This window comes from Bos indicus, chromosome 18 (genome assembly GCF_029378745.1).
Source record: "Bos indicus isolate NIAB-ARS_2022 breed Sahiwal x Tharparkar chromosome 18, NIAB-ARS_B.indTharparkar_mat_pri_1.0, whole genome shotgun sequence".
NCBI lineage: Eukaryota > Metazoa > Chordata > Mammalia > Artiodactyla > Bovidae > Bos > Bos indicus.
In genome coordinates, this window is record NC_091777.1 from 2,857,264 (window position 1) to 2,979,159 (window position 121,896).

The window sequence follows — 121,896 nt, forward strand, 5'->3', positions numbered from 1 at the left end:
CGTGTATACCCACCCGTCACCCCACACACTCATTCTCATGCAGTGCCTTAGTCTACCCTAGTTCCATCAGATCCATATTCAAACTCTTTTTCTCCTTTGGAAATCTTGTGGGTAAGTCTTGAATGGGGCAATGTGTAGCCCTGAGGGCCAAATCCTGGCACAAAAGCCAGGGCAGGGGCCTGCTAAGGAGGATATTGGCCACATGGTGAACTTGTGGGAATGAGGCCCAGCAAAGCCCCTCTTGTCTGTGACCACACCCTTCTTTGTAGTTTCCCAGGCCAACGACACATCTAGGAACACACCGAGTGGCTTCCCAGTGTCAGCCCACAAGATAGACTTGAGGTCTAAATGGGGTAAAAGAGAAGCCCTGCAAACTGTTCATCTGTAAATAACCCATCCCGCCAGCACCACGAGCATTCACCCTGGATCTGTACTGCAGAGCTCTCTCCAGGTGCTGACATGCCACCAGCCGCTGTGTCTTGCCTCTCTCCACGTTCCCCAAAAGGGGGGATGATCTTACCATAATAATACTGAATGCCGCGTAAGAAAATCATTCCCTTGTCAATTTTTCCTCCAGTCCTTCTGGTTATGTCAAAGAGAACACTTCTGTTTGATGCTGCTGCTGCTGCTAAGTCGCTTCAGTCGTGTCCGACTCTTAGCGACCTAGACACAGACGGCAGCCCACCAGGCTCCCCCGTCCCTGGGATTCTCCAGCAAGAACACTGGAGCGGGTTGCCATTTCCTTCTCCAGTGCAGGAAAGTGAAAAGTGAAAGGGAAGTCGCTCAGTCGTGTCCGACTCTTCGCGACCCCATGGACTGCAGCCCACCAGGCTCCCCGTCCCTGGGATTCTCCAGCAAGAACACTGGAGCGGGTTGCCATTTCCTTCTCCAATGCAGGAAAGTGAAAAGGGAAAGTGAAGTCGCTCAGTCGTGTCTGACTCTTCATGACCCCATGGACTGCAGCCTACCAGGCTCCTCCGTCCATGGGAGTTTCCAGGCAAGAGTACTGGAGTGGGGTGCCATTGCCTTCTCCTTGTTTGATGCTATTAAATACTAACAGCTTGCTGAAGCTTAGAGTCTTTGGATCAACCAAAGCCTGGCTAGTATTTATTAACAATCATGTCATTCATTTGCTTTTGTTGTGTTTGTCTTTATAGTTACCTTAAATTTTTGGCAAGGTATATTGCCTTTTCCATTTGTGACAGTGGTATAAAGCTTTCTTTTTATATGTATTTATTTCAGTAAAAAAAAAAAAGTGAGTCCTTTAATGGCTATATATCACAGCAAGAGGAAGCAAAAAGAAAAATAAAGGAACAGAGTGAACCGGTGAATACATCTCACAGAACAGCCTTTGCCTTCTCTCCAGCTATGGAGCCAAGGAAGCAACTTCTGCTTCCAACATTGCAAAGAATTTTCATATATTCTTTGCTCAGATTCACCAATTATTATTTGTTTCATTATTTTCTTTCTCTCTTTTTATATGTATGCACAATTGTATTATATATGGAATACAAAAATGCACATATCTGTATCTATGTCCATGTATACACACATACTTTTGCAAAACCATATGAAAGTATATTAGACACATTATATTCCTTTATCCCTAAACACTTCAGTGTTTCTTTCCTAAAAGCAAGGACATCTTATATAGTACCACTATCAGGATCAAGAAATTTAACACTAATATAACTCTACTGTTTGGATATTCAATTCCATAGCCAGCCATTCAAATCCATATTCAAATTTCACCTATTTCTAATAAAGTCGTATAAAGCAAATTTTTTTTCCTGGCCCAGGATCCAAGCCAGCTCATCACATTGCATTTAAGTTTCCATGTCATCTCTCCTTCCATCTGCAGCTATCTTTCATGACCTTGACATTTTTGAAGAATTCATACCATTTATTTTGAGACTATCCCTGGATTTGGGTTTTGATTTCCAACATTGTTGACCCTCTCGTGGAGAATGACATCAACTGCAAATCCCACAAATGGACCTAAACTTATAAGTTCAGAAAAGAAGTAGATGGGAATTCGCTGGTGGTCCAGTGGTTAGGACTCCAAGCTTCCATTGTAGGGGGCATGGGTTCAATCCCTGGTTGGGGAACTAAGATCTCACAAGCCCCTCAGCACAGACAGAATAAAAAAGTGGAGGAAAGGAGGAAGTCCTGTGGGGATGCAGAAGAGGGAGAATACGATGAGAAGCGCCCCCCAAGCATGGGAAAGCGAGCCCTGCAGCTCTGTGCTGGGAGACTTGCACTTTACTGCTAAGCTCTTCTGGCTTTGGGCTGCTGCTTTGGGCCTGTGAGAAATGGTTGCACAAGGCAAAGATTTTGACAGGAGGAAACATTCTGGCTGGGGGTCAGGCCCTAGGTCCATTCCCAGGGGTTCCCCTCAACCAGGTCTGTAGAAAAGGGGGAAGCTGGTCCTCTTCCAGCAGCACCACAGGCTGAGCAGTCACACATCTGCAGGTGGAGTACCTGGGCTCAGACCTCCAGGAGTCTGACCATCGCCACTGGTCCCGGGGAGTGGCACTGCCTAGGTCAGGGGACCCGTGGGAAGATGCTGTCTCATTCCTTTTCTATTTCTCGGGGTCACCTTGGTGAATGGAAGGTAACTTTGAAGATCCATTAATATTTGGGGCTCCCGTAGGGCACTTGATCACTGCGCCTCTGTGTCCAGGGTCCTTTGCCGCAGGTGGACACAGTGGTGCTGGTTCGCTGGCTCTGTACCCCGCCCTGCAGAATGCACCTACTCTGAGGAATGCCAGGGTGGCCACATCCTCACCCGCCCAGCTTGCCCACCTGGGCTCCCCAACCCCTCCCCTGCCAGCCCCAGAGCTTTCACCTGAGCTCTGAAGCAGCTCTGGGCTTCCCCCGAGGGCCTGGAGCTGACGGTACAGGGGATCGTCATCAACTCGTTTAGGGGAGGCAGAGCCATGAGGGACAATGGCCATTGTCTGGCACTCTCCTGGAGGACGGCTGGACAAGGGCTAAGTATTAAAAACTGGCAACTCTTCCTTGATCTGGATGCCTTCCCCAGCTCAAGCTGACTCTGCATCCTCTTGCCCTCTCTGCCGGCTGGAGCCACATCAGCAGCAGCACCCCCATCGCACCACCCCGAGAAGACCAAATGGTCCTACTCCCCTGCTTACCTAGGTGTGAGCTCCCAGCTCCCCCAGCTCCTGCGTTGCTCCTAAAGGGAACTGTGGGGCACTGAGAACTTTTCCACCTCCCCATCCGCTCCTTCACAAACCAAGGAAGTCCGTGTTTGGGGCTGAAAGTGCATTTCCCTGAGAAACCTCTTCTACTCTATATACACAGGCACACAGGTGAGAACCATTTGTCCTGATGGTGTAGTCTAGCAACTTCCAGATGAAATTTTCCCTCCATCTGATAAGTCCTCTTTATCTCAGAGATGGTGACGGTGCAGAATAGGGACAGCTGGGCGAACAATGGCAGGTGCTCCAAAGAGCAGCCTGATTCTTGTACGGCTGTGCGAGACACCACAGGCAGGACTGTGCAGCCTAGGGGTTCTCCCAAAGTGTGACTGTGGCAGAATTGTCGGAGTCTAGCCCAGATCCCCAAGCTGGGGTGTGCACTTGTCCTCCAGCCTTAGGGTGTTGGCTATTGAATGCTCACCCCTACATCCTCCTCCTGGCCTTGGGCAGCCACTATTGCTTTATCTGGAGATGCCTGGAAGGGTTGGCCCCAGCCCCAGAGGCCGTCCGCGGCCAATGACTGCTCAGCTCTGTGGGAGTGTAACAGCCTGGCTCCCTTGTGTCTGGGTGCGTGTGGGAGGACACCTCTGTGACACATTTCACAGTCTAGAGCTCCCCTGGGCCCAGGCTGAGGCGATGCTCCATCAGAGCCTGTGTCTCTCCTTGGCTCACCCCCTGCCCTAGCCGCCATCCCTCATCACCTTATGAATTTCTTCTGAGACCTTTCTCTGCGTAAATCTCCTGCACAACAATCACCCTTTCAAATCCTGCTTCTGGAAAGCTCATCCAATAATACTGTCCTGCCCCATACCAGTCTTAGAGACAGATATGTAAGAAATAAGTTCCACAGTCAAATAAGTGGAAGTAACCCTGCAAATTCTGTTCCCTTTCTAAAGGACTAAAATGCATATTAAAGGTTCAGCGAGATCTTGCAATAAAGAAACCTGCTTAATTCTGTTAGTACTTACTTTCGCACATCCAAGCCAGTCAGATTAAGACTAAGTAGATTGGGAGTGAGAAGGGGATATTAGGAAGAATCATTTGATCAAGAATATTCTAAGACTAAGTCTATTCTGAGGCTGGCTTTGGGGTTTGGGTTCAGTTCAGTTGGAGATTAGAGGGAGGATTTGTTCTGTGTAACCGTGGGGAAGCTCCCAGAGCAGTAGTCACCCAAGCCCAAGCTTAGACACAAATGATAAGACTAGGGCCAGCTCGAATCCCAGGGCCTGGGTGTAGAAGCGTCATCCCTCTTGCCCGGCTGGCTTGACTGCTGACTCCGAGCCGTGACTCCTGTCCCTTGCTCTATACAAGGACCGCTTGGGATGACCACCTCCCCTCCTTTCACTGCCAACTGGGAAGAGTACTGTTTGACGAAGGAGAACGTCTGGCTTTTTATCTTAACTGAAGATGTTCCAAAGCCAAATTGTGTCTAGGAGATTGGTTTGCCAGAGTTCATCTTTTCTCTTCTCCAAGAGGGTGTGAGGGAAATTATTCTCTATCAACAACAACGTGTTGGCAGGTCCACAGTGATGGGGAAAACATGAGATCAACGTGAGCACGGCAGAACTGGAAGATCAGACGATCACGAAAGGCACGGGGGAGGCCAGATGGAACCGGTCTCCTCTCCACTGACTGTCCCTGTTCCTGCCTCAGGCAATGCCAGGATGTGCTGCAGCCAGTGCGTGATCCTGAGCCGTCACAGTCCCCTTTCAAGGCCCTTCGTGTCCTTTCCACTCTGGATGCTTCCATCTGATTGGAGGAAGTGTACCGCCTGGAGAATGTAGGGTCCAGCTGGGTGAGTGGTGAACCCAAGTGCCAAAGGCCCTCCTTCCAAGGGGCTCAAGGCTTCCCAAAGCGTCTAAGTGAGGTAGCTGGCTTTTCCGCCCAACCTCTAAGGCTACCATGAAAACGTCTAACCACTGAACCTCCAAATTGCTAACAAAAAGCCAACGCACATTGAAAAGAGGAATCTGAAATGCCTGATTATCTGAATATATAATTCCACTTAAGATGACAAAGTCAAAGATGAAACCTGCTTGAACAAGCCAGTTTAAATTTAACCAATAGTTGAAATGTCTCCAGATATTAAAAAGCCACAGAAACCAGTGGCTTGGATATAGGTCTGGAAAGAAATAAAGTAGGGATTTCCATGGTTGTTCAGTGTCTAAGACTCCACTTTCCAATGCAGGGGACTTGGGTTTGATCCCTGGTTGGGGAACTAAGATCTCATATGCCTACTGAGCCCACACATTCTGGAGCCTGTGTGCCACAACTAGAGAGCCCATGCACTGCAACAAAGACCCAGCGTAGCCAAAATTAAAAAAAAAAAAAAAAAAGAAAGAAAGAAAATAGAAATAAACTTGATCGGAATACCAGCCTGTGGTGACTGGTGTACTAGCATAGCGAGCTTGAGTAGAACCAGAGCCTGAGTTTTGTAGATACTGAGTGATTAACTGCCTACAGTAGTCCTTGCAAAAGCCTAAGACCAAGAAGGTGGGAGTATGGGAGGAAGCCTGTGGTGTGTTTGTGGAAGGCTGTGTGCTTCTGAGTGGACTCGCGGTACAGACACAAGGCTGTGCGCACTTGAGGGGACTAAGGTGTGACCAGAGTGCCACAGCGAAGACCTGATGCAACCAAATAAATAAAGCCATGTGAGTGCGAAGGCACATCCAGTGTGGCCCCCGAGTCTGTGCAGGTGTCTGAGGAAAGCGGTGATGTGGACAAGGAAGGCTCCAAGAGGACTTGTGTGGTGCATACGAGGGTGTGTGTGCTCAAGACAACAGGTGGCATGGAAGCAGAAAGCCGTTTGTTCCGAGGACTTCCCTGGCGGTCTAATCTTTGACTCTGCACTTCCACTGCAGGGGGCATGGGAGTTCAATCTTTGGCTGGGAAACCAAGATCCCACATGCCTGGAGGTACAAAGAAAGCTGTTTGTTCCCAAGACGATATGTGGTGTAGACAGAGATGTGCCAACATGCGTCCCTGTGTGATGTGGGCATAAAAGTCCCTGAGGAGACTTTCTGTGTGGACAGGAAGCCACGTGTACCTTGGGGACTTGTGATGTGGACACAGAGGCTGTGTGTGTCTGAGGAAACTTGTAGTGAGACAAAAAAAAAGGCTGTGTGTATGAGAGTACTAGCAATGCAGACACAGTAGAACACAGAAGGTGGTGTGCACCCAGCTGGAATTGCAGCATGCGTACAGGAGACTCTGAGTGCCTGAGGAGACCTCTGGTGTGGTCACAGAAAGCTGTTTGCATCCAGCAGACTTTAGGTTTGGGCAAAGAAGCCTGGCATACTGCATTCCATAGGGTTGCAAAGAGTCAGACACAACTGAGCAACTGAAATGAACTGAAAGTAGGCTGTGTGTAACCCAGAAGACATGTAATGGAGACACAGAAGACTTGTGTACCTCAGAATTGCATGAACACAGCAAGCTGTCTGTACCCAAAACAATTTCTGTGTTGGACAAGAAGGCTGTGTGTATAGGAGGCAAGGAGGTAGAGTTTCTAAGCATCTGAGGTGACTTGTGGGGTCAACAAAGAAGGTTCTGGATACCTGAGACTGTGATATCCAGGCTGTGTAACACAGTAAGCTGTGTTACCCCCAGGGGACTCACACGCCAGGCAAGGCTGTGTGTGCCCAAAGGGGACAAGCAGTGAGGAGGCCAGAGCCGTGAGGGGCTTGTGGTGCTGACGCAGCAGGCTGTGTATGCCCAGGGGTCTAATGGTATGGATTCAGGTCTAACAAAGGTAATACAGATAATAACAAACGTTGGTGAGAAGGTGAAGACCCATCATCTGCTGGCAGGAAAGTAAACCAGTATAGCCACTTTGGAAAACAGTCTGACAGTTCTTCACAATGTTAAACATGAAGTCACCAGATGACTCACATACTCAGGGAAAATGAAAATATATGTCCACAGAAAAACATCCACCTAAAGGAGATCAGTCCTGAATACTCACTGGAAGGACTGATGCTGAAGCTGAAGCTCCAATACTTTGGCCACCTGATGAGGAGAACTGACTCACTGGAAAAGCCCTGATGCTGGGAAAGACTGAAGGCAGGAGCAGAAGGGTCAACAGAGCATGAGATGGTTGGATGGCATCACCGACTCAGTGCACATGACTTTGAGCAAGCTCCAGGAGTTGGTGATGGACAGGGAAGCCTGGCGTGCTGCAGTCCATGGGGTTGTAAAGAGTCAGACATGCCTGAGTGACTAAACTGAACTGAAATATTCACAGAAGCATCATTCATAATAACCCAAAAGTAGAAACAACCCAATGTCCATCAGCTGATGAATGGATGAATGAAATGTGGTGCATCCATATTTGAAACATTATTCAGCCATAAAAAGAAATGGGATTCAGATATGTCCTACAAGAGATAAACCTTGAAAATGTCATGTTAAGTGAAAGAAGCCAATCACAAAAGACCACATGGAGCCTATTATACAGAGTGAAGTAAGTCAGAAAGGGAAACACCAATACAGTATATTAACGCATATATATGGAATTTAGAAAGACAGTAACGACAACCCTATATGCAAGACAGTAAAAGAGACACAGATGTAAAGAACAGACTTTTGGACTCTGTGGGAGAAACTGAGGGTGGGGTGACTTGAGATAATAGCATTGAAGCATGTATATTACCATATGTAAAACAGATGATCAGTGCAAGTTTGATGCATGAAGCAGGGCACTCAAAGCCAGTGCTGTGGGACAACCCAGAGGGATGGGGTGGGGAGGGAGGTGGGAAGGGGGTTCAGGATTGGGGGAACACAGTTATACCCCTGGCTGATTCATGTCCATGTATGGCAAAACCCACAACAGTGAAGTAATTAGCCTCCAAGTAAAATTAATTTAGGAAAAAAAAAACCCACGACTACATGAAATATATATGAAATGCTCACAATGGGTTAATCTATAAAGACAGAAGGGCTTCACTGATACTTCAGCTGGTAAACAATCCACCTGCAGTGTGGGAGACCTGGGTTTGATCCCTGGGTTGGGAAGATCCCCTGGAGAAGAGAAATGCTACCCATCCCAGTATTCTAGCCTGGAGAATTCCATAAACTATACAGTCCATGGGGTCGCAAAGACTTGGACATGACTGAGCGACTTTCACTTACCTACTTAACTTATAAAGACAGAGAGTAAACTGGTGGTTACCAGAAGCGGGGGAAACTGGGGGGTATCTGGAGTCTATTTGTTTCCGAGGGCTGCCATGATAATTACCGCAAACCTGAAGGCTTAAAACAACAGAAATGTACTTTCTTCCAGTTCAGGAGGCCAGAAGTCCAAAACCAAGTGTCGGCAAGTTCAGTCCCCTGTGGGGACTCTGAAGGAAAATCCTTCCACGCTGCTCTCCTGGCTTCTGGCCGCTGCTGGTGGCACAGGCGCTCCCGGCTGGCGGGGCTCTGTGCCTCAGCCCCACCCCCAGCTTCACACTGCGGCCTCTCTGTGTCTCTGCATGGTCCTTTCCTCTCTCTCTCTTTTTTTTTTTTTTTGTTTGTTTGTTTTTTAATTTAATTTTATTTTTAAACTTTACAATATTGTATTGGTTTTGCCAAATATTGAAATGAATCCGCCACAGGTATACACGTGTTCCCCATCCTGAACCCTCCTCCCTCCTCCCTCCCCATACCATCCCTCTGGGTCGTCCCACTGCACCAGCCCCAAGCATCCAGTGTCGTGCATCGAACCTGGACCGACAACTTGTTTCATATATGATATTATACATGTTTCAATGCCATTCTCCCAAATCATCCCACCCTCTCCCTCTCCCACAGAGTCCAAAAGACTGTTCTATACATCAGTGTCTCTTTTGCTGTCTCGTATACAGGGTTATTGTTACCATCTTTCTAAATTCCATATATATGCATTAGTATACTGTATTGGTGTTTTTCTTTCTGGCTTACTTCACTCTGTATAATAGGCTCCAGTTTCATCCACCTCATTAGAACTGATTCAAATGTATTCTTTTTAATGGCTGAGTAATACTCCATTGTGTATATGTACCATAGCTTTCTTATCCATTCATCTGCTGATGGGCATCTAGGTTGCTAACCCTAACCCAATGTTCATAGCAGCACTGTTTATAATAGCCTTTCCTCTCTCTTATAAAGACTCATCATTGGCTTTAAAAACCCTAATCCAGAATGATCGTATCTCGCAATCCTTACTTTAACGACATCCACAAAGACCCTCATTCCAAATAAAGTCACTTTTAGAGATGCTAAATGGACATATCTTTATGGGCCACAATTCAACCCACACCTCGGGTGCTGGCAATGGGGTACAGGGTTCCTTTGGGACATAATAAAAACTAAATGTATGGATGTGACAGTTGGACTATAAAGAAAGCTGAGTGCTAAAAAATTGATGCTTTTGAACTGTGGTGTTGGAGAGGACTCTTGAGAGTCCCTTGGACTGCAAGGAGATCAAACCAGTTAGTCCTAAAGGAGATCAGTCCCGAATATTCACTGGAAGGACTGATACTCAAACTGAAGCTCCAATACTTTGGCCCCAATTTGAAGAACTGACTCACTGGAAAAGACCCTGATGCTGGGAAAGACTGAAGGCACGAGGAGAAGGGGACGACAGAGGATGAGATAGTTGGATGGCATCACTGACTCGATGGACAGGGAAAACTGGCATGCTGCAATCCATGAGGTCACAAAGAGACACAACTGAACGACTGAACTAAAAATCTAAATTCTAAAATTGATTGTGGTGATGGCTGCACGACTTTATGAATATACTGTAAGCCACTGTATACTTTAAATGGGTGAACTGTATGGTGTGTGACTTCTATCTCAGTAAAGTTATTATTTTGAAAAAAGAGTCGCAGGAAACTCCCAAGTGGTTGGGAGTCTGCGCTTTCACTGCCAAGGGCCTGAGTTCAACCCCTGGTCAGGGAACTAAGGGCCCACAGTCCTTGCAGAGCAACCAAAAAGAGAGTCAGAGTGTGATAACACACCTGCTATTACTCAACTATAAGAAATCTGTTTCTTCATAGATCCATGAATGATTCAAACAAATAAAGCATTGCCTCACCCCACACCTGTCTAGCACAGTAAGGCTCCTGAAAAACAGAGCTGAATATCCTACTCAAAAAGGGTTTTTGAAAGAGAAAATTGGTTGGTTAGCAATGTCATTTCAAAGTCCCCTGGAACTCAAAGATTATCACAGTAGCAGCTGAGTATGATTTCCCAAACCAAACTGAGTATTAAATCAGTGTAAATTTGTACTGTATTTTTAGAAAACATTGTTTAGATGTCCTTGAAAGGAGAACAACTTTTCCAGAATGTTTATCTACGACTCACTACATGACATAAATACTACGTACATCAGGCCAGATACTGAGATTAAGGTTCAGATATCAGAATATCCCTTACCTTGATTCAACCCTTTTCTGGAAAGCCAGGACTCGTGTGGCTGTCGGGTTTTCATAGAGCAGAGGTATATGATACTGTCTTCCATGCTTTCAGAATGGAGACGAAAGTTCTGAAGAGAGGAAAGCTCACAGTGAGTCTGTACCCTGGAAGCCTTTGCTGATGTCTGAAGAAACTGAGTACCACCTCAGATGCCACTCCTCCTTGAAAGCCTCCCTGACGCCTTGGGCACAGCTCTCCTCCCAGTGTACTCCAGTGATACCTGATACATTCCTCTCTGCATGGCCTGGTTCAGGATAATCACCAATGAATTGCTTAAGTATAAACCTAATAAAGTATGTTTTACAGAAAATTATGTGGAGGCCACCAAAGAAAACTTAAATTGTATAGTAGTCATACTGAAAAGATAAGGAGAAACAGGTGAAATTAATTTCAACAATATATTTTATTTAACCTAATATGCTTATGAACTGTGGTGTTGGAGAAGACTCTTGAGAGTCCCTTGGACAGCAAGGAGATCAAAGAGTCCATCCTAAAGGAAATCAGTCCTGAATATTCATTGGAAGGACTGTTCCTGAAGCTCCAATACTTTGGCCACCTGATGCAAAGAGCTGACTCATTAGAAAAGACCCTGATGCTGGGAAAGATTGAGGGCAGGAGGAGAAGGGGACGACAGAGGATGAGATGGTTGGATGGCATTACTGATACAATGGACATGAGTATGAGCAGGCTCTGGGAGATGGTGAAGGACAGGGAAGCCTGGTGTGCTACAGTCCATGGGGTCGCAGAGTCGGACACAACTGAGTGACTGAATAACAGCAACAACAGTATATCCCAAATATTATCAAGACAATATGCCATCACCATAGAAAACTTTAATGAGGTTTTCTGTTTGTTTTTTTTTTTTGGCTAGGCCATTCGGTATGCAGGATTTTAATTCCCTGACCAGGGAGGGGTTGAACCTGCACCTCCCGCAGTGAAACTGCAGAGTCTTGAACCACCTGACTGCCAGGGAGTTCCCCACAACAGCTATTTAACACAAACAAAGGCTGTAAGAAAGGTGTGTTTGAGGAAGAGTTCACCAGACGCAGAAGTTTGGGAAAGAGAACTGTGCAGTGTGAGAAGATAAAATCAGAGATGTGGGTGGGATCCTCATAATCATGCAAGTCCAATCAATCAGGGCAGGGAGTTTGGAGTCTGTCCAAAGGGCAAAAGCACAGTGGATTCTGTGACTCTGCCTCTCCCTCTGGCTTTCTTTGTCTCTCTGAAATAGAGAAAGTGAGTAGCACGTAGAGTCCTGAGGGGGCCTCTTGTCTCTTGGGGACCCCTGACTGGCACAGTATAAACAGAGTATAGAAGACAATCCAGCTAGGTTTGGGTTATCGAATAATTAATCAAGGAAAGAACAACTTCTTTGAACGCATAAGTTCAGTTCAGTTCAGTTCAGTCTCTCAGTCATGTCCGACTCTTTTTGACCCCATGAACCATAGCACACCAGGCTTCCCTGTCCATCACCAAATCCCAGAGTCCACCCAAACCCATGCCCATTGAGTTGGTGATGCCATCCAACCGTCTCATCCTCTGTCTTCCCCTTCTCCTCCTGCCTTCAATCTTTCCCAGCATCAGGGTCTTTTCAAATGACTCAGCTCTTCACATCATGTGACCAAAGTATTGGAGTTTCATAAGAGTAATATACAATTAACTGTTTTGATGTGCTGCTATAAAGGTGAACGTTTATACAAAATTTCAACAATTTTCCTGCACTCCAGCTTACACAGCTCATTTATCCAATTGCATTTCATGTGAAGTCTAAAGTCTACTTGGATGCCTTCTGGAGTATTATGGTGCTGATTAATGAGACTTAATTTTATAAAATACCTCTTGATGACAGCCTGAACTAAATCCTTTCAAGTGCTTTCCTAGTGTCTCTTGGCCTCTCATGAAAGGTGAAGAAGCCACACTAATCCTTGCTCTCAGTCGAAGTTGCAGGAAACAGGGACAGGATAATTTCCTGCAAGCGTGTCACCATGTGAGCTGAGTAACTGGTGACCTGGAGGGGCTCAGGGTTACTGTGCTTGAAAAGCAGTTGTTGAAGAGACTTATAGTGGAATTCATAGGAAGCTTCAGAGGAGGCTGCAGACCTGCACCACAGATTTAAGCAGAGGAATTTTCTTTTCTGATTATACTTTTAAGAATTTTTAAAATATTTTTTCAATTAAAATTTTTTTAGTTTTCTTTAAAAAATTCAGAATGACAATTAAAATTTAATTTTCAAGAATGACAGTTATCCCATGCCTTGTCTTTGTCAGAGATTCCACTTTACAGCAAGTACATCTGGCAAATTACAAGAAGAATTTAAGTGGAAAACTATTCCGTCCCACCTCCCTTTCTGTAATTCTTATCCTCATTCTTATCCTACTTCCCACTTTTAGTCCATCCTTCTTAAGATATGTTGACAGCTTATGGGATTTAATTTATTCACTCAACAAACAGTTAGTAAAGCACTACCCTTATCTTTGGCTATACAAAGCTGTCTGTGTTAGTCGTGATTCTTGGGTATAAGCAGCAGAAACCAACTCAACACACAGGAAAAGAATATTCTGGAAGAAACAGATGGGAGGGAGGAAACCTAGGTATGGGAAATGGACAGGAAATAAGGCAGTGGTGGAGGGCCAGCAAGCAGGAAGACACAACCATTTTCAGCAGAACCACTGCTCAGGTTCCACCACCACAGAAGACCACTATGGCTGTGAACAAGGCCTAACCATCTCACCTTCTTTGTGCTGTTAGTTCAAGACTCTGTGTTGCAGGTGGGAGAAGTGATTGGCCAAGCCAGGTCCCGTGTCCACGCTCTAATATCTGGAGAAAAAGAAAGGGTGTTTCTTTTACGCTTTCACAGGGGAGGTAAACTCTACAAAGGCAGCACGAGGGGGAGCTCAAAAATAGGAAGGAATGTGGCAGCCAAAAGCAGCTACACACTTCAGTACATAAGGCACTGACTTTGTCCTTAAGAAGCCCTCAGTCTTGAAGGAAAGACACACAATAAACAGATGAAACCCAACACAGAATAATAAACAGAGACATGATCAAGAAAAAGTGCAGTGCCAAGGCTCGGAGCACAGACTGCGGACAGGTGGCTACCTCTTGGTTCTGCTGGGTGTAAGCTGCATGACCTTGAAAAGGTGTTTAACCTCCTGTTGCCTCGTCACTTGCAAAGAAAAGTTAATATTAGTAATCTCTTCAGAGGACTGCTATGAAATAAAGCATGCAAAGCAATCAGCATAGCGCCTGGTACACAGTAACACTTCAGTACATGTTAGCAATGATTATTACTATAAAGGGCAACTGGGACTCTATTAGAATTGGCAAAAAGTCCATCATTCACTCATATAAAATGCCGAACTATGGGCTCTATCTGTTCCAGAAAATGGATTCATTTTACTTTTGTCTTTGGGAGCAGATAGCCTAAAACAGGGACATAAATTGTCATCATATCTTTTCATCTTTTCCCCAGTTCCTCATTTAATATATAGAAAAATGTGTTGGGTAGGGTGGAGACAACTCATAATGTTTGCATCAGATTCTTGAAAGGTTTAACACTAGGGGCCTCCACACTACAAGGAAGGTATGCAAAAAGAGCTTTTAAGAACGATTATGCTGAGAGAGGAACTGGAATTGCATACATACACCTGAATATGGAACCAGAGGAACCAGAGATCAAATTGCCAACATCTGTTAGATCATCGAAAAAGCAAGAGAATACCAGAAAAACGCCTACTTCTGCTTTATTGATTATGCCAAAGCCTTTGACTGTGTCAGTCAGTCAGTCAGTTCAGTCACTCAGTCATGTCCGACTCTTTGCGACCCCATGTGTGGATCACAACAAACTGTGGAAAATTCTTCAAGAGGGAGGAATACCAGAACACCTTACCTACCTCCTGAGAAATATGTATGCAGGTCAAGAAGCAACAGTTAGAATCAGACATGGAACAACAGACTGGTTCCAAATTGGGCAAGGAGTACGTCAAGGCTGTTTATTGTCATCCTGCCTATTTAACTTATATGCAGAGTACATCATGAGAAACGCTGGGCTGGAAGAAGCACAAGCTGGAATCAAGATTGCCAGGAGAAATATCAATAACCTCAGATATGCAGATGACACCACCCTTATGGCAGAAAGTGAAGAGGAACTGAAGAGTCTCTTGATGAAAGTGAAAGAGGAGAGTGAAAAAGCTGGCTTAAAATTCAACATTCAGAAAACTAAGATCATGGCATCTGATCCCATCATTTCACGGCAAATAGATGGGGAAACAATGGAAACAGTGACAGACTTTATTTTCTTGGGCTCCAAAATCACTGTAGACAGTAACTGCAGCCATGAAATTAAAAAACATTTGCTCCTTGGAAGAAAAGCTATGACCAACTTAGACAGCATATTAAAAAGCAGAGACATTACTTTGACAACAAAGGTCCATCCAGTCAAAGCTATGGTTTTTCCAGTAGTCATGTATGGATGTGAGAGTCGGACTATAAAGAAAGCTGAGCATCGAAGAATTGATGCTTTTGAACTGTGGTGTTGGAGAAGACTCTTGAGAGTCCCTTGGACTGCAAGGAGATCTAACCAGTCCATCCTAAAGGAAATCAGTCCTGAATATTCATTGGAAGGAATGATGCTGAAGCTGAAACTACAATTTTGGGGGCACTTGATGCAAAGAACTGACTCACTGGAAAGACTCAGATGCTGGGAAAGATTGAAAGCAGGAGAAGGGGATGACAGAGGATATGATTAGATGGCGTCACCGACTTGGTGGACATGAATTTGAGCAAGCTCCGGGAGTTGGTGATGGACATGGAAGCCTGGCATGCTGCAGTCCATGGTGTCGCAAAGAGTTGGACACGACTAAGTGACTGAACTGAACTGATCCGACCTGAATATGGATGTCCAAAGAGGCTGGCTGAAGTTTCAAAAATATTACCACCTTTCCCTGGCCCTCCACCCATTGTCCTGCCATTAACTAATATTCTGGGATTGTTTAAGCAATGAGTGTTTCTCCTGATGGTTCTGCAGGCTTGTCATTTGATCTCTGCCAAGTCAGAGAAGTTTTGCACCTCTTGGTTTCATTCTCCAAAGCAGTGCTGTCCACTAGAACTTTCTGTGAGGATGGAAATGTTCTCTATCTAACATGTGGCCTCTAATTAGTGAGCATTTGAACGATGGCTACTATGACTGAGATACCAAATTTTTAATTTTGATTATTTTTAAAGATATAGACAATGTGGCTAATAGCTACCACATGGTTAATTCCATGTGTTCAACTTGACTGGGTTAAGAGATACCCGAAGAACTGGTAAAGTATGATTTCTGGGTGTGTCTTTATAAGAGGGTTTCTGGATGAGATCAGCATTTGAATCAGCACATTGAGTATAAAAGATCATCCGTACCAACATGCTGCTGCTGCTGCTACCAAGTCGCTTCAGTCATGTCCGACTCTGTGCGACCCCATAGACGGCAGGCTCCTCTGTCCCTGGGATTCTCCAGGCAAGAATACTGGTGTGAGTTGCCATTTCCTTCACCAACATGAGTGATTAGCAAATAGAACAAAACAAGCAGAGCAAGGGTGAGTGACAGCACTGCCTTGAGGGTTTTAGAGCAAGACTCTGACATCCTCCACTTTTAACTACCCTCCTTTAGAGAAAGAGCTCTCGGCTGCTACTGGGACTTAATGCAGACCGAACACTTGACTGTGGGTCACCAAGTTACCACATAACCTGAGTAGTCCATCATAAAATGGAGGTTATTAATATCTGGCCCACCATGCCATGATGATGGGTGTGCATAGCAACACTCCATCATCATATGTAAGTGATACATAAATGATCTGTCCTAAACAGGCCCTGAAGGCACAAGTAGGTTACATGACAAAGTGGCCCAAATGCCTGTGGTCCCCATCGCTGCGACATTGTCTTGTCTCTCCCAGCCTGTGCTTCATGGTTTCACGGGGAGTTCCATATGATCAATTGGCAGAGAGAGTATAGACTCAGACTTGGCTTACAGATGGTTCTGTAGATATGTCTACCACCTATACGTGGACAGTTGCAACACTAGAGCCCCTCTGGGGGACGTCCCTGAAAGATGGTGGTGAAGGGGAATCCTCCCAGTGGTCAGAACTTCCTGCAGTGTACCTGGCTGGACGTTGAGCTTGGAAGGACAAATGGCCATATTGCAATTCTATACCAATTCATGGACTATAGCCAGTGGTTGGGCTGGATGGTCAAGGACCTAGAAGGAACATGATTGGAAAACTGGGGACAAAGAAATTTGGGGAAAGAGGTATATAGATAGGCCTCTCTGAATGGGCAAAAAGTGTGAAAATATTTGTGTCTCACATGAATTCTCACCAAAGAATGAACTCAGCCAAGGGGAATTTTAATAATCAAGTGAATGGGTTGACCTTTACTGTGGATACCAGTCCGTCTCTTTCCCCTGCTACTCTTGTCATCACTCACAGACTCATAAGCAAAGTGGCCAGGGTGGTCGGGATGGAGGCTCACGCATGGGCTTGGAAATATGGACTTGCATTCACTGAGAGTGACCTGGCTATGGCCAATAACTGTCCAGTCTGCCAGAAGCAGAGACTATACTGAGCCCTTGAGATGGAACCATTCTCTGGGGTGCTCAGTCATCTGCTTGGTGGCAGGTTGACTACACTGGACTGTTTCCCTCATGGGAGAGGCAGCATTGTGTATTTATCACAATACAGGGAGACCTCAGAGATACTTTGGGTTTGGTTCCAAACCTCTGCAGCAAGGTGAATATCACAAAAAAGTGAGTCACATGAATTTTTTGGTTTTCCAATACAAATAAAAGTATGTCCACACTATATTGTAGTCTTTTAAGTGTGTAACAGCATTATGTTTTTTTTTTAAATATACCTGAAATGCCTTAATTTTAAAATTAAATGCCTTAATTTAAAAATACTTTATCGCTAAAAAATGCTATGCATCATCTGACAACACAGGGTTGCTACAATCTTCAATTTGTAAGAAACCAGTATCTGCAAATCACAACCGAGTGAAGTGCAATAAAACGAGGTGTGCTTGTAGATCCTCTAGATACGGATTTGCCTTTCCTGAACCCACTGCTTCTGTCCCTGGACTTACAGGATGTTTTCTCCATCACCACAGTATTCTACACACACTTCTGATCAAGAACCTCACTTTACAATAAAAGAAGTACAGCACTGGGCCCATGCTCATGGAATTTATTAGTCTTATCATGTCTCCACCATCTCGACGCAACTGATTTGACAGAATGGTGGCATGGCCTTTTGAAGAGTTGGTTACAACGCATACCAGGTAGCAATACATTGCAGGACTGGGGCAAGGTTCTCCCTACCCGCCTGGGACTGTGCCAGACCTGAGATGTGGAGGCAGAAAAAAGCAGACCTTTTCCTGGGGGGGGGTGCTTATGGTCTAGGGAGGGAGGCAACTGCAAAATGGGTGGGGCTACAGTGCGAGGGAAGGAAGCACAGGGAGAGAGGGGTGGGAGGCACCGATCCTGGGGACCCCGGAACACACATCCATCAGGGTCTTTCCTCTCTTGACTTCAGAAAGCCTGTTTTCCCCCCAGAAACCCTTTATTTAAGAACTAAGAAAACTGTCTCCAGGGCTCAGCTTCATTCTTTCATTCTTAGTGTCACCACACATAAGCTAATATATTCTTTTAGAATAAAAACAGAAAAGTGAAAGTGTTAGTCGCTCAGCTATGTCCAACTCTTAGCGACCCTGTGGACTATAGCCCGCTAGGCTTCTCTGTCCATGGAATTCTTTAGGCGAGGAAACTGGAGTGGACTGCTATTTCCATCTCTAGGGGACCTTCACAACTCAGGGATCGAACCTGGGTCTCCCGCATTGCAGGCAAATTCTTTACTGTCTGAGCCACCAGGGAAGCTCCAAAAAAATCTTTGTTAGGTTACTCTGGAAAAATACATTTGGCCACCTCTGCCCATTTCATCCATGCTTCCCATTGAAGGTGGCTAAAAAAAATACAAACTTCCAAAAGTTTATACCTTTTTAAGGTGGTGAGAGGAGCAACCCCATGTCCAAGGAGTGGTGGCTGTGGGGGCACAGGAGGGCCGAGAGGAGTTACTCCATGTTCAAGGTCAGGAGGGGCGGCTGTGAGGAGATACCCCTCATCCAAGGTAAGAAGCAGCGGCTGCGCTTTGCTGGAGCAGCCCTGAAGAGATGCCCGATGCCCAAGGTAAGAGAAACCCAAGTAAGACGGTAGGTCTTGCGAGAGGCATCAGAGGGCAGACACACAAACCATAATCACAGAAAACTAGTCAATCTAATCACACAGACCACAGACTTGTCTAACTCAATGAAACTAAGCCATGCCATGTGGGGGCACCCAAGATGGGCGGGTCATGGTAGAGAGGTCTGACAGAATGTGGTCCACTGGAGAAGGGAATGGCAAACCACTTCAGTATTCTTGCCTTGGGAACCCCATGAACAGTATGAAAAGGCAAAACGATAGGATACTGAAAGAGGAACTCCCCATGTTGGTAGGTGCTCAATATGCTACTGGAGATCAGTGGAGAAATAACTCCAGAAAGAATGAAGGGATGGAGCCAAAGCAAAAACAATACCCAGTTGTGGATGTGACTGGTGATGGAAGCAAGGTCTGATGCTGTAAAGAGCAATATTGCATAGGAACCTGGAATGTCAGGTCCATGAATCAAGGCAAATTGGAAGTGGTCCAACGGGATGGCAAGAGTGAACGTCGACATTCTGGGAATCAGCGAACTAAGATGGACTGGAATGGGTGAATTTAACTCACATGACCATTATATTTACTACTGTGGGCAGGAATCCCTTAGAAGAAATGGAGTAGCCATCATGGTCAACAAAAGAGTTCGAAATGCAGTTCTTGGATGCAATCTCAAAAATGACAGAATGATCTGTTTGTTTCCAAGACAAACCATTCAATATCACAGTAATCCAAGTCTATGCCCCAACCAGTAATGCTGAAGAAGCTGAAGTTGAACGGTTCTATGAAGACCTACAAGACCTTTTAGAACTAACACCCAAAAAAGATGTCCTTTTCATTATCAGACCAGTCGCTCAGTCGTGTCCAACTCTTTGTGACACCATGAATCGCAGCACACCAGGCCTCCCTGTCCATCACCAACTCCCGGAGTTCACCCAGACTCACATCCATCAAGTCGGTGATGCCATCCAGCCATCTCATCCTCTGTCGTCCCCTTCTCCTCTTGCCCCCAATCCCTCCCAGCATCAGAGTCTTTTCCAATGAGTCAACTCTTCGCATGAGGTGGCCAAAGTACTGGAGTTTCAGCTTTAGCATCATTCCTTCCAAAGAAATCCCAGGGCTGATCTCCTTTAGGATGGACTGGTTGGATCTCCTTGCAGTCCAAGGGACTCTCAAGAGTCTTCTACAACACCACAGTTCAAAAGCATCAATTCTTTGGCACTCAGCTTTCTTCACAGTCCAACTCTCACATCCATACATGACCACAGGAAAAACCATAGCCTTGACTAGATGGACCTTTGTTGGCAAAGTAATGTCTCTGCTTTTGAATATGCTATCTAGGTTGGTCCTAACTTTCCTTCCAAGGAGTAAGCGTCTTTTAATTTCATGGCTGCAGTCGCCATGTGCACTGATTTTGGAGCCCAGAAAAATAAAGTCTGACACTGTTTCCACTGTTTCCCCATCTATTTCCCATGAAGTGATGGGACCAGATGCCATGATCTTAGTTTTCTGAATGTTGAGCTGTAAGCCAACTTTTTCACTCTCTTCTTTCATTTTCATCAAGAGGCTTTTGAGTTCCTCTTCACTTTCTGCCATAAGGGTGGTGTCATCTGCATATCTGAGGTTATTGATATTTCTCCTGGCAATCTTGATTCCAGCTTGTGCTTCATCGAGCTCAGCTTTTCTCATGATGTACTCTGCATATAAGTTAAATAAGTAGGGTGACAATATACGGCCTTGACGTACTCCTTTTCCTATTTGGAACCAGCCTGTTGTTCCATGTCCAGTTCTAACTGTTGCTTCCTGACCTACATACAGGTTTCTCAAGAGGCAGGTCAGGTGGTCTGGTATTCCCATCTCTTTCAGAATTTTCCACAGTTTATTGTGATCCACACAGTCAAAGGCTTTGGCATAGTCAATAAAGCAGAAATAGATGTTTTTCTGGAACTCTCTTGCTCTTTCCATGATCCAGCGGATGTTGCCAATTCGATCTCTGGTTCCTCTGCCTTTTTGAAAACCACCTTGAACATCTGGAAGTTCATGGTTCACGTATTGCTGAAGCCTGGCTTGGACACTGGTTGCTTATGGCCTCTCTGCCCTATGAACTAGCCAAGGTATGGCTGGTTTCATACTCTGGGATATTTCCAACTATACTCTCAAGATTACACAACACTCCTAATGACAAAGTCATTAGGAAAAAAAAAAAAGAACAGAGTCCATGAGGAAGAGGAAGCTTTTACAATCATAAAGATTTAAAAAACCCTTTTAAAGTCACCCCTATGAAAATAATAAATGCCCAAGCTAAAATGCCTTAATGTAGATTCACTCTCCCATTCTGCCCTTTATTTACCTGTTTATTTTTGGCTGTGTGGCTTGTGAGATCTCAGGTCCCTCACTGGGGATCAAACTGAGGCCCTGGCAGTCCTACCCCTGGATGGCCAGGGAATTCCCTTTCATTCTGCTTTCAAATAACTATATTGAATTTTTAAAGCTAGTTAATACAGAATTAGGTAAGTATATAAAATTATTTTACACTTAGGATTCTCCAGAACAGACTACTACTACTATTGTTTCAAATGCAATAGAAACTGCAAATGTTTCTATAAAACAAGGACAAATCAACAACAGAAATGAGGTAGGTGAGTTGAGAGACAGTAGTAATCTCCATCTTTAGACTGGACATTTGTTGCTTAATAGTGAGGGGAATAATACAGGTTATTTTAAACAATATCTTTACCTGAATGCCTCAAAGCCACCCAATACCCAAGGTCAGTGGATGTCAGCATTTTATATAATTTTATATAAAAGAGATTTTCTGCGTTCAAGATATGCAGATGTCACAATCAACTTGTTGTACCGCCACTCTTTGTAAATGAGCTCATGTGTTTTCAGTGATCTTTTACCCATGAAGAAGGGAAGAATAAAAGGTGAGATAGGGGGCTAGACAGAGTCTGAGACAATTAAGATGAACAACCAACAGCATCCAGGTCACAGAGTGCCTACGGCTGACCTAGTAATGGTGGAAAAGTAGTCCTGAATTACAGTCCTGTCCTCTCAGCTGAAAACTTGAAACAAGTTTCACAAGAAACACGATGTTTCACAAGCAACATCTGCTTAATTCCTCAGTGGTGGCGACATTCCTGGTGGTCCAGCGACTAACACTCCTGCTCCCAACGCCGGGGACCCAGGTTTGACCCCAGTCGGGAAACTCGATCCCTATGTAACTATAACATATAAACTAGATCATATGCTGCAAGTAAGAGTTCACGTGCTACAACTCAAGAACACACTTGCTGCAATGCAGATCAAAGATCCCCAGTGCTGCAACTAAGACTTGGCACAGCCAAATAAATAAATTAATTAGTTAAAAGAAATTCCCAGCTGTTATTTCTTTACCTGAAAAATATCAATAAGAATGAGATACTTGACCTCGGGACACTTTTCACATTTCATCTGGAGTTCTAAGGTTGCCTGTTAACAAACAAACCATGAAATCGGTGCTGATGAGTGGATATAGAAGCAAAAAAGTGCAGAATCCAATGAGTTCTTAACAGGCAGCAGGCAAGTTGGCTACAGCTCACATGGGGAGGATGGGAAGTATTGCCAAATTCCATCTACCTACATCAGAAAGTAAAGATTCGTGAGGGTGAAATTTGATAGATGACCAAGACTGTATGATGCTCTGGACTAACAAATTTATAATTAGCTGCAATTTGAAGATGTGGACTTGAGAGCCAGACACAGGCCTGGGCTTGGCCATTTGGGATTTGGTGGATCCAAGTTCCCACTCTTGCAAGTTCTGGCTGCCTTTCCTGGCCGGTTGCCCTGAACCACTCTAAGCTGTGGCAGGAAGCTGGCAATGCTTACTCAGATCCCCTTAAGTGGGAAGTGAGTCTGCAAGTCTAGAAAGCCATAAGTAATAAACATATAGATGGTGAGAAAGAGTTTTCATACAAAGTGTATCAAATCTAGTGTGAAAAGCTATATAACTGTTGTGCTTCTTTTTAGAAGCTTTATTCAGCTTTCAGTGCTTTCAACCATTTCAGATAAACTGATACAGTAGGCAATTTAAAATCTAATTTTAATTGTGATCCTTAGGAAGATTTAACTAATTTAAGTGTGCTGTCAACATTCAAATGCTGAAGAGTTCTGATTTTCTAAAGGTATATGTTTGATTTTTAACATCTAGAAATGCTTTAAAAATGTTACCTTACTGAATATTTTGATTTACTGGATTTGTAAGAGTTATCTAAATCTTTAGCAAGATTTTATTGTTAGATTTATAAGGGTCTCTCGTAGATGCTTGCAAAATTCTGCCTTAAGGAAAAAGCTTAACTTTCCTACATAAACTGTACGGAAGAGTAAGTTCTTTACAGAATAATGCCAGCTTATAAATGCAGAAGAAATGATAGCCCTGGAATAAATATTCTGCAAGCCCTAATAAATTATTCTGGGCAATGATCATTAGTTTCCAAAAATCATCAGGTAAAAAGCTGAGGGGCTGTCTTAACAAGGGATGCATCCAACTGCCTATGGTGAGAAATAGTTTTAATATAAATGGTAACATAAATATGAACCCCTGTGTCATTTCTCACACCACAAAAAAAACAACAACCAGATCTTATGTGTCTCCTGATAGAAGTACCCAACACTAAATTGAATGTATTCTTGCCAAAAACCCAAGATTGTCAAACTTAGCAAATAAAAACACAAGATGATAAAATATTGCACAAGTGAGCACTTTTACACTAAAAAGTATTGTTTAGTTAAGGGTAAAGCGTCTGCCTGAAATGCAGGAGACCCGGGATCGATCCCTGGGTCAGGAAGATCCCTTGGAGAAGGAAATGGCAACCCCCTCCAGTATTCTCGCCTGGAGAATCCCATGGACAGAAGAGCCTGGTAGGCTACAGTTCACAGGGGTGCAAAGAGTTGGACACGACTGAGCGACTTCACTTTCCTGTATTTTATCCGGAAACCCTACTCTAAATCTAACTACCAGCTCACAAGAAATAGAATGAATACAATCAGCAAAATCTAGAATGTAGAAAACTCTCTAGGACATATGTCCTTCTACAGATAATTTGCAAAGAGACAATACTTCATTTGATGATTGGAAGAAAAAACAATTTGTTCTCTGACAGAAAAATTGCAAGCATGAAAAAGGGAGGAAACCTATAGATCCTATCATATTAAAAGAGACTTAAGAGACATGGCAATAAGTGTTTGGATCCTGATCTGAATAAATATCTGTAACAAAATTTAGGAAATCTGTAAAGTAACTGAATATTTAGGAATCAGTGTTAAAAGTTTTAAGTACCATGCTGGCTTACACAAGAGAATTTTTATCTTTTAAAGATAACATACTGAAGTGTTATTGATGAAACAATATGATATCTGAGATTGATATCAAAACAATCCTGTGGCAAGGTGGGAGGGGTAGGTTGTCAAGAATAGAGATAAAAATGGGATAGGTGGGTGTTGACAATTGTGAAAGCTGGTGAGGAGTATGTGAGAGTTCATTATACTATCCCACCTTTATAAATATTTGAAAAATTTTAAAACGTTTTAGAAGGGAGGTATTTAAGAAAAACTGAGGCATGAACATACAACAAATAGAAGATTAATTATGATCCAATAAAATATAAATTTGCATGCCTTCACAATAACATGTTGTCAGCGTGGGTTCTTTTTTTTTTAATAAATGCGTCACTCTGGTGGGGGACGCTGGTAATGGAGGAGACTATACACGTGTGGCAAAGGAGGTATATGAGAATTTTCTGTACGTCCCACTCAACTATGCTGTGAACTGGAGACTACTAATAGTCTCTTTTTAAAAAAGTGAGGCTCCCTTTGATTATCATTGCCAGTCTTGGTCTCCCTGCTGTTTCAAGGTAACCATAGTTATTGGCTTAATGTGTGTCCTTCCAGAAAGTTCTCTATACATTTATAGATATATACACATAACAGAGAAAACGCATAGCATCATAATGTGTTTTTGTTTGTCTTGTGTTCCTTTCTTGCTGTCATCTGATTATTATATGACCCTTGATTAAAGGTTAAGGGATCATTAAGATACTGACGGAAAACATTTTGCTCTGTGGCCCTTTTATATACCATTAGTTAAAAAAAAAAAAACTCTTGAGAATAAGAAAAGCTACCAAGTTGCTAAGGATTTGATTAAGTAGATAAGTGGCATTAGGAACTTCCTTGCAAGTCCAGTGGTTCAGAGTCCATGCTTCCAATGCAGGGGACATAGGTTCAACCTCTTGTCAGGGAACTAAGATTCCACATGCTGCACAGCGGATCCAAAACAAGGATGCGGGGGGCGGGGGGGCCGGGGAGGGCGGGGCGGGGGGCGGGCATCAGTCTGACAAAATTGATTGTAATTGTGAGTGACACAGAGGAAAACAGTTCCTTACAGCCAAAGGTTGGTCTGACTCGATCGAGGTCTCGTTGTTCTCTTGGTGAGCACAGACAATGTTGCATTAACACTGGACAGGGCCACTCTGCGACCACGTAGAGGAAGACGAAAACAAGATCACCCAGGAATCGTGTCTGAACACAGATAAAACCTGAACACCATTCAAGCCCCCAAATACCAATCATCACCCTCTCCCAGCCAGTATGAGTGATGGCTGCTTCTTTACCAAGTATAGCCTCACTCTGGCCTCTCCTCCCTCTCGCTAAGTTTTATTAATGTATCAAATCATAGAATTACCCTTGCTTTTGACAGGAACAAAACATCCAACCTAGAGCTAACCTCCACTTCCATGAACTCACATCAAACTCACCTAACACAAGCGCAAATTCTGTAAGAGGGTCCTTGGAGCAGCCTCTCACCAAGACACCCCAGGACCCAGGGTGAGAAGTCTCCCTCTCTGCAACAGAAAATAATCCCAACGTGTTCACCTACAAGTGTGGTTTTGACGATCTTCAGCTGAACGGTATAGATAGGGGTTTTCTTTAAAACTTTAAAACCAGATGTAAGACAAATAAGCTGCTGTTGTTTAGCACTAAGTCATGTCTGACTCTTTGGGACCCCAAGTGACCCCATAGCCCGCCAGGCTCCTCTGTCCATGGGGTTTCCCAGGCAGGAATACTGAAGTAGGTCGCCATGCTCTTCTCTATAGGGTCTTCCCAACCCAAGGACTGAACCTGTGTCCCCTGCACTGGCAGGTGGATTCTTTACCACTGAGCCACCAGGGAAGCCCCAAGACAAATAAATGCCAGGATAGTAATGTACAACATGAAAAAGAGTAGGACCCAACTGAGCAACTGAACTGAACTGAAGGTTATATATGTAAGTCAAGAGAGTAAATCCTGAGTTCTCATTACAAGAAAAGATATTTTTTCCTATTATTTGATTTTGTATCTAAATGAGATGATACTCAACTTACTGTGATGATAATTTCATGATGTATGTAAGTCAAATCATAAGGCTGGTCACCTTAAACATATGAAGTGCTGTATGTCAATTATATCTCAATATAAAACTAGGAGAAGAAAAAACGACTTTTAAAAACAATGGATCCTGGGACTTCCCTGGTGGTCCAGTGGCTAAGAATCCACACTTCCAATGCAGTCCCTGGTCAGGGAGCCGAATCCTACATGCCTCAACTAAAGAACCTGTATGCTGCAACTAAGGTCTGAAAGAAAGAGTTAGTTGCTCCACTGTGTACGACTCTGCGACCCCATGGACTGTAACCCACCAGGCTCCTCTGTTCATGGGATTCTCCAGGCAAGAATCCTGGAGTAGGTTGCCATTTCCTACTCCAGGGAATCTTCCCAACCCACAGTTTGAACCCAAGTCTCCTGCATGGCAGGCAGATTCTTTACCATCTGAACCACCAAGGCAGACCAACGAAGGCGGTGCAGCCAAATAAATAGATAGAAATAAATATTTTTTTAAAAAGAATCACAACTTAAAGACATTCCGTTATTTAAAAAAAATAAAAACAACGGATCCTGCCCCCAAATACATACTCGTAGGTCAACTCTCATTAATGACTGCTTCCCACGGTGAGTGGATTTAGTGGTTGCTCCTCCAATCTCCATTTCCCCTTGCTTTTGGTAACCACTACTGATCGCTCTTTTAGGTCAATGCCCCCACTCAGCTTAGGTGGTGCAGCAGGAAAGAATCTGCCTGCCAATGCAGGAGGCTCAAGAGATGTGGGTTTGATCCCTGGGTTGGGAAGATCGCGTGGAGGAGGAAATGGCAACCCACTCCAGTATTCTTGCCTAGAGAATCCATGGACAGAGGAGCCTAATGGCCTACAGTTCATGGGGTCACAAAGAGTCAGGCACAAGTGAGCGAGCACGCACGCCCACCCAGCTTACCTGCTCAAGCCCTATCCCCATCTTCTCTTGGGGCCAAGGAGCCTGCGGGGCCGCTGCCAAGCACCTCCCCAAGGCTCGAGACCCGAGTCCTCGCTACACCCCACAGCCCAAAGACAGAGGGACTGGGGTGGGAAATGGAATTGTAGTCCACGATTTTAAATGTGTGTATGCGCTTTTTTTGGTTTGTTTTACAAAATTAGAACACTGCCATAAATATAAGCTCTTGATCATGTCTTTTATACTTAATATATTATCATTATTGGCTCCAAATTGCTGCAAACTTCTTGAATTCAAATTTCAGCTAGCCTGTTTGAGATCAAATCTCTCTTTCCTCGTACTCTTTATGATTGTCTTTCAAGACTATTTGGGAAGAAGAGTCAAGTTTTCTTCTTTTTAAGAATTGTAACATACATGATGCCAAAACTCTCTAGGAAGGACTTTCAAAATCTGACTTTAGTTGTCACTGCCTATTAATAAAGTTATTAACCTTCAAGTTAATTACTTCAGGCCAATTACTGAGAACAAACTTGATATTGCATCTGAAACATGAAACACACCCATAGAATTTACCTAGTAATAAATCTGCTCAATAGAACGCTTGCAATGTACACACATATTCTTTGGGTGTGTACCTTTCTGAGCCATGTAAACATTTTCCCCCCGATGTAGCGATTTTGTTTAAAACAAAATTGAGGAACTAGAGTCGTTTGCTCCCAGCTGTCTCCAACACACAAAATTCTTCTCAGTCAAGCATGGAGCTGCCAACAAAAACTTCTCTTTTTATATTTAAAAAAGTTGCTTGTTTTGTTTTTGACACAGAAGCTTTATAATATTTAACTTGCTTTTTGCTACGTTAAAAAGTCAAAGTAACATAAAAAAATCAAATAGTCCAAAAAACTAAAAATAAAAAGTAAAATATTTTTCATTCCAAGCCACTCCTGGCCTATTCTCCAGAGAACATTCCTTCTAATAGTGTATCCTTCCAGATAGGAAGAAAGGACAGTTAGTGAGTTTGGGACAGACATATACACACTGCTATATTTAAAATGGATAGCTAATAAGGACCTACTGTATAGCACATGGAACTCTGCCCAATTATGTGGCAGCATGCATTGGGGGAGAATGCTGCTGCTGCTGCTGCTGCTGCTGCTGCTAAGTCACTTCAGTCCTGTCCAATTCTTCCTGACCCTATGGACGGTAGCCCACCAGGACCCTCTGTTCATGGGATTCTCCAGGCAAGAATACTGGAGAGGGTTCCCGTGCCCTCCTCCAGGGGATCTTCCCAGCCCAGGGATTTAACCCGCATCTCTTATGTCGCCTGCATTGCCAGGTGGGTTCTTTACCACTAATGCCACCTAGGAATGGATAAATGTATAAGTATGACAGAGTCCCTTTGCTGTTCACCTGAAACCACAACATTACTAATCCACTATACTCCAATACAAAATAAAAAGTTTAAAAAGAGAGAGAAAGGAGAAATATGGATCTCATAATCTCATAATACAGGTCTCAGTTCAGTTCAGTCGCTCAGTCCTGTCCGACTCTTTTCGACTCCATGAACCACAGCACGCCACGCCTACCTGTCCATCACCAACTCCCGGAGTTCACCCAAACTTATGTCCATTGAGTCGGTGATGCCATCCAGCCATCTCATCCTCTGTCTTCCCCTTCTCCTCCTGCCCTCAATCTTTCCCAGCATCGGGGTCTTTTCAAACGAGTCAGCTCTTCACATCAGGTGGCCAAAGTATTGGAGTATCAGCTTCAGCATCAGTCCTTCCAATGAACATCCAGGACTGATCTCCTTTAGGGTGGACTGGTTGGATCTCCTTGCAGTCCAAGGGACTCTCAAGAGTCTTCTACAACACCACAGTTCAAAAGCATCAATTCTTTGGCACTCAGCTGTCTTTGTAGTCCAACTCTCACATCCATACATGACCACTGTAAAAACCATAGCCTTGACTAGATGGACCTTGGTTGACAAAGTGATGTCTCTGCTTTTTAATATGCTGTCTAGGTTGGTCATAACTTTCCTTCCAAGGAGTAAGCGTCTTTTAATTTCATGGCTGCAGTCACCATCTGCAGTGATTTTGGAGCCCAGAAAAATAAAGTCTGTCACTGTTTCCACTGTTTCCCCATCTATATCCCATGAAGTGATGGGACCAGATGCCATGATCTTAGTTTTCTGAATGTTGAGCTTTAGGCCAACTTTTCCACTTTTCACTTTCACTTTCATCAAGAGGCTCTTTAGTTCTTTTTCAGTTTCTGCCATAAGGGTGGTGTCATCTGCATATCTGAGGTTATTGATATTTCTCCTGGCAATCTTGATTCCAGCTTGTGCTTCATCGAGCTCAGCTTTTCTCATGATGTACTCTGCATATAAGTTAAATAAATAGGGTGACAATATACAGCCTTGACGTACTCCTTTTCCTATTTGGAACCAGCCTGTTGTTCCATGTCCAGTTCTAACTGTTGCTTCCTGATCTACATACAGGATTCTCAAGAGGCAGGTCAGGTGGTCTGGTATCCCCATCTCTTGAAGAATTTTCCACAGTTTCTCGTGATCCACACAGTCAAAGGCTTTGGCATAGTCAATAAAGCAGAAATAGATGTTTTTCTGGAACTCTCTTGTTTTTTCGATGATCCAGTGGATGTTGGCAATTTGATCTCTGGTTCCTCTGCCTTTTCTAAAACCAGCTTGAACATCTGGAAGTTCACGGTTCATGTATTGCTGAAGCCTGGCTTGGAGAATTTTGAGCATTACTTTACTAGCGTGTGAGATGAGTGCAATTGTGTGGTAGTTTGAGCATTCTTTGGCATTGCCTTTCTTTGGGATTGGAATGAACACTGACCATTTCCAGTCCTGTGGCCACTGTTGAGTTTTCCAAATTTGCTGGCCTATTGAGTGCAGCACTTTTACAGCATCATCTTCCAGGATTTGAAATAGCTCAACTGGAATTTCATCACCTCCACTAGCTTTGTTTGTAGTGATGCTTCCTAAGGCCCACTTGACTTCACACTCCAGGATGTCTGGCTCTAGGTGAGTGATCACACCATCATGATTATCTGGGTTGTGAAGCTCTTTTTTATACAGTTCTTCTGTGTATTCTTTCAGTATCCTATCATTTTGCCTTTTCATACTGTTCATGGGGTTCTCAAGACAAGAATACTGAAGTAGTTTGCCATTCCCTTCTCCAGTGGACCACATTCTGTCAGATCTTTCCACCATGACCCGCCCATCTTGGGTTGCCCCAAGGGCATGGCTTAGTTTCATTGAGTTAGACAATGCTGTGGTCCTAGTGTGATTAGATTGACTAGTTTTCTGTGTGCATGGTTTCAGTGCGGTTTTTCCTGTGGTCATGTATGGATGTGAGAGTTGGACTGTGAAGAAGGCTGAGCGCCGAAGAATTGATGCTTTTGAACTGTGGTGTTGGAGAAGACTCTTGAGAGTCCCTTGGACTGCAAGGAGATCTAACCAGTCCATTCTGAAGGAGATCAACCCTGGGATTTCTTTGGAAGGAATGATGCTAAAGCTGAAACTCCAGTACTTTGCCCACCTCATTCGAAGAGTTGACTCATTGGAAAAGACTCTGATGCTGGGAGGGATTGGGGGCAAGAGGAGAAGGGGACGACAGAGGATGAGATGGCTGGATGGCATCACTAACTCAATGGACGTGAGTCTGGGTGAACTCCGGGAGTTGGTGATGGACAGGGAGGCCTGGTGTGCTGCAATTCATGGGGTCTCAAAGAGTTGGACATGACTGAGCGACTGATCTGATCTGTGTATTCTTGCCACCTCTTCTTAATATCTTCTGCTTCTGTTAGGTCCATACCATTTCTGTCCTTTATTGAGCCCATCTTTGCATGAAATGTTACCTTAGTAGATCTAATATTCTTGAAGAGATCTCTAGTCTTTCCCATTCTATTGTTTTCCTCTATTTCTTTGCATTGATCACTGAGGAAGGCTTTCTTATCTCTCCTTGCTATTCTTTGGAACTCTGCATTCAAATGGGTATATCTTTCCACAGGAGCGGAGGCTGCAGGAGTGGCCGAGAGGAGCTACTGCACATCCAAGGTCAGGAGCATACCCCACATCCAAGGTAAGAAAAACCCAAGTAAGATGGTAGGTGCTGAGAGAGGGCATCAGACAGCAGACAGATTGAAACCACAATCACAGACAACTAGCCAATCTGATCACACAGACCACAGCCTTGTCTAACTCAGTGAAACTAAGCCATGCCGTGTGGGGCCACTGGTCCACTGGAGAAGGGAATGGCAAACCACTTCAGTATTCTTGCCTTAAGAACCCCATGAACAGTATGAAAAGGCAAAAAGATAGGACACAGGAAGATGAACTCCCCTGGTCAGTAGGTGCCCAATATGCTACTGGAGATCAGTGGAGAAATAACTCCAGAAAGAACCAAGGGATGGAGCCAAAGCAAAAACACCCAGTTGTGGATGTGACTGGTGATAGAAGCAAGGTCCGATGCTGTAAAGAGCAATATTGCATAGGAACCTGGAATGTTAGGTCCATGAATCAAGGCAAATTGGAAGTGGTCAAACAGGGGATGGCAAGAGTGAATGTCAACATTCTAGGAATCAGGAACTAAAATGGACTGGAATGGGTGAATTTAACTCAGATAACCATTATATCTACTACTATGGGCAGGAATCCCTTAGAAGAAATGGAGTAGCCATCATGGTCAACAAAAGAGTCTGAAATGCAGTACTTGGATGCAATCTCAAAAACGACAGAATGATCTCTATTCATTTCCAAGGCAAACCGTTCAATATCACGGTAATCCAAGTCTATGTCCTGACCAGTAACACTGAAGAAGTTGAAGTTGAATGGTTCTATGCAGACCTACAAGACCTTCTATAACTGACACCCAAAAAAGATGTCCTTTTCATTATAGAGGACTGGAATGCAAAAGTAAGAAGTCAAGAAACACCTGGAGTAACAGGCAAATTTGGCCTTGGAGTACAGAATGAAGCAGGGCAAAGGCTAATAGAGTTTTGCCAAGAGAACACACTGGTCATAGCAAACACCCTCTTCCAAAAACACAAGAGAAGACTCTACACATGGACATCACCAGATGGTCAACACCGAAATCAGATCGATTACATTTTTTGCAGCCAAAGATGGAGAAGCTCTATACAGTCAGCAAAAACAAGACTGGGAGCTGACTGTGGCTCAGATCATGAACTCCTTATTGCCAAATTTAGACTTAAACTGAAGAAAGTGGGGAAAATCACTAGACCATTCAGGTATGACCTAAATCAAATCCCTTATGATTATACAGTGGGAGTGAGAAATAGATTTAAGGGACTAGTTCTAATAGACAGAGTGCCTGATGAACTATGGACAGAGGTTCGTGACATTGTACAGGAGACAGGGATCAAGACCATCCCCAAGAAAAAGAGATGCAAAAAAGCAAAACAGCTGTCTGAGGAGGCCTTACAAATAACTGTGAAAAGAAGAAAAGCGAAAGGCAAAGGAGAAAAGGAAAGATATACCCATTTTTCCAGTCGTGGCATAACACCATATGAACACATCACAATTTAATCAGTCCCCCATTGATGAGTATTTAGGTTGTCTAATTCCTTTCCACTATAATAAATAATGTGAAAATAAACATTCTCATACAAGCATTTTCGTGCATTTGTGTAACTGTATCTGTGGAATAAATTCCTAAAAATGAAATTGAGTCTAAGGGTTGGGGAGTGAACAGTTTGAAAGCTACTGACAAATTGTTTTCTAATAAGGTTGCACCAATTACCCATTGGTTGCACCCATTCGTGTTATATAATGCTGCATGTTCTCTCACATAGCCAACATTGGGGTTTTTTTTTCCAACTTTTTTGTCTTTGCCAGTCTGATAGGTGGAAAAATATTTTCTGTGTGTTTGTGTGTATGCCCATCCACCATGAGTGCATGGTTCTGCCATTTCTGAACACAGTGACTCAAGTAAATAAAATCAAGGTAGTAATAGGGATGGATGCTATTTCAAAAATTTATCCTTATTTCTAAGAGTGATTAATTGGCTTTGCAGCCTATACTGGAAAGATTAATTATTAATATATACCGAGACTATATAGTAAACAGTGCTTGGGAGTTCCTTTCTGACTACTCTTTTATTTTTCAACGTATTTATTTTTTACTTTTTGGCCATGCCACGTAGCTTGCAGGATATTAGTTCCCCAACCAGGGATTGAACCCGCCCCCTCAGCAAGGAGTCCTAACTACTGGACCACTAGAGAATTATCTTCTGATGACTCTTTGATCTTAAAATGTCAAACTAAGAATTGAGGGAATTATCAAGATTACTTAAGAAATTAATTCAATTATTTAGAAATGTCAGCACATGTCATTTGAAATAACGATGACTGAATAATGAATAATGATGAATAATGATCATCTTAATAATGTTGAATAATGTTATAATAATGTTGAATAATAATGTTATATAATAATAATAATAATACATAATGTTGAATAATAATAATAAAATATAATAATGTTGAATAATGATGACAATGTGTATTGTATGTGCATGTATAATAGGCAGTCTTAAGAAGAGGCTTGTAGAAAAGGGAGTACAGTACATCTTCAAACTGTGTCTTAGTCTTATGAATAGTTTTGGAGGAAAGTTATTACTCCCGCTAAGAGAAATTTAAAATTCCTTACTGAAATCATTTAAATAACTTTTATTTTAGATCATAATTTTTTTCCCTTTTTTGTGGCTACAAAGCACGTGGGCTCTTACTTCCCTGACTAGGGATTGAACCCATAGCTCCCGCATTGGAAATGTGGAGTCTTAACCAGCGGATGGCCAGGGAAGTCCCTAAATAACCTCTCTATTTTAGAAGAGACTTAGAGAAAAATTGCAAAGTTACTACAGACGGTTCCCATACACCCCGCAGTTTCCTTATTTGTTAACGCCACACAGTAATACAGTATGTTTGTCACATATGTATTGATTGACACTTATTAACTAAAGTTCATACTTCACTCAGATCGCCCTAGTTTCCCCCAAATGTCCTTTTTCTGCTTCAGGCTCATACCCAGACTCCCAAGTTACAGTTACATTCTGTCATCATATCTCCCTGGGCTTCTCTGGGCTGTGACAGTTTTTCGTTTCCTTGTGTTTGATGAGCTTGACGATTTTGAGGAGTCCTGGCCAGGTATTTCATAGGATGTTCCTCAGCTGGGATCTGTCTGATGTTTTTCTCATAATGAGACTAGGGTTATGGATTAGGGAAAGGATGGCCATACAGGTAAAATTCCTTATATTATCATATCACACTGTCAACATGACTCATCACTGTCGCTGTTGACCTTAATCATCTGACTGAGTGAAATACATTTATTAACTTTCTGTGTTGGCATAAACAAGGCTACAGAATATAACGAATTGAGTCCTGAGGGTTTCAAAGTAAAGTGTGGTGGGGAGGCTGATTATTAGGGAGCCAGGGGTTCCCTGGTGGCTCAGATAGTAATGAATCCGCCTGCAGCGTGAGAGACCTGGGTTCGATCCCTGGGTTGGGGAGATCCCCTGGAGGAGGGAATGGCTACGCACTCCAGTATTCTCGCCTGTAGAATCCCCATGGAAAGAGAAGCCTGGTGGGCTACAGTCCACAGGGTTCCCGACAGTCAGACACAACTGACTGACGAGGCACACACAGCACAGGAGTCCCCTAACTCCTCAGGAGACCCTGCCAGGGGAGCAGAAAGAACTCTATGCCAGAATGTAATGAACCCTGGAGCAATACTGGAAATTTAGAAACACATTGTTCAAAATAATCCCACTGGGGTAAGTACTGCTACTCATACTTTACGAGGAAGAAACTGAGGCACAGTGCCAAGGATACAGGCAAGCTGAGATGCAATCCATGCAGTCTGGCCACAGGGCCCAGGCGCTTACCACTGTATCATCTCCCCAAATCCATCTTGACTTGGATTTCCCAGATTACTAGTGAGACACTAAGGCATCTTTCCTTTGGTATATTGGCTACTGGACTCCAGGACCTCACTGGGGACAGGTGATACAAAGAAGCCATGAGGAACAGATTCCAGGTTAAGACCTCAGAGTCAGAGCTGGTAGAGTTCTGGAAGGACGGCATCCCACGCCCAGAGTGAGGGGCCTGCTGGAGCCAGCAGCTGGGATCATCTCAAGGTGTAATTTAAGCGTGACCCTAGGCAAGGATCACCAGATTCAGCAAACAAAAATATCAGATCCCCACTTAAATTTGAACCTCAGATGAACAATTTTTATGTTCCAAATGAAGTTCAAATTCACCTGGGCATCTGTATTTTAACACTCCCCCTGGCTGCACGGCCCCCAAGCCCAATTTCCAGCCCTCTTAGATTCACTGATCACTTCAGTTGTGGTAGAGTCAGCTGTGACTGAATCAAAACCCCTTACACTGTGGCTCTACTGACATGGGAAGATAAATGGAAGCTCTAGAAGGCTGAGGGGTTCAAGAAAAAATAATTGAGAGAGAAGACAATTCTTTGTGAACAGTCCAATGTGCTTCATATGCAAAATGTCTTTCTAGAGAATTTCACTGAAATTGTCCTCATAAAGCAAATCATAACACTCATTTGCTTCACGTATTTCTGTTACGAGCCTCTTCTGTTAAGGAGAGGTGGGATGAGTTGAGACAGTAGCATTGAAACATATGTGAAATTAGATAGCCAGTGGAAATTTGCTGTATGACACAGGGAGCTCAAATAAGGTGCTCTGTGACAATCTAGAGGGGTTGGATGAGGTGGGAAGGAGGTTCAAGAGGGAGGGGACATGGGTATACTTATGGCTGATGCATGTTGAAGTGTGGCAGAAACCAACATAATGTTTTAAAGCAATTATTCTCCAATTAAAAATAAATAATGTTTTTTAAAAGCTGCAGTGGGAACACAGGTCTTGAGATTCACAGCCGCCATTCCCGCCACTCCAAACTTCTACCCCAGGAAACCCTCATTACAATAAGCATGGTGCACACTACATGTAACAGTAGGAATCGTGAAACAGAAGAAATCACGTCTCATGAACAAGTGTGCTTCTACAGAAGGTAGCGGTGTCTGAAACCAAACAGATACTTCTGAAGTGGGTGGATGGAAAAACAGAATCAGTCCTTCAAAACATTTGTTATTTAAGTATTAATGTATTGAGAATGTGTAATAAATGTCTGCCAACCCAAAGTTCATCTTTGAAAGGACATAATGAGGCAGGTAGAGAGACAGCCATGATGTGTGAGAAACAGTCATAGTCGAGGAGGTGATGGGAAGGATTTCAAGGACTTCCAATGGCATAGGTCTGTTCAGTCCCTGGGTTGATGAATCTAGATGAATGGAGCAGATCTTTCTTTCACAACTGGAGAAAGAGGTATAGTCTGGTTTAACCTTTATCCACAAACTCATAGAAAGTCTTAGGAAGCTATCAGTTTCACCAAATATGGGTCTCTGCTGCCACCTAGTGTTAATTTCTTAGTTTTAAAAAGCTAAAAACAGGAAGCTCCATACTCAAAAAATTTCACCTGGAGCTCCTTTGATCATTTCTATTTCAGGATTTCCAACTCTATCAAAGCCTTTTGTGGGTAAAAAAAAGAGAGAGTATATCCTCTATTTGTACTGCAAAAATATTTAAACTGTGTTGCATCTAATGTGTCCAAACTGTTTACAGAAGGAAAACCATTTGATAATGATACAGATTGGCCCAAGCCTCTTAAAGCCAGCAATCTTTTGCTGGGGACTGTTTTGTGGATTCCGATGTTAGATACCTTTTCTCCCTTTCTTTCATTTCTGAACTCTATTAGGAAAAGAAGAAAAAAAACAAAAACAAAAAAAAAGAGACAGTTTTGGGGTGCTCCCATCAACGATTCTCTCTAAATTAAAATAGTGGCAGAAGACAGTGATATCTGGCCCTGGGCTTTTAAACTAGGGCTAGTCTCAGTTTGGACACAGAAGTATTTAGCAGGGAGGGTGAGTTGGTGGCAGCCCAACTTTCAATCTTCTGAAGGCACAGACAGCGTGTGTGCACTTTCCTGCGTGGGAATCCACAGCCAAGAGACCAAAGAGCTGAGCTCATTGAGCAAAGAGACATCATTTCTGTCTAATTGTCTTCTCGTCCTTATACTGTATCTGGGTAGCCAAATAAAGGTAGGACCAAGAGAGTGTTATGCAGGACCTCCCTGGTGGTCCAGTGGCTAAGGCTTCCTGCTCCCAATGTAAGGGACTGGGATTTGATCTCTGGTCAGGGAACTAGATCTCACATGTTGCAACTAAGCCCCAGTACAGCCAAACAAATAAATAAGTCTTTAAAAAAAATAATTTAAAAGAGAGATATTGTTAAAAGAGTTACATTAAGGTAGTGTTAGTCGCTCAGTCGTGTCTGACTCTCTGCGACCCCATGGACTATAGCCTGTCAGGTTCCTGGATCAGCAAGAATACTGGAATGGGTTGCCATTTCCTTCTCCCAGGATGTTACTGTAAGAACACACCAGGCACACCAGCACACTAGGCTTCCCTGTCCATCACCAACTCCCGGAGCTCACTCAAACTCACATCCAATGAGTTGGTGACGCCATCCGACCATCTTATCCTCTATCGTCCCCTTCTCCTCCCGCCTTCAATCCTTTAGGATGGGCTGGCTGGATCTCCTTGCAGTCCAAGGGACTCTCAAGAGTCTTCTCCAACACCACAGTTCAAAAGCGTCAATTCTTCCGTGCTCAGCTTTCTTTATAGTCCAACTCTCACATCCATACATGACCACTGGAAAAACCATAGCCTTAACGAGACGGACCCTTGTTGGCAAAGCAATGTCTCTGCTTTTTAATATGCTGTCTAGGTTGGTCATAACTTTCCATCCAAGGAGTAAGCATCTTTAGTTGTATTTCAAAGCGATGGTCGACTTCACATTCATCGTCTATTCTTGAAAGTTTTAAGTGCTTTTCAATCACAAGTCTTACTGGAAAATACTGATAACCACCATAAGGGAAAGAGTCAAAGGACCAAAACTGGAATGAGAAACTATATTCTGATATTAGTTTGAGCAGAGGGGGAACAGGAAAAGATTGTTCTCTGCAAATGACATGATTCCACTGAGGAACATGATAGAACTTTTATCTTAATACAAATTAGCCAAATTACTACAAATCCCATGGTGCCATTACAGCAGCATTGATACAAACAAGTGAACAGAAGACAGTGAACAAGTTCGGATTTTCTTGGCCTCCTCCTTTATCAGCCTCCATGTACCTACTGCACCTTATTCAGCCCACTCTGCAGAGTGGCTGACATCTTACCTCGACTCTGAGCCCAGGGTTAAACCTCTGCTTTCATTGCACAGGATCCAGGCTTTTCTTACGTCATGGTCTTTCACATCCAGTAACAGAGGGATGACCTTCACATAAGCCTCACCTAAAAGTGTTCTGAAAATGTTTTGAAAAACCCTCAGTAAGAAATGAATTTATACTGTGATCCTTTATATACATGTGCAAGTGTGTATGTATATACTTGTAAGCAAGTTACACAAAACAATGTTTATCCTAACTGGTATATTCTGATGTCTCTTCTACTTTAATTTTTTTTAAACTGTGGTTTTTATCCACTACATTGATTTCACAGTCTATTAATGAGTCCTGAGCTGTAGTTACAGTGATGTACAAGACTGTCATATTTTGAGACATGGAGTTGTATTTCTTAAGCTAATCAATCTGGAATTGCAAAATTCTAAAAAATAAATATAAATTTCAGTAGCAATATCGAAAAGCATTTCTCTTTCCTGAAGTGAAAGTCACTCAGTTGTGTCTGACTCTTTGCAACCCCATGGGCTATAAGGTTAATGGAATTCTCCAGGCCAGAAGGAGTGGGTAGCCTTTCCCTTCGCTAGGGGATCTTCCCAACCCAGGAATCAAACCCAGGTCTCCCAAACTTCAGGCGGATTCTTTACCAGCTGAGCCTCAAGGGAAGCCCAAGAATACTGGAGTGGATAGCCTATCCCTTCTCCAGCGGATCTTCCCCACCCAGGAATTGAACCGGGGTCTCCTTCATTGCAGGCAGTTTCTTTACCAACTTAGCTATCAGCACTGAGAACGTTCTGAAGAACTGGTGGATGCAGATAAACATGTGTGGAAGCCTGTGAAGCAGCCCAAAAGAAGAATGAAAGCATTTATGGAAACTCGGCCAACCTGCATAATGGCAACAGGAGCCTCTCACAGCAATGCTGCCATGTAATCTGAGTTTCCTTTTGCTAGAAGAAATGATTAAAAAAACCCAAACTCTTCAAGTTGGGAAGAACCTTAAAGGTCAAGTTCTATTTTCCCCTACTGGATGACAAAAGCAAGTCAGCATTCCTTTGAAAATCTGAGCACTGACTTTGATCCTATCCCAAAGAGTTAATTTCAATTAGAAGTAGAATTAAAAAAGATTCACTAAAATATCACCTCTTTTTTCCCCCAGATGATTACTAGAATTTTATTAGCCAAGGGAAAGCAGCTGGAAGAGAAATAGCAAACAAAAAAATACATCTTAAGGATCCTTAAGTACATATTTATAATTTAAGTATCATATCTTAAAAGGCCATAGTCCATCAGTTCATTAAATGCACCAACTTATGTCACAGGTCCATTTGTCAACTGAAGTAATGTCCACTGTCCTTTGGCTCAACAGACTGTCCTTTACATCTGACCTTGATCTCCGTGATTGGCATCAGAAAGGATGCTGTCGATGGTTTGAGGTCAACATCTGAAAGGTAAACACAGCTCTGGAGGCAGGTGTTTCCAGCTGCCGGAGTCCTCTTCCACCGACATCCATGCCAGCAACAAACAGCCAAGAGTTCAGAAGGCAAAGGCTCAGGAACAGCCCACACCGTGTCAGTCTTTGAGGGGAGTGCACCCCAGTCCAGGTGGAGGTGGGCTCTGGAGCCTTGCTCCTGGCAGAGAGCCTATCACCCAGCACTGATGGGCCCCCTAGGACTTCCCACAGCGCCAGGGGCTGTGAGCTCAGAAAGTGCTTTCCAGTAGGCAGTGACACCCACAGCCGGTGGGACACACCTCCTGGGTCCGAAACCACTCCATCATGTGGCTGGTGTGCCCCCCGTGTCCACAGGCCAGGCAGAAGTTGGACGACCCTCGCACAGCCACGTGGCAGATGGCACACTGGAACGTGAAGCCTTTGCAGATGGCACACTGCGTGCCCCGGACCTCACTCCGGCAGTGGCTGCAGTACACGCCAAACTCTGGAGAAGGGTGGAGGTGGCCAAAAAAGAGACACGGTGAGTTTAGCTCTGCAAACGAGAACTGGGCATTGTGAGCAGTAAAGATGTATTCATTAGGGAGGGCTCTGTAGGATCTTATTAAACCACTGCTGTTCAATTTTTTTAAATGGCAGAACCCCCGATGGCCCCTCTTATTTCCCTTCCCTAAGGAAATAGAAGCCTATCACTGGGGGCTCCTTTCATCTCAACACCCACAGATATTCGTATCTCCCTCTTCTTTCACCCCTTACAGTAGAGGAAGGGTCCTGGGTTCTTCCTTCTATCAGAACCAGCTCCTCTGCTTCAAAGCAACAGGCAGTCATAAAAAGGCACCAATAGAGACATTCCATGCACAGTAATTGAGGGAAATATTTCATGGTAGTTCCTAGTTAAGGTAAATCCTGAGATAAACCAGCTTGAAAATCTTGATGAAAAATAGCTATGTTTTCTTAAGCGTGACTTAAAAAATTTTTTTATTGAAGTATAGTTGTTTTACATGTTGTTAGTTTCAGGTGTACAGCAAAGTGATTCAGTTACACATATATTCATACTTTTTCAGACTCTTTTCTCATATGGGTTATCAGAATATTGAGTAGAGTTCCCTGTGCCATACAGTAGGTCACACTTGTTATCTACCTAATATATACTAGTGTATGTATGTTCATCTCAAGCTCCTGATTTATCCCTCCTCCCCATGCTTCCCCTTCGATAACCATAAGTTTGTTTCAATAACTCTGTTTGTTTCTGCTTGGTAAATAAGTTCATTTGCATCACTTTTTAAAAATTATGTTCCACATATGAGTGATATTATATGATATTTGTCTTTCTCTTGTCTGACTTACTTCATTTAAAATGATAATCTCTAGGTCCATCCATGATGATACAAAAGCATGATTTCATTCTTTTTATGGCTGAGTAATATTCCAGTGTGTATACACACACACACACGCACACACACACATCTTCTTTATCCATTCATCTGTCGACGGACACTTAGGTTGCTTCCATGTCCTGGTTACTGTAAACAGCACTGCTATGAACACTGGTGTGTCTGTATCTTTTCAAATTAGGATTTTCTCTAGATACATGCCCAGGAATGGGACTGTTGAATCATACACTAGTTCTATTTTTAGTTTTTTAAGAAACCCCCATATTGTTCTCCACAGCAGCTGCTTCAATTTACTTTCTCACCAGCAGTGTAAGAGGGTTCCCTTTTCTCTACACCCTCTCCAACATTTATTATTTTCATGATGGCCATTCTGACTGATGTGAGGTGATACCTCATTGTGGTTTTGATTTGCATTTCTCTAATAATCAGCAATGTTGAGCATCTTTTCATGTGCTTTCTGGCAATCTGTATGTCTCCTTTGGAGAAATATCTATTTAGATCCTCTGTCCATTTTTTGATTGGGTTATTAGTTTTTTTTAATATTGAGCTACAGGAACTCTTTGTAGATTTTGGAGGTTAATCCTTTGTTGGTTGCTTTGTTTGCAAATATTTTCTCCCATTCTATGGGCTACTTTTTCATTTTATTTACAGTTTCTTGTGCTGTACAAAAGCTTTTAAGTTTAATTAGGTCCTATTTGCTTATTTTTGTTTTCATTACTCTAGGATGTGGATCCAAAAAGATATTGCTACAATCTATGTCAAGAGTTTATGCCTATGTTTTCCTCTAAAGACTTTTATAGCATCCAGTCTCACATTTAGGTTAAAATCCACTTGAGTTTATTTTTGTGTATACTGTTACAGAATGTTTTAACTTCATTCTTTTACAGGTAGCTGTCCAGTTTACCCAGCACTACTTATTGAAGAGGCTGTCTTTTCTCCACTATATATTCTTGCCTTCTTTGCCATAGATTAATTGGCCATGGGTACATGGGTTTATTGCTGAGCTTTCTAATCTATTACATTGATCTGTATTTCTATTTCTGTGCCAGAATAAAATACCTAGGAATAAACCTACCCAAGGAGACAAAAGACCTGTTCTCTGAAAACTATAAGACACTCATGAAAGAAATCAAAGATCACACAGATGGAAAGATATAGCATATTCTTGGATTGGAAGAATCAATATTGTCAAAATGACAATATTACCCAAGGCAATCTACACTTTCAATGCAATCCCTATCAAATTACCAATGACATTTTTCACAGAACTAGAACAAAAAATTGTTTAATTTATATGCAAACACAAAAGACCCTGAATAGCCAAAGCAATCCTGAGAAAGAAAAAACGGAACTGAAGGGATCAGACACCCTCATTTGTAATCAAAGGAGTATGGATTAAAGACTTCCTGAACAACTTCAACCCCAAACCAGACTTTAAAGTCCTTTGTCCAGCCCAAGGAACCCAGCACAACCTTTTGAACAGATGTCAAAGGGTCTAGCTGACTGATGGGCTGACAAATCAGTTACATATCTCTGTGATTCATTATTTACCTGGAACTAATTTACTAGACAAATTGCAGGAGGCCATCGCTAATCTTTCCCTGATATACCTGCATGCCTGTAGATGCTCTGAAAAATATTATAGATTACCCAAATAGCATTTTGTGTCTGTACTTCTTCATGTACATGCACCAAGATAATCCATATTAAAATAGTCCTTTTATTCAATATTTAAGTCTATGTATTATTTTGGTTTGTTTTTATTTAACTGAAACTATATTCACACAACTTAAAGAATCAAATTATTCTATACACTGTATTATCAAAACCAGCACTCCCTTCCACTCCCACACCCATCACTCCCTAGAGGAAATTCTTCCAACCCATTTAACTATTTCTTCTGTTTTTATCTCCCTATCTACACATGTTTATAAAGTTATTTCTTTTAAAAAAAATTATTTATTTTCAATTGAAGGATAATTGCTTTACAGTATTGTATTGGTACAGGTATACATATGTCCCCTCCCTAGTTATTCCTTAATTGTCATATTTAAGCACTGTCTATTGACCTTCCCCAGTGGAAGTTCTTTCACTCCCCAATTTCCCCAACCAGACTCATGGACCACTTGTTCCTCTTCTTCCCCACGCAGCTCTATTATCATTTGGTTGGATTAATGTTGCTTTTACATTATTTCTCTAGGTAAGTATTCATCAAGCCAAACCACATACCATGATGACTTCCTTTCTTTCTTGCGCATTGTTTTTCCTAGAGTTAGTCTTGTTTTTTCATTTGCTTATTATGTACTTATTGACAATTTACCTCCAAACACCTGAGTCTTTTAGAAACACACTGAATACTGAAACACGCTAGGTATTTTTTCTCAGGGACAACACTCTGAAGCTCCAGCCTGGACTGCTGTGTCTCCAGGTCTGTCACGCACATCTCCCTTCATCATCGTCCTGACACCCTGGTTTCCTGGCTTTGCATCTATTCCTCCTCCTTAGATAGGCTGAAGGTTTACTCTAACTCTTAAAGGATGACCTGGGTGCAGAACTCTAGGTTAGATGCTAAGGGAGTCTAAGAGGATCGTTTCTTCGAGCCCAGGGAAGGCACTGCTGCACTGCTGCTGTCCAGCCCCAGGATCTTCAGCAGCTTCACTGCTCCCAAGAAGTGTGATGCTATTCGTATTCCTATCCTTTGCAGGCGACTCATCTTCTGTCTCTGGAAACTTCTAGGATCTTCTCTAGATCCCCGAGTCTTTCTTCATTCATATACTAGCTATGTAGCAGGTCCTTTATCAGGAAATTTGTCCACCTTTTCTAGACAGTGAACTTCCAGTTTTCTGCTGGGGGAGGGGAAGGGTGAAAACTGCTTTGCAAAATAGGAGTGGGGATCTGGGGACCCTATAAAGGCCATCATACAAGGCTCCTACTTCTGACCTCACCTTCCTGCCACTTGCAGCAGTTCTGGGTACTTGTAATTCCTGAACCATCTGGGGGTTCTGCCATGTGTTGGGCTTCCCTGGTGGCTCAGACGGTAAAGAATCTGCCAGCGATGCAGGAGACCTGAGTTGGATCCTTAGGTCAGGAAGATCCCCTAGAGAAGGAAATGGCAACCTATTCCAGTATTCTTGCCTGGAGAATTCCATGGACAGAGGAGCCTGACGAGCTGCAGTCCATGGGATTAGTTACATGGGGTTATCCATGTGTGTTACTGTTTTTCTGCCTGCCAGTTCAGTGTTCAGCTCCCTCTCTGTAAAATCAGCTACCACTAACTATCTGTAACCCAGGTCCCAAATTTTATTGCCAATATTTCTTTTCCTTGCATAGCTGTGTCTTTTCATAAAAGCTCTATGTAGACACTTCAGCAGGGTCTGGGGGAGAAAGGAAATCAGAATGTGTTCACTCTATTCTTGATGTCTCTCTTTTGTATCATCCTTTAGAAAATATCTCTTAACTTCTTTCATATCATAGTCTTGCTTTTCCTCAAAACACACTAGTATCTCATTCAAAGTCTGTTTCTGGTTCTTTCTCCAAGACTCAAGCTCCAACTACTGGTTTCTCTCAAGGCCCAGAATCAGAGGGCTCTCTTATTTGAGAGCCCATTCCACCCCACAGTTCCCAGGTAAATGCACTCAATGCTCACAGCATGAATACCATCAATATGCTAAATATTCCCACATTCCTAGTTTCAGCCCTAAACTCTCCTTTAAGTTCCAGACTCATATCCAACTGTCTACATGACTTCTACAGTTTGAACTTCAACATTTCCTACTATTCCAAACTGCGTTTTCAATTTTCTTCCAATCTTTTCTAATCTTAGAATATGGCATCGCCATTTCCAGTTCAAGCTGGAAACTTAGAATCATTTAAGCTTTGTCTCGTCCTCAAGCCCACATCCAACTTGTTAGTAAGACATACTGATATTGAGTCTACCCCTGAAATGCATTTTTCCTTCATCCATCTCTTTCCACTTCCACTGATGACACCTGAGACCAGGCCGTCCTTCTCTCTCTGACCACCTTAACAGTCTTCAAATGCCCTGTCCGCCTCTACTTCTGTCCTCCTCCAATCCTTTCTTCCTATAATAGCCAAAGAAATCCTCTTGCAGTGGAAACCGGAGCATACCACTTCTTCCAGCTGTCTGCTGCCGGGTGGAGCTATGCTCCCTCCCTGTCAGTTTGGCCTCATTCTCCTTTTTTTCGGCCGCACCACACAGCTTGCAAGATTTTAGTTCCCTGATTGAACCCAAACCCACAACAGTGAAAGCAGAGTCCTGACCACTGGACTGTTAGGAGAGTCATGTCACTTACTCCTTAATGTCCTTTGAAACTCATCACTGGACTTAGAATACAGTCCAAGTTCTTACCGTGACTTTCAAGCCCGACTCTCCTGTGGTCTAGTTTTACAGCACTCTTCTCACTCACTGTGTTCTAGCGCACTGGTCTTCCTTCGCCTGTTCAAAACAATAGCTATTTCCCCTGTGGGGCTGCTCCTGGGTGGGATGCCCTTCGTGAGACTGTCCTGCTGCACAGGTGGCTCCGTCCTGTCCTGCTGACCTCGGCTCCTCAGACAGCCTTCCCAATGCAGCTCAAAATGTCTGCTAAAATTCTCCCTCCCTGCTCCCCTGACCCAACATCCTTTTTGCTTGCTCATAAGTACTGATCACAGCTTGTAATTATTTTTCTCCCCCACTGGCCTAGGAGTTGCCACAAAGGAGGAGTGTGCCAGCACTGCAACTAAGAGGAGTCTCATAAACATTAGCTGAATAACTGAATAAATGTCCCTGCTGCCAGTCAATATCTGAGGATTGTACAAACAACTTCTTCCTTTACAATGAAAATGTAATTGTCTCATGAAATGCCAGGGTTTTCAATAACTTAAAATAGACTCAAAGTACTTCAGAAATTTCCACTTATAAATGAGACACTGGAACTTCCAAGGATTATGTATGGACACGTTAAATGACAGAACCTTTCAGAGAGTGATGAGAACAGAAAGAAGTCATATTTACCAATGCCTTTGTGAGGATCAGGAGGACAGGAAACAAACTTCAGCACTTCAGCTCGTTTCTCCCTCAGACCCCAACGGTAGAGGATTTCTCCATAGCATTTCTTAAAGTCATCAAATTGCTGGGTATTAGCGGGGTCCAGAAGCCTGGATCAAATTCAAAACATATCTCGTCAGTTCCTTTAAGAGAAACAAGTTTGATGCCAAATGGCACTTAATATACCTCTCTTAGGGTTTCCCTGGCAGCTCAGATGGTAAAGAATCCGCCTGCAGTGCGGGAGACCTGGGTTCGATCCCAGGGTTGGGATTATTCCCTGGAGAAAGGCACGGCAACCCACTCCAGTATTCTTGCCTGCCTGGAAAATCCCCATGGACAGAGGAGTCTGGTGGGCTACTTCCATGGGGTTGCAGAGAGTCGGACATGACTGAATGACTAAGCACAGCATATACTTTTGTTAAAAGCAAGAGTCCCAGTGTGGGAAGAATCTAAGCATCACAGAACTACAGCTCCTGGCTGGGAAGGTCATTACCTTTTATTTTTATCATGCTGATCACGCTCTCGCTCACGAGGATCACTGTAGGTCAGACTCCCAAAGCGGATTTCTTCTGGTGAGGACTCTCCCCAGGGTGAAGATATGTGTTCTGTTTCTCTTCCCACTGAAGAAAATCAAATGGGAAGGGAAGATGGAAATCAGAGGAGGCATGGGAAATAACCTGAAATCTCTCATGATGAACATGTGTCCCATTTACTTCCTGGAAGGAAAATAAGCTAAGCTGAAGATTCTGAGAAGTCCTAGAACTAAACAGAACACTTTCCTATCCTTACCTTTCTGTCTGCTGCTGCTGCTGCTGCTGCTGCTGCTGCCGCCGCCAAGTCACTTTAGTCGTGTCCGACTCTGTGTGACCCTTTCTGTCTAGGTATTTACTATTAACGTAACTTGATAATTAGGTACACACACAATGATAAGAAAATTATAAGAGTGATATAGATTATTAGGCAGGCATTACTTATTTTAGAAAAACTCTTTAAATAGCATGAGAAAATGCTCATGATAAAATAAAAAATAGAACATAAAACCACAAATATAGAAAGATCTGCCCCCCCTCCCCCGCCCCCAACACACACACACACACACACACACACACACACACACACACACACACACACAGACTGGACGGAAATGTCCTGGAATGTTAACAGATCTTATTTATTTCTAGGTGGGGAAATCAACCATTAGTATTTTCTCCACCAACATTTGTTTTCTTCAACAGGCAAATAGTACTTCTGTTATCAACAAAATTAAAATCATTTTTAAAAAGAAATTTTAAAACTCCAGAAAACACATATACACCTACTGGTTACATAGACCTTTACGGCCAGGTGGGACTGGGCTCAGCTTCACTTCCCTATCCTGAAGGAGGTTCGAGGTGGAGGGTGTGGGGGGTGGTAACAGGAAGTGGTAGGCGATGGGGAAGGGGCTTGTGCAGCACAAAGGATAAGGGCTGGGGCTGGCGATGGACAATGGGAAGGCCCACTGCCAGTTCCTCAAGGTCACAGGATGGGAAGTAACCAAGCAAGGCAGAGAGACTGCAGAAACCAGCGTGCTCAGACACAAAAGCCCATGTCTCAGCCCTTGCTGACTGGTATCTCCACCGTACTCAGTTTAAAGGTCAATGAGGGGACTTCCCTGGCAGTCCAGGGGTTAGACTTGGCACTTTCACTGCTGGGGCCTGGGTTCAGTCCCTGGTTGGGAGACTGAGACCCTGTAAGGTGCACAGTACAGCCAAAAATTAAAAAGTAAATAAACACATACAAGGCAATGAGAAACAAGGGAAAATATGAAGAATATTCATCAGCTAAAGATCACATATTAAATCACACACCACACTGAAAGTATAAAACCCCAGCATGGGCTAAGGCAGCTCCGTACTGACCTATGTTCCAGCCACCAGTGTTGAACCCCGGGTCGGACAAGCTTGAGCAGGAGCCTGAGGATGTAAAGCTGGGCTGCAATGAAAGCGGGAGCAGCGTGAGGGCGCCGCTTCCCACGACGGCTGACCTTTGCAAAAAGCCAGATTCAGGCCAGGAAACCCCCAGCTTACATATCGACTGTGGGACACCACAAGGTTAGCTGAGCGGCTGGGAAAAGGCCCGAAAGGGTTTGGTATCCCCTGCGGTCGAGACTGGGCTTCGAACACGCTGCAGAGCATGGCCAACGTCTGCACGTCCCGGAGCCGGCAGTAATGAGCCAGTCTGGAGAGAAAGGGGCATGGGAGAAGTCGTGAGAAGGCACGGGGGAATGATGACTGTCGCGACTGCGGCAGGTCGTTCCCATTGGGGAAGGAAGGGAGAGCTGATTTAAAAACTAACTTTATTGAAGTGTAGTTGACTTACAACATTGTGTTAATTTCTACTATACTGCAAAGTGCTTCAGTTATACATATATACACATTCTTTTTCATATGCATTTCCATTATAGTTTATATAGAATGGATAAACAACAAGGTCCTTACTGGATAGCACAGTGAACTATATTCAGTATCCTATGATAAACCATAAAAGAAGAGAGAATTCTTGATTTTGCCTCAAAAGCCCCCATCAGGAACAAGAGCTTTCTACAGACCCAGCAGCTTGATCGACTTGTTTTGGAATAACACATATCAGAGTATCACACACGACCTAGAACCCATCTGAAAGCTCCTGGTAGGCATCCAGGCCTGGGCTCAGACTTGATTAAGTTTCTCCAAGAATTAGGGAGACTCAACTCACATCTGAGTGAGGCCTCCCCAACTCCAGGGAGGCATCATACTGCTTTCTAGGGGTTTCCTAGTCCTCCATTCATATAACCTAAGGCTACATGAAAGTGCTCAGAGAAATGGAGAGCAGGTCAGACTCCAGAGGTGGCATTATGAGTCTGAGCTATTAAATAAGAACAACAGGGAACAGTTTTATTACCTCTTAGGTCCTCACTTCCCCTTTGCTCCTTTCAGGACAACTGCCCCAGAAGGTGAGGTACAGATCCCAGGAACTTGGCCTTTGCAATGGAATAGTATCGATACTTTCCTAACAAGCAAAGTCTAATAGTTTTAAGGTATTTTCACACTTTCTCATGAGCCTCCTAGGAAGTGGGTAGAACAAACATCATTATCCTGTGTTACCACGAGGCACTTGAAGAGTGAGCAAGCATCCCAGATCTCTCCTCAAATAGGTAAAGTGAACCTCCACCTGAAGGAAGGAGAGCTTCTCCATCTCTCTTCAGGACCTGGGCCTCCCTGTCGTGGAGGCTCCAGTGATTTTTCCTGGCTGTAAATCATTTTGCACGTTGTAGTTCCTGTTAGTCATACTTTAGTGCAATAAATCAAACTCAGTATTTTCATAAACCATCTAGTAGGGTGAACACATCGTGGCCTTTGGAAAACACAAATCCAACATACAGTTCTCTAACCTGCTCTCAGGGGCGAGGTTCTACAGCACCTCAACAAACTTTTTACCTCAGGAGCTCTGTGTTCAGACAGATACGATTTCTGGGACAAAGCATAACTCTCTCAAGGATATCTGAGTCTAAAATCGTCATTATAAATGACAAATATTATATAGTTCCTCCTGTTCTAAGGAATCAGTTCCACACAGAAGTTACTGCAACTTTAAAAGGAAAGGTCTCACTTCCTCTTCTCATGCCTCAAGGCTTTGTACTTTAGACAATAACACTGAAAGCGTTTACAGACCTAAAAGTGACACCATTCATTTTCCTCACTTTTAGCTCTCAAAACCTACAGGGACTCCAGCAGTTGTCGCCCAAATGGATGTCGAGCCCAGGGCGTTTCCAAATCCGGGTCAGACTTCGGACCAAGGCAAAGATCCGTAGCTACTGTGGCCAGCGACCAAACCTGGACAGATCAAAGAGAAACAGCCACACTCAGACTGGGGAGCAGAGGACCAGGAACCAGGAAAGAACCACCCCTCCTCCACCACCTCCATACACAGCCTAATCTGACTCTGTGCGACCCCATAGACGGCAGCCCGCCAGGCTCCCCCGTCCCTGGGATTCTCTAGGCAAGAACACTGGAGTGGGTTGCCATTTCCTTCTCCAATGCATGAAAGTGAAAAATGAAAGTGAAGTCGCTCAGTTGTGTCCGACTCTTAGCGACCCCATGGACTGCAGCCTACCAGGGTTCTCCATCCATGGGATTTTCCAGGCAGGAGTACTGGAGTGGGGTGCCACTGCCTTCTCCGCCTTGCTATTCTGGGGGCGGCCAAAGTTGGGAGCTTATTGAAATGCAGAGTTTGAGGCTATGCTCCAGACTTATTGAATCAGAATTTGCATTTCTGCAAGATTCTCAGGGGACTTGTACCCCATCTGAAAAAACCTAGCCCTAAAAACTTTTATGAAGCAGACTTCAGAGAAAGACACTATACAGTAACTTCCATCGGTTGCCTATTTAACCAATGACTTGTGTGTCTTTTTCTGCTGCTTCATTAGTGAATTGGCAGGGGAAAAAAAAAATGCATTCAATATCATACTGAAGATCTGTCCTTTCTCCAAATAATGAAAAACTTTTCATTATGAAAATTTTAGTATACTCTCTGAAGCTACAGAAAAATAGGCCAAGACCCAGCTTTCTTTTTGTTGACATCAAATGTGAGGAGTATCTCCAAATTTGAAATCTCACGGGGCTTGGACTCATCAAGCAGAAACTAAAATCCATAAGGTGTCTATTAAATATAAGATTTAGCACACCCAAAATACAAATACATCACACCATCAACAGAGCCCCCATCCCCTCCATACCTATAAAAATGGAATATATTTTTGGAAAATTTTTCTTACTATTATATGCCCACTAACTGGAAAACACTATTAGACTCTGATAGAAACTCGAAAGGAAAAAGACACAGACTTTCAATCAGGAGTTTAAAACAGAAGAAAAAAATAAGCAAATAAAAACACTGAAAAACAGGAACAGAAACACATCAGATATGTAAAAAAAAAAAAAAAATCAACTAAATGGTGTGGCTCCAATAACACCCATGAGTATTGGTTCAAATGAAAAACATTCATTTCTATGATCAATGGCCCAGCTGGATGGCTGCTGGAAGAAGTTCAGAGGTTTCTGGGATAAGAAAGGACTTTTACTATTCTGGCTGACAACTTGGGCCCGTCATTTCCTCATTTATAATACATGTTTCCTAAGTGCCTTCAATGGAAATAGTTGATACTTAGGTTTATTTCTGCAAATCTTTCTTGCAAAGCAGGTGACATATCATCTTCAGCACGTGAATAAAAAATTAAAAAAAACTCTCCAAGCATTAGCATTGATGTCGTTCCCAGCCCATTAAGCAAGACCATACCACAGAGATGACTGGAATTGCAAGAACAGCAGCAATCATTTGCCACATATTGGATACTTACACTTACGAGACACAGGCATGGAAACTGTACATATATTACCTTACTGAGTTCTCATAAGGACCTCAGAAGCAGAAGTATTGTTCCTATTTTAGAGTTGAGGAAATGAAGTTCAAAATGATTAGGCAGCTGCCTAGGATCTCACAACATGAAAGGGACAGAGCCCAGATGTAAATCCAGGTGTGTCTGAGCCCCAGGAAAGGGTCTTTCCACTTCACTTCACTTGGACTAGCCTGACCTTCCAAATCAACTCTGCCATAAAAGTACTGAAAATTTCAAAGAAAAAGAGAAAAAAACAAAACACTGTAGGAAGTAATTTTTCCTCAGAGAATGTCTTTCTAGAATGTAAACCAATCTTCTTATCAAACCTATGAGGTAATTATTCTTCCAGGTCTCATTTTACAAATACACACAGTGGCTTAGAGAATCTGAAATACTTTGCCCAGGGTTACACCACGAGGGAGCAGAGTGGAGCAGAGTTGGGCTGACACTTCCTGTTAGAAATTCCTCACTAGTTCCAGTACTTTGTTTTGCCTTCTCAATGTTTGCAGAATTTTAGGTGGCTCGGTTCTTAAAGAAAAACATTAAATTCATGACTGTAAGTTTTACTTAAAAGGGTCTGAAGCTGAGACTTGATAGTGTTTAGTAGGAGACAAAAGGAAATCTTAGAGATTTTTCAATCAGATAAAAATCAAGGGAAAGGGTCTTCCATGGCAGTTTGGTGGTTAAGACTTTGCCTTTCAAAGCAGGGGGTGCTGATTCCATCCTGGTTGTGGAGCTAAGACCCCACATGCCTTGGGACCAAAAAGCAAAACATAAGACAGAAACAATATTGTAACAAATTCAATGAAGACTTTAAAAATGGTCCACATCAAATAAAAAGAAAAAAATACTGAAAGGAAAAAAAAAACTTAAAAAAAAAGAAAAAATCAAGGGAAGGCCTTAGTCCTGGGTCATTTGGAAGGTTACAAGGAAAAAACTAAGCAGACAGGACAACAGCTAGTAGTTTCCACGCTCAATCTAATCTGCACACTAAAGAATAAAGAGTGGAATAGAATGCAAACTAGTGGTTGGAAAAGGCTGGATGAAGGAGTGAGCCTTTATAGGGTAATGGAAATGTTCCAAAATTGCTCGTGGTAATGACTGCAAAATGCTGTGAATATACTGAGGCCATGGAATGGTACATCTTAAATGAGCGAATTGCATGGTCTCTGGACTACAATCTCAATAGAACTATTTAAAAAAAATAATGACACTGAGAATTCCCTTATGGTCCAGTGGTTAGGACGCTGTACTTTCTGTGCCGAGGGCCTGGGTTCGATCCCTGGCGGGAAACTAAGATCACAAGTTGTACAATGTGGCCAAAAAAGAAAGGAAAACCACCACCAACAAAAAGCCCAGCAACATAGGTGCAACATGCTTAATGCACTCATGTGTTCCTGCAGAAACGAAGGCAATTTAAATTTTGTAATATAACATCATATTTTGGGACTGAACATATCTCCATCTTAAGGATTGCCTTTGTAAACCTTGTATGAAATGATGCACTTTTAAAAGTAAAAACGAAAAAGAACTGAGGGTGCAAATGGCAAAGATTAAGATATCCAAATTTATTAACCATCACCATGCACTAGAAAAGAGTTGTTACAAAAATACTTAGTAAATGCTTTAGGACTTTCTCAACTAAGCACTAATAAGAGAAATATCCAAGGAATTTAGGAAGTTGCAATAGCCCTAGAGTTTGGCAAAGAAAATGGGAAAAAATTTACAAAATAGGAGGCACACTTTAAAATGTCACTAAACCACAACCATAAAGTGAATACAAATTGCTCCAAAAGAAAAATCCAGAATTCCAACAAAAGGGATGGAAAATACCTGGACAAGATCCTTCCTTCCAACAAGTAAGGCAGAAGCGGCATTCTTCTGACACGTTTCTTGAATATCATTCACATTCAGTCTGAAATTTAAAAGGAATTAAAAAGCTGCTTTCTAACTGACTTCTAAATCAACTACTTCCGACTTAACAAATAAACTAAAAACTGCCTCTTTAGGTTGTCACTCAAATGTTTTATTTGTATTGGCCTTAAGCTCCTTTTCTACATAATATGCAGTAAAACCTTACCTTACCCAACATCACAGCTGATGTTACACTGTGAGTTCAGGCCCGGGGAAGGTGAAATTGCTCACCTCTTTGAAGTCAGGAAAAGAGGCCAGACTCAAAGACCAATTTGCCAGCCAGCTTTCCTGGGGAGTTCCCTAGGCTTAAGGGTTGAATAAAACTTGATTTAAATGTGTATAATACCAACTGTAGTTTCTAACACAAGGGATAATGTGCTCTGTACATACAACAAAAGAAATATTTTTTGTTATGCATTCAAGTTCTGCAAGAAGGGGAACCACAGGCCAGCAGCCTCTGTGTGCCTGTCACTCACCTCCCACCTCCCTTCAACCAAAGTGGCTCTGCTATTAAATGTTTTACATACTGAGAGCAGGAGGCAGAATTCTAAGACTGTACCCAAGATTGCTGTATGTGCTTGTATAAAGCAGATCTCTCATCTCTTTAAATAGGGGTGAGACCAGTAAATACTGATGTGATATTACTCCCATAATTGTCAAAAGGGAGATTCTCCTGGATGGGCCTGACCTAAACAGACGAGACCTTAGAAAGAAGCTGAAGCATCAGTGAGAAACTCTTGCTGGTCTCTGAGAAGATGAAATTCCCTGAGTTCTTTGGCTGCAAGGAACTGAATTCTGCTAACAACCTCCACGGGTTTGGAAGAGGACCCTGAGCACTGGCTAAAACTGCCACCCAGCAACTTCGTGACTTTAGTCTGGGGAGATCAGAGCAAGGACCGAGGTAAGCCAAGCCCAGACTCCTGACCCAGGGGAACTGTGAGATAATAAATGAGCGTTATTTAAATACTAGGTCTGTGGTAATTTCACTATCCAGCAGAAGAAAGCTAATGCACTGGACTTCTCCTAAAACTGCTCTTGAAGAAAAGATTCCAATACCTCAAAAAATAAATAGGGAGCTCCCTGGCAGCCTAATGGTTAGGATTCTGGGCTTTCATGGCGGTGGCCTGGGTTCAATCCCCCGTCAGAGAACCGAGATCCCACAAGCCACAGAGCAGCCAAAAAATAAAATGAACAACTCTGATCTCATGTCTAAGTGAGAAGCACTGCATAGTTGAAATTCTGAACTTACATGTATAGTTCTCCCAATGACTTGTGAACTGGAAGAAGGCAAGCTATATCCTGAATGATCACTTTCCCAGCAGCCTTGATTGGTCGATTGCCAGAGTCCGATCCTTCACGCTTACTTTTCCATCTCCTTGATTTCTGGGGGAGATGACAAGATATAACTAATGGGGACTTTAATGAATGGAAACCTACACTTGCAGAGCACATCATTGTTGGGTCATTGGTAATTTGCAGAGACTTTGCATTGCATCATGCCCACAATTAAATGAATCAGCATCTGTAGGAAATAAAAAGGATGACAAAGGGCATTGAGCTCATGGTCCAAAACCCTAACAGTAAAATAAGCACCTACTGCAATGCTATATACATTCTGCAGGTGCTCAAAAATAAATACCTTGAAGCCAAAATTTAAAAAAGAAAGAAAGAACAGCAGGTAAATACGTTAGTATAAGACCACAAAAATGTGGGAGAAGAGCAACTTTTAAGGTTGGGTTCAGTCCTAGGTTCAAAATTCTTGCTTTAAATTAATCAAAGTTTTTTTTTTTTTTTCCTTTTCAGATAGCTTTAATCAAGCTTGTTGAAATTTAATTCAGACACAGTAGTGTAGGATCTGCAAACCTTCGTCTATGGGAGGTAGACACAGAAACTTAGTGTTTCAAGGAGAACTGCCCTGTTTTTCCTAGCAGATCTGAGTTATTTCTAAAAGCGATCATTTAGAATGTCAAAAATACCTGAGCAGAGGGACCTGGGTAATGAACATGGAAGATCAGGAGCAATTATCCTATTTCCCCAGAGCCTTCCCTCCAAAGGCCTGCAGAGAAGTCTGTATGTGGGAAATGAGAGATGTCTTAGAGAATGAGAATTATGAGAGTGTAGCCCCATCTGGTATCTTCAAAATGACGACCAGCCAAGGGAGCAATATTCTATTTTATTTCCAGAAGTTAGAAAGGAGGTCAACTAAGTGATCCAACTCAGGAGGGAAGTGACATATTTATTAACGAAGGAGGCAAAAGGAGCTCAGGAAAGGGCCTGGTTGTATTACCAGGGCAAGGTTTACTGGTCTTATTGCCAATGCCCCGGCTCAGGGTGACCCCTAGCATGTTTCTTTTTTGCAGTAAATGCAGGCTCTGGTCACTCTCTCTTCGCTCACTTGGTAACTTTGGCCTCAGGATAAGCTCTGTGTTCCAATCTCACAAGGTTAATCAACAGACAATGAAAAGGTGAGAGTGCAAAGTGTCACCTGGAAAGGTGCAATTTAAAAATCTCTAATTTTTCTAAATGTCCATAAACTCTCGGGCATGTAGGTTAGATAATTACTTAGATGACTCACAGATAAATTCCTTTTCTACCAGTGATTTCGATACAACCACTCTCCCATAAATCAGTCATGGTCTATATTCAGCATTTCTAACCACTGATGTCCCATCTAACCCCTAAAGTTGTCCAATGCATGTAATTTTCTATAGGATCAGTAAGTGGCATGGAACCTACTAAATCTAGGAAACCTAGAGTCAGTGCATGACAGGTAAAAGCAGACCTTTAGCTGAAGTATTTGAATTCTTCATAGTACTTTGTAAACATATATGCTATCAGTTTGGATACACATCTATAAACATATATGCTATCAACCTCAACCCATTTGGTTTTAGAAGCAGTTCAGTTATTAATACTATGTATCCATACACAAGTCACTATTCTGCAATACAAGAAGCTACAACTATTATTAGCAGGGAGCCCTTCAATTCTTTGTTGGCCCAGCTTATTTTCTAAAGAATCCTGATGTGGGTGCAAATAAGGGGTAATTGTGCTAATGACCAAAGAGCTCGTCAGGATGGGCTGGAGCCAGGGAGCATTCACTGACATAAGCCCATGCAGTCACGAGTGCCCTGAGCACTAGGATTGGTTTTCGGGAGGGATACTCGATGTCCAACCCAGCAGTGACAGGACAGAACAACACGGTTAACTAGAACGGGCAGGGCCTAAGGCCACAAACTCACTTCACTGTGACTTTTATCCAGGTTTCTGGGAGTTTAAAAATCCCAAGAAATGACACACCTGCAAAATCCCACATAATCAGTCATCTCCAGTGAGATTTAGGGTACTGGATTTTTTTTTTTTTTTTTAAGGCAGAAAAAACAACCAAAAACATTTACACTCAACAGTTTCCGTCTGGAGCCAACTAGGATTCATCTAATTGAGTCTTCTGGGTTGGTCAAAAGGCTTCTAACACTGCTTTCCAGGCACTGACTCTAGCTCCTTATTACAAAGAGCAAAGAAGAAGCCCGTCAACAACTGAGAATTTCATGCCAGCTCCGTTTAACTGAACAGTGGAAGTCAATGAAGGATTCATGAGGGATGGGGTCTGCAGCGTTCAGACCACACTGAAACATCCACAATTTCTTGACTTTTTAAGCAAACCTAATGAAAGCATAATAATAATTAAGGTCCATGTGCCCAGAGTGATTCATTTACAAATAGACTAGTTCATGTAAGAATGTTTTCTTAGCAAAGAATTAATTTCAGAATGTCAAAAATATTTGAGCAGAGGGACCTGAGTGATGGACGTGGAAGAAGACCACAAGCAACTGTCCTGTTTCCCAGAGGCTTCCCTAAAACGGACACACGGGACCCGGTACCTGGGAAATAAGAGAGTCCTGGACTTGACCAATGAGGACATGAGCTTACTCAAGACTGTACACTCCTAGAGTTGAGATTTGACCACAGGTGTCAGGCTGCTAAGCCCATACTTGTTAACCATTTTTAAAAGTATGATTTTAAAAGGTGGGGGAATTAAGTCCTAAGCTACCTGTTAACACATAAACAGTTCTGGTCCATATAAAAATAGATCTATTTCTGTATATAAGGAGATCAATAACTGATTCTAGTGAGGCCTGTTCAACACACCGTCTTCTAATTATGCACATGTAAAGACACTTCTCTGTCAAGCACTGGATTGAGCTCTGCGGAGTCAGAGCAGTGTGCTGGAGACGGTCAGAGGCAAACTGCTCCTGAGGCTATCAGGCTTCACTTATCGGGCTCAGACAAAGTTGCTGTGTTCCGGGCTGGGCTCACAAGCCTGTACCTCAAACTGTTTAATTTCCTTTTGGGATTTGTTAGGATTGGACACATTCAGAGAGAAGAAAACTCAGGGTCCAAAGAGATGCTTCAGGGCTCTTCTCCCATTTGCAGTCTTGGATAAAATAGGTAGAAACAGGTCCATGTGAGTCATCAATTAGTCCTTGATGAAAATGCAAAGACAGTGGTCTGGGCAACTTTTTGCAACTACCCATAACTGAATTACAGAAATCACAGTCTGTATTTCCTGGGGCTTTCTTATCAATTTCTTGAGAGGTTTCCAGGTGCTTCTCTGTTTGATCTATACTAATGTACAGGGAATGCTTTACATAAGATGCCTTTGAGCCTATAATAGAAGGAGAGTCCCTAACACAGGATCACCGTAATGACAGTCGCCACCAAGAATCAAACTGCAGAGACAGTAAAGGGACAGCTCTTTTTGTTCATTTAATCCAGCAAGAATAACCAGAAAACATTATTGAAAAATCTTTAAAGGGGAGGTGTCACAAATTTTTTTTGTTTTAATTTTAGGTGGGGTTGATGGTTTTAAAATATGAGCTATCTCCCATTAAGGCTACGAGGCCACTCAGTAATCCTGTCTTGGGCCAGTTATTCTAGGGATTCAAATCCAACAAGGCTGCCTAAAGGAAGGTGCAGTAGATCTCAAATCAGGTGTCAGGGCCTAGGTCCCTGTTGCTCCCTAACAAGCACAGACAGTGTTTCAGGGTGTTCCCTCCAGTGCTTTGGCAAGAAAAATGGTTCATATCTTATCCACACCTCCCCATGACTTATTTGCCCTAGTATCTTGCTGGTGATTTTAGGATAATCTATCTGGTCTGAGTCACTATCCGGTGATGACAACCATGATACACTGGGATGAGGTGTGGCTGACCTTTCCAGGTGAGATAAGGGTACTGGGCCCCAAAGCCCCCTAAACCTCCTGCATTGCTCCAGTCCCACTCTGATGAGCTTAAATGTGGATACTTTTCTGTGCAGTAAAATCGGTACCTCTGGGAGGCAAAGGACTCTGCACTTCTCTTAGGTCATCTCAATGCCCCATCAATAGAAAACACCCCTTCCCCACAGATTTCATGAGCAGGGATCAAGGGAGGAGAGACAAAGCAAGACAGACAAGTTATCACACAATGAGACCGGGATGCTCCTCTGAACAGACCAAGAAGGTGTTCATGGAATTAGAGGAAAGAGGACAGCGAGGACTGGGGTGGGGAAGAGAGGGGCGAGGAGGGAGGCACTGGTGCAGAGAGCACTGAATGACAACCAATAGCCAGCTTGCGACTGAACCACCAGTGTTACTGCTACAATCGGAGGCAACATTGATGCCAATAAATGGGTTAAATGTAAAACAGCCCAAGAATAAGCCACCAACTGCTTCGCAGCAACCCCATCAACAATGCATAATAATCAGCAGAGTGGGAAGTGAGTCAAAATGAGTTCCTATTTAAATAGCAGCGGGAGCAGGGACTCCTGGAAAATCAGTGGAAACACAGCAGTTGGGTTGGTAGGACAGGCTCTCTGAGGAAAGGTGGCCAGAGAGGCGGCTCCACCTCCAAGGTATTGGGCAGCAGCGGCACTTGCTAATCAGGGTTCCTGATTTCAACTGGCTTTTATATGAAAAGGCTACGGGATGATCCCCCTGTAAGGAAATTTACACAAAAGCCTCAAGACTGCTGCCTTGCACAGCCTGAGGTCACTATGGCAGGACTGAAACACGAAGCGGGTGGGAGAGGAAGACAGAAGAGGAGAGAGTCAGCAAGAGAAAAGGAAAAGAAGATGTCCATTGCAGAAGTTCTACTGGCAATGCAAAATATTGATGGCAAGGGAAAAAATTTGTTCCAGGAAATTCCCGAAGGATTAAAATCTCACTTCAGTGTCACGCCAAGGAAGCAGGTGGGCACTTCCCTCTTTGAACTCGATAAGCAAGACGATAAAAACAGAGACAGAATGGCAGAAGCCTCTTACATCTTCCTCTGCTGCCCCGCCATGCCAAACGTGGGCTTTTGCAAGCTCTATGAAATTATACAAATACTCCAAGTGAAATCAGGTGAACTAAAGGCTTATCATCAGGGTTCTTCCCAAGAAATCTAGCATTTAGCTTCATTTTCAAAGAAGTCTATTCACAATCCTTAGTGATATCAGTATTCAACTATTTGAAACTGATAGAACCAGGAGCAGTCCCTGGGGCCTGACTCCTAAGAGTGAGAAATTGATTATGCTGGTCCTAAAGACCAGCCAGCCTGTCATTTCAGGTTCCTCAAAGCCAGGCAGGTGGCATTTTATTCTTGGGCCTTTGGGCAGAGACAAGATTAGTTAAGAAGAGCATTTGACAGCGCACAGTACCGGGAAGTCGTTAATTGCTTGTATGGACCAACGTCGCCGGGCAGAGCGAGGAGACATCTGTGCGTGAAAACGTTACACCCAGGAGGAGGGAAGAAAAACACCGAGAAAATTAAAAGGGAAAAAATATAGAATAAAATGAAAGCTTCCCACACATCTGATGGATTCAAACTACCATAATATACTGCAAACTCTGGCTGGGAACAACTGAAAAACCTGAACCTCAGCACAGCAGTACTTGAAGCCCTCAACCACCCCCCAACCAATCACACTCCACACACAGCTTCAACATCATTGTCCTTTAGTCCAAAACATGTTTCAAGATATTAGGAGGCTGATGTCCATACAGCTCTGACAGAGGAACTACAATGGAGACCTGTGGTTCTCCTATAAGAATTAAGATCATAAGAAACAGGTAGAGAGCTCTGCTTCCCCTTCAAGAACACATGTATGTGCGAGAAGATTCTCAATCCTAAACAGGAAGAAGTTCCTCAACAGACTCAACACTGAACTGTTTTTGGTGTGGCTGGGGTCCGCTGGGGAGACTGGAGTTTCAATCTTGGGACTCCAGGACCATCCTCAGAGGGGTGCCACGAGGAAGCAAGAGCCTGTGGGAAAGGAAGGCTCTTGCTAACAACTCAAGCATCAGTGTGAAACTGGGAGCACACAACACTGTTTCAGGAAATCAGAAACTATTCTATTAACCAGGACCTCCTCAGTTGTTTACATTAAAGCTATTTTAGTGACATCAACTGAAGCAAATGTAGGAGGCTGCAAATTTTTTTTAATGTTTACAGGGCAATGCCTAATGTTTATCTTAGGTTCTGGGCCTTCTGATTTACTCTAAGAATAAACAGTAATTCATCAGCCATTAATAGATGGTCCAGTTGTCAAATGAAAGTTAGTATCTCTCTGTGCTTTCTAACTTCTTATGAAATTTAATGTGTCCTTTTTTTTAAACTTCTCTTACATTTAAAAAAATTGTAAGAGTGAACATTGGAATTCCATCTGGAGAACCTTTGGGTGATAAAACAAGATGACCTAAGTAGGGAAGGTTAAAAACACACAAAAACAAGTGAAACGAATACCAGTCCCCAACAGCTTGAAGAGATTTTTTTTTTCTTCAATCTCCAAAATACTCTATAATTCCTTCAATGCTATACTTTAATGGAGTTATATTCCTTTCCTTTATTCTTATTCATTTAAAGCTCTCAGGTGTAGAGATCTAAATAAGAATAAAAGTATGTATGAGATAAAATTTGGGCTAAAAATGAAGACAAGCACAGAAACATTTAGTAAACTGGGATCATTTCCAGGACTAAAGTAATAAAAGTGATATGATTTGACATTTGAAACTAGACACCAAGAATCAGAAAACACTCCTTGAGGGATACAACCATTATCGTTCTCTGTGAGGACAATAAGATGGTCTATGCATGACACTGCGGCATATTTCATACCTTTAATTCCTCCCCTATGCCCCATGTGAATGGGATGGATGTGAACAAGCTTCAAAGGAGAATTTATGAATTTATTTCAGATTCATCACAAAATAACTGCCTGACCACTTATTACCAACTGATTTTAACTTACTAACTGGAACCACATGAAACCTTTTCTTAAGGTCAAAAAAGCTTAAATATCAGCAGTTTCCTAATAATTACTATACGTCACCCACTAAAATGTGCCTTCCTCCCCCAGGGCTTCTAGAGTTCCTAGAATAGTCTATTTCTTGGCCTGTATAATTGTTAATTCACTGAAATATATACCAATGATTTGCAAACTTTTCTGTACATGTTATACATCAATACAATAGTTTCATATGAAATTATAATAAAACGATTTCTCCCTATTTTATTTGGCCACTGTCTGAAGTATAATTCAGAGACCATTTACTATGTCATCCTGCTGCTGCTGCTGCTGCTGCTGCTGCTGCTGCTGCTGCTAAGTCGCTTCAGTTGTGTGCGACCCCATAGACAGCAGCCACCAGGCTCCCCCGTCCCTGGGATTCTCCAGGCAAGAACACTGGAGTGGGCTGCCATTTCCTTCTCCAATGCATGAAAGTGAAAAGTCAAAGTGAAGTCACTCAGTCGTGTCCGACTCCCAGCGACCCCATGGACTGCAGCCCATCAGGCTCCTCCTTCCATGGGATTTTCCAGGCAAGAATACTGGAGTGGGGTGCCATTGCCTTCTCCACTATGTCATCCTGCTGCTGCTAAGTCGCTTCAGTCATGTCCGACTCTGTGCAACCCCATAGATGGCAGCCGTCCCTGGGATTCTCCAGGCAAGAACACTGGAGTGGGTTGCCATTTCCTTCTCCAATGCAGGAAAGTGAAAGTGAAGTCGCTTAGTCGTGTCCGACTCTTAGCGACCCCATAGACTGCAGCCCACCAGGCTCCTCTGCCCATGGGATTTTCCAGGCAGTCATCCTAGAGGACTACAGTGGCCCATTTTCTGGGGAGAAGTAACACACTGGGAATCAACCCAATCTGAAATGTCACAATCCAGATCCTGTCTGATAAGAGGTAATTAGTTATCTACAGGCCTTTATTCCCTCTTCATAATTACGGCTTTTGTCGTAAAAGAGGTCAGACCATCAAAAACATATAGTAGGCTTTACAAATGCTTCTGCATTAGGAGAGGCCCCTTCTTGGAACTGGAGCTACCTTGATGAAACACACTATCTCAGGTCAAAAGTGCTGGTCCACCTGTGCTGCCCCCTTTGAACCCAAGCATCAGTGGTGCACGCTGTGATCTGAAAGGGAATTCAGAACTGCCTTTTTGACTAAAAGATCTCCTCAGCCTGGCTCTGACGCTAAAGAAAATCCCCAAACTTATCCAATCGTGAGTTTGTTTGGCTATTACATCAATGATAAAATGCCTTAGTTCCAATCCATTTATTAAAGCATCTCACCAGTTACCTGCTAGCTTGCAGAAAAAGAAAAAAGATTTCTTTGAACGTAAAGCACGCGGGAAGATAAAAGTGTTCTAAGAAGGTCCGTGAACAGTTGTGGGGGTTGGGTTGTGGGGGGAGAGTGGAAAACTCCATCAGTGATGCAAAGAAGGGGACTATGGAGTTGGCCAGAAAGGCAACAAAAAATCATTTTCCCTATTGGACTGAAGGTTTTGCCCAATTCTAGTAATGTCTCAAGGCATCAGTTCCTGCCACTCATTTGTTACATACAACCCTAAGACCCGACCAAATCAGAGACAGCCAACTATCTTGCAAACCAAGAAGGTGAGACACTACACTGCAATTGAAGTGAAGACACCTCTAACACTTGCTGGAAATTGGGGTTTTATTTTAAATCAAAAAACAAAATTTTAATTATAGTCAATCTATCATTTCTCAATTAGCAGGAGAGAACAACAAAGTATTACTAAGGACTGAGTTTGTGAGTAATTCAGTGGTAACCAATTAATACATCATGTCAGCTAAAAGCTGGTTTAAGCCAGACTCAACCTGACAACACAAAAAGTCCTCAGAATCATTCCCACGCTCTGCTGACATTCTCTACACTCTCGTCACCAAAGGTTTCTGACAGCTTAATAGCTACTTTAGGGACAATGAGTTCCTTAAGAAGTCAGGAACAGAAAGAGACAGTTTCAGGTGATTTTTGTATAAAGTGGTCCATTCAAATGGGTACTTCAGTGCAGACTTACTAAAAGTATAAAATCTCTTGGAGGTCAACTTTAAAACTTCCCACAACTATGAAGTTACAAATATATTAGGATACCAAGCCTACTGAAGCATCCTGAAATTTGCTAACAAACATCAGAATACCCAGAAAGACCTGAAGCTACGAGATTCTGAAAGGATGGGAATCAACTTCATGAACGGGCATCACAAAGACAAGGTTAAAGGGAGGGAAGAGTATGGATTATACAACCAGTCACCCACTCTCCCACACCCACACAATTTACAGTAGCTAAAACCAACTCAAAGGAAGAAAGCAATGGTCTTTCTCTACCACACCAAGTATGAAAGGGAAAGACCACAGGGGGATCACTAATTTATTAATAGGTGCTGTGTGTGGTAGGTAGGGAGGCCAAGAACAAGAGTCTAGGAAGGAATAAGTATCAAAGGCCATGGCTCAGCCACTTACCCGCTCCTTGTAGTAGAAGGAGCTGATGGAGACCTGCTCCTTCTCACTGCGCGTGGGGCTCCCACTGTACAAACGGAGGTTCCCAGGGGCCTCTGTGCGGATCTTCATGGGTGCAATCAAGCCAGTGTGATAGGCAGACAAGGCCGAGAGAGATCTGTGGTTGAAAAGGCAAGGTTATCCATACTGGCTTCTTCAATATTTTCATGGTTCTAAGTGATGCCATTCTTAGCACTTGATGAAATCAGGAGGAAAAGACGGATATAACAGGGTGGGGATGATGGAAACTCCAAAAAGGAGCCAAATAGCAATTTTAGAACTGAAAACTGCTTTATCTGCAGAAGCAGAGAATGTTTCTATGACTATATACACAGAAAAGTCAAAGAAATGAGTAAACTACTTAAACTAGTAAGTGTATTTAAATACAAGGTCAATCTACAATAATCTATAGTATTTCTTTATATCACATTTGGAAAATAAACATTTTTAAAACTGCATTTACAATAGCATCAAAATACATTAAATGCCTAGGGACACACTTAAAGATGTGCATTGAAAATACAAATATTGCTGAGAGAAATTAAAGAAGACTGAAAACAATAGAGAAATACATTGTGTTAACAGACCACAAGATTTCATGTTGTTAAACTGTTGATTTTCTCCACATTAATCTACAGAATTAATGCAATTTCAAGCAAAACATGAGCAGACTTTTTTTGTAGAAACCAGTAAGCTGATTCCTATTTTTATAGAAATTATACAATCCTATACAAGAATAATAAAGTTAGGGGACTTAACTACCAGATTTGAAGACTTACTATACAAACCTACATTGACACTGTAGTGTTGGCATAAAAGGAGAAAACAACAAATCAAAGAGAAAATACAGTCCAGAAATAGATTCAAAACATATGGTCAATTGATTCTCAACAAAGGTATCAATGCAAATTTGACAAGAGCAAAATGTCTTCCATAAGTGGTGCTACATATATGTGTAAAACAACTATCTATCTCTACTGAAGGCAAAAAAAAAACCCAAAACCTGTGACTCCCCCTCAACCTCACATCATACATAAAAATTAATTCGAGATTAATTACAGACCTTATATAAGGAATTTAAATCTATAAATTTTTAAGAGGGAATACACAATATTTCTATGACCTTGGGGTAGGCAGACATTTTTTTTTAGACAAGACACAGAAGCACCAACCCTAACACTTAAAAAGTGATAAACAATTGCAGTAAAATTAAACGCTGCTAATAAATGAAAATCATTAAAGAGGGAGAAAGACAAGTCACAGACTAGGAGAAAATCAATATATACATCCAGCAAAGGATTTGCAATCAGAATGGATAAAGAACTACCACAAACAGATAATAAGAAACATAATCTAAAAAACTAGACAAAATACTAGAACAGGCACATCACAAAAGAAGATAACCAAGTGGTCAATTAGCACACGAAAGTTGTTCACCATCATTATGTTGGCTTCCCGGGTGGTTCGGCGGTAAAGAATCCGCCCGCCAATGCAGGAGGTATGGGTTTGATTTCTGGGTTGGGAAGATCCCCTGGAGAAGGATATGGCAACCCACTCTAGTATTCTTGCCTAGAAAATCCATGGACAGAGGAGCCGGGTGGGCTACAGTCCATGGAGTCTTAAAGCATCAGACACAACTTGGCAACTAAACATTAACAAACATCAACAATGAACCATTATGTTATTGAAATGCAAGTCCACGTGCCCAATGCACAGCAAGATCAAGCAATATCAAAATGTCAGAGTTTGAAACAGAGAAAGATTTGCTGAGGGTCCTGCAAGGAGATGGATGGCTCATCCCTTAAAAGCCCCAAATTCCCCGAGAATTCTTAGTAAAACCCTTTTACAGGAAAAGTGAGGGAGAGGAGGGGTCAGTTGCTGCAAACTTCTTGGTGTTAGATCCTGTGTTCTTGAGGTCAGGTAACAACATTCCTGTAAATCTCTACTGCTGCTGCTGCTGCTGCTGCTGCTGCTGCTAAGTCGCTTCAGTCGTGTCCAACTCTGTGAGACCCCATAGACGGCAGCCCACCAGGCTCCCCCGTCCCTGGGATTCTCCAGGCAAGAACACTGGAGTGGGTTGCCATTTCCTTCTCCAATGCATGAAAGTGAAAAGTCAAAGTGAAGTCGCTCAGTCGTGTCCAACTCTTAGTGACCCCATTGTCTGCAGCCTACCAGGCTCTTCCGTCCATGGGATTTTCCAGGCAAGAGTTCTGGAGTCGGGTGCCATTGCTCTGTTCTGACAAGAAAGATCACAGTCTCTCAGCAAAACTTTTACTCTCTGAGGCCCAGGTCCTGCCTAAGAGGAGGTATGTTCAGTTGGTGGCTCCCTCAGGGCCAGGTCCCCAGCTGTCATTGCGGAGGGAGTCAGATGCCCAGGACCCAACGGGCCCTCAGGCTCCTCAGGCCACCCAAATGGTCGGGGCCAGGTTACACGGACTGTGGCTGACATTAGGTCCCAGAGGCAGGAATGGCGGAGAGGTTCACTGCCACCTCAAGGCCTGGGCCGGAGGCCAGTGGGTGAGCTGAAGGGCTCCAGGGAGAAGACTGGGATCTGCCTCTTACGTCACTCAGCCTGACGACCACCACTCCACTGACTGTTGGCTGAATGAACCAACTGACACTCCCTCACTGACAGTTGGTCGCTTGGGGGAGGGGCCCATTGCGCACCAACCAATGGCTGAGCAGGACCACCAACAGTCACTCATTGACAGTTGGTCGCTTGGGGGAGGGGCCCACTGCAACCCCAACCAATGGCTGAGCAGGACCACCAACGGTCACTCACTGACACTTGGTCACTTGGGGGAGGGGCCCAATACGGCACCAACCAACGACTGAGCAGGACCACTAAAGGGCCCACAGGAACCTTCACAAGGTAACCAAGGAGAGGGGTTACAGCTTGCACCAAGGCAGCATATTAAGAGCTGCCCCTCTATTACAATTAGTCATTATCATGGAAGCACAAGTTAAAGGTACAATGAAATACTACTACACACCACCACAATGGCTAAAGTTGAAAAGGCTAAAAACACCAAGTTTTCGAGAAGATATGAATAGCCAGAATTCTGAAACACTGCTTGAAGAGTATAAAATGGCACAACCACTAGGAACAGACTTTTTGGCAATTAAACAGGCAAGTATCCTATGACCTAGAGATCTCTTGGATAGAGAAATTATTACACATGTACATTAAAAGACTTGTATGTGTAGGTCTACATACAATAAAAATAAAAACTGGAAATAATCCAAATGTCCATCAACAGGAGTATGAATAAACAAATTATATTACTGTCATACAATGGAACTACTGATACACACAATAATGTAGAAATCAATTTTAAAAACATTAAGTTGAGCAAAAGAAGCCAGACATAAAATATTACATGCTGCATGATTCTATATAGATGAAGTTCAAGCACAGGCAAAACTAAACTTCAGTGATGGAAGCAGAAGAGTCGTTTCCTCTAGGTAAAGGGACTAGGGAACTTTTGGGGAGAGGTGAGGGCAATGCTATATATTGATCTGACTGCTGGTCATTAAGGCACAGACTTCACATTTGTGTACCCTAAATTATACCTCAGCAAAAAACTGTTAGGAAAAAACGTTCTAACTGGAACATTTTCCTGCTGACCCAAAGTTCAGATACAGATATTTGTAGTTTCCCTTTAAGAGCAGGTGATTGTTTCCTAGTCCAACCTTTGGAATAACGAACCTGGTGTCATGAAGGGGCTTCTCTGGCATTTAACTCTCAGTTCTTGTGGGGCCAATTTCTCATCTGCCTGAGTTACTGCAGAGACAGGCAAATTCCCAGGATAGCAGTAGCATCTGCTCATGAACTTTCTTGTTAGCTTAGCTAATAATTATTAAGTTTGCTAATTATATCATACACAATATAACCAGGTGTTTGTAGCAAGAGTGTTTCCAAATTGTTCTGGCCATCAGACTGCAGAATCAAAAGACTTAGGCATAATATTTAAGTTAAAAAACCACTAGTATGGGGGTGGTTGTAAATGCATGGGGTCAGGGGTATGTGTTCTCTACATTCAACTTTGCTATGAACCTAAAACTGCTCTAAAAGATAAAGTGTATTAATTAAGAAAAAAATTTACAATATGATACAGTCATTCAACTCTGAAGTATATATCTAAGAAAAATGAAAAAATACATATCCACACAAAAATCTCTACAGAATGTTCATAGTAGCATTATCTGTAATGGTCAAACAGTGGAAATAATGCCAATGTCTGCTGACTGGTCTGAGTGAATAAATAAAATATGGTATATACACATGTGATGGAATATTATTTGGCAATAAAAAGAAATAACTGATACAGGCTACAACATGTATGATCCTTAAAAATACACTAAGTGAAAAGAGTCAGTAACAAAGGAACACATATATAATGCCATATATATGAGCCGTCCAGAATTAGGCAAATTTATAGAGAGAAAAGGAGAAGGCAATGGCACCCCACTCCAGTACTCTTGCCTGGAAAATCCCATGGATGGTCACAACTGAGCAACTTCACTTTGACTTTTCACTTTCATGCATTGGAGAAGGAAATGGCAACCCACTCCAGTGTTCGTGCCTGGAGAATCCCAGGGACGGTGGGGCCTGGTGGGCTGCCGTCTATGAGGTCGCACAGAGTCGGACACGACTGACGCGAATTAGCAGCAGCATAGAGAGAAAGTAGATAAGTGTTTGCCCAGGGCTAGAGGAATGGGGGACTTGGGAACTAGGGTGACCCCCTAAGGAATTCAAAGTTTCTTTCTGGTATAATGACAAGGTTATAGACTGATTTTAGGGATGGCTGGCTGCACATCCACTACACATGTGTGGTAATGTTAGGAATAATCAATTAGTTTTGAAAGAAAAATGTGAAAGTGTTAGTTGCTCAGTCATGCACAATTCTTTGTGACCCAATGGACTATATCCACCAGGCTCCTCTGTCCACAGAATTCTCCAAGCAAGAATACTGGAGTGAGTAACCATTCATTCCCTTCTTCAGGAGATCTTCCCAACCCAGGGATTGACCCGGGTCTCCTGCATTGCAGGCAGATTCTTTACCATCTGAGCCACCAGACGGTACACTTTACCCTATTAGTGTTATGGGACTATAAATAATTTCTTTTGCTATTTTTGTAGTTTTATTTAACGTTCAGATAATACTTTATCTGATAATACGGGGACAGCACATTAAAACAACATTTGCCTTGTTTTGACAAACACACTTTTATCAGCTTTTATCAACCAATTCCTCCCAGTAGTAACTTAATAGTAGAAATCTCAGCTTAGGTGCATTTTAATGAACCTTAATCTTTTGGGAATAAATTTTATAATGAGCACTTGCTTATAACTAACACAAACTGTCCAAAAGCAAATTCCCACATGTCTGCTCACTTCTGGCCCATGAATGTAGCTTATGCCTGCATCTCCCACTCACCTCGGAGTAGGCTCGGTAGGAGAGACTGCTCGGTGCATCGTCATGGGCCTTGTGAAATACACCAGATACCCTGTCAAAGGAGACATCACAGACGGTCACTGAGCTGCTCATGGGAAATCCTAAGACAGTACTGGTTAATCTTTTTTCTACTTCAACATACTTGAAGGATACGACATAGTATTTTAAGTTGCACGGGCTCATGACTGCAGCCGTACTTAAGACAAAGATCAGGAACTCCAGGATCGGGACTTTCCTAGTGGTCCAGTGGTTAGAATCTGCCTTCCAATGCAGGGGATGTGGGTGGTTGGGGAACTAAGATCCCACATGCCTTGGGGCAACTAAGCCCAGGCACCACAACCAGCGCACCAGTGTGCTGAAATGAAAACCCAGTGCAGTGCCCCCCACCCCAAAAGAATCTCTAGGATCCAGGAGAGACAAGGATGTATGTGGTTTGGCAAAGTCTTCACAGGTGCTTTATATTTCCTACATACATTCTCAGTATTCTGAGACAAGACTCAAATTCACACTCATCAGAGTGAAAAAAGTTAAGAGCATAATTCTGCTAAACATTCTTAGAACATGTCTGCAAATGCCAATCCAGCTCAGATAACACTATGACGGAAATCTTTTGAGTTCTCAGGAAATTAAGAAAAATTTTCTGATGGAAATTCTTATATAGACATTCTTTCTCTCAAAATCTAGAATCAGAGAAACAAAACAGACCTACCTGCCCCACAGAACCTGGCCCCTGACGTCCTGGGAAAGGGAATATTGGCATCCTGGTAGGACCCATAGGCGGTGGTCACCCGGGCGAATGTTGGTAGGGGCGGCGTAACGGAGTTCGGGAGCGCGAAGGGGTTGCTGGAAGCACTGTCTTCTTGGTTCTGAAATTTTAAAGTCAAAGAGACTAAAACCCATAATCGGTCTTCAAGATGAATTACAAAATAGGATGCATTATTACAAGATCAGGGAGCCCAGGACTTTAGGAAGGAGAAAGGAAACAAAAGCCCCAGGCAGAGGTAGGTAACAAGGATCCCACCACAAAAGACTCCAGGCAGGAGACGAGCTGGCGCAGGCAGGGCTCCAAACAGCTCTGGTTGCGTTTCACTTTTTGCAGGGAAGTGTCTTTCAGGATCTAGAAAAGAAACAAAACACAGTCAAGAAGAGCAACATTCTTCCTCCTGATTTGCTTTTATTGTGAGAAGCACTGGAAGCAGCGACGATGCTCGGTGACCAGAGTGTGGCTGTGTCTGAGGCTGCCAACACAACACACTGCCTTCCACCTGTCCAAGAGGCTCAGAGAGAAGACTCCTTTGTGAGTGCTCTTCCAGAAGCCCTTTCCTTTGCCAGGGCACGCACACGTGCTGGCTTTGAGATGGCACATTTCTTGTATTAGAATGACCATTCTTCCTTAATAGTGAATTCTATTCCTTGGCTCTCCCCCAGTCCCACCCTCCTCCATGAGAAATCTCAGTACCACTTAGAAGTAACATCCTCCAGTCTGAACTGAAAATGGTTCAAAGTGATACATACATGACAGAGGGAATAGATTCCATCTTTTTTGTTTTATTTTGGCTGCGCTTACAGCTTGTGGGATTTAGTTCTCCAAGCAGGGACTGAACCCAAGCCCTTGGCAGTGATAGCATGGAGTCCTAACCATTCCATTGCCAGCGAATTCCCAGATGTCACTTCAGTGAAAATTAGAAAGTACCTTTTTTTTGATCCTTTAAAAATATAAAATCTGACATTTTAAAGTACGTGCTATAGGTATCGGAGAATACAATGGCAACCCACTCCAGTGTTCTTGCCTGGAGAATCCCAGGGATGGGGAAGCCTGGTGGGCTGCTGTCTATGGGGTTGCACAGAGTCGGACATGACTGAAGCGACTTAGCAGCAGCAGCAGCTATAGGTATAAATTGACACACACATACTGAAGATAGGCATGTAAATTTGGACCTGGGCTGTCTAACACGATGTCATTACCCACATGGGGCTACTAAGCACACGAAGTGTGCTTGGCCAGTCTGGATCAAGATGTGTCGTAAACACAAAACTTACACCAAAAGTTGCAGACTTAGTATAAGAAAGGAAGAAAAAAAAGAAAGCTATTTCAATAATTCTTATATTGCTTACATGTTGATATGATGACACTTTGGATATATTAAATAAAAATATTATTGAAATTAATTTACCTATTACTTTTTTTTAGGATGGCTACTAGAAAATTGAAAATTACATGCAGTCTACATTTCATTTCTATTGGATACCACTGGACTAGACCTTTAAAACACTTCCTTATCCTATCATTTTATACCAATAGAAAAATCTCTTTTTTATATGTTCAAATGAGTAACAAACTGTTCAGATTACAAGGACAAGATGTCAAATATCACAAAACCTGAGTAATTAGCATTTCAGAGACTCTTGCTGCTGCTGCTGCTGCTAAGTCACTTCAGTCATGTCCGACTCTGTGCGACCCCATAGACGGCAGCCCACCAGGCTCCCCCGTCCCTGGGAGTCTCCAGGCAAGAATACTAGAGTGGGTTGCCATTTCCTTCTCCAGTGCATGGAAGTGAAAAGTGAAAGTGAAGTCGCTCAGTCGTGTCTGACTCTCAGAGACCCCATGGACTGCAGCCTACCAGGTTCCTCCATCCATGGGATTTTCCAGGCAGAAGCACTGGAGTGGGGTGCCATTGCCTTCTCCGTTCAGAGACTCTTACGAAGCTTAAAAAGTTTTCTGGTTACCTATCATACCCCAAGAAGATGGAACAATCAAGTGAGTATAATACAAACCAGGCAAAAAAGGAACAGCAATCAGGTCAAGCTGGTGTCATTAGGACATTTTCACTGATTTCACATATGATGCTGCTCAGATCGAAGAAGGTATATCATCCTAGCTTGAGGGGCATTTTTATGAGGATTCCACCTGATCAGCTCTGTGTTAACTGACACAGAAGTAATCAAGTTTCCGAATCTATCCGGGTCAAGATGAAACGCCAGGCTGTTAGTGGAATCACATGGACTGAAACTGTCCACCCTGGCCAGGCACCATAGTAACCATTTGCATGAGCTGTTTTATGACAGGAGGTCCTGGTAAGGAACACAGAACTAATAAGCCACCGGCAACCAGAAGAGTGCAGGAAAGGTCAAAAGGAGACACCACGTGTCCGACCACCTCCCAGAATCTTTTTTCGCTGCATCCATCTTGGCTAAACAAGGCGTGCACCACCAGGAAGGACTCTGAGTCAGAACGATTGGCTAAAGACAACCCAGAAACGAATCCCATCACCATAAAACCAAGACTACAAGTCATGTGGCAGAGGAGTTCTCCTGGGTTCCCTTACCCTTCTGCTCTCTGCCCGGGCGCGCCTTCCCAATAAAATCTTTTGCTTTGTCAGCACGTGTCTCCTCGGACAATTCATTTCCAAGTGTTAGACAAGAGACCAGTTTCGGGCCCTGGAAGGGGTCCCCCTACTGCAACAAGGCTATTCCCCTTCATTCAGGCACCACAGTCATATCATACACCCCACTTAACTTGTCCCAACTTGTCCAGCAAGCCAGCCTCACTCTAAATGACATCTCCTCTTATGGAACAGATTTTTTTAATGACCTGAAATACTTTTTTTCTGATTAGAAATTATCTTGTAGCTTCAGAATATATTTTGCCTATAGTTTCCAAATAAACAAAGTCGTATTGTATTAAGCTGGGATCTCATAGCTTTAATGAGATCTGTGAGCAGATTATATGCAATTACAAAACTGCCTATTATTTACATGCACTATTTCTAAAGTTACATGCAACATCTGTGCTAGTTTTTCTGCAAAAGGGTCTATGATTTTCATTAGACTTTCAAAGGGGAGGTAGGTCCATGACCCAAAGAGATTAAGAAACAACACTGGGGATTTTCTACACAAAAAGAATACAACTGTTAACACTGACATGAGGAAAGACAGATGACGTCCAAATCTTAACAAAGGTGTTTTCATTCAACTTTACTACTCGACTCAGACCCAGGGGGCATCAAGGAGAACTCGCACACACAGAGGCCCACCTTGAGCAGCTTCGCTTTCATGGTGGACGTGATGGTGGTGGGGTTGATGAACTGGAAGGAGGGGGCCGCGTGGTTTGGGTACTGCGCGGGGAACTTCACCAGCATCTTGACGCGGTGACTGCTGCAGTGCACGGACACTGTGCAGCTCCTGTCTGCTGCGTCCATCTGCGGGCGACAAATCAAGAGCTGCTTTAGAAGGGAACTGCAAAGGGTCTTCAGAGGCAAACGGGTTTAAGTAAAGTAACGGAATGCTCTAGGTTGCTGGTAACAGAGTCAAGGGTGAGAGTCTCCCAAGACAAATAATAGCGAAGATGTGGACAACTCATTTTCAAAATGGATTTTTAATTTTAGCACTGATTTAATAAGCTCAAAGTGTTTTGACTTAGAAAAGCTTTATCTCGAAGCTGTGAGATAGGCTGAAACTTGTTATATTTATTTTGAGATGGGAAAACAAAGCATGTTAAAAACCTGACTCAAGTTAAAAGCACTCCTGGGAAAATCCATAGAGACTGAAAAAAGATGAGTGTCTATCAGGCAGGTGCTGGGGAGAACGGAAACAGGAAGATGCTGCTAAGGGATGTAGGATTTCTTTGACGATGATGAAAGACGCTCTGAAAGCAGTGGTGATGATTTGTAAATCATGGGTTTGTAAATGTACTAAGAACCACTAAATTACACACTTTAAAAGGGGGGATTGTGTGGTATGTGATTTTATTCTGTTTTATTTTATATTCTTTTATGGCTGTGCGTCGAAGCATGTGGGATCTTCGTTCCCCAACCGGGGATCGAACCTGTGCCCATCACGGCAGAAGCACGGAGTCTTAACCACTGGACCACCAGGGAAGTACCTTCCAGTGATTTTAAAAAAGCAGTCGTGGGAAAGTGATCTTGGACTAGATCACTGGGCAGTCCAACTGTTCTCAGCTGGGACAGAGGGAACAGAAACTGAGCTGACAGAGATAACCAATCCAGCAGAGAGGCCATTATCTCTTTCAATTTCTTGTAGCGCCAACTAGAGACGGCAGCTGGGGGACAGTGAAAAGAGCCACACGTGCGGGGAACCTGGAGACTGGGATTCAAACACCTGCTCACCTCGCACAGGTTACTTCATTTCTTAGTGTCCCTGTTTCCTCGTTCGTAAAGCGGGGATAAGACCACTTACTTCAGAGCTGTTTTAAAGGCCAAAGGAGACAACTAAGCGCGCAGACCCAGGCCTACTATTAATGGAGTCTGGGCAAAAGCAAAGCCAATCAAGTTTAAACCTCCTTCACAGAGACTCAGTTCTCTGAAGCCAAGTGTTTCAATACCTGCCCTAAAGGAAAAATGTAAATAAACCTCTCCAAGTTAAATGAACAAAGAGGCTGGGGCACCTCCTTACTATGAATCTAAACCACCAAGGAAATAACCACCTGATAAGGCAAGCACAAAGAACCTGGGAGAATAAGGTTGGCTTCCAAACTCAGCCCTGCCATTAACTTCACCAGCAGCCTCCGCCAAAACACCAAACCTTCCCAGATCTGAGCACCTTCACATAGGGTCAGATGAAGTGTCGGAGCATCTAAGGAGATTTTAAGACATACGAGCATCCGTTTATCCCTTAGTTCATCTTATGATAGCGCAATAGCGTGAAGGGGAAAAAAACTTGTAAACATTTCTTTCTTTAGAATAGATGGGAATGGCTTCCCTGGTGGAGCAAGCGGTAAAGAATCCACCTGCCAATGCAGCAAACGCAAGAGACAGGGGTTCGATCCCTGGGTTGGGAAGATCCCCTGGACTAGGAAATGGCAACCCACTCCAGTATTCTTGCCTGGAAAATTCCATGGACAGAGAAGTCTGGTGAGCTACAGTCTATGGGGTTGCTAAGAGTCGGACACAACTGAACAACTAACAGTCGTTAGTTAACAGTTAATTATTTCTTTACAAAACCGAAACAAGAAAGCAAGGACAGAGACTGCCCTGTTAAAGCAGAAAAGCAATTTGCTAGCCCAAATCATGGCTGAAATAGTCCCCTCGGCCACCAACCACAAGCGAGAGACAGAAAACCTGAGCACCTCCACATTCACATTGCGGATCTGCACGTTGATCAGAGAGAACTCCTGCTGCAGAGTCTGAGGCAGGCCCAGCTGCTCTGATTTCTTCTCCTCCAGGAGACTGCTTGGGGGGTCTTCCTTTAAGACTAGCAGGAGAGACAGGGTCACTTGTTGGAAAACATTTCCGAAATGGATTCAGAGAGCAGTTCTGGGGTATCTACCACAACTCAGAGATGCAGAGAGGGGCACCATACCTAGAACATCAGTGTGACCAATTACCTTCTTCCTCCCCATGGCTGGAGTTGTGCTGGTGATCTGTGTCCTGGGTGTGAAGGATCTTCTCTGGTTCCGGGAGAAGGGCAATGCTTTCAATGAACTCATCAACACTATCTAAGATGTCATTTGCACAAAGCTGCAACAGAGGGGAGAGGATCTGGGTCTAGAGAAGTCAGTGGAAAGGATCGTCATGTTTGGCTAAGTTCTGACTCCAAAAATGGAAATCACAAAGGAGAGAAATGTCAGCCCCAAACCAATACAATCAAAATGGGTTTTGCCCATACCCTACTCTCCCTGCTTAAACACACAGGAAAATAGACTATTATTCTACCCCAGAAAATGTTTTATCAGGTTCATAGTTTTTGAAAATCTCAGAAAACCTTTTAAACTTCAAGCCTTGATGGAATTATCGAGCCAGCCAAGAGCAAAAATATAACCTAAAAGCATTTGGAGCATATGGTACTTTCTGGAGGAAAAAAATTTAAACAGCAGTAAGATGATGATGTTTGACCAAAATGCTTAAGAGTGACTTGGTACTAAGCAGTTTAGCAAATCTGTCTCGGCAAGAGCACTGTGTAGGATGCAATATAAGTGAGACATCATTCCCACCTTCAAGGAACTTTGCCACTGGAAGAGAAGACAGAACCCCATAACGGGGCAGAGCAAAGTGAGGGCCACGAAAGCAGTTTACACCTGGGACCATGGTGTTTCATGTAAGCACAGATACAATTTATGGGGCACAAACTGGAAAGGGCTTCACATAACAGGTGTTGCTGATGAATGTGGAGGACTCTGCCCTGTGCCAGGGTAGATTTCCTAGCCCATTTGTGAGAGAAAGAAACAATGCCCCCAAGCCACCTTCTCAGTACTCCAACCCACACTATCTTAGACCAGGCCAAGAGGAAAAAAAGACATTCAGAGGCTTTGCATCCTTGAAGTTCTGATACTGAAGCTGGCTCCTGAAGACCTCAAAGCCTCAGTGTAGCAAACCCAAGCCACTTGGCCAACCAACCAGTACATATTAAACATCTATCCGGTATCCTCTAACTTCTGCAACTACCAAATCTTTTAAGTTTCTGGCATATCCTGTTAACGTTCTTCCACAACAACACTGAATACATACCCTTTGCATCTGGGAATCCACTCGCCACATTCTCAAGGTCTGATCCCGTGACCACGTAACCAGTTGGTAGTCCTTGGACCCTGGAAATCACCAGATAAGAATCCTGATGTTTTCCTGGATTCAACATCAAATTTGTTACAGGTTGAAATGGAGGGAGATTCACTCATTCATTCATTTGTCCATTTAACAAATATTTATGGAACACCTCCTATACGCCAGGCACTGTTCTAAGTACTAGGACTACAATATGAATCAAGAATCTCTGTCTTTACAGATCTCACATTCAGATGGTGGAAACAGACCAATACCGGCCAATAGCATGGCCGGTAGTGATAGAGTTGTTAAAAAAACACTGTGGGGTAACTGGATAGAGACTGACAGGGGAGCTATTTTTAGACAGGACTTCTCATAGGAAGTCACATTTGAGCAGAACCTTAAATGAAGTGAAATAAAAGCTGACAAATTAGCAGGTGAAGAGTGATGCTGGAATTTAAGGTCTCACTGAACTTTCACCTCCACAAATGTTCTTCCTTTTCTGTTCCAGAGGAGCTGGGAATGAACAGGCTGTCTGTAAAATGCACTGCTTTAAATGCATCATGACATCTTACTGTTTAAAAGAATTTTTTGATAAAGAGACACATCTCGTTATAAAAGGAAAAATCAATCTTTAGTAGTCTTAACTGAATTGTATTTCCACACAACAGGGCTAGTCAAAGGGAAACTACTCTAACAAGGTTCAAGGTGGTTTCTGAAAGAGCTTTATGAAAGATCAGGACATTTCAGGGTAATTCTGTAGTATCCAGAATCTTCTTTATGGGTATCTTCAAAGAGTAAACAACCTAGAAATAATTCCATCCGACTCCCTCATTTTATGCGGGAAACAGAGGCAACAGAGAACAGTGAGGGGCAAAAGTTCCTTCTCTGAGATCGGGGGAAGGGGTGGACATGTACACACTGCTGTATTTAAGATGAATGACCAACAAGGGCCTGCTGTATAGCACAGGGAACTCTGCTCAGATCCAGCCTGGATGGGAGCGGAGTCTAATGGAGAATAGATACTTGTATATGTGTGGGTGAGTCCCTTTGCTGTCCGCCTGAAACTGTCACAACATTGTCATTCAGGTATACTTCAATACAAAAATAAAAGTTTACCAAAAAAAGTTCCTTCTCTTGGTCACTGCCTTCAGCCAAGCCTTCACTCAATTTTTTAATACATTCCTGTGCACAACGAGCAAGACAGCAAGCATTCTGAGCTACTGCCTGTCGTGAGTCCCACCATCCAGCCCATGTTCATAGCAACAATTTTCTGACCCTACATCCAGCCTCTTTTCTTTTTTGGGGGGCAAGCCACGAGGCATGTGGGGTCTTAGTTCCCTGACCAGGGATTGAATTTGCGCCCCTGCTTTGGAAGCACAGTCTTAACTACTGGAGCACCAGGGAAGTCCCCTCCAGCCTCTTTTCATGTCTCTGATGCTGAAGAAAAGTTGTACCTAATTCCTTTCTAAACCCAATTCCTCTACTTGGGCCTTTGGCCCTATTCCCTCCCATTTTCAAAAGACCTTTGCTTTCCTATATATTCCCTTTTTTCATCTTCTCCTTGCCTTCAAATCGAGAGGGAAGCAGCCTCTGCCAGTGAACTCAATCTACTCCTTGCCTCTGAAGGCAACCTCATTCACAAACCCAGTTCCTGCTGCCTCTGTTTCTGCTGTCTTATAATCAGGCTTCCCTCCTCAATGTGCCTTTGGAACTGTTCTCTTAATGATCATATGGCTTCCTGTTTATACCTACTTACACAGTTAAGTGCTTCTCTTATTCTGCATGGAGATCCTTCAGCAAAACCTGAAACCAATGACCTCCGCTTCCTTCATGAAGCATCCTTTTCCGTGGACCACAACATCCTGATTCTCTGCCTACCTCTGAGAGGTCCTTCACCGCAGTGAAAACCAACATCAAAGTCTGAGGTGGGCCAATAAAACATGACTAAGAGGACACGGCAGCAAAAACGAAAGGGAACATCATTAGGTTGAGAAAGAAAGAAAATACAGGAATGTGTGAAGGATGATTATATTTATAAAAGGTTCAAAAACAGATAAACCTAAACTATTTTTAGGGATGCAGAAATGGGTAGTAAAACTATAAACAAGATAACAGAAGTCATACTGTAAATGTTAGGACAGTGTTTACCTCTAGGGAAGGGAAAGAATTGTGATCAGGAAGTTTCTGAGTTCTAGCAATGTTCTCTTTCTTGACCATGGTGGTAGTTACTCAGATTTTCACTTTATAAACTGTACATATTTTATGTAATTTTGTACATGATGTATCTCACAATAAAAGGAGTTTAAAAAAAAAAAAAAAAACACCTATAACTTGTACTCAAAATTTCACTACTGGCTAGAATAGCCCTAATTTATATAATTCACCCTGCCAGCTCACAGATGACACAGACAACTGAAAATGGGCTGTTAAAATACTTCTGATTGTAATCCAAAACTATAGTAGGCCAACCTCTCACTGTCAGATCATGAAGAAACCCTGTCATCTCTTTTCTATGGCAAAGTGCAAGAGAATGTGTTGAAAGCTGAAGTCAAGCATGGAAATTGATGGGTTAGAGACCAAGCAGCCTCACATTTCTAGAAGCAGGTGAGATTATAGAAATGAAGATGGGAAAATCAAGAGGATCATCAAAAGGGTCCTTTCAAAAACAATCCTGGAAGAGGCTCGTGAGGGTCACAAACAAGTTGGGATAAGATGTCTGGTCTAATCCCAGGTCCATTAAAGACCTCTCCTGGACTCTGGACAAGTCACACCACTCCACTGCCTGGAGCTTTCCTTCTGTGACACAGAAAGGCCACGAAATTTACTTGTGGTCTTGAGAACATTTAGAGAGCGTGGCAGTAAGATCTCAGGACAAGGGAGGCTGCAGCTAAAGTCACCAAGTGCCTCAGCAGAGGCAGAAGAGAGTAACTGCTCACTGGCCGCTACCGCTTCTACCCAGAAGAGATTGCATCACTTCTGTCCATGTTTCAGGAGCCAAGCGGGTTACGTGGCCAAACCTGTCTTCAAGGGGATGGGAGGTGAAACAGCCCTCTGCGTTTGTGAAGAGAACTGGGAATATGTGGTGGGTGGTACTGATGATGACTTTGCATCTCCCTCATCAACTCAGGAGGAAGGTGCAAGAGCCAGGGTTTTCAGAGTGTGGTGACCCCGGAGTTTTTCAGCTCTGGAAATGACCCAACAGCAAAGCTACCAACCTCTTAGAAGCCCCTTCCAGTAGGAGAGAGACTGCACAGAACACAAGAGAAGAAGATGGGCCTGGAGTAGAACCACAGCCACACACGCTATCACCCATCTACGATTAGAGGCAGGGGAACCCTGACTCCCACTCCGAAGCTGGCCCTGTTTCTACATCCTCCCCTTTGATCATGCAGCCCACCCTTACAGAGCTGGAGGAAACTGGCCAGCGGTCTCCCACCCACCTTCCTTCTGTTTCCTCCACTGGAACTCCAGCACCACGTCATCGTGGCCCACGAAGGTATGGACTGGGGTGTTCAAGTCAAAGACATTCCACAAGAGCAGGCTGTTCTCCCTGCGCAGCTGGGGAACCATCACCGTCACCAACCCGTTGCTGAAAGGCTGCGGCGAGAAAGGGAAGAGCAGGCATCATTCCAGGGGGGATCCGCTGAGTCTTGAGTTACCCAGCTTGGAGTTCTTGCCTAACTTAAACAAATTAGATGATGGCAGGCCCCAACCCACCTGGGGAACATTTTTCCAAGTACCCTTAAGTTAATGTCTACTTTTCGTTTGCTTTTCTTCTCTTTTCTTTCTTTACTGAAGGAAAGGACCACAGCAAGTAAAAGATAAAGTTAAGCCAAATAATTGGAGAAGAATGTTTTTTAATGTAAAATAAGCAAATGGCTCTGGAGGTTGCACCCTGGAACACAGTTTCATACCCTAGCTCCTCTCACAAGACCCCTGAGAGTTACTGAGTGCTTTCCTGGAATGAGGGTACAAGGCACACTGCAGGTGACTCAGGACAGCAAACAGCCCTGCCTTGCGGAAATGTACCAGAAGCACTCCGTCCATGTGAAGCAGCACCTTCCCACGGCCTCCGAGACCACAGCTTTTCAAAAGAATTGAGTGTCTATGGCTCGGTTGTGTCCAGCTCTTTGCAACCCCATGGACTGTAGCCCACCAGGCTCCTCTGTCCATGGGATTCTCCAGGCAAGAATACTGGAGTGGGTTGCCATTCCCTTCTCCAGGGGATCTTCCCAACCCAGGAATCGAACCCTGGTCTCCTGCATTGCAGATGGATTCTTTGCCGTCAGAGCCACCCGGGAAACCCATTTCAAAGGAAAACCTTTCAATTTCAGGACTAACACATCCCACTTATCAACACCCAATCTGTGCAGTAGCTAAGAGGCCCATTTAGTTGATATGCAGACTCTGTTCTTTAAGGAATAAACCACAGCCACCTAAGAGCATATTTATCTTCGCCTGCTCTCCTGGCAGCACTCTGAACTTTTCTGTTTATTTTTTAAAGCAAACATATTAATCCAGAGGAGTATTTCAATTCACAAGAACAATGTCTGACTTCTTTCCAAGTGCTCCCAGATGTGAAGGCCAGTTAATATCCCAATTACCTTCTGCACTCCACAACGCCCCAGGGAACAGCCTGATGTATAAAGGAACCTTTACTCACCCCTGGGCTCCCTTTCAAGTTGACACTGAAGGAAATATATCATCTCTGATCAGCAGCAATCAATGTGGCAAAAAAGATGGAAGTTTGATAAGAGTCTACCCTCTATATTTGCACCATTTTATGGTTTATAGTTTTTCATACTTGGATTTTTTTCAAAGAGAGAGCATACTGTACTGGTAGTAAATGCCACTGAACTGGACACTAAAGAATAGAGAAATTTATCACAATTTAAAAAAAAAGGGCAAGGAATATTAAAAACTATTCATATTTGACACAGGAGGAAGTTATTACTCAAAAAACATCAAGTGACTTGTCCAAGGCCACACAAATATTAAACGGCTCATTGCAGCATTATTCACAAAAGCCAAGATATAGAAACAACCTATTGTCCGTCAACGGGTGCAAACACAGAACGTACACAATGGAATATTATTCAGCTGTGAGAAAGAAGGAAATCCTGCCATTTGTCACAGCAGGCGTAGACCTGGAGGGCATTATGCTAAGTTAAATGAGCCAGAAGAAGAAGGACAGATACCACATGGTATTACTTATGTGCAGAATCTAAAAAGCAGAACTCAGAGAGACGGAGAGTAGAATGGTGGTTACCAGGGGCTGGGAAGCGGAAGAAATGGGGAGATGCTGGTCAAAGGGTACAAATTTCTGGCTGTAAGATGAATGAGCTCTGGGGATCTAATGTACAGCATGATGATTATGGTCAGTAATACCACATGATATACTTGAGAGGTGCAAGAGAATATAACCTTAAATGTTCTTATCACAGAAAAGAAGGGGTAATTATGTTAAGTGACGGAAGTGTTAATAAATGTTATAATGGCACAGCATTTATAGGAGTATAAATGCTAAATTGCAGTATATTATATATAGTGGTATTATAGTGATAACTGTTTGGCAATACACAAATGTAAATGTAAATGCAACATGTTGCCTAACTTGAACTTACATCATGTGATATGTCAATTATATCTCAACAAAGCTGGAAAAAAATGAAATGGGATTGCTGGGCCCTAAACCCATATCTTCTGTATCCAAAGCCAGAGTTCCTTCCAGCACAATTCACTGACCTCCAGCCTCTCAGCCCTCCAGCTCACCCTCCTCTTCGTCCTTACTGACCACCTGTACTCTGCCCAGCACCCAGCCCAGCTAGTCCATTGCCGCTAGTACAGAGTCTCACCCAACGTTCCAAGGCAAAGTTTTAAACAGATAACAGCTTTTATGCCGTCATTACCACCTTTGTCCCACCCCTAAACCAAGACAGAAGGAGAAAACCACCTCATAAAGAAAATAAGAGAAAATGTGGTTGGCCCCCCGCATGCAGAACACCGAGATAATATTTCCAAGCGAGAGGAAGGGCAGCTCACTCACAGTGTATCTGGCCTTCCAGACAGGCACCTGGCAAGGAAGAATGTTGAGGTATTTCCGAGGCTGGCGGTAATCCCAGAACTGGAAAAAAGAAGCAGGATAATTTGTGAAATAAATGCCATTAAAAAAACAAAAACAAACCTCAACTATTGAAGAAGCATAGCCTTTGAACTCCTTGCTTTCTGTCCTCTTAGACAGATTCAGCAGGGCATCTGAGTCAGCCCCCAGGGCCATGCTCCTGTGACAGAGATGCAAAGAAAATGCCCCTTTCACACTTAGAAACATTACAGGTGAAACACAGACTTCATGAGGATCAGTCCTCGAGGCAGATCACTGCCAGTCTGCCTATTAAACCCCCTTCCCAGTCGGAAGGTAAAAGCGACCACTTTTTCATCCTGCATCACTGTATACCACTTACAGGAATTTAACTACTGAGTTGGCAAAAAAAAGTTCATTCAAGTTTTTCTATGACATCTTATGGAAAAACCTGAACAAACTTTTAGGCCAACCCAATACTAATGGGCTTCCCTGGTGGTTCAGACGGTAAAGATTCTGCCTGCAATGCAGGAGACCCAGATTCAATCCCTGGGTTGGGAAGATCCCCTGGAGAAGGGAATGGCAACCCACTCCAGTCTCCTGCCTGGAGAATCCCATGGACAGAGGAGCCTGGCGGGCTGCCATCTCCGGGGTCGCAGAGGGGTGGACACAGCTGAGCGACTACCACGACACTACACTAACAGGAGCGGAAGTGCAGCGGCTGCTGACTGCTTATGGGTTGAGGGAGCAAGTGTAGCTCCCCCGCGGCCATGTGAGAAGCCAAGAACAGTTTAGATAGAAATGACATCTCAACAATATTATTTTGAATATCGAACTTAATTTTGGCAAAAAGGGTTGTCAGAAGAAACAAGAATTACCTCCTACCATCCCTTTCTAATCCCATCCTCTCCAACCCCCTTTTTCCCTTTTTGGCCTAGCTCTAACCCTCAATTCAACAGTTTTACTGTTTACACTCTACAGAGTGAAGTGCAACTCATTCAATGGTATCTTGTTCCAGTAGTCTCCTTAGAATGCACAACAAAAAAAATAGAATAAAAATTCATATAAATTAGAACCTAATAAACTGTCAGGTAAACTAAGTAAATGATCATGTAGGGAAAAAATGGCATGCATTCAGCCTTAACAACAAAATACTAAAAACAGTGATTGATTATTACAAGCACTTCTAAATTGCTTCACATTTTTATAATTATGTTATTTATACACATTCAGTAAAAACTGTCTTTCTACCAGGATATATGGAAAAAAATCAAATAACTATGCCAAAAATCTCATTTAATTCATAAGCTAAAGGCAAATAGAAGGGGGAAAAGTTGAAAGTGACAGATTTTATTTCCCTGAGCTCCAAAATCACTGCAGACAGTGACTGCAGTCATGAAATCAAAAGACGCTTGCTCCTTGGAAGGAAAGCTATGACAAACCTAGACAGTGTATTAAAAAGCAGAAACATCACAAAAGTCTCTATAATCAAAGCTATGGTTTTTCCAGTAGTTATGTGTTGATGTGAGAGTTGGACTGTAAAGAAAGCTGAGCACCAAAAAATTGATGCTTTCGAATTGTGGTGCTGGAGAAGACTCTTGAGAGTCCCTTGTACTGTACGGAGATCCAACCAGTCCATCCTAAAAGAAATCAACCCTGAATATTCATTGGAAGGACCGATGCTGCAGCTGAAGCTCCAATACTTTGGCCATCTGATGCAAAGAGCCAACTCATTGGTAAAGACCCTGATGCTGGGATGAGATTGAGGGCAGGAGGAGAAGGGGGTGACAGAGGATGAGATGGTTGGATACCATCACTGACTCAATGGACATGAGTTTGAGCAAACTCCAGGAGATAGTGAAGGACAGGGAAGCCTGCTGTGCTGTAGTCCTTCGATCGCCAAGAGTCAGTCGGACACAATTGAGTGACTGAACAAGCCCACTAGTAAGGAACGACTGTGTTTCACATGTGGAAAGTGGCCTGTTATCTGCTTTATTACCTATGGCATCCCAGCCTCAAGGGTAATAAAGCTGTCAGTGAATACTGACAAATTTGGAGACCTCAAAGAAAGAGGAGGAGTTGAATCAGATGGTTTCTGGTTCCTGAACTTGGGAAACAAGCCAATCAGGTTATGGGGACAAAAACTTAAGCCCAAAACAAACAAAGAGAAAAACTACTCTGGGCACATAAATGTAAATTACAAGTCCAGAGGATTTACAAACCTCCAGACTGAAGTTAACTTTTAAGGCTGAGTGTATGATTCTAGCTTTGCTAACCATACCAAAAAAGCTGTACATGCCTGTGTAAATAAAGTGAAAAATTACATTGGTGAAGCGAATCACAAAATTGCTAAGCAAACATCTGCGGTCAAATCTTTGTCCTTCCAGGCAGACCACAAGGAGAAACTCCATGCCCTGCATCCTTTCGAACAAAGGTGCAGATCACATTCCAAAGCCAGAGAACAAATAAGAAACACTGCACTCTGAGAGAAACCAAGAATAATAGGCTTACTGACATACGTAAATCCTTGAGCATTTCCTGCAAGTTAGAGTAGCAGTCCCCAACCTTTTTGGCAACAGGGACCAGTTTCGTGGAAGACAATTTTTCTATGGACCTGGGGGCGGTGGTTTTGGAATGATTCAAATGCATTACATTTGTTGTGCACTTTATTATCATTACATCAGCTCCGCCTCAAATCATCAGGCATTTAGATCCCAGAGGCTGGGGACCCCTGAGTTAGAGAATCTCTAATAAAATAACTCCGTCTCTGACTTGTGCAATATGGATGACCAAAAACATCCTAACTTTTGCAGATATGATAATCATGTGTGAAAACTGCTGTTTTTCCACCCAGACTAATGGTCAACTTGTTAACTTTAATGACTGTGTAAGTTTTTCTCCTTTACTTGGGTATCTGTTGTGTTATTTTGATGAGCCAGTCCTTCAGAAATGGGACTTCCTGGCCACATCTTGGAGAGTAAACTTCTAGTCCTTCCTAAATGTTTTTGTCTCTGACTTCCTTTCACAAACAGAAAGAAGACCTCCAAACAAACACAGGCGCCCAGTCCGACACGTGCTGCCACATCCCTCCACTGGTCCACATCACCAGCGGACCCGCCCAGCTCCCCAAGAAGCACACGTGCCCCTGAAACACACGCCATGCTAACCGGCGGCAGCTTTCCTTTTAAAGGAAATGCTCGTGGACCCCTGATGCCCCCCACACACGCTCCCCACCCTGCCCCAGGGGCGCCACTCACCTTGACGGAGTTGTCTTGACTGGAGGTAGCAAGGATGTGCTCACTGTCCGGGTGCCAGTCCAGGCCGTGGATCTTAGAGAGGTGGGCCGCGAGATACTCCACTGCTGTGCTGGGTTTCTGCAACAGGACCATCAGCCAGAGCTGGCACTTTACAAAGAGCTCAGCGCATCCACCTGAGCTGGACACAGCCTATCCCTGTCTGCTGGGTGGGGTTACAAAGACTGCCTGCTGGTCCAGGGGTCAGGGCTCCATGCCTCCACGGCAGGGAGGAGGGGTTCAAACCCTGGCCAGGGAACTAAGATCCCACATGCAGCGCAGCATAGCCAAAAAAAAAAATTCTCAGAGGCCGTCTCTGTTCTTAAGAAACTCCATTTTGTTTTGTCTAAAACAAACAAAACAAGACTTCGCCAGCTCTCCCTCACTCATGCTCAGAACACCAGCCTGTGAGTCTAATCTGCTCCCGGCCCAGGCACGGCCTCAAAGAGGGCAGTGGGTGCGTCTCCCCTCTGGGACCGCGGTCTGCGATTCCGCCTCCTCTTCTCACAATCACCCACAGAGCGGGACTGTGACATTCAAACAGACACACCCCACTCCTGGGGTAAAACCACCAAACTTTTTTTGTTTCATTGAAGTATAGTTGATGTACAATATTATACAAGTTATAGGTATACAATATAGTGATACACAATTTTTAAAGATTATAGTACATTTTCAGCTATTAGAAAATATTGACTATATTTCCCATGTTGTAATAACACAGTATTATAGCTTATTTTATACATAACAGTTTCTCTCTTAATTCCTGCCCCTAAATTGCCCCTCCCCTCCTTCCCTCTCCCAGTGGTAACCACTAGCTTGTCATAGAGAATAAACTCTATCTGAAAACCACCAAGCTTAAAGTGATCAAGCCCTAAGACCCCCAAAGAGAATGAGTACACATCACAAAAGAAAACAATACATGATTACCAAGTACATATAAAACAAATTCAGAAGGAAACTTCAGAAATATACATTAAAACATGAAGAGATTTCTTTAAGCAATCAAATTAGGAGATACTTGGAAATGATATTCAACGTAGTGAGGCAGTATTTGTCACTGCTGGTATACATATGAAATAGTACATAATCTTTTCTAGGGAAAAAAAATTTGACAATTTTCATCAAGATGCTTAAATTTTTTCCTTTAAGAGACTATTCTAAATTCACAAAGTTTTAGGTACAAAAGATGTTCAGCTTGGTGCTATGTGGAACACCTAGGAAACCAGGAACATAATGAATGATAAGGGGGGAATTAATTAAACATTAGAATCAATTATTGCACAGCTATCTGATACAACATCAGGCAGCCACTAAAGTTATACTTAGAAAAAGCTTATTATAACAGAGGAAATGAATTTATTTTAATGTTAAATGAAAAAAGTACGCACAACTATGTGTGAAATATGATAAACCATGTTTTTAAAAAAGCATAAGAAAAGAAAAGACCAAAACGTTAGCATGTGACTCTAGGCAATAGGACTACAAATGATTTTTATGTGCTCTTTTGTATTACTTTCTGTCATCAGCAACAGTCTATAAGGTTAAGAGTACAATCTCCAGAACCAGCCTCCCTGAGTTTAAATCTTGGCAACAAACTGTGCCTCAGTTTACTCAGCTGCAGAATGGGGGTAATAATTGTAACCACTGTAAAGGCTATTTATAAAGAGAAAAGAATCAATACACATAAAGTTCTTAGAACAATGCCTGCGCATAACAAACACTAAGAAAGAGCAGTGTTACTAAGCATTCATGAGTCTGAGTGAAAATCCAACATCACCACTGATACTGCACTTTTTAAAGCCTATGATGCTTGCTGCCAGCAGTCCTGCTTTGATACTAGAAAAGTGCCAGAGAAGTGAAATTACAATGAACAAGTTTTACAATCCATATGAACAGAAATCCTGAGTATTAATAGACCAAAAAAAAAAAACAAAACTAAATCTCTTAAAACAAAATAGATAACAGACTTGCTGAGGGAAGTCAGGGTTATGAGTGGACCAAAGAGAAGCCTATAAAGGAACAGCTCAGCAGTGTATTTTTACAAGATAAGGAACATAGCCACTGTTTTGGAAAACCAGTCCTAGATTCATGGCCGGAGAAGGCAGTGGCACCCCACTCCAGTACTCTTGCCTGGAAAATCCCATGGACGGAGGAGCCTGGTGGGCTGCAGTCCATGGGGTCGCTAAGAGTCGGACACGACTGAGCGACTTCGCTTTCACTTTTCACTTTCCTGCATTGGAGGAGGAAATGGCAACCCACTCCAGTGTTCTTGCCTGGAGAATCCCAGGGAGAGGGGAGCCTGGTGGGCTGCCGTCTATGGGGTCGCACAGAGTCGGACACGACTGAAGCAACTTAGCAGCAGAAGCAGCAGCAGCAGATTCATGGCTAAATACCACATTGTTTATTTTGCCTGTGGTTCTGTAAACAGTCTAAGGCAAATAAATATACATGTACTACAAATTAATCAAACATTTTATTTAAACCATTTTTTATATTCAAATATTACTTTTGTTGTTCAGTCGCTAAGTTGTATCTGACTCTTTGCGACCCCATGGGCTGTAGCCAGGCTCCTCTGTCCAGGGGATTTCCCAGGCAAAAATACTGGAGTGGGTTGCCATTTCCTCCTCCAGGGGATCTTCCTGACCCAGGGATTGAACCTGCATCTCCAGCATTACAGGCAGATTCTTTCCCACTGAGCCACCGGGGAAGCCCTTAAATGTTATACCAGCGACATGAATAAAACTAATTGCTAATTGAAGAAATAAAGAGGGACGAAGCATGGCTATTACCAGACTGAAGTAAAGAGACAGATATAAAAGTAACATAAAGAAGATGCACCATCCTTCTTATAAAACCACCTCATCACCGAAGAGCCACCCAAGGCGAGGGCTTTGACCAGCACGCCACCACCTCCCCAGCAAGTCCTAGCACCCAAGCCCGCAGCCTCCCCATCTCTGCTTCACTCCCCTCTCCTCTCCCGTGATCTGACTTTATTCCCTGCTGGCAGGGAAAGGGAGCAGGGCAGCAAAAAGCAACACTGAGGCTGGAAGCCCAGCATCCCAGCGGGGACAGCCACAGAACACGTTTCGGGAAAACTGACAGTCGGTCCTCCCCACAAAGGCTGGAGCTGTAGCCTCCCGTTTCACAGAGCAGGAAGCTGAATCTACATCCCAGATCGTAAGCCGACTGCCTTCTGCATTCTAACCCCACCAATGGGAGTTACGCAGGCAAGAGGCCCTCTCCCTGATGCAGCATGACAGGCTTGCCATGACAGCAGATGCCCAGGCCCTTCACCTCCTTCATGCCTCTCAGGACTGTGGGCTGCTGCAGGGAGATTATACGACCTGCAGGCTCTCCTTTTAGACTGACAGGACAGCTAGACTTCTTTTTTAATTTTTGGCCACACCACTGTAGCATGTGGGATCTTAGTTCCCTGATCAGAGATTGAACCTGTGTCCCCTGCAGTGGAAGTGCAGAGTCTTAACCACTGGACTGCCAGGGCAGTCCCAATAGCTAGACTTCTAAGGGGAGATCTGAGCATACTGAGTGCCCGGCCCAGTGGTTCAGATTCTGGATGGTGTATGTTCTAAAACAATGGATTTTCCCTCTGCAATCTGGGGCAGGGATAAAAGCCCAATGACCATTCTAGAATGCTGTCTGGTTCCCCAGGCTTGACCTCCTCAGCGATACACCCACTATTACCACCTTTCTTCCGAAGATAAGGAAACTGAGGCTTGGAAAAGTTTGTGGCTCACCTGATATAATCAGGAAGTAGCAAAATGGGACTGTAGCTCAGCAGCTTAACCTGTGATCATAATGCCTCACTCCCCTATGTTCTTCAACACCAATTTGGTCGGGAAGCAAATGTCATTTGGTGCTAGGATCTTAACATGGCAATTAACTATGCTGCCCAAGGTACCCTGGACTCTCAAGACAAGCCCTGCTGCTCACAACATTCTCTTGATACCCTCCTGGGAGAGAAAGAGGTCACTTACCCGCTTGTCCCATATCCGGACATCCCCATCGTGACTGGTGGCGAGGCAATTAGCGTTTTTCTTATTCCATTTGACCTGTGAGGCACCCGCTGCAAAGCAAAATCAGGGGAAGAAAGCTGTTGCCCTCAACGCCTTCGGAAGAGAGTGGAGCTTATCCAGGGGAGCTGGATAATGAGTTCCGGATGAATAAGAACAGAACTCTTCAAGCTTCTATGACTGCATCAGCTCCACAATGAGAGAGAAAATGAAGCCAAAAAAATAAATGAATTAACACATGCGAACAGGATCAGAGTCACCTAATTGAGGAAATAATCTCATGAGGAAAAAAAAAAAAAAAACCTTCAGGCTACCTCTGAGTAGAATCAATAGGGAACTGTAGTTCCTTTTTTTCCACTTACTTTTATATATTCATTTTTAAATTTTATTTATTTTTATTTTTGGCTATGCTGGGGACTTCCCAGATGTCACTAATGGTAAAGAACCCACCTCCCAATGCAGGAGACCTAAGAAACATGGGTTCAATCCCTGGGTCAGGAAGATCCCCTGGAGGAGGAAACAGCAACCCATTCCAATTTTCTTGCCTGGAGAATCCCATGGACAGAAGAGCCTGGAGGGTTATGGTCCATAGGGTCGAAGAGAGTCAGACACAACTGAAGCGACTTAGCACAAGCTGGGCCTCCGCTGCTGTGTGGGCTTCTCACGGCAGTGCCTTCTCTTACCACAGAGCACAGGCGCTGGGACACCCAGGCTCCAGTAGCTGTAGTACAGGGGCTCAGAAGTCGTGGCTCCTGAGCCCTAGAGCACGGGCTCAGTAGTTGCAGTGCAAAGGCTTAGTTGCTCCATGACATATAGGATCTTCCCAGACCAGGAATCAAACCTGTGTCTCCTGGGTCGGCAGGCAGATTCTTTACCACTGAGCCACCAGAGAAGCCCAGGAAATGGAGCTGCTTAAGCAGTTCAGCCCAGCTCTGCTGGATGGTAACTGACTCATTGCACAACCCACCCTTCATCCTCTCCAACGCCAAGCTTGCGATCACAAGAGCCTCAGATCAAAGCCTGCACCTTCCCACTCTGTTTTTGTTTTGGGAGGAGGGGCAGTCTTGGAAAAACACAGCCTGCAGCTGAAGCTCAGCTGAAGACTGAGTCCCACTGTTACCCAATTCTGCCCTCAGAAAGTTACGTGCTCCCCACCCCTTCTCCTGTCTCCCCATCGCAATTGCACGTGGCCCTGCGTGGGGACAGGAACTCAGTCCTCTGCCAATACACGGAGGGAACGATAATGGCAAAAGAGCTACTTAAGTGAGGGGCGTACTGGTACTGGAAGATGCCAGAAGGGGCTGGGACGGTGGAAAACTGGGACATGGCAGCACTTCTAGCCAACTCCTAAAATAATCACGTTGATTACGTTAAACCAGAACAACATGATGACTCTTTCCACCTCTTCTTGTTGTTGCTCAGACAACACATGACATTTCTGCTTTGACACCCTCTCTCTTCGGGTGGGTGTTTATTACTTGGGGACACCACAGTGGATCCAGGGCTTTAGAGGGCAACCTGACCCAAGAACCTGGAAAGGATGAGAGAGAAAGCAAGGGGTTGGTACCCAACAGGAAATAGAGTAAGGCCCAGACTTGAGCCTTGCTTGGCTTTGGTGAGAATATCTGTTGGTTTGCTTCTTTGTTGTGTTTTTTCCCTGAGACACAGGGCACCTTAAGTCACCTAAGAATGAATGGTGGATACCCCTGAAGTTGGAGGAAGGTGGTATATTACTCAGGAGACCCAGTTTCTTTGCAAGAAAGCTAGAGGAGGAAGTGTAAGAAAAGACTGCTCCATTTCTGTGTGACAGAGTTACCGAAGAGTTCGAAGACACAAGGAAAAAAAAATTTTTTTTTCTATTCCTTTAATGTTGTGCCTATATGAGACAATGAATGTTTATTAAATTTATTGTGATCATTATTTGGTAAGTCAAATCATTATGCTGGACACCTTAAATTTATACACTGCTGTGTGTCAACCATATCTCAATAAAACTGGAAGAAAAGAAAGTAAGAAAAATTTTTAAAAAGAAGAAAAAATAATAAAAACCAGTTTCAAGAAAATATACCTTTCCCAGTAGGTGGTCTATCAGAACATTAAGCCTCCCAAAGGATTCTGGGAACCTCCTAATTCAACCTGTAGGATCATGACATCAAGATGAAATGAAGGCCCCAGAGTTCTCAGAATCAGAGAAGGCTCTGGAGGACACACAGACGTGCCTTACTGACTTCCTGCCCCATGGTAGAAACAATTCACTCACAGAGAGATGGGGACCACAGACTCTGGGGAACAGCAGCCTCCGCCTCCACCTCTCAGGGAATGTTAGCCAGAGCGGCTTTATGTAAAGGTCCACAAACTTCGCGTTCACTTCTATCCCCCCAGGGCAGCTCTGCCACCACTGAGAAGCCTCACTGAGGGACAAAAAGGAAAAACATCTCCTACCTCTGCTTCTTAAGAAGCACTTAGAAAAAAAAGCAATTAGAATAACCTTCCTTTTTAGAGGTCCTCTACAATCCAATTAAGTTAGAAACCTGTCAGGAGAACTAACGAATTCAGGGATGAGTGACTGAACAGTCACAGACCCCTGGTACTTTCTTTCAGCTGGATGTCCTCTGCGACCACATCTGTGGGTCATTATACGCCTCAGATCAGAAGTATGTGCATGGGGGCAGGGGCCAGATCAATTAAACTGTTAAGCACAGAGGCACAGGCGCTTGAGTCCTACATCTATGGAACAAACCCTCACAGAGCATCTCCTCAGAGCAGGCACTTAGGTTGACCCTGGTCTGCAGCCCTGAACAACGTGGTCCCTAACCTCACAGAGCAAACAAACCAACTGCTTAATCCATTTGTGATGTTTAATGCCTTCAAATGATGAGGTGGGGGGATGCAGGGGGGAAAAAAAGAATCATGCAATCATTTTGGAGCAAACATCAAATGTAAATTGAAATGACCCAAGAAGATTCAAAATAAGGAGGATTTAAGAGACAGATAATATGATCTGTGTTGATCAAGGACGTCAAAATAGAATCCTGATAACTGGGCTTCATCATAGGGGGGAAGGTAAAATATTTCTATGCCCAAGTTCAACCCTCAGGAAGTGGTGAGAATCTTCTGTAACAAGCCCAGTGGAGAAATGCAAGAGCAGTCAACTCCAAAAGGGTGACGGAAACAGGCAGATGAGAAGGCAACTTCAAAGTTTCTGTGTGTCCATATTAAATGATCCCGTCGGGACACAATCAGCATAACGCAGACTGTGCAGAAACCACAGGACAAACTACCTGTTTTCCTCAATAAAGAAACTGCAGGAAAGGAAAAACAAACCAAAAAAGGGGAAGGGAGAAGAAACCTACCAACTGAAAGAGATGAGAAATAGATCAACCACTTTACCAACACCAGCTTTATTTGGATTCTGATTCAAAAATTTTGTAAAAGGAGAAGAAAAAAACCAGACAACATCTACTGAAACTACTGAGAAAATTTGCATATGCTTAAATATTCGAGGAAATTAAAGAACTACTGTTAATATTTTTAGGTATGCTAATGGTATTGTGGTTATGTGTTTTTTTAAAGGGGCCCCCTCTTGTAAAAAACACTTACTGAAAAAAAAAAAAAACACTTACTGAAATATTTGTTGATGAAATGATATGACACCTGGGATTTGCTTCAAAAATAATCCCAAAGGGCATGGGGTGGAGGTGAAAGATGACAGAAGACTGTCTATACATTGACAGTCGTTCAAGCTGGATGACGAGCACAAGGCAATTCATTCTCTTCTTGTTTCACAGTTTTGAACGTTTCCACAATAAAAAGTCTGAAAAGCAACGTGGCGCCTGCCCTTGAACTCTGACATAAGTTCCTGACTACATTCTACAGTCCTGACTCTAGCTTCTGAGAGCAGCAGGGTCAAGGTCCACGCAGCTTGCACAGAGGCAGGGCACAGGTGGGAGGGAGCCAGGCCGGTGCAAGCGGGGTGGTTGGAGGTGGGGAGTGAAGGCCGCCGGGGAGGGGGGTGCACAGTCACTCACCTACAGCAGACAGCGCGACAGTGGGCTTCCGCGTGTCTCTGAAACGCGAGAGTCAGAAGTCAAACGCCTGTCCACCGCCACCACCCGCCTGGGGCCTCTCTCCCTCTGCTTGCCTTTCTTCACTTTCCTTTCAGGGGGTGCTGGGGCTTCACTGGGAATGTGAGCACCTTAATAAGTGGTGTAAAGAAAATCCTGTCTCCCTCCAGGGAGATGAACTTTCTCAACCTTTTCAAATGAGGCAGAATCTGAACTTCAAGTCATATAGCTGTCTCCACAGAGAACAAATTATAGTATTCAATAGTGCGGCCTAAGTGACTAAAGTGAACATACAGTGAGCCAAAAGGCCCCTTCCTGGGTCATTTCTCCTAAAGAACAAGGGGACAGTTGTAGAGATGCAATTGTGCAAGAACCTTCCAACAGCACAGCCAGGATGGCATGAAAAACTACTCTGGATGTTCCCAACAGCCCAGAGGTGGAAGCCACTCAAGTGTCCACTGCTGAACACATAAACCAACTATGGTCTATACAGACAATGGATTGTCACCAGGCCTTAAAAAGGAAGGAAAGGGGGGCTTCTCCAATGGTCCAGTGGTTGAGACTCTGCCTTCCAATGCAGGGGGCGTGGGTTCAATCCCTGGTCAGGGAACTAAGATCCCACATACTACACCGAAGGGATGAAGAAAAAATCAAGAAGAAAATCCTGTTACATGCTACCACACGGCTGCACCTTGAGGACATTATAGTAAGTGAAATAAGTCAGTCACAAAAGGATGGATTCCACTTACACATAGTACCTGGAATAGTCAAATTCACAGCAAGTACAGTGGTAGCTGCCAGGGGCTGAAAGGAATAGGAACCGGGGGGTTGTTTAATGGGTACAGAGTTTCAGTTTTGCAGGATGAAAAAGTTCTGGAGCTTCACTGCAGAACAATGTGAATATACTTGACACAACCGATCTGCACAGTTAAAAACGATTAAGATAGCAAATTTCATCTTGTGGTTTTGTTACTACAGTTTAAAAAAAAAACAACTATTCCTGGATACAGTGGGAGACTCAAATGATCAATGGTTCGTTGCAAATGGTCAGTGGGCAGCTGCCTAGGGCTGGGAGGACCAGACGAGGCAAAGCTGCAGCCCTGGCTTATTGAGAAGGCAAACTGGTTCAGTGTCTTTCCATCTCTAAATTATGAAATGACTGTTTCATATAAATGAGGGATCCTTGCCCCAGAGCTCCCGGGGGACTGCTTGTTTGCTAAGAGCCGCTCTTGGCCCACTTCCCCTGGATTTTCTGCTCCTTCTCCCTCCTCTGGCGCTGCCTTTACACCCATCACCTCGGAGGTGCGGACCTGCATGGGACACTGGTGCAGTTGCCTGTGCGTACCTTTACCCCTGAGAATCCCTCCGCTGGCCTGTCTGCTCCAGCAAACCTCAACACCTGGCCTGTCCTCTGCCTACAGTTCACCTTTCAGTGTAAAGTGTCACAAAATCACTGTCATTTGGGACAGCAGTGGGGAGAGGGTGTCCTGTCCTGGGAACCCCCCAGGCCACGCAGCCCCTAGCTAGGGGTTACGGGGAAGGGAACCTGCTCTTCAAAGAGAACGGGGAACAGCCGTGTACTAAGAACTCAGGATGTGCAGACTCTGAGGCTGGGCGCTCCTCCACGCTTAGCTCCATGGGGAGCTGGCCTACACGCTGGCTCTCGGCCCCCTTTCCAGGGGCGGTGGAGCGGCACCAAGAGCTGGGCAGCTGTCTGGGGGCACTGCCCGCTGCAGACCCACGTGTGTGCCCAGCGAAATGCCCCCACTGTCACCTGCGTTCCCGTTGCCAGAACTTGGGTTTCTTTGCCAACGGGACTTTCCCGGGCTGCTGGAGCCCGTTTTGCAAACCTCTGTGATGAGCCTGAACTGCCAGGGAACCAGGCCCCTGTGGACAGCCTTCACCCAGGGACCGACAGCAGACGGCAGCCCGCTTTCTCAGCCCCAGGTGGGTCACCTCTGGGGAGGGAGTGGGGCGCCTGCACCCAGTGTCCCCCGCAGGACTAGGCTCCACTGGCTCGCCGCGGTCCCCAGGAGGACGACGCGCCCTCTCGCTCACGTTCCTGAGCCTGTCTGCCCCCGCCCCCCACTGGCAGGGCTGTCCCCTCCTAAACAAGGCTCCTGCAGGGTCTGCCTGTCTCAGGGTCTGCAGTGAGGGGGAACCAAGGTCCCGTAGCAGCTGGGCGGTTATGCCCTTTCACTGTTCTTACTTGATATCCCAAATGTAGATGTAGGTGTCCACAGAGCTGGTGACCAGGAGATCAGGCTCAAACACTGCCCAGTCCAAGTCACTGGAAACACAAGGAAGAAAGAAGGAGAAAGCATTGAGTGAAGTTCCAGAGCACGACCAGATTTCATTTTTGGTGGCTTCAAAAAGTCACCCTGCAGGGGCCCCTCAACATGGTCTAGGCTGGGTATCTGGGTATTTAGGCTGGGTATCTCCCAAGTTCCTTGGGAAAGAAGACTTAACTGAGCTCTGAAGGGAACTTTCAGGTCCTTCCCTGGTTACCATCTGCTCCCCCAAAAGAAACAGAGCACTTCAACTTAAAACACACACACACACAAATGCACAGAGACACACGTGTGTGCATGTAAGACAAAACAAAGGGGGAAAAAAACATAGAATTTTTGACTTACTGCCTTTTAAGTAAGACTTAACCACAGGTACCCTGAGTAAACCCAACATCTTCAAAGCAGTGGCAAAGTGCCATGTTGCCACACAGCTTCCGAGGAGGGCAAGAGGCCTCTGGTGCTCCCTACCAACACTGTCCTCCTCGAAAGGCACTTACTACATACAGAGTTAACACAGCCTGGGGTCCAGCCTTCCCCACCACCTCCCACACCACCTTCACCACTTCCTGCTGCTGCTTCCTGCAACAAAATGTCCCCACCCAGAGACAGTGACCCAAGGAACATCCCAGAAGCCAGCCAGAAGGCCCTCAGGAAGAAGAAACTGCACATCTGGGTAATGGACTGTGAGACAGGAGCCCCACGAGGTGCCCACGTGGCTGGACACAGGGCTAAGGGCTGGGCCCAGAGGTCTCTGCGCCTGGGCACCGCTGACCGTGAGCCCCGGGGAGTTCCTCAGGCATAGCTGCATCTCCTGCAGCAAAGGAGTGCTAACCCTTCACTCTGGAGCAGGCTGTCCTGTCTAGGTATCTCCTGGGATCGGGGTTAATAGCTACAGGGATGCGGGTTCCCAAATTCCAGCTGTTCTTCGCCATGAAAGCCATTACTTCAGGACTGCTAAGGACACAGCAGACACCCAGGGTCAACGCAAACCCAAAGGGTCAAGCCCGGAGCGGGATGGTGTCTTGGCTTCATTTCCCCCGGGATGGGACCAAACGACAGAGGCCCAGAGCAGCAGAGGGCAGTGCCTACCTGATGACGCGTGTGTGGCCTTGTAAGGTCGTGCCAACCTCCCCACTGCCATCTTTCCACTTATAAAGGTCGACCCTTTGGTTGCTCTGGAAAGAAACAAGGTGAACGCCATCTTAAACATCACAGCTGGACTGAAGCTACAGATAGGCTCCTGACACGAGAGCTATGGGTCACAGAGCCCTCCTCCACTGTCAGAGGAACTACCACCCGCTCCCCGCCCCCGGCTCTGAAGGTCACACACCCATCTCCCAGACGCTGGCACACTCCGGGTTCTGAGACCATCCTTCCTGCCGTCAAACACCCAGAGGCCACCTATCGCACTCTGAAAAAACGTCTGCATAAGAAAGAAAGAAAGAACCACCACCAAAAGGGTGTCCCAGAAGGCAGAACTATACAAGAGTCCTTGACACGTGGACTTCTTTAAGGTTAAGCAGAAAGACACAGGGCGAATGGGCCAGAAGGAACCGCAACTACAATAAGAAAAAGGAAGAAAAGAAAAAGCTTCCATCAAACTGCTGCTGCTGCTAAGTCGCTTCAGTCGAGTCCGACTCTGTGCGACCCCATAGACGGCAGCCCACCAGGCTCCCCCGTCCCTGGGATTCTCCAGGCAAGAACACTGGAGTGGGTTGCCATTTCCTTCTCCAATGCGTGAAAGTGAAAAGTGAAAGTGAAGTCGCTCAGTCGTGTCCGACTCTTAGCGACCCCATGGACTGAAGCCTTCCAGGCTCCTCCATCCATGGGATTTTCCAGGCAAGAGTACTGGAGTGGGGTGCCATTGCCTTCTCCGTCCATCAAACTACATTTCACTTAAAAAACAACAGGCCAGCAAATGCTCCCCAAATACCATGAGTTCAAGAAGCACACTGACAGTGGATAAAGATTACTAATACACTAACTACTATTAGTACTGTTAGTAATCTCATCATTTCTGAAGACTGGTTTTCATTTTAGCTCAGAGACACTTGTGCAGAGCTCTGAGGTTTTTACCCAGAAATGCCAGTTTCCAGTTCTAAATAGGTAAGGTTCTTGTCAAAAGGTTAGAATTCAGAATGCTTCCAGTGGGAATAGGAGTGAAAGGAAAGCCCTTCCTGATCTTATAATAACATTCCCTGCCATTTCCAGGGTCTACTAGGGCCAGTTTATGGACCAGGAACTTGAAGAAACCTACCCTCTGCTTTTCCTTATCACATGCGCACTACATGTCATTACCCACGTCACAGATGAGACAACTAAGACTCCAGAAGTTAGGTGGGTGCTCAAGAAAAAACAGTGAGCATTAAAACTCGGACCTGACCTCAGATTTCCTAACTCCAAAGCGCTTTCTCCTGTAACTGCCTTCCAGCCAAGACCAATGAAGGAAAGAAAAAAAAAAAATGAGTAAAATTGAACTTTCATCAAAATGAAATGCCACAAACAACATTATCAAGGATTTAAAAAGACAGTCTACAGAACTGGAGAAATACCTGCAGATCCGATCACTGATAGGGTCTGTCTACAGTCTTACAACTAAATAGCAAAGAAAGACAAATAACCCAATTCAAAAACAGGCAAAGGAACTGAACAGACAAATCTCCAAAACATGATATGAAAACGGCCAACCAACACACAAAAACGTGTTCAACATCACTAGTCATGAGGGAAATGCAAATTAAAACCACGGTAAGGTACCACTGGTGTGACACCTACTAAGAGGACTAGAATTTTTAAATTACAAAAACAAAAACAGGAAATAACAAATTTGGGTGAGGCTCCGGAGAAACTGGAATCCTTGTGCAGTGCTGATGGGACTGCAAAACGATCCAGCCACTGTAACAGATGGATGGTTCCACAAAAAGTAAACAGACTTACCAAGTGACCCTCCCACCACCCCTAGGGATATACCACAAAGAAGAGAAAATGGGCACTCAAACAAGTACATGCACACACATGTGCATATCAGCACTCCTCCTTATAGCCAGACCAAATGTCCGCTGGTGGATGAACAGACAACTCGTGATGTATCCATACGAAGGATAGTACTCAGCCATAACAAAGGGAAAGGAGTATTGATACATGCTACAACATGGACAAAGAAGCCAAACACAAAAGGTCGTGGATCGTTTGACTGCATTTATATAAAATGTCCAGAAGAGCTAAATCCAGAGACAGAACACAGAGAGGTCACCAGGGGCCGTGGGTGGAGGGAATAACTGCTTAATCGTAGCGGGGTTTCCTGTGGAGCAGTGGAAATGTTTGGGAATTAGATAGAGGTGGTGATTACCTAACACAGTGAATGTAGTAAAGAACACTGAACTGTTCACTTTAAATGACTGCCTGAAAAAAATCAACAAGGCTCTGTCTCGCCCCTCCTAAACACAAGCAGTGTTAGTCCACTTGGGTCAAGTACTAAGGGCTCAGCCTAAACCTGCGGTTCCCAATCAGGGGAGGTTTTGCTTCCCAGGGGACATCTGACAATGTCCAGAGACATTTGTGGTTGTCGCGATGGGGGTGGGGGAATGCTACTGAGATCTAGTCGGGGAGGGGCCAGGGGTGCTACTGGTTTCCTGCAAAGCCCAGGACAGACCCTGCCACGAAGAAAGATCCAGTCTGACCCTTCAACAGTCCCAGGAACCAGTGCCAATCTAGTTGCCGTCCCTCGATAAAGGCAGACAATCAGATTCTATTTTGGAAGCGACAAGGAAGAGCCGCTTTTTGTTCCTTCTAAAGCTGACAACACTGCTCTTCTTTCTTTTGTAAGATGCATTCCTCTCACAGACTGTCATTCCTGATAAGAACAGACCCAGACGGCACAGCGAATGGTCACATTCCCTGGAGGATGAGGACTCCTTCAAATACTGCCCTCCCTGCCCAGTGCAAAAGGAGCCAGAGGTTTAGATCTCTAATTGTCCTAGGAGAACAAATCCTGATAAAAAATCTGGCCAAGGATACTAGAAATGATCTAAGCCCAGGTCTTTTTTGAGTCTGGAATCCCTTGGAAAATCTAATAATTTGTATGCATCTTTTCCCTGGAAGAATTCACATATAAATAGGTACATAAAATTTCAGAGGGTTAAACAAATCTAACAAATCCTAGTCAAGAAAAGGATCCCTTCCTTTGAGTGGAAAGGTGCCTGGAATCTTCTGATCGCTCTGAAAGCAACAACAATACCCTCCCAGACCAGCTCACCAGGTCCCTCCTTAGAAGGTCTTTCTGAGTCCCTGGCTAGTTGTTATACTCCAGAAATGAAAACGGGTTCTTATCATAAACAGACATGGAGGTATCTACCTGCTTCCCCTTCCAAATCTGGATTCAATCCTTAGAAATACTGATGGGCCCCCGGATTCTTTTCATATATAACTTAAATCTGTAATTTGCTTCCATCTTCCTTTAAGAAGCATGCACACGTCTTTCCCATTTGAAAAAGGAGGACTGCATTCTCTTCTCTACATAGAACACAGACCTTCCAGCCCAGATCTCACATTTAAAAGCCTTTTCCAGTACTCGTTACATGAGCTCACCGAGGCTGCAAAATAGTGCGCGAAGCTGTCATGAGGATTCCACTGCACAGCGCCAATGTCCCACTTGCTCTGGCGTGAGATCTTCCGGTGACCTTCGAAGGGGGCATCTAGATTGACGATGTATAGGAATCGGCGGCTAGGAAAACAACATCAACATTTTAACAACAGAACAGCATTTGCATGAAGGTAGAAAAGCACATTTGGAATGACATACAGTACTCAAAAAAAAATCCCCAGATGCACATGATGTTTATTGACTCTGAAAGGCATACAAGTGACCAGAGTAACTCGCGGCTGCTGTACCCCTGCAAGGTCTGCCTCTAGAGATGGCCCTCCCTCCTGTATCCCCAGAATCCTGACCTCCTCCACCAGATTCAGCTCCTCAGGCTTTCCTATTCCCCCAGCTAGGATCATAGCTGATTCCACAGACCCCCACTACACAGTCTGCATTTCAACTACTGCACCTATCTCCATAGCAGAACTGCTCTTGTAAAGGCTCTTGTCCCAAAGCAGCTGAACGTTTCGGGGTATGGACCACGTCTTGAATATCTCTGTATTCCCTCGTCGTTAGGCAGTGCTTTGCATTCAATAAGTGTGGGTAAAACCAAACACATCACTTATCACTTAGCCAAACATTCTGTAGAAAACCTCAGATTCCCATGCAAGTTGACAACCTGGTGACAGGAACCAAATTAACACTATTGGAAGGGGGAAGAGCAACCAAAAAATAATAATGATGAAAACAATAATCATAGTAAGTGCCAATAATGTTCACAGTGCCAATCAAAAAGAAGGACCTGAAAACGGGGAGGTCTTTTGTTCACCTATTTTCTTTCTAAGGAAAAAATCCTTGGTGGGTAGATCAACCTCTCAGCAGCCATCAGCAGCTCTTTGCTGGGGAGTGCTCTGAATGCCCAGGGTATCAGCGACGACAGGTGGGCTGGACAACGAAGACAAAGCTGAACTGTCCCTGCTCAGAAGAGACAGGAATTGGAACGTAAAAGTGGCAGATCGAACTCTAGCAGAAGCCCTAGGAGGCACAGGTTAAGAGAGAAGGAAAGCACAGGTTAAGACACAAATTCAGAGAGTCTGTGGGGCTTCTGAGAAAGCTGGTGCAGAACAAAGGCCTAGAATCTCTGACCTCTTCCTAAGGAATCACCTGATCGTACGGCAGGCAGGCCAGCATCTTCTCATTAGAACGAAAACAGGGCAAAGGCCCGGCACTATACAAATGACGCGCGTATCAACAGGAGAACCCAGAGACAGCACGGGGAAAACGCAGACTAGCAAAAGGTGGGTACCTCCGGATAAACAGGCCTGACTGGACATACTGGTTGCCTTCATTTCCCCACTGAAGATCACTAGAATAAGGGTGAGATACAAAAGAGAGAAAGCCACAAAGACACAGAAAATGAGAGAGGAAAAGATGGAAAGCAGGCAGGAAAATGGTAACTGATCTAGAGGAAACGCAGCCAGCACCCAAGGGCCTGCAGGGCGCGGTGACTCACACTGCGGAATCCAGGCTGGCAGGGGCTGGAGCGGGAGCGAAGCTACTTCAGAGGAGCCGGGGCTGGGGCCGGAGGGGTGGGCGGGAGGTGCTGCGCCCAGAACAGGGCAGGAAGCGGGGGTGGGACCCTCGGGCCTCCGCCCCGTGCAGCACTCACCACGAGGGGCTTTCAGTCTCCAGACAGGGATGGTGTCAGCAGGACTCTCCTCAGGGGGAAATGATCAGCCCAAGAAAGAACAAAAGCAAACAAACAAAAAACAAAAGCAAAGCCCTGAAGATGATGTCCAGCTGAGCTATTTAAAATCCTTAAAGATGATGCTGTTAAAGTACTGCACTCAGTATGCCAGCAAATTTAGAAAACTCAGCAGTGGCCAAAGGACTGGAAAAGGTCAGTTTTCATTCCAATTCCAAAGAAGGGCAATGCCAAAGAATGCTCAAACTACCGCACAACTGTGCTCTTCTCACATGCTAGCAAGGTAATGCTCAAAGCCCTTCAAGCTAGGCTTCAACAGTATGTGAACCGAGAACTTCCAGACACCTCGGCACACTCCAACGAAAGGGCCAGGCTTCCGACTGCTTTCCCTACCGTGAACTGCACCATCACACACGTAAGCAGAGACTGCACTTACTCTTTTAATATTAACACAGAGCCCGTGAGCGTCAGTCATGGAGGAAACTGGAAAGACAGAGACCAAAACAACCAAAAGGATAGAAAAAAGGAAGCAGGCAGGACGGGAAAGAAGAAAGCCGACACTTAACGGCCTCAGAGACGTAACAGAGGACAAGGCGAAGAACGGAGAACAGGAGCTCTGAGAAACTAAAGGAACAGCTGCTGCTGCTAAGTCGCTTCAGTCGTGTTCGACTCTGAGCGACCCCATAGACGGCAGCCCACCAGGCTCCCCCATCCCTGGGATTCTCCAGGCAAGAACACTGGAGTGGGTTGCCATTTCCTTCTCCAAGGCATGAAAGTGAAAAGTGAAAGTGAAGTCGCTCAGTCCTGTCTGACTCTTATCGACCCCATGGACTGCAGCCCACCAGGCTCCTCCATCCATGGGATTTTCCAAGCAAGAGTACTGGAGTGGGGTACCATTGCCTTCTCCAAAAGAACAGCTGAAACTTTTAAATCTGATGGAAGGGTTGGAAGTTACAGTTGACGAAAACTCCAAGAATGCAGGACTTCGCTTGCTGTCCAACAGGTAAGACTTTGTACTTCCCATGCAAGGGACAGGGGTTCGAATCCCTGGTTGGGGAACTAAGATCTCACATGCTGTACGGTGTGGCCAAAAAAAATAAACAAATAAACTCTCAAAATGCAAAATCAAAAGACCAAAAGATCAGAAGAGAATGCATACAGGATATCCAACAAGCCCTAAGAGGAGCTACAGAAAGAATGGGGAAAATTATCAAATACAGAATGCAGGAAAATTATCAAAGACAGAATGCAGGAAATTTTCTCCAAACTAAAAGATACAGAAATCCAGACTGAAAGGGCTCTCCTTGTTAATAAAAATTATTCTGTATTTTACTCTGGTGATCACGTGAGTGCTGCTGCTGCTGCTGCTGCTAAGTCGCTTCAGTCGTGTCCGACTCTGTGCAGCCCCAGAGACGGCAGCCCACCAGGCTCACAGGGGAGCCTGGGATTCTCCAGGCAAGAACACTGGAGTGGGCTGCCATTTCCTTCTCCAGTGCATCAAAGTGAAAAGTGAAAGTAAAGTTGCTCAGTCGTGTCCGACTCTTAGCGACCCCATGGACTGCAGCCCACCAGGCTCCTCCATCCATGGGATTTTCCAGCAAGAGTACTGAAGTGGGGTGCCACTGCCTTCTCCTCACATGAGTGCATATATTTGTAAATTTAAGGCTATACCTTACTACACATATTTTAAAGCTCAATATAAGAAAATGAAATGGTGAACTTTAAGATCATGTTGAAAAACAGTATGGATGTATACATGTCTAAGAACACACCAAAACAGAAACACCTGCATGATGTCCCATTACATAATCCTGTTTTCTCCTCGAATGCTACAAATGACAATATCCACAGCAGTCAACACTGAGAAGTCTAACGTTAAGATACAGTTATCCCAGGGCACCTGAAAGCACCTTGTGGGCTGTTAACATGGCTGCTGTGCTGTGCTCCGTTGTCAGTCATGTCCGACCCCTTGCTACCCTTTGAACTGTAACCCGCAAGGCTCCTCTGTCCACGGGATTTTCCAGGTAAGAATACTGGAGTGGGTTTCCATTCCCTTCTCCAGTTAATATGGCTACATAATGCCAAGTTGTTTTTCTTTTTGTTTGGATAAAGCAGGTAATAATGTCAGAAAGGGGAGGTGGGTCCCTCTAAGTGCCCAGCAAAATGAATGAGAAAAGACATACCAAATCAGTCATGGTGAAAATTTCACACACCTAAGAGGTAAAGGTAACACTAGGGATAAAGATAGGATTTCTCCAAAGATAAAAAATAGGTCACATACAGAGTCCAGAATCAAAACAGCATAGGACCTCTTGCCAATAACACTGAGAAAAAGAACACTGAATGGGTTATATGACTATATTGGCAGGAGGGAGAAAGGCAGGTGTTTATATAAGGGACTCACAGACCAAATAAAAATGCTCAATACTCATCTTCTATTGTCAGAAGTCACTTTGAATATTTATGATGGATAAATCAAGATACAGCAGTATATGTAGTATGTGTGTATTAGTCACTTAATTATGTCCAACTCTTTGCGATCCCATGGACTGTAACGCGCCAGGCTCCTCCGTCCATGGAGTTCTCCAGGCAAGAATACTGGAGTGGGTTGCCATCTCCTTCTCCAATATGTACTATACCACTTGGAAAACTGGAGGCAATCCAAAAATAACAATAAAAAGAGTCTCAAGTGGACAGAGAAGGACATTATACAGTAGTAAAGGGACCAACCCAACAAGAAGGTGTAACACTTGTTAAATATATATGCACTGAATACAGGAGCACCTAGATACATAAAGGAAATATTAACAGACATAAAAAGAGAGATAAACAGTAATACAATAATAGCAGGGGACATTAACACTCCACCTTCATCAATGAGCTTGCCAGCATTTACAATTTTCAGACTTTCAAATCTCAGACATCCCAGTGGATGTACAGTGGTGTCTCGTTATTCCCAGTGACTAGAGAGATTCATCGTCTTTCATGTACTTGTTGGCCACTGATACTTTTTCTTTCATGAAATGTCTATTTGAATCTTTGGCTATTTTAAAAATTAGGTTGAAACAGAGACATTTGTATATTATCAATACAGTGTCAAATAAATTATTTTTCAAATAAAAAAAAGTCTCAAGTGGTTGCCTCTGAGGAGAGAGACTGGGGTGGGGAAAGGGTGAGGTGGAATTCTGCTGACGATATAAGCTTTATAATGCTACTTGACCTCTTAAACATGTCTAGGCATTTCCTTCATTAAAAAAAAAAGAGAGAGATGTTTAAAAACTGATCAGGAGCAATTTCTCTTGTGCTCCTGTGGTTAAGACTCTGTGCTTCCAAAGCTGGGGGTGCAGGTTCAATCCCTGGTCAGATAACTAAGATCCCACATGCTGCATGGCACAGCCAAAAAATAAAAAATTTAAAATAACTGATCCAGAAATTAATAATATACACCAAAACCAATGAACTGTACATTGAAATGGGTGAACTGTATGGGTATGTGAATTATAGTTCAATAAAGCCCTTTTTTAAAAAAGTGATTGAGGGAGGGGAGAAAGAGACTTAGCAAATTTTCTTCATCTATGCATCCACTGTGGTACAAGAAAGTGGTATCTGGAGAGAGGGGGTCAGAGGGAAAAGGGAAACTTCCTTTCCATTATGCGTCCTTTTGAGTTACTTAATGTTTGCAATGGTCTTATTTAAAAGTAAATTAAAACATGACTTCAAAATTAATGAATAGAAAACAACTTCATTTTATAAATGGGTCCACAAACCACAAAGTTAATGAAAATACAGCTGAATTTGAGAGGTAGCGATCTAGAACAACATCAAAGGGAAAGGGGGACCCTGACCATTAAATGCTATCATACCGGTACAGTGTTAGGGTGATCAGCAAACGCAGGGATGGACTTCGTTTGCCAGAATCTTAATTTTGAACCAGAAGACACTACAGCGATTACGTAATTCAATTTCTTCATGATGAAATCCAATTCCTTTATGAGCAAACTGAAGTCCAAGGAGGCCAACCGAATACACATCGGGGGGCTCATAATCAATGGAACCCAGATCCTCCCAAACCTAGGAACCAACTACCTGTTAGATTGTACCAGACAGCATCCTTCCGAAGAGTCCGCGCATTAAACAGAAAATGGCGATTTCAAGACCACACTGCCAGTGACGAACTAACATCTCAAAGCAATTTTATTGTTCACCTGTTAGAGCAGAGATGCAAATAATCCCCGTGAGGACCTCTGAGGTCACTAGGAGAGTGGAATACCTGTGGTGGATTCATTTTGATATTTCGCAAAACTAATACAATTATGTAAAATTTAAAAATAAAATAAAATTTAAAAAAAATAAAAAATAAATCCAGTGACTGTAACCCTTACATTAAAGAGGCGCTCTCCAATTTCCCAGAAGCCTCTGGATCTGCAACTTACTCCCGGAAACCGCGGCAGACGAACTCCGCCAGCTCACTTACCCGGAAAGCACTGCATGCTGCCCCACGCAGTCCACGGACATGGCGGTCGCCTGGGAGAGAGAAGAGGCGTTCAGTCCTGCCAGCGAGACCAGCTCAGGTCGGGGAGGACAGGCAGGTAGGCACCTGCGGGTCTTCCTCTTCCCATGGCCCAGGCAGTTCCCTACAGTGGACTCTTTAACCCCCTTCTAGTTCTCATCCGAATCTCACGTTCATCTTCCACAACAGGGCAGCTGAGATCTATTCCACCAGGGGTACACACCACCAAGCAGGTAGAGTCTAAATGGAGGAAACAAGCCCTGGAATTGTCCGAGAATCCAACTAGTTCACAGCAAACTGAGCTACTAAGAGCTCCTTCCAAACACACACACACACACACACACACTCCATACCTTTCCAAAGGGTGTGGACTTCTCCTCCAAGCTAAATGGCAATTGAATATTTTCAAACCACTTCTACTGACTCTACAGTCATATTCTTGTGATGCTTAGTTCCTATTTAATCTGAGATTTCCAGCATTTTACTGGTTTCCATTTCCCAGGTCTCCCAACTTCTAGGGAGCACCAGCTTTTCAGGAGCCGATGTCCAATTTCCAAAAGACCACACTGAATCAAGGAGATTTGCATGCAGGCTGGAACATGAGAATAATTTTAATCATGGCAGTTACAGCCCTAAATTCTCTTATTTGGACAAATCCAAGTCGTGTTGCATTCCCAGGGCATTATGTGAAACAGTCTGTGCTGTTGTTTGCTTATTAAGTGCTCTAAGCTCTTTCCAAGAGATAGTCCAGAGAGAATGCATTTTGAACATCCTGCTACACTCACAAATCACAAATGGTAAACAGAAATTCTCTTCCTCACTTTCATTGGTCTTCTTAATGGGTTTCTCACTCATATGCCCCCAAGAAACTTGTAATATTAGGGACAAGATGTCAGAGTGTTTTCATGGAGGCTGAGAAGGGGATTATTACGCATTCTTCATTTCACTGGAGTCGTGAGCAGAGAAATGCCCAGCTGCAAAGACAGGCTCTGAAATGAAATGCCATTTCCAGAACTCTTCTGGACAATTTATACACTAAGGACATGAAAGAGAGCAAGATGGTACCTGCAACCAGGAGCAGTACCATCTTTCTAGAGGGTGTGTGGTAGCAAGAATCCTAGGGTGGCTCCAAGATTCTGGGCCCTTGATATTCACACACATTCTCCCCGTTAGTCTAGGTACTAATCTAGTAAAAGCACTTTGAGGTGTATTAAGGTCCCACATCAGTTCACTCTAAGATAAAAGAGACCTGAAACAACCCCAATAACCCAAATGCCCATCGGCTGATGAATGGACAAACAGAGCATGGTATACACACACAATGGCATACATGTTGCATTGTGAGTGAACCTTGAAAACATTACACTAAGTGAAATAAGTCAGAAAAAAAGGGTAAATACTGCGTAATTCCACTTATATGAGGTGTCTAGAGAGTACAACAGACGTAGCCAGGGACTAGGGGCCTGGGGGTGAGGTGATTCGGTTTAGTGAGTACATAGTTTCCATCTGGGATGATGAAACAGTTATTGGAGGAGCAGACAGAGCTAGAGAGACCTCCACATCAGCCCTTTAAAGGCAGGTCCAGAGGTCAGAGCCAGAGGAAGTCAGAGATTTGGAGGGTGAGGGATTTAACATGGAGAAGACTCTGCTGCCGGCTGTGAAGATGGGCAGACCACATGGCAGAAGCCCAGAGTGATCCCTTAAATAACAATTGGCAAAAAACAGGGACCTCAGTCCCATAACCCCCAGGAACTGAATTCTTCCAACAACCTGAATGAGCTTGTTAGCAGATTCTTCCCTAAGTCATCTGGGGAGCCCCCAGATGAGGACACAGTAAGTGATGGCTGGCTTTCAGCCTGTGAGACACCAAACAGAGAAAGCAGCCTGGACTTCTGACCTACAGAGTGTGTGTGTATGTGTGTGCATGCTTGAACACACATGTGAGCTCAGTCATGTCCAACTCTTTGTGACTTACAGTACTGTAAGCTAATAAATGGATGCCACTTCAAGCTGCTAAGTTTGTGGTACAGAGACAATAAAGGATGATTCGGCAATAATACCAAAAAAAAAAAAGTCATGTCCTCTGACTCTGTAATTCCACCTCCAGAATTTATTCAAAATACAGCAAAACTTTTATACCCAGAGTTGTTGGATTCATGTTATCTATAAGTAAATTACAGGTATCTACACAATGGAATATTCTAGAAGCATTAAGGGGTGGCACAGAAAAATGCAGGCGCCCAGCCTACAATTAGAATATCATAACTCACCATATCTCCTCGTCAGAGTAAGTTATTTTTTAAGAAATAAAACACAAAAAAACCCACACCTAACTTACACTTCCCTACCCCTACCCACCCCCACAAAAAAGAGGCCAACGTTATATTTGCAGGAGCACATGAAGGAGGGTTATGCTAGGCTGCTCCAAAGGGGGAATGGAGACAGAGAAGTGCTTTAAGACAGGATGTGAAATAAACTGATGAGAGTAAAAGATGGTATTTATCCAGGACAGGAGTCCCCCGCAAGGCCTCAGCACCCTCAGTTTTCTCGATGGGGAATGGCTAAGAGATCCTAAGTCCGGATGTCAGAGGGTGAGGAGCCGTGGGGCTCTTGCACAATGCCACTGCAAAAGAGGAAGGGAGCCCCACAACAAGGAGCGAGAATTCCCACCAGCCTGTGAACAGGGCTTGCTGTAAAGTAAGCCGTGCGAGTAAAGGCTTGCACTTTACTTACAGAGGGAAAGTGATATTTCATTCCTTACTATGAACTAAAATTTAAATCGGCTACTCAGCCTGAATAACACTGAAAAAAAGTATATGAAAATGTTTAGATGGTAGACATTTTTATGAGATTTTTATTCCTCCAAATGAGTCTACATTCTTACATTATTTATGTGCAGTATTTTACAATAAAAAGCCCTCCTATCTTTTCAAGGCCCCCTTCCAAGCCTCTTCTCTTTCCACTCCGCTCACAGCCTGGGCATGACATTAAAGGTCACTTCAGACCGCTCTTCTGCTCCTCCTTCGGCCCATCTCACGCCTCTCCCTCCCAACCCCATCCCAACACTCCAGCCATCTGTTCCAGGGAATTCCTGTGTATGAGCTGCTGCTGCTGACAGGAGAACAAAGCGAATTCTTCAGAATTCCAGGTCTTCAAACTCAGGCAAGCAATCTCTCCTCTTTGGCTTCACACCAGCTGCTTCCTCTGCCTTGAAGACCCCTCTCTCCAGTCTTCACCTGGCTCATTCTTTGCTGTTCTGGCTCTTCTAATTTATTCCAAACCCTCTCCGCTTGCACACATTCAGTGCCCTGCCTATGCTCTCACCATACCCAAGGCTCACCTTTATACAGCATTTACTCTTTGTTTTTGCTTTGGGCTGTGTCACGTGTCATGTGGGATCTTAGCTCCCCGACCAGGGATCAAACCCGCGCCCCTTGCAGTGGAAGCACGGAGTCCTAACCACTGGACTGCCGGGAAGTCCCTATACAGCACTTATCATACTTTACAATAAAGTATTTACTTACTGATAGGTCTCTACCACTACACTGCAATTTCTTGAAGGTAAAAATCAATTTGCTAGCACAATGCCTGGTCCATGGTATACACTCCATAAATGCTAGCTACTATAGACAATACAGGGCTTATAAAAGCTTATGCTATACAAAAACATGTACAGAAGTGTTCATGGCAGCATTATTCATAATACCCAAAAAGTGGAAACAACCCCAATGTCCAACAATTGATGAATGGATAAATAAAATCTGGTACATCTATACAATGGTATGTCACAAAGGCCATATATTGTATAATTCCATTTGTATGAAATCCTCAGAATAGGCAAATCTATATAAACAGAAATTAGATTAGTCGCTGCTGCCTAGAGCTGGGGTATCAGGGTACTAGGGGGCTGATGGCTAAAGGGTACAGGGTTTCTTCTTGGGGTGACAAAGATGTTCTAAAAATTACTGTGGTCAAAAAAATTTTTTTTTAATTACTGTGGTCAGAGTTACACACTTTGTGAATATACTAGAACCCACTGAATTGTATACATTTTAAACAAGTAAATCGTATGATGTGTGAAAAATATTTCAATAAAACTGTTACCCAAAAAATATTATGGTAAAACACTTTCATCTTTTAAAAAATAACAGGTATAAGACTTTATAACAGTCAAATGACACTGAATTTGGAGATGAATTGCAGTACACATCCACTTTGGGTTTACAGTTAAATCTGGGTACAAACACAAGGTTGTGTTAGAAAGTTGATCTCTGGGAAGAATCTGTAGCACAGATTCATAGGATTATCTTTCTGCCTTGATTGGATGCAAAGGAAAGCCTCCCTAGGGGCCTCTGCTACCTGCAGAACAAAAGCTAGGGTTGGTTTCTTTGAAGGGACTAGGAAAGAAAACAGCTCTTCCTCTTTAGACCCCAGCTGAATTAGAAAGAGCTGTCCAAAAAACAGAAATGTTTTGCCTACCATCCTTCTAAATGATGCAAAGTGGAAACATTCAGTCAATGCAAATCAGAGCTAGATCAGTTCCCCTAAGATCAGGATGTCATGTGCCTGAGCACAGACTGTAATGTATGCGTTACGAGACTCCAAAGAATAATTCCACAAACTGAAACCCACTGATAGAAAAGGATCAGAGCATTTAACATGACAAGATCCAATCGCTTTAAATTAGAGCCGACACTGTTGCCAAGCCTGCTTTCAAACCACCCTTGCCTAAGGCTCATGAGAGGTTATCTATCAGAGGTTTGCTTACACCCTGAGCACAATGAGCCTTTCTTGGGAAAGGCTCTCCCTCTTTATTTATTATTTCTTCAGTTCAGTCGCTCAGTCGTGTCCGACTCTTTGCGACCCCATGAATTGCAGCACGCCAGGCCTCCCTGTCCATCACCAACTCCCAGAGGAACTGGAGTATAATTGCTCCACAATGTTGTGCTGTGTGAGCCGCCACTGCACAACAAAGTGAATCAGCTATTACGTATGTGCGTGTGGGCTAGGTCGCTTCAGTCCTGTCCGACTCTTTGCAGCCTTATGGACGGTAGCCCGCCAGGCTCCTCTGTCCATGGAATTCTCCAGGCAAGAATACTGGAGTGGGCTGCCATGCCCTCCTGCAGGGGATCTTCTCAACCCACCGATGGAACTCGAATCTCCTGCACTGCAGGCGGATTCTTTACTCAATGAGACACCTAGGAAGCCCCGGCTATATGTACACATATATATGGGGGAAGAAAATGGCAACCTATTCCAGTATTCTTGCCTGAAGAATTCCTTGGACAGAGGAGCCTGGTGGGCTGCTGTCCATGGGGTCGCACAGAGTTGGACACAACTGAAGCAACTTAGCAGCAGCAACAGCATACATATATATCTTCTCCATCTTGGACTTCCTCCCACCACCACCCCCATCCCACCCATCTAAGTCATCATAAAGCACTAAGCTGAGCTCCTTGTGCGTTACAGCAGGTCCCACTAGCTATCTATTTTACCCATTAGTGTACATAAGTTAATTTCCAATCTCCCAATTCATCCCACCCTCCCCTTCCCCTGTGTCCCCATGTCCACTCGACATCTGTGTCTCTATTCCTGCCCTCAACACAGATGTATCTGTACCACTTTTCAAGACTCCACATATATGCATTAATGTACAGTGTTTGTTTTTCTCTGCCTTACTTCACTCTGTATGAGACTCTAGGTCCATCCAAGTCTCTACACATGACCCAACTGCATTCCTTTTCATGGCTGAGTAATATTCCATTGTATAGATGTACCACAAATTCTCTACCCCTCCATCTGTTGTTGGACACTTAGGTTGTTGAAGTGAAGTCTCTCCCTTTAAAATGAGAACATCCTCACTTCCCCACAAACTCAAATGGTACAAACTGGTTTCACAAGGAAAGTCACCTAAGCTTTCTGAGTCTCAGGCTCCTCATTTGTAAAATAAGAGGAGAGATGAGATGACTCCCAAAGGTCCTCTTAGTTCCATGAGTCAGGCCAAGATTGCTGCTTCCTCAGGCAACTTTTCTAACATCAACATTGTAATGAACATGCATCAAGCATTTAATGGACACTGATCCCTGCTAAGGGCTCTGCATAATTATCTCATTTAATCCACATGGAACTTGGTAGTTGGAGAAAAGAGTTCCCAGCAGGCATGAGACTGCTAACCTTACAAAGGCTGGCTTACAAGGCTGACTCCTGACTGGTAGCTCGGACCTGAGGCGGCGGGGTTGGGGTGGGGGTGGGAGGGTCCCATATTCCCTAATTGATAAGAAGAGCTTGCTGTGTCTAACTGTACGTACAAACAACATGGTTTATGCAGAGCCACTGTTGAGCCTCAGGGAATGCAGAATTTTGGTCTGTGCTAGCCAGAAGGTTCCTACATGACCAGCGCCAAAGAAAAACCTTGGCCACTGTGTCCCAAGGGAGCTTCCCTGGTAGACATCATTACATGGGTGTCAAAATTCGATGCTGGAGGAGTTAAGCATGTCCTGAGCGACCCCATGGGAAGATGACTCAAAAGCTCATGCCCGGTTTCTTCCAGGCTTCACTCTTCTTCCGAGATGTTGCTTTGTGTCTTTTGCTCCAATAAATCATAACTGCAAATACAAGTGTGAATCCTCCCAGTGGAACTTGAGACTGGTCTGGGGAATTCTGGACACAGGTAGGTACTGTTACCGCAGTTTAGTGAATGAAGAAATTGAAGTCTAGAAAGGAAATAAGTTGCCTAAGATCACACGACAAATAAGTGGCCTAACCTGGATCCTAATGCCAAACCTCCAGCTCCAAACCCTCTCTGCTCTATGCTCTTCCCTCTTCCCTCACAGCATTTTAAAACTATTTATTTATTTTTGGCTGGGCTAGGTCTTCACTGCTGCATGCGGGCTTTCTCCAGTTGCAGTGAGCGGGGACTCCTCTCAGCTGTGGTGCTCAGTCTTCTCATCGTGGTAGCTTCTCTTGCTGCAGAGCCCAGGCTCTAGGGCGGGCTTCAGCAGTCACCGCACACAGGCTCAGCAGTTGTGACTTGCAGGCTCTGGAGCACAGGCTCAATACTTGTTGCACACAGGCTTAGCTGCTCCACATCATGTGGAATCTTCCCAGACCACAGATCGAACCCATGTCCCCTGCACTGGCAGGCAGACTCTTATCCACTGCATTTTTGTATCAAGTTTTCTAGAAAACAACCTGCAGCATTCACATCATAATAGTCACTTCCACCAAAACTAGTCCTACCATTTCCCTCCATCCCTGTAGTTCTCAAAAAGTAAATCTAGAAAGTGAAAGTGAAGTCGCTCAGTCGTGTCCGACTCTTTGTTATCCCACAGACTGAGACTATAGTCTACCAAGTTCCTCCGTCCATGGGATTTTCCAGGCAAGAATACTGGAGTGGGTTGCCATTTCCTTTTCCAGGGGATCTTCCCGACCCAGGGATTGAACCCAGGTCTCCCGCATTGTAGGCAGATGCTTGACCATCTGAGCCACGAGGGAAGTTCCCTAGAATCTAGAAAAGCAGGGATCAAAGCTGGATTGCTCGACATCAGTGTATTGACTATAAATTATTCGTAATTTTCTCCTTAGCTAATGAATTTGCTGAATTCTTTTTTGTTTTTTTAAGAGCAAAAACCAGTCCTCAAGTCTTCAACTGTCTAGAACAGTTTTAATAATGCTGAGACTAATAAGTCATCCACCACCAGGGGCACCAGAGAGCATGCTTTCTCCTGAGATGCCTCCTCAATTTCAAAGTAGCAGAAAAGAAAAAAATGAAAAATTATGAAGAAAATCTGTATGAACCTAGGATATGGATTTTTCTTAAGAAGACTGAAAAGGTACAATCCATAAATTCAATTGCACTAAGCTTAAACTTCTGTCCATCTAAAAATACCATTAGAATAATGAAAAGGCAAGCCACAGCCGGGAAGAACATATTTGCAACTTATGTAACTAAATACAGGATTAGAATTCAGAAAAATTTTTACAATCTATGAGAAAGAGACAACTCAATTTTTAAAAAGGGGTATAAGACATAAACAAGCATTTGACAGGAAAAAAAATGTGAAAAGATACTCATCTTCACTGTAATCAGGGAAATATAAATTAAACCCCCAAATAATGGGCCATTTCATATGCACTAGATAAGTGAAAATCAGATGTAGAGATGAAAGCATGATGTGGGTGGGGATTTTTTCCTTGTTTTGTTCTGATTATCAGTCCATTCAAGCTGCTATAACAAAACACCATAGACAGCAAATTTTTTTTTTTTTTTTAAGATGCTGCTGGGCCTTCATTGTTTTGCACGGGCTTTCTCTATTTGTGGTGCTAGGGCTTCTCATTGCAGTGGCTTCTCTGGCCCTAGGGCACGCTGGCTTCAATGGTTGTGGTGCACAGGCTTAGTTGCTCCAAGGCACATGGAATCTTCAGGGACCAGCGATTGAATCACATCCCCTGGGCAGGCAGATTCTTATCCACTGCACCACCAGGAAAGTTCAAAAGGGTGAATTTTTATTGAACATTAAGTGTACCTTAATAAACCCGTACTTCTTTTAAGTCACTTTGTGTGGAGGGTGGACTGGAAGGGGGCAAGAAGCTGGGGTGCAGGGAAAGTTTGAGCATTTTGCAAATGCCCAAGCAGAGACATTAAGGAGACAGCTGCTATGAGTCTGCCCTTATCTTCATCACAAAAGTCATGCTCTTTGGTATTTTTGTACTTAACTGTTGAATTAAGAGATCCTTACCTGCACAGTCTACCACCTCCCCCTCTTTGAGTAGAAACTAATCTCCATCTTCTTAGTTCCCTGAACTGTACCTTCCCATACCAGAGCCACTAGCCACAAGTGGCTATTTAATGGCAATTAATTAAAATCTAATTAAATTTTAAAATATGATATCTCTGTCACACTGCTGCTGCTAAGTCGCTTCAGTTGTGTCCAGCTCTGTGCAACCCCATAGACAGCAGCCCACCAGGCTCCCCGGTCCCTGGGATTCTCCAGGCAAGAACACTGGAGTGGGTTGCCATTTCCTTCTCCAGTGCATGAAAGTGAAAAGTGAAAGTGAAGTCGCTCAGTCGGGTCCGACTCTTAGTGACCCCATGGCCTGCAGCCTACCAGGCTTCTCCGTCCATGGGATTTTCCAAGCAAGCGTACTGGAGTGGGGTGCCACTGCCTTCTAGACCCATTTAAATTGTTGAAAAGCCATATGTCCATCATCTCAGAAAGTTCTAGAGGATAGTGTTGCTCTAGAAAACTTTCACCAAGTTTTCTTAGTGTTCATACTCATTGATCTCATTGATTCTAGCGACCACTTCAGAGTGGATGCCAAGCAGCACAGGTTCCTCACTAGTAATCGGTGAAAGTAACATCTGTTTTATAAAGTAAACAACACATATAAAATGTAAAAAGAGTTTCACCTTTCAGACTAGGGTTTTTCTCTGAAAAAATCTAAAAGCTTTCCATTTTTTAAATTAATTATTTCTTTGGCTGCATCCAGTCTCAGTTGCCGCATGCCCACTCTCCAATGGCTTTGGGTTGTGGCATGCAGCTTTAGTTACCCCATGACATGTGGGGTCCCGGTTCCCAGACCAGGGATTGAACCCATGTCCCCTGAATTATAAGGCAGATTCTTAACCAGTGGACCACCAGCAAAGTCCTTAAGAGCTTGAGATCTTTTTAATCATTTTTTAAAGTGGTGGGATGTTTGGAGAAGTTTATTGTTCTGCTCTTCAGAAAAGCTATATGAAGAGTTTTAACTTTTTCTTTTCTACATTAATGAAATAGTTAATAAAATGGGTCCCAGTAGGTCCCTATCCCTCCCAAAGACCACCAAAATCAATCACAAAACCATGCTAACTCACACGAAGACACACCCTTCCAAATGAACAGAAAAATCAAATAGAAAAACAGAAACTCCCACAAGGCAGTTAGATGACTCAATTTACTTTGTTCTCTATGACAACTGCTGTTTAGGTTTAATTATTCGATACAACTTCATAGCATCTTAATATCCGTGTCAGCACCCTCTCTGCAGGTCTTTCCAATTACATCTCTGCAGAGAAGTAGGGGTGAGACTACCTGGGTTTCTGTGAAAATTAAAGGGTTTGGAGATTAGTAGCTTCCAAATTAGCAGGCTCAGAGGTAGGACACATGACTCTGTTCTTAGTCCCCAGCGAAAGCAATTAACAAGAAGGGTAACAGGAATACGGTTCTTTTTCCCTAGGAGTCTGGCACCTTCCTTCCTTCCAGAGACATCATGCTGACAGTGCAAAGTGCTTTTAGGATCCTTTAATCAAAATTGGTTGCTTAAATTCCCCACGGTTGCTGTGTATCAAGGGCACCACAGAGCAAACTGGTGGGAGGTTCTCCACTCCTTCATCTTCATGGCAAAAGAAGGAGTGGGTTTTAGAAAGAAGGAACCACATCATCCCCTTATCATAAATCCAGATTCCCCTTCAGTAAAGATCACCTCGGCACCAAGACAGTGCCTGGCACAGCATGCACCTGGCAGAAGTTTAGTAAACCTTTATTGAACAAGTGAGTGCATGAAAGCCAGGCACAGAGAAGGTATTCAATAAATATGTGTGCAATGAATGAAGAGAAACACCAAGACAGTGTCCTAGGTGCTGGGGCGGGGGGCGTGATATTTCTCGTGGAATGACTGTATGATAGACTCATACAGTATGAAGCAGGGTGGTGTAATGAGCCCAACAAGGCCCTGTGCTCATAATCCCACTTAATGAGAGGCCGTGGCCAAGTCACTTGGAATCAGCCAAATGGGGAACAGCTTCCCCAATGGGAAAAAAAAAAAAGGAGTAATATCTACTTACCTTGCATGATTTTTCATGCATTATTAAAACAAAATGTAGATAAATCACTTAGCACAAGGCCCAACATATGGAAGGAATGAAACAGAAAGCTGGTAAAAATTTCTAGTAAGTAGGAGCTTTCCTTTAGGTTCACCATGTGTCCAGCACTGTGCCACACATTCTAAATGTATGACCTCATAAAATTCTCAAACCAACCCTACGAGGTAGGCACGATTCGTACCTCTTACAGGTAAGAAAACATGAGCAGTGGGTGAGGACAGGCTAAGAGCTGAGGCGGGATTCGAACCCAGGTTAATACATGCAGTGCATACTCCTATTCGCTGTACGATATTTTCCACTATTCTAGAATCAGTGAACACTTAGAAGCTTAGACGCTGAAACAGGCACTTTGCATGCAGTTTTGTTGTTGTTTTTAATCGAATCCACTCCAAAGTCCCGTGAGGCTGGGAAATCCATGCATCTGAGGCTCAGAGAAGTTCTGTGACAAGCCCAAAATCACCAGGGGCGGGGACTGCAAACACCCCCTCGCTCACCACCCTGGTCCTGGGAAGCCTCCGCTCAGCGCTCACAAACCCGCAATCTCTGCACTTAGATGTCCCCAGGCAGACCCCACTCCTTTTATCCACGAGGGGAACCCCGAAACCTCGCCAATGGCAGCCCCAACCACCCCCATCGATAATCCAAGCTCCCCTCGCCCGCTCGGGTCTGACAGCTCCTGGCCACCCTCTTGCCTACCTAACCAGCAGGGCTGGGGGTCGCCCCGACGCCCCCGAGACAGACCCGGCCGCGTGGGGGAGGGGAACCAGGAAGGGCGCATGCTCGGAAGGCCCCACTGGCCCCCAGCTCACCTGGGAATCGCGGAATTCCACCACCACGTTCTCGCTGCTCCATCGCGCCGCCATCACCCGCGCCCAGCCGCGGGGGCCGCAGGACAACGCGCTCCCACCCCCTGCACTCGCGTTCCCGGGCTCAGTAAGCTACACGCAGCCTTCAGGTCCGCCCTGCCACGCCCCGCCCGTCTGGCCACACGCCATTGGCTCACACACCACTGGGTACGCCCCCTCTTCTCGGTTCCTCCAATTGCGGTACCGTGCCGGCCCCGAGACGGGCACGCCCCCTCTTCCGTCACTCTGCTCGAGCCACCCTCGCTTCTCCGGGCGGTGAGGACATGCCCCCATACCGCAAGCTCTGCCGGGAGTTGTAGTCCAAGGTTGAGCCGCAACCAAGGCAGAGCTTGTAGGTTAGGATTTGGCGCAGAGGAGGGAGATATTCCCCTCTGCCCGGGGTCCTTGGCAAGGCCCAGGCCGTGGATAACCAAAGCTGGACATTCAGTTCAGTTCAGTTCAGTCGCTCAGTAGTGTCCGACTCTTTGCGACCCCATGAATCGCAGCACGTCAGGCCTCCCTGTCCATCACCAACTCCCGAAGTTTACCCAAACTTATGTCCATCGAGTCGGTGATGCCGTCCAGCCATTTCATCCTCTGTCGTCCCCTTTTTCTCCTGCCCCCAATCCCTCCCAGCATCAGAGTCTTTTCAAATGAGACAACTCTTCGCATGAGGTGGCCAAAGTATTGGAGTTTCAGCTTCAGCATCAGTCCTTCCAATGAATACCCAGGACTGAATCCTTTAGGGTGTACTGGTTGGATCTCCTTGCAGTCCAAGCGACTGTCAAGAGTCTTCTCCAACACCACAGTTCAAAAGCATCAATTCTTCGGCGCTCAGCCTTCTTCACAGTCCAACTCTCACATCCATACATGACCACAGGAAAAACCATAGCCTTGACTAGATGAACCTTTGTTGGCAAAGTAATGTCTCTGCTTTTGACTATGCTATCTAGGTTGGTCATAACTTTCCTTCCAAGGAGTAAGCGTCTTTTAATTTCATGGCTGCAGTCACCATGTGCACTGATTTTGGAGCCCAGAAAAATAAAGTCTGACACTGTTTCCACTGTTTCCCCATCTATTTCCCATGAAGTGATGGGACCGGATGCCATGATCTTCGTTTTCTGAATGTTGAGCTTTAAGCCAACTTTTTCACTCTCCACTTTCACTTTCATCAAGAGGCTTTTGAGTTCCTCTTCACTTTCTGCCATAAGGGTGGTGTGGTGACATCTGCATATCTGAGGTTATTGATATTTCTCACTGCAATCATTTGTGCAGACCAGTGGTTACCAGACCCAGCTGCAGGGAAAGACTGAGGGAACAGGAGAAGGGGGCGACGAAGGATGAGATGGTTGGGAGGCATCATCAAAACGAGGGACATGAGTTTGAGCAAACTGAGAGATAATGAAATTTAGGGAAGCCTGGCGTGCTGCCGTCCATGGGGTCGCAGAGTCCAAAGAAAGGCACACAACTTAGCCACTGAATAGCAACAATGGTTACTTCTTCCCCCCTGCCACAAAGGTATTGAAAAGCGCCAACATACGAGTCGTTTCTGGAGTGGGTAGCTACTGCCTTCTCCAGGAAATCTTCCCAATCCAGGGACTGAACCCAGGTCTCCCGCACTGCAGGCAGATTCTTTACCCTTTTAGCCACCAGGGAAGCCCATACAGTACAGCAGTGCCTGCCAAAGTATCCACAGATGGAGGGGGAGTGTGCTTCTGAAGGCAAAACAATTTTCATAGTGATCCTAAGAAGTTACTTGTCTTTTCTACTGTGTTTCACCAGTGTACAGTGGAGTTTTCCAGAGGGTACGTGATACATATTTGTAACACACTGAACGAAGCAGATGTGAAAATACAGAGGTTTTCTATTAAGCCAGCTATTAAGGAAACCTGCCACTCTTCTCACTAAAGCTTTTTTGTTTTGGAAAATAAAGTTATTTTTCACTTATAAAATGTCTTAGTAATGTTAATATTTTATATTAATTGAGCAACTGAACAACAACAATGTTAATATGCATTGATGTTTAAATGAAATAATTTTTTTTAAGTCTTCAGTTTTAATTTCTAATGTACTAAATATAGCCCACATAAAAGTTTGGGGGGATCATTAGTAATTTTTA

At 43.9% G+C, this 121,896-nt stretch overlaps 1 protein-coding gene across 10 annotated transcripts; it reads right to left on the reverse strand.

Annotated features, from left to right (window-relative positions):
- Positions 1–38,314: 38,314 nt before the first annotated feature.
- WDR59 (WD repeat domain 59) lies at positions 38,315–119,905 on the reverse strand. 10 transcript variants are annotated; one of them, XM_019979852.2, is made up of 27 exons: positions 119,742–119,903; positions 108,036–108,085; positions 101,862–101,997; positions 98,364–98,449; positions 97,193–97,273; positions 94,948–94,985; positions 90,884–90,972; positions 86,850–86,966; positions 83,560–83,637; positions 80,954–81,110; positions 77,478–77,557; positions 76,358–76,490; positions 76,100–76,224; positions 74,049–74,213; positions 71,036–71,131; positions 70,724–70,880; positions 69,997–70,066; positions 64,520–64,673; positions 60,417–60,473; positions 54,988–55,121; positions 53,658–53,739; positions 50,150–50,262; positions 48,478–48,628; positions 48,310–48,382; positions 46,905–47,031; positions 46,379–46,521; positions 38,315–40,457 (listed from the first exon to the last, which is right to left on the reverse strand). In XM_019979852.2, exons 1-27 carry the CDS (start codon positions 119,793–119,795, stop codon positions 40,222–40,224), a joined length of 2,982 nt encoding a protein of 993 aa, XP_019835411.2. In that variant the 5' UTR covers positions 119,796–119,903; the 3' UTR covers positions 38,315–40,221. The 10 variants fall into 10 exon arrangements, 9 of the variants coding, with proteins under 9 accessions (XP_019835411.2, XP_019835412.2, XP_070626418.1 ...); XM_070770317.1 differs by lacking the exon at positions 38,315–40,457 and adding an exon at positions 40,464–44,461 and having other exon boundaries at positions 119,742–119,905; XM_019979853.2 differs by lacking the exon at positions 60,417–60,473 and having other exon boundaries at positions 39,679–40,457; positions 119,742–119,902.
- Between the last annotated feature and the right edge of the window lie 1,991 nt (positions 119,906–121,896).

Coding starts and splice junctions, on each gene's coding strand:
- WDR59 (XM_070770317.1), bottom strand. CDS start 119,795: ATGGCGGCGCGATGGAGCAGCGAGAACGTGGTGGTGGAATTCCGCGAT. Junction 76,225..76,357: donor CAGCCATGGGGAGGAAGAAG/GTAATTGGTCAC, acceptor CTCTCCTGCTAG/TCTTAAAGGAAGACCCCCCA. Junction 74,214..76,099: donor TCCGCAATGTGAATGTGGAG/GTGCTCAGGTTT, acceptor TGTCGCCCGCAG/ATGGACGCAGCAGACAGGAG.